At 44.7% G+C, this 122,105-nt stretch overlaps 5 protein-coding genes across 14 annotated transcripts in view; 1 reads left to right on the plus strand and 4 right to left on the minus strand.

Annotated features, from left to right (window-relative positions):
• LOC125745699 (transforming acidic coiled-coil-containing protein 1-like) overlaps positions 1–29,992 on the minus strand; it is a 31,621-nt gene extending 1,629 nt beyond the window's left edge. Inside the window, exons 1-15 of one of the 6 annotated variants that reach the window (XM_049018788.1) lie at positions 29,059–29,395; positions 28,666–28,760; positions 15,683–15,786; positions 9,500–10,532; positions 8,794–8,829; positions 7,123–7,183; positions 6,505–6,652; positions 3,750–3,802; positions 2,624–2,758; positions 2,313–2,389; positions 2,155–2,198; positions 1,708–1,868; positions 901–1,007; positions 657–777; positions 1–563 (exon numbers count right to left, since the gene is read on the minus strand). The exon at positions 1–563 is cut by the window's left edge and continues 1,629 nt beyond it. In XM_049018788.1, coding sequence (XP_048874745.1) covers positions 495–563; positions 657–777; positions 901–1,007; positions 1,708–1,868; positions 2,155–2,198; positions 2,313–2,389; positions 2,624–2,758; positions 3,750–3,802; positions 6,505–6,652; positions 7,123–7,183; positions 8,794–8,829; positions 9,500–10,422 — 1,935 coding nt within the window. In that variant the 5' untranslated portion in view covers positions 10,423–10,532; positions 15,683–15,786; positions 28,666–28,760; positions 29,059–29,395 and the 3' untranslated portion in view covers positions 1–494. Of the gene's footprint in view, positions 564–656; positions 778–900; positions 1,008–1,707; positions 1,869–2,154; positions 2,199–2,312; positions 2,390–2,623; positions 2,759–3,749; positions 3,803–6,504; positions 6,653–7,122; positions 7,184–8,793; positions 8,830–9,499; positions 10,533–15,682; positions 15,787–16,534; positions 17,244–24,273; positions 24,409–28,665; positions 29,396–29,782 lie in introns of those variants that run through there. The other 5 variants (XM_049018786.1, XM_049018787.1, XM_049018785.1 and 2 more) reach the window with 5 other exon arrangements.
• Positions 29,993–31,095: 1,103 nt separating this feature from the next.
• On the minus strand, positions 31,096–44,065 carry LOC125745700 (phospholipase DDHD2-like). Of its 2 annotated transcripts, none has more exons than XM_049018789.1 (18): positions 43,691–44,065; positions 43,117–43,243; positions 41,335–41,524; positions 40,216–40,409; positions 39,971–40,060; positions 39,497–39,623; positions 39,196–39,285; positions 38,826–38,967; positions 38,354–38,562; positions 36,963–37,030; positions 36,338–36,457; positions 36,156–36,251; positions 35,756–35,914; positions 35,452–35,607; positions 33,903–34,008; positions 33,674–33,823; positions 32,588–32,786; positions 31,096–32,023 (listed from the first exon to the last, which is right to left on the minus strand). In XM_049018789.1, the coding sequence occupies exons 2-18, from the start codon at positions 43,171–43,173 to the stop codon at positions 31,948–31,950; spliced, it is 2,229 nt and encodes a 742-aa protein (XP_048874746.1). In that variant the 5' UTR covers positions 43,174–43,243; positions 43,691–44,065; the 3' UTR covers positions 31,096–31,947. The 2 variants fall into 2 exon arrangements, with proteins under 2 accessions (XP_048874746.1, XP_048874747.1); XM_049018790.1 differs by having other exon boundaries at positions 43,607–44,065.
• A 1,461-nt stretch (positions 44,066–45,526) lies between these two features.
• dusp11 (dual specificity phosphatase 11 (RNA/RNP complex 1-interacting)) lies at positions 45,527–52,895 on the minus strand. The gene is made up of 9 exons (XM_049019557.1): positions 51,368–52,895; positions 51,059–51,134; positions 49,485–49,616; positions 49,008–49,131; positions 48,839–48,899; positions 47,293–47,339; positions 47,124–47,199; positions 46,637–46,777; positions 45,527–46,434 (listed from the first exon to the last, which is right to left on the minus strand). Exons 1-9 carry the CDS (start codon positions 51,400–51,402, stop codon positions 46,158–46,160), a joined length of 969 nt encoding a protein of 322 aa, XP_048875514.1. The 5' UTR covers positions 51,403–52,895; the 3' UTR covers positions 45,527–46,157.
• Positions 52,896–53,749: 854 nt separating this feature from the next.
• Positions 53,750–58,244, plus strand: LOC125746024 (caspase-7-like). The gene is made up of 4 exons (XM_049019558.1): positions 53,750–54,066; positions 56,435–56,598; positions 57,179–57,305; positions 57,620–58,244. Exons 1-4 carry the CDS (start codon positions 53,859–53,861, stop codon positions 57,931–57,933), a joined length of 813 nt encoding a protein of 270 aa, XP_048875515.1. The 5' UTR covers positions 53,750–53,858; the 3' UTR covers positions 57,934–58,244.
• Positions 58,245–63,725: 5,481 nt separating this feature from the next.
• On the minus strand, positions 63,726–98,642 carry tcf7l1a (transcription factor 7 like 1a). Of its 4 annotated transcripts, none has more exons than XM_049019554.1 (12): positions 97,689–98,641; positions 97,496–97,565; positions 97,266–97,393; positions 71,523–71,606; positions 68,219–68,354; positions 68,018–68,120; positions 65,962–66,045; positions 65,349–65,492; positions 65,059–65,218; positions 64,859–64,966; positions 64,677–64,731; positions 63,726–64,561 (listed from the first exon to the last, which is right to left on the minus strand). In XM_049019554.1, exons 1-12 carry the CDS (start codon positions 97,872–97,874, stop codon positions 64,074–64,076), a joined length of 1,746 nt encoding a protein of 581 aa, XP_048875511.1. In that variant the 5' UTR covers positions 97,875–98,641; the 3' UTR covers positions 63,726–64,073. The 4 variants fall into 4 exon arrangements, with proteins under 4 accessions (XP_048875511.1, XP_048875510.1, XP_048875512.1 ...); XM_049019553.1 differs by having other exon boundaries at positions 97,496–97,568; XM_049019555.1 differs by lacking the exon at positions 65,962–66,045 and having other exon boundaries at positions 97,496–97,568; positions 97,689–98,642.
• Between the last annotated feature and the right edge of the window lie 23,463 nt (positions 98,643–122,105).

Genomic DNA, 122,105 nt, shown 5'->3' on the forward strand with positions numbered 1-122,105 from the left:
GTGGCAGCCTCTTCCCACCCAGGACCTTGGCTGGCACCGAGGCCTCAGCCTGAGGGCTAAGAGCAGCAGAAGGGTTTATCTCCTCTGTTTCTGGTTTAACTACAATTAAAGATCCAAAACACAACCAAACGACCACAAACACAGAGTGTCCGCACGACCAGCTACACGTCTTAGCATCCCATTTTTTTACATGAAGGTTTTTTTTTCAGTCTTGTGTATTAAATGTTCATAAGATTGTTCAGTCCCAAGCCTTTTGGATTTTGGAAGGGAGACGCGAATCTGCACGGGCCAGCTATCAGTGGCAACGCTGCGTCTGAAGGGCAGAGAAAATGCCGGAACGCGACGCCCATCCCTTGTTGCAAGCCTGGTGAGTGCTGCTAGGTGGCGCTAGCTGTCATGTGCACAGTATTTAGGAGAAAGAGTATGAGTGGGACTGAGGGTCAGGCCTTGACATCGTTTTTTTCAGTTACTGGCTTTGTAGCATTTATGTTTTTTTAGTCTACTTTCCCCAACTTTGCAATCAGTTCGTCGCAGATCTTGGTGAGCTCCTCTATCTCTTGATTCTGTGAAGAGATTCAGGAAGATCATTAAAGCAAAGAGCAGCGATACTGGGGTCCAAAGGCTTTCCTCTGCGCGGGCAGGGAGCTCAGCCTCACCTTTTGGTGCAGGGCTCTTTCCAGAGAGTCTACCTTCATCTGCTCTTTCCTCAGGCTGGCATGGAGAGCCACACTTTCTGAATTGGCTTTGGCGCGAACCTGAGCTATTTCATCATTGGCTCTGACAAAGAGGAGGGCAGGATACTATCATTAGTATCCATGGAAACCACGACGAGGCATTTCCTGTTAAAAGTATGGCTAATCTCGTGTCACTCTTTTGTTGTCCCATTGCCTCAGGACTTACTTCTCCAGTTTCTCCTCAGCATGAATCTTTAGGGTCTGGTATCGCTGCTCCTCCTGCTTCACTCGTGCCAGGTACTCCTGGGCACACTTTTTCAGCACTTCTTCATTCTGGAGTGAAATAAAAAAACAGGTCGGGGAGGATCAGCTAATCTATTCTACAACATTTGCATTTGTGTTGGATCAAGATGGATGTAGATGTTGGCACAATGGTAGTGCTTCAAAGTTCACATGCTCCTGTCATTGTGGGGACTCTCCATTCATTTCTGTGGGCATAACCCTAACCCTAACTAAGATAACCTTAACCCTAACCCAGCCCTGAACATACCCATTAGTAACCAAACAAAATACAAGACTTCTGGCGATTTTAGTTATTTAACTGCAATCGCCGATTTTTATAAAATTGAGGTTTATATTGTGGGGACCTGAAAAATGTCCCCAAAAGTAAGGAAGCTTCAGGTTTTACTGCATTTTGGAGACATTTTGGTCCCCAAATGTAATCTAAGCAACCCCCCCTGCCCACACACACACACACACACACACACACACACACACACACACATGTAATTTAGAGATGCCAGTTCACCTATCTGCACGTCACTGGACTGTGGGAACAAACCTGGAAGGACATGGAAACCACTACAGACAGTGTAGGAGCAAGATTACGGGCAGCTGCTTGTCACTTTTTATATGTGCAAATATTCTTTTACTCAAAATCTGTCATAAGAAAAACTATACACTATACACAAAACTGTCTAATGAATGGTCCTGAGATATGTGGTCATGCTGCCGTCTTACTATCATCACCTACCTTCTTGAATCCTTCAAGCACAGTCTTCATGTTCTCGTACCTCCGGAAGAGATCGGAGAGCGAACGCTCCACCGAGTTTAAGTCGGCCAGGGCCTGGTCTCTCTCCACGGTCACCTGCTGGATGCTCCGTCGGGATCCAGAACTGCAGCGCTGCTCGTCCTCTGGAACCAGTATAACGTGAATTTGGTACACATGGAATCACCTTCAAGCCCCTGGAATCCAGTTAACCCCAGAAGCTCCTGGCAAGATACTGTTTCTTGAATTCAAATTCAGATGTGCAAATGAAATATTCATAGAAATATCAGCACCAGTAAGGAGAACAGTCATCTGTAAACTGCAGTATGTTGACTTATTTTTTTCAACTAGGACCTAGATCAGACTATTTACCGCCCACATCTTAGGCAAGCTTTCAGACCAAGCAATGAAGAGCATGATGCCTCTACTTACCAATCATCTGCGCGATGGTATTCTCATATTCTGCAACAATTTTTCTGTTAAAATCCACACATGCAAATAAATGTGTCAATGACCTCTCCTAACACACGCCTTCCTGAGCATGTAAACGCGTTAAAAAAAACATACAGCCTTAGAGGGAGATAAAGTACCTCATTTCCATGACCTCCTGCCTGCTCTCCTCATATTTTCTCTTCCACTCATTGACTTCTATTTCTTTAGTGATGATCTGAAAGGAAAATTCAGTTAATTGAAAATAACCTTTTGACCATATTATATAGGAGATATATAATATCTAAAGATACATAAAGATTTATAAAATTGTTTTGCTTTAAACTTAAATTACTATGCTTCTTCACATTTAATACAATCCATTAGTGACTGCAGTCAAAAACAATTATAAAAATTCAAAGGGACTAAAGTAAGTGAGAGGGAAGTCTGCTTAGCTGGGGCCTTTACTTACCTCCTCTCTGATCAGCGCCAGAACGGCCGCTTTGTCTGCCTCGCTGATGCAGATGCTGTCTAGGACAGGGCTGCCTTTCCCTGGGTCCTCACTGTCTGTCAGCTTCGGGCTCTGAGTCCTGCACGGGTCCTCATACTGTGGAAAGGAGAAGCGACCGCAAGGCGAATGCTGTTATTTCTCTGACGCCGGCACTGTCATCGTCTGAACATCCACGCTAAGAAAGGAGCACAGCTGCTTTTCCCTGAGAGATGAAGAAGCTCGTGGCTGTGAAGTAACTTTCTAATAGTCCAAAAATCACATACTAGTTCGTTATTGCTATAACAGCATTAAATATGACATGTATAGCTAAAAGGTGATGTGTTTGATCTCGGCATTTACAAGTAAATACGCAGTTATTCACTGGTTTGCATGTTTTCTGGGTGAGAAAAAACAAAACATTTTCATCGAACTTTATTTGCTAGGAGTTCTGCCCAAGCTACAGGTAGAGATAATGTTCATACTTCCATAATTTTGCGAGTGCGTTTTTACGGCTGGGAACATAGAGACAGAACGAAACGAGAAATTTGGCATTAATCTGCATGAAAATAAGTCTGAAGCAAAATGCTGTACGCAGTCAGGTGCTGAAGTCCTGCAACACAACAGAGAAAATCCCCATAACTGCAAAATGCTTACTCTCCAGTATCAGGCATTTAAAGGATTATGACACGTGGATTACAGTAATCTCCTTTAGCAGGGAGATTTAATCCCTTTGTCACCTGCTTTGTCACCTAGCGTGAGCAGAATAATGATAATGATAGAAAATAATGATGATAATGATAATAATAATGATAATAATAATAATCATCATCATAGAGCGGGGGTTAAGGTCCTTGCCGAATGGCCCACAGACGTGTAGTTACTCGGCTGAGGGCAGGCTTCTGATCACAGACCAAGAATCTTAGCTCCAGAGTCACACACTGCCCCCACCTCGATGGCTGCAAGCCTCCAGTGTGAATGTGAGAAAAAGCAAACCAATGTGGTGATGTCATATGATGAATATTGTGATTGGTTAAAGAAGTTAAATGGAAGCCCCCCCCCCCCCCCCCCCTTGTTGGCCCAGGGACGCGTCGAAGTCCACAGCACTCACCGGATGGCAGGAGCCTTTGCTCTCCAGGTCTTCCGGTACTCCCACCTGGGGTGCTGATGGAGAGGAAACACAAGACACTCACTCATTAACTGGCATGAACAGCGGTGGGCAAGATGACCTAGAAACACAGATCCAAGCTGATTGGTCAGATGCAGACTTAATAATAGGAGACCTCAAGTGTGACATGGCTGATCATGAGTCTGGGGGATTCGAGCTTTTCCAGTGAACGCTACAATTAAACATAAGACCATAAGAAAATTCTAGATTACTTAGATAACAAGTATCTATTTTGCTATTTCTTATGTTTTTATAAGATTCTAACAAATGAGAGGAGGCCATTCAGCCCATCAAGCTTGTTTGGGAAGAACTTAACTAATAGCTCAGAGTTGTTAATATTTTATCTAGTCCTGATTTAAAGGAACCCAGGGTTTCAGCTTGTGCTACACTAGCAGGAAGACTAATCCATACTGTAACTACAGGCTGTGTAAAGAAGAGCTTCTTCAAATTACATGCGGGTTCGTAAGTATATCTTTGCGGGGACTCTCCATTAATTTGGGGAAAACGTTAATCCCAACTATGACAACCTTAACCCCTACCCAGTCCTAACCTTAACAATAAGTAACCTGTCTACTTTAAGTTCCTTCATTTTGAAACATTTTCCTCGTGTTTCAAAAATAAAATTATACTAGCGTCATTTCGATGGCGCCCACTAGATGGCACGAGAGACCAACCGCGCGGTCATAACTCGAGTTTAAGGTCAACATTTGGGCGCAGGATCTGTAAAGCAGGAAGCGGAATGACTGTACTGATGCAGACATTTCACGATGGTCCTGCAAATGCCGTACTGGTCAGAATATAAGACGACCCCCTCACTAAAACACGTTTTGCAATAGCAAATCTTATCTTTATAAAGAGAAATATTTTTATTTGACAAGAAGACATAATGTGCCAGTGTGCCATGGAGAGCAAGATGGGGTAGGCAAAAAGAGAATTTTCCCCACGGATATCAATAATAATAATAATAATAATAATAATAATAATAATAATAATAATTATTATTATTATTATTATTAGTAGTAGTAGTAGTAGTAGTACTAGTAGCAGTAGTAGCAATAGTAGTAGTTGTAGTATAATGTGTTAACCAAATCACTGTTAAAAAGTAACCGCTTTACAGTGCAATCGCTTTACAGTGAGTGTATTAAACGGCAGACCTTCCAATAAATAAAGATTACCGCTCTTTTAATGGGGCTCTATTATGCTTTTCTGGTTTGTCTCTTTCCTTAAATAGCTTTATGTCCATGTATATGGTCTGTAAAGTACTAATGTCTGAAGTACACGCCAAAGAAAGTAACTCTCACCGCAGAAAACACTCTTCTTTAATCTGCCTGAAACACCTCGTTGGAATTCCAGCCCTTACTTCCGTGACATGGTGAGGTCACGTTGAAAAATAATCCTTAACGTCTACAGACGGCAAGACAGGGGTGGAGTGTGTAGGGTAAACTGACCAATCAGAGCACACTGGGCTCATCAGGGGTGGGGCTTAAAGCTTTAACAAATCCTGTTCCCACTTTGTACACAGTTACTTGTTCTTGGCTAAAAGAATCAGAGGTTCTGCCAAAAACCTTAAATTTCCCTGGGATCCTGAAATAATTCTGGGATTTGTTTGGGATTGGACATGGAGCAGAGACACACATATGGGCATACTCTCTGCCCCTACAAGGTGGCTGTGTGAATCAGCTGTTTGTTTGTAGTACATGCTAACTGGATATATTAACCGATGGAAACAATGAAACAAATGTTAAAAAAACATTTCTATTCATATATGGTCTAGCAAAACATACTTGCTATCTATGTAATCCAGGTTATGTCTGGACTGAAGTAATAATGTAACCTGCAGATAAATACGCGACTTATAAGCAGCAGTTAATCTCGGTTCTTAGCGCTACTTCAGCTAAATGGTGTTAACCGTCAAAAACAATGATTAACATCATCAAAAACGTTTGAAGCTGAATGAAATAACGCTGCACTGGGGTTTTAAATTAGGTCTATAACCCAGCTCAGCACAATGCACCAGTTCTCTTTGACCCGGCCGTCTGTATTCATAGCATGGGGTTAGGGTCTGCAAAGCTAGAGGAGGGACTGGCCTTGTTACTGTGGTGATCCCTCTAATGCGTAAATGGAATTTGTCTGTGCAGCTAAACTGCATCGAAGTAAAGAGCTTTTTTTTCTGCCTCATTTCTTAAAACCAGGGAAAGCTGATAGGCTGGTCCCAGCGCTGATCTCTCTGGACTGATACTCAGTCAAGGCCTGCTTGTTAACTCTGCCCCAGTTCTGGGACTGACCTGATGAGTCAATACATCCTGTTTATGCTCTCAGAACGCATGTGACTGAAGAGAGGGTGCGAGGGGGATGAAGGATCCGCCAAGTGCTGAATGCCGAATGGCCTTTGAGGAAAAAATCAGGTAACGATAAAAGGTAAGGGGAAATTGTGAGGAAATGAGAAAGTACAGAAAAGTGGAATGGAAATGTGTGGTTTAAGGAGGGGGAATTATGGAAAAACAAGAGAAGTTGGAAAGTAGCAAAGGGTGGGCCTGCTGGTAGGGTGGGAAGGTCTGGGTCTGGCTGATGACTCAGTCCTGCCCTGGAGAAGCTTCCATCAGTGAAAACAAACAAACAGCATCGGGGCGGGTTCTGCCTCAGTGCTGCCAATCGCTCGGATGTCAGCAAAGCCGGGGCGTGCAGTGGCTCCGCTCACCTTCCACTGCCTCTTCAGTTCCATTCTTTTCTTCATTCGCCTTTCCCGGCTTCTGTCCTGTCGTTGTGGAGGCCAGCTTCTCCTCGTCAGTGGCGTGGCCCACGCTGTGCGCAGTGATGGGATTCTGAGAGACCACTGGCTCGTCCTCCTGTGTGGGCAGGAGGCAGTGAGGCTCATAACTCAGTCCAATACCTTCAGCACGCAGTGGAAGTGAGAGATAACAGATTAAAAAAAGAGGACTGTCAGCACAGCCGAGGGCTGAATCTGAGGACGGGCATTCAGGGAGGCATCGATGGTACAATATTTCAAACACCAGCCCCTGTAGATTCGCAAATCTGTTATGAAATGCCCAAGTCCCCACATTCTAATGTGTAGCAGGAGGGAGATGATGAATCATCCCCCACCTGGTAAGAAACAGCAGGGAAATACAGTGACCATGATGAATTTGAAATTTGCAAGGAAGCGGAGTGACACTGGGCGCTAGGCTGCAACGCTACAATTACTGGAATCAGGACACGATGTAACTGCGCTCACCAGTACACCACTGATACCTTTCCTGGTTTTAAGAAGCACACAAACAAGTTCCTAACACACCAGTTCAATTATGTTTCATCTTACCTCACCACAAATGTCCAAAACCAAGGCCTGATTGTCATACTTCTTGACTTTACACGCACCCCTACAATGAAACACAAATTTAACGTTAGGTCTTCGCGTCTGCTGCATTCGGCCTTTGTGCTGTAGAATTGCAGAACACAAATAGGGTCCTGGATGCTCCTGGATAACATGAACATGATGACAGGGTACGTCGTATCTCCGTATCTGGACTGGGCAGGACTAAAGAGGTCTGCTCAGCATGGTCGGCTAAAGGTGACCAGCAGAAGCAAAATGACATACTTTTAAGGAGCAAGTACCATAGTCAGTGCTGTACTTCCAGGGACCCCCCCCCCCCCCCCCCAATATGAATACTTAGCTGTAAATATGTACATTTATAAGCCTTTTTGGATAAAAGAGATAAACATGTAATTGGTTAGATTCTATCCTACTATATATCAATATTTTGTATAATAAATGATGAAATAGATTAACAATAAAGCAACTGATTCTGATTAAAAACAACGGCATTGCACTCAAGGAAATGTAGGTTCTGTCTGTTGGGGGGATGCAGCCTTGGATTTGTATCTAAACTGGGGGGTGATCCTGGGGTCCTATCCCTCAGAACATCTGAGCCCACCTAATGCCCATCTGAGCTGGCCATTGCTTCCGTTAAATGTATGTCTTCTGGGAACTGCTATGGACATCAGCCTGGGTTGACAAACAGAGAGGCCTGCGAGGGAATCTACTGGAATGAGGTTTGCGTTGTCGCTTTTAGGGCATGCTCTTTCTCAGCGCGACGAGTGAGGGTGTTTACCTTATATTATTTTAATACCGGGTCAAATATTTTTGCCCCTCCCATAAATCGTGCTAACATCCAATGACCAATGAACTTTAATCTATGATGTCGATTTAAAAAAATCTAAAAAAATAAATAAAGATTTCCACCTGGATATGTCAGATACCAGTTGGCTCATGATATAAAAAATTATGTGATGGGGACAATTTAAAGCTAAACCTTGCCACAGTATGTGGATTTTGGGGGGGGGTAAGTCCCCCTGTACCCCCCAGTTTTACTTTGGTGGCAACAAACATAGCATAGAGGATCTGCATCATGGATATGAAAGCCAAACTGGGACTGAGCCCATGCTTTTCAGACTTATTTTAAACCTCCATCCGTTTAAAATATCACATGATGGAGCCCCTGGATGTACATAGCAATGCTTCAGTGAGGGAGATGGATGAAGGAATGACCGCAAACAAGACCGAAACGCAGTGTGGTCGCTTTATGAATGGAATCCAGTGAAATCATCGCTATATCTCTCAAAATATCCAGATTTTTTTTAAACGGCACAAAAACACCAACAACAACCAAAATATGGCACAGTGGAGCCACTATGAATGTGAAATCATAGGGAGAGAAGGAATATAAATATTCCGTTTGGATCTGATGCTGAAGATGAAGGATGGCGAGCATGTTGCCAGGCAACTACAGCAGCTTGCGCGCACAAGCAAGGCGTCTCCAGCAGTGGAGGCCACACGACGGCAATGGGATGCGATGGCAGCATGCAAAGAGGACACAACAAGAACGTGCAAAGAGGCAAGCTGAGCGACTCAGTTACAGCCCAGGCAGGCTACAGGCAAGGCATGTTCTTTGTCTCTCTTGTGGAGTGGGGGGGTAGCAGGAGTACTTACAACAGAAAACAGAGAAATCTCACTTGTTCGGTTGTCCTGATGCAAACAAAATGAGGGGAAGGGCATGGAGACAAGGATGATGAGGGTGAGGGGGGAGGTAACGGTTAGGGAGTGGAAGGAGAGATAAAAAGAATTGAGAGAAGCTCGCTAGAGGAAAAAGCAATAAGCAGAGAGACAAGTTAGTTCATTAAGAAGAAGAACGAGATTGGTGGAGAGGATTGGAAGAGGAAATATTCATTGACACGGAAAAAACGTCCACTGTTGAAACAGCCATCAGTATTTTAAAAGGCAAACCCTCTTCATTTATCCAAGAGCTAATTTCATGGCTTAAACACAGTACAGTAAAACATGCGTGCAGTCAGTCCCCCAGTTATGAACGGGATCTGTCCCCTAAGTCTGTCTTTTAGTTAAATTTGTAGGTAAGTTTGAACAGCCACATACGGTTCTTATTTAGTGTCAGTCAGTTAAATGTTTGTATAGAAAATAGTATATATTAACTGTACCTTGAGCAGACAAATCATTGAAGCCACACAATGTTTCATGAACCTTTGTATTTAGCTGATTTTTTTAGTATAATAGGCTTTATGGTAGTCCATTCATAAGTACAAGTTATCCGTAAGTCGGACGGTCTGCTTGTATAACTGATCCACTAGCTGTGATGCACCAGTAAGCCAAAGCTGAATGTTACGTGGGAGTGTGGACTCACGTTATCATTCGCCCCTTGTTCTTCTTTGGCGACTGACTGCCCTTCACTTCCTCCTCTAGGGGGAGCTCCACTTTCCTGCTTTCCAGTTCATTGTCTGGCCTCTTGGTCATACTTGTGGGTGCTACCACAGCCATATTTTTGGAGGGCTTAAAGGGGTCCACAGAGTCATCAAAATTGTTGGGGTCAAAGCTATAAGACCCCTTGGGGAGCACTGGAGAACCGCTCATTCTGGAGTTGCCCCCAAATGGGTTAAAGTTGGGATCATCCCATTGACTGGGGTCAGGGTTGTATGAGGTTTCAGGGATGGGGACTTCATCCAGGCTAGTTGGTGCTGATGGCTCAGGGGCAGATTCTGGGGCAGGTACAACAGGCTTGGGCTTCTGCCTCTTGGGGGTTACTTTGCTGCTTGGTTTCTTGCCCGGCTTCCGCTGTGCTATTGGCTTCTTGGCCACCCCAATTTCCCCATTGTCCTCCACACCAAACTCCATGGCAACAGGCTTGGCGTCCAGAGGAAGGTCTCCCGCAACTTCTGCTTCCCCGGTGTTGACACTGCAAGGAGGTGGGGAATTTCGGACCTTAGAGCTGCCAGTGTTAAAGGGGTTGATGCTGTCATTGTACAGGTCTGGGTCAAAGTTATAGCTGGACTTTGAGATGGGGATCTCATCTTCCACGTCGCCCTGGCTTGGCCCATTTCGCGTACATGGAATCTTCAAGGAGGGGGGCCTGGCCTTTGACACACTATTGCTCTTGACTTCAGTGTGTCCATTGCAAAGCTCCTTGTCGCCGACTTCTACTGGGTTGCTGGGGGGCTTCAGTTGTGATATTGGACTTGAGGGGGTCTCCATACCTGTTGGGGTTTTTTGGTCACCCTCCATGCTACTGAGCACTCCAACGGCCTCCCCCTCTCTCGCGTCGTCGCCCATGAGGCCGGCTGGTGGTACTAAAGACAGCTCATCGTTGGCGCTTTCGTTCACCGATGGGTTTGGAAGCACAACCGAATCAGAGATCAACTGTTGTACATTCTCCCGGATATCTGGAGAAAAGAAAAGAAGGATTCAGTCCCAAGATTGAAGTATGAGCTCATGTGCATATATCCCCTGAAAATAAAACTATTCCTCATAATCTAATATGCATCTGGTTTGATATGCATCGTCAGAGTAGCAAAATTTCATCTTTGGGATTTTTAACAATCCCTGTCATATTGTGTAGAATATTTCTCAAGTTGTAATGGTTTCTTCTATCACACACGAGAGTGACACCACTGCCCCTCAGTGACATCAGTTATTCGAATGTAACCTTAGAGGTCATCGCTGTGGCAGGGGAGCAGTTGGGATTACTGCCTAACAAACAGAACGTGTTCAAGCGGAAAAACACAGAGAACTGATGCTGACGTGTTGGTATCAGCCTGGAGCTGAAGGAGGGGAAGCGAGCGTTTGTGATGTGTGATCGTCGTGGCTGTAAACTGCCGCACTGTAACAATTCCTGATCAGAAGCACAAACATCAGAAGCCAATAAACTGCACAAGCAGATTCCAGAATGTTCACATCTCTAGTATAGATATTTGCTTATAAAACAAAATTGTTGGTTTGGGTAACACCAGATGTACAGAATGGAAATTTCACGGGAGTGTTATGAAACATTTAGAGTGAATTTTAAAAAGTAGATTTTTCTTTATAAAGGTAAATAGGCCACTCCATTATCAAAGATGATAACGGACCGAATCCTATTATAAAAGGAGGCATATTTTCCATGATGATGAGGCAGGCCCAACAGAGATGATTGGCTCCCTGACGATACCCAGATGAGGGCTGTGTTGAATTAAAAAACATTAACTGACAAACAAATTAGCGTTCGATGACAAAAAGCACGGAGACACTGTTATACTTGATGTCTTGGGTGACTTTACTCCTGTCTAGCAAGCAAGATTATCTTTGTTGTGGCTGAATAAGAGGAGGAAAAGCAGAGACTGAAGCTAAGCTGCCTGATGTGTGACACTCAGGTACAACGTTCCCTGATCTGGTCCCCGGGGACTGACAGACAGTCTGTGGAAGGGAGCAAAAATGTGGACTGAGTGGCAGGGAACTCGGAGGGAGCAAAAACATGGACTGACTACAAGTCCCTGAGGACCGGATTAGGAAACACTGCTCGAGTATATCAAAGGCGTCATTATGGAGGCTGCTGTACAGTATCTATACCTGCTATACCTATACACGCCTACCTTTGCCCTCCAGAGACTCTATGCCAGAGTCATACTTCATTATTTTTGTTCTTTTCTGTGATTTTATGCCTCTAATTTGTCGCTTTTTGTCAGGTTCAAGGCTTCCACACACTCAACTCCCCCATTCCCAGGGCAAAGACGGGTACTCAGCCTCTGCACCCCCACCTCCGCAACCTCACAGAGCTTAATACTTTAATGTCCCCCTCCGCGCCCCCAGCGCCCTGGAAAAGTTCCGGAAACCACAGCAGGGGGGGGGGGGGGTGCAGCGAGAGAGGGGGTGGAGGGAGGAATGTGGGAGGGGCTGTCTGACACCCACAGTTAGGGCCCCACGATGGGGCGGCTGACATTTGGTTTGTTTGGCCGTTTGGTTCCAATGCAGGAAAACCTACCGACCGCTTCAGTCAGAGCCAATTGCAAAGATCGCACACATTTGCTAGGTTGCCGGAGTAATTGATGATCGGTTTGTCGTTGGCCTGCAGGCACTTAAAGGTAAGGTTTTGCTGCACAGTTTTACCACAAAAGAGCAAAATTTCACAGGCTAGTATTAAAGTCACCAGCAAAACTGTCCCCAAAACCTCCTTTAACAAAGTATGTCTTAGCATATAGCATTAAGGGGCTGATCCAATCTAACCAGGCTCTGTTGTATTTAAACTTTAAATGCCCCTGAAGTGCAGGAGTCCCTGGAGTCATAGCATTTTGCTCAGTAACAGCTGGTTGCCTGGTGACTAGAAAAATCACGGGACCATGATATTGTAAATCCATCATAGGTCTACATCAGTGTTTCTCAACCTTTCTTTTCTGCCACGACACACGACATTAGGCGGAAGTTGTCAACCGGTGTGGCACATGTGCTGCCGCAATTTGCTCGAAAATGCTGATGTAGATGCAGCCCGGTGCCCCTCTTTGGTGTTGGGGTGAGAAGAGGGTGTGCCGGAGGTTTTGCAGGGAACGTGCATGGACTGCTGTCAGCCATCTGTGTGCGTGGGACTATGACTGTGAGGGGAAAACACAGAGACGACAAAGAATGTGGGAGATGCAGGCTGCTGGGCACGTCGTAGTGGGTCCTCAAAAGGGAACAAGAGAAAAAGACCGAACGTCCTGCTCTACCTGGCTGCTTGACAGGACAGCCATCGACGCCTGGATCCTGGCCGCGGATACGTCAGGCTAGCGGATGGCTGCCAAACCTCCATCTCCCTGCCTTCTGCTCTCTCTCTCTCTCTTGCTCACCTGATTTCTCAGCTGCCAGACAGGAGGAGCAGAGCAGTAGCTGGCCTGCCTCTCCTGTGTCGCAGTGTCCCTGTCATCACTTTGGAGGTGAAAATCCTGGAGCCCCCACCCCCAAAGTCCCACTCCGTGCTTCTGCAGGATTTTGCCCCACTTCTCAGTTTCCGTTCCACTCCTGCTCGTACTTTCCCTTTATTTTTAAATTGTCTCCATCCTTTCCCTCGAACAGCAGCCAGACAAACTCAGAGCATGGTTGCTGTGGTCACAGTTAGGAACATTAAAGCCTGCACAGCTCCTCCAGTTTGCAGAGGGCTTTAAACGTTTACAGGCTCCCTCTCTCTCTGTGGGAGGGTTTGAAACCGGCAGCAAGCACATCACAGTATGCGGCTGCTGTGTTTAAAGCCGGTCGTGCCAGAGCCTGAAAAGGTCATGCTGTCAGAAGCTGCCGCTGCCCCTGGGGAGTCAGTCAGACACTCTTCAAGCTGCATGAATTAAATCGACAATAATTTATGACTCTCCGGTCTCTTCTATTCCAAGCAAACCGGCTAAGATCTGGGGCCTCTTCTGCAGTTTAACTGTTTTGCAGACCCACGGCTGCGTTAGATCGGAAGATGAGAGCAGCATGATGAGTGAAACACATGTGACAAGTATGGAGGAAATAACAAGCCGAGTTGGCTTCCCTAGAAACCGATGGTTCTGTAAATGGCATCCAGGATCATACCCGACTATGACAAAGGACTTATCTCTCAGACTTAGCATGTCTCACTGCACATCTCCATTTACCTCAAAAAACATCAGCTATACAGACATGGCAAAGAGGCAGAGAGTGTAGTTTCCATAGTTTCTAAGCTAAAATATACTTCAGTCCCAATGTGGACATGAGGCATCTTCCATGACGTTTCCACCAGGCCTCCACATCATAGGCTTTGGTGCATTTTAATGATGGAGTGCTGTGCCAGATGGGAGGTTCAGTAACCAACCCCCCCTCCCCCCCCCAAAAAAAAATGCTGCAAAATAGCAGCCCTCACAGTCCAAACACAGTGCTGCAGGAACCAAACCCACCAGACACAGCTATGAAAGCACAACGGGCCAGAAGCTGATGGGGCAGCACTCCAAAGGGTACCATCACAGCGGGGTTCTGGCTTCTGGGGTGACGGTTCTGGGGGACCATTCAAATCGGCTCTGGATGAACTTAGAACGTGCAAACTGTTCCACTCCTGCGTCCAGTGGAGTGCAGATGGAGCCACAGCGATCATGGAGCAGAACAACAAAGTGATGAATCCCCTCAAACCAGAGCGTTTGGGGGGGGGGGGGGGGGGTCCACAGCCTTGTGTTTGGTGTCAGATCTTCCTCTTAACCCTCCTGCAGAGATTATTATGTGCGGCAGGAATCTGAATCTGGAGCCTGGAGAGACAAGCCGATGAAAGGAAAACACTGTCCTGCAGAAGATGGGCAGCAAGCTACTGATGTGAGCCTTTAATGGAGCACATAAGCCACTGTCCCCCCCCCCAATCCCATCCCTCTGCTGGTAATGCTGATGCGCGAAGGACAACCGGAAAAATTGCCAGGCCGACTCTGTGGCTGCCTGTGTCCTGTCCTCCTTCTCAGGACCAAAAATATGCTCATATACAACGAAAGAGCTGAGAAGCAGAAGTGAAACCCAAACTTTTGGGCCAGTGGTGGGTATTGGGACGGGGGGGGAAGAGCTGCATCCCGTATGAAGAACAGCGCATTGTTACACACTGGAAGAACTGGGAACCACAGAAAAAAAAACAAACCAAAGACGAGGGAGGGAAAATGTATGTGTTATTTCTGCAGTGAAAGAATGTTTCCATGTCATATTAATAATATGGGGGGGGGCGTAAAACTTGTCTTTCGGGTTTGTATCTATGCGAATTACACTCTGGAATGTTCCATAGGAGAAGGCGCGAGGAGGACGCCTGCGATGATCCTGAGCTAAAGGGGAGGGGATGCTTTCTGCAGCTCGAGGTCTGGGCAGGGAGCTGAGCTTCCAGTTTGGCTGGAAATCATCGGGCCAGACGTGTACAGCCCGATGCAGGAATTACTGCGCGGAAGCTCACGCCGATGCCATCCACAGCAGCACCGTGCGAAACGCAAACCGGCAGGGTCAGCTCCCTCACAGGAGATGCGGCGTGGGAACCAGTCAGGTTATTGTCTGACCCTCAGTCATCGCTTTAATGCGATTCATCGCAGGTTCAAGCACGTTAATATCTAGTGTCTAATATGCTGACAACCAAACAAAAAAATGAAAAAGAAATAGAATAATCAGGTATGTTTACAAAAGAAATGCAAAAAAACATCTTCAGTCTCCATGTTAAGGGCGACACTAAAGCAGGTGGCCACTGATCATGGCTGAGAGGGACATGCCAGTACATGCCACTTGAATGACAGCAACGCATTAAGTGCTGCAGCGGTGATGTATCCACATGTGTGACATGTGAAAACAGGGCGTTCAGTGGGCAGTTCCCAAGGGAGAGGAACGGCAGGATGAACGTGACATCTGTGGACACAGCATATTGTTAAAATGTCACCGGGCCAGTTCTGGATGGAACGGGGGAGGGATTCGGTTTCTGCATCACATGTGACACGCACTAACGGTACACTCTGTGCCCGCGGCAGATTCTACGTTCCTGTTTTGGTTGCCGTGGCAACATCAGGCTGATGACGGATGAGGTGCGTGACTTCAGGCAGACGGCGATGGGCGCCCTGGGTGCTCTCACCTGGGCTGTCTCTGGCCTGGTCCTCCAGCTCTGCCCTTCCCTTCCCGCCGCTGTGCACTGGACTCTCCGCCTCTGGAGTCTCGAAGTGGCCCTCGGAGTCCGAGCTGCAGACAGAACAAACAGCAGGTGAGCTCCAACCCTCAGATCCTCACGTTCCCCTGACCCCAGGGATCATCTTTGCTGGGGAAAGGCAAAAACATTAGTAGTTCTGGATTATTATTTCACAGATGTTTTTTAGCTTCCGTACAACACAATACGACTCGATTCGAGTTAAAAATCACATTTGCCAATCTAGGACCCTTTGTGAATTGGAAGCCTTCGAGTCTCTTTCCGTTAACCTCCCTGCTCCTGGCTGCCCAATCAAACCACTTCACAGTTTGATTGACAGTGTGGATCCGCCTCCTTGTTGTTCTGCCAGCCAGGCCGCATGGGAGGGTCAGCATTTCTTTGCCTTCGGTGTCTCACAGGAACCTCAGCAGACTGTTATCTGAGGGTAGTAAACAGGCAGAGGGACGGCAGCCCAGGTAGAGCTGATCTCACGTGAGGCCATCGCTCGCATGCAGCCCAGAAAGCATATGGCCCGGGCACGGACCCCAGTCCCCACTGCCACGCCACAATGAGGCAAACAGGGAAGCAGTGGCAAGAAGATGCGTCAGCCACCCCCCCTGAATCGACCAACACACTGACCATGCACAGGCATCTTCTCACACAGGCAGGTGGAGCAGCCCCACCCACAACCCGATGTATGACCCTCTCCCAGCACAGCCTCCTCCGCCCCAGTCCGCACCCTACGCTGTCGCCCTCTCCCAAATCGAAACACCCCCTTCCTAACCAGCACGTAAACAAACTCGCCTGCCGCCCGGAGACTTCTTGTCACGAAAGAACACTTCCTCTTTCGGCTCCCCCTCGGCTCCCTGCCCTCCTTCCTCCTCCTCTTCCTCCGCTTCTTCCCCCTCTTCTCCACCTCGTACTGCTGACCAGGTCCACTTGGCCCACTGCACGGGTGACAACCACGACATCTCCGCGAGGCTTTCCCTCCTGGTATCTTGGGTGTCTGCGATCGCTGAGGCTCCTCTCTCTCTCTCTGTTTTGAGGGGCAGACGTCGTTTCTGTTACTCAGCCAGCCCTGTCACTCTGCTCCCACGGTGCGGTCGCTGTTCCTCTAGCCTGCCTCCGTCAACACCAGCATGTTCTCTTCACCTCTGGGCACCCCTTGCTGTCTCCTGTCTCTCTGCCTCCCCTCTCCCCCGGCGCCGAGAGGAAGTCTGTTCCACAGCGCGCTCAGAATACCACAGCACTGCACATCAGCTGGCTCCGCGCTCCTCTGAAAGCGCCCCTCACCCCACCTCCACCGGCTCTCTCTCTCTCTCGCTCGTACACTCACTCAGGGCCAGCCTATTGTGAAACAGAAGAGGGAGTGGAAGTTTCTGAGTGCTGCTGGGCTTGCTCTTCGAACGTCCTCGTCAACCCTGTTGCCGTGAAATGGTACGGCCCTGCCGTTCTGAATGGGAGGAAGGCATTCATGTGTAGGGGAAGAGCGAGCAGACCAAGGGGCGCGTTCCACAGGAGGGGCGCTGCGGCTCACAGCTCCTTCCTCCTGCTGCTCATGCTAACCGCTGCCCTGCCCATACAGCACATGCCCCCCCAGGTGGCTTAGTGGGTGGCTGACTTCCCCTCCCCATTGTGCTAAAAATATATCAGACTTGCGTGCACGTGTTCTTGTCAGATGTGTGTTTAGTTGTCGGTCCAACGGTGTGGAAAAAGCTTCACAGAATGACTTAGAAAAAAAAAATCATTAAATCACAGTCTCTCACCACATTGTTCCCCTGCCATGCGCCAGAAATGTACCATCAGAAATTCCTTTGTACCATATTTTCGCCTCAGTCGCACACTGTAGTTCCGACAACCTGTGGAGTGATATTTTCCACACACAGCAACCACCAGAGGAGATATTTCAGACCTCTAGGGCTGACGACCCCCCCTCTTAAGGGGCCTGTGTCTGATGAGCCTCAGATTCCATTGCATAACTCGGGAAGACCGAAGCACCAAAGGGTTTTGGGTCTCAAACATGCAGGCAGGCAGAAGACAGAGAACAGATGCAACTGCGGAGGCAGCGGAAGCCGCAACAGGCAGAGACCTGCTCCCTTCACGCTTTCATCTGCGGAGCTTAAACGGCCCTCGGGGGACCTGTTACAGCCTGAGGAAAAACCGACGAGAAAAAAAAAAAAAAACAGGATCTCATCATCCATCCGTCTGGGATTCTCGTGCCGCCGCATTTCAGCTCCTCTGCCCTGGGCCAGGAAGGACGACAGCATCGCGCCACGGTTCAGATCCGGAGGCATCAGCCTCCCAGTCCGTATCTCACAGGGTCTGGCTTCACAGTCACTGCTGACATTCGGGAGTCTTGGGCATGACTGTGTCTGATTGGGCTGCTGTTATAGCACTATAGACCCAACCTATTACCCTCAAACGGATTCTGTTACACGGTTCCTGACCCGCTCTTTGGTGTCATACATCTCCACGTTTCATCTCCGAAGACACACTTTGAGCAGGCCAAGAAAAAGCTAGGTGGAGAAGCTCAGGTGAATCTGAAGAATGTCAGGAATTCCCCGCTCCAGTCTCCCACACCCCCACCCCCAGCAACGCAGCGTGCGGCGCCCGGATCGGTCGTGGTTTTCAGCTTGTAAATCCAATAGGAGAGCCGTGATGTACAGGACCAGCGCGGTGACAGATCTCCTGCTTAAAAACTGCAGAGGCCAAATCCAAAGCTGGATCCTGACACCAACTGTACCACTGAATGGGCCCAAATTCATCTGCCTGTACAACCACAACAGAAGCACAGCAGGTCTATTAGCTTTAGCGTGTTAGCGACAGTTGTCATCTCGACAGATATATTTAGGAGATTTCTACTCAAACAAAAACCACATAACTGAGGACAAACACTCTTTCAGTGTACTATATAATGAAAAACTGCAGGGCGGCCATTTTTGCCGACTTCCTCTGAAGAAGTGATGTTCGTTCCTATTCAGTACTGCAAGTGTGGTCATGAAGTAGGAGATCATGATGGCTGTTAAGGTGAAGATTGCTATAACTGTGCTATTGAGAAGAATACTTCTGGCTTGAAGGACCAGGGGACCTTTGAGCCACTTCCAACCCCTCGGAGTGTCACCCCGTCTCACTGTGTCAGCCCCGGTTCCTCCTGTCCGAGGAGAAAAACCCGCTGCAAGAAACGGAATCCAATCCCGCCCCCCCAAACCCTTCTCACTGCTCTGCCCTTAACGAAGCAGGGGGACACTTCTCTGTTAAACAGCCAACTTCCTTAACCTTCTCCCCACACTGTCTTTCCAGTGGGCAATAGATTGGAAACAAATGAGTAAAGCCTGCTGATCGTGCACACAAATTAATATTGATTAAAGCTCTCAGCCTGCCTCAGAGGTGGAAAAAGAGACATTTTTTCCCCTTGTGTGATCAGTTACTTATCTAGGAGGAGAGTTACTGTTGTCCTCCATATTCTGTGGGAATACCCCTTAACTTTTCCCACAATGCACTTGTCCGCTCCCATTTCAAATGAATCCAAAGCAGGAGTGAACAAGAAAGAGTGCGTCAGGTAGCCAGTAAAGGCAAGAATAGGACTGGGATGGGAAAGTGGGGCTGCAGAAATCTAACAAAAAGGAAACAGCCACAAATGGAAAAATGGGCTTAAGGGTTCTGCTGGAGCAGAGAGGAACAGCAGAGAGGAACAGCAGAGAGGAACAGCCGAGAGGAACAGCCGACGGGAACAGCCGACGGGAACAGCCGACGGGAACAGCCGACGGGAACAGCCGACGGGAACAGCAGAGAGGAACAGCAGACAAGAACAGCAGACAAGAACAGCAGACAGGAACAGCACAACACCTGCTTTGTGTCACACGTCAGAGAGAGTTGAGCAGAGAAAGACTGATGCTCTTCCTCGGGGAAGCAGAGGGAGCGCTGATGTAGTGAGCATCAAGGCAGAAGGCAGCGCTATTTTTAGCCACAATGACACATCCTGGAGAATGCTGGGTATTTCAGGAAATGCCACAGTCGTATCCTGCTCTTTTGGACACAATGTAACAACAAAGGAACAACATTCATAAATTCTGCCAGATGCCACTTATCCAAGCACAGTAAACAAAAGTTTCCTAAAAAAATGACCACTTTGCCCAGATAATTTAGCTGCTGCTATAATCCAACAGAACTTCCATAACAATTAATTTAAATAGTTTTTTTAGGTATTTATTTTTGTACAACAGGTCTGTCACGACTATAAATGCAAATGCAGCTTTAATATCTATGTGACAGAAAACATTTAAAACAACCGCAATAATAATACCAATGGTGTGGATCACATGTGCAATGGTGTGGATCACATGTCCATTCCCTTTCCCACAGTTCCCAGTTATGGCTACGCAAACCAGTTAGGGCCAGACAGGGTGGCCTACAGGCTAGACTCCCCTCATATGGGGTTAAACCCCCTCATGTTCTCCCTGGTGGACGACCTGCCATGATATCGCCACAGGTCAAGATGACCCCCCCCCCCGCCAAAATTGCTGCGATAATTGTCAAACCATCTGGATAATAGATGCTCAGCTCATCATATACAAAATATATCAGTAGAAAAGGCCATCTGCTTCTTGTCATCTTCAAAACCTCAAACCCCAAACATATTCAACCATGTTGGGAACTGAAGGGGAGACAGGCCATCTAGTGGTCATAAAAAAAAGGTTTTTGTTTCGTAAATACACCAATGGTGCTATAATAAAGCATGAATATTATGTAACATAAATATTATGTCATTACATCTGCCAGTCAAAACAGGTCAAACAAACACCTAGAACAATTACGCATTAGTTTACTGAACAGGACACAACCCACTCCAAGTCCCTAATCACCTCAAACATAATGTGAAGATATTCATGGGCCTGCAGCTTCTCTGCTTCTAGAACCTTCTGCTGCTCCATGTCTAAGCACAGCGGCTCAGATCCCAGACTATCCTGGACACCTGATCATTAATATCTGCCATTCTATCTGCAAGCAATGCGATCGGGGCGAGTTTGGGCAGAGCCCTCTGTCCGAATGGGCTGAGACTGTCTGTCTCACTCAAGACGGACTTTGGAACAAACCGGAACTCTTAAAAGCCTACCCTACACCCGATTTATGTCTTAATAGGATTAAGAAATGTCTTAATCATTTCTTTTATCCCAAGAATAAATTACATTTGACACACTGACATACACATTTTCCCCATAATTCAAAGCAGATTTAAAAAATATCAACAGTCCATTTACAACCTGCAGCAAACACTATGCTGCTGAGCCGCTGACATATCATACGTGTAAAATTACGAAGTCATACTACAAAAACAAAAATAAGACATTCGAACACACCAGTAAAATCCTGCTGCTATACACTGAAGCTCATGGAAGTTCTTAATAAACTGAAGCTAATGGATGAGAAAGAGATTAATAAATCACAGATAAAAGCAGAACAGAGACATGCTGTTGCGGGGAACGGCCTTACGGCTCCGAACCAGCTCCAGTTCCCTCTGATAAATAAAAGTGCCAAGCCCATTTTGTTAAAAGCCCAGAATACTTTATATCTGACGACTGAATGAAAAAGTGACATATAGAATTAAACGGCACTAAACTGATCTATTGCAACGTCCTCTCTCCAGATGAGTGGCTCTGAGTGTTATTGTCCACCAGAGGGCGCCAGAAGAAAGCGCAAGAGTCATGTGATAGTCTGGGGCTTTTTCCAGCCTTCAACTTACACGTCACAGCCAAGCATCATAGTTAGGCTGATGGATGCTTTAGGCCCACTGTGTAAAGCAGCAGAAATTAATTATAGGATCCCTTGGGCCATCAGTGGAGGAGCAGCAGGGTTGGGCGGGGGGGCATGTGTGTAGAGGTGTGCTCCAGTTCTGCTCAGAACCCAGAAGGCTGCAGAGACCTGTACTGAGAAGCAGAGAGGGGGTAGCATTCTGGTGGAGAGTCCAAGAGCACAGAGTGCATAAGTCAGGCTCTCTACACCGGTCCGAGTGGAGCCCATCCTGTCTGTGTCTTCTCAAGATCTTTGCAAATCACAGAATGACCTCAGAGCTACAAGGGGAGGCTTAACCGGTTCAATTATCATGCTAGGTGGCTGAAACGCAACATGAAGTGGCCACAGCGAGCCGGAAGGCAGGATGCGGTACAGCCTGACAACTGCTGGGATCATATTAGAGATCACCATCTCCGTTGGGTGCCGAGGCTTCAGCGCTGATCCAAACGAGGCAGGAGACACGGGCCTCATTGCGGCCGCTTCTCAGAAGCAACAGAAGCACATTTAGCATTTCGACATGCAAGTAGTGCACTGCTGCGCGGTGCAGAGAAGAGGATTGTTAGTGCATCAGTCCACTTACTTCAACACTACATCACTGCGTACTACTGCACGACGTCTGACTCTGTTGACAATGGCTTTTTTCAGACCAGAGCTGCTCAGTAGCTGCTAGTGGATGCTATTTAATAGTGATGGGATCCCATGGAAGGTCAGGTTGCAGTATAGTCTTAGTCACAGCCTGATACAACCCAACTGGATCCAGTGATCCCACGAAGAGGACCACAAACGATAATCTGGTTGCTAAAATACTATGCAAACACTGTACACTTTCTTTGGACATTAAGAGGTGCAGTCAATTAACCCAGAAGAGTTTCCGAGAGCTACATCCCAGCACTGAGGCTGCCTCAAGCGTAGACCTTCAGAGGAAGCTCATGGCCCAGGGCTCTGAGCACAAAGTATCCGCCAGTAACATTACTACTCAGTGCTGCTCAGTTTTATACTCCTATATACCTGTACTTAGACTCTAAATTTCTATTTTATGTTTTGTTTTTATCATATTTGTGACTCGTCGCCACGAAATGAGTCTTAAGTCGCATTGGTAGAGCTGCACCCATAAGACTCATTTCGTGGTGATGGGTCACATTTTTGAATGGTTGATGCTATATTTTGTATCATGCAACATCTTAATCTTACACATCTTGGCGACAGAAATAAAATTACTGGAAATTCCAAGGTTGTCGTCTTTTTGCGGAGGAGCAAAACAGGGAGGACTATTCCAATACTGAGGCTTTACTGCCGGAGCGATGCAGTTTTTTCCAGAGTCAGTCAGTGTTACACGCTAAATACTGGGTCAGGATAGGAGACAGGAGAGCAAATTAAACCAGAAGTATCAGTGAAAATTGCCACCGTTTAGCTGAGGAGGAAAAGGAGGGCAAACCATGATTGAATGTCTCCTTCCCCTGGGCCTGCAGGGAGCCGGTTCACCATATAGACTCACTGTCAGCATTCAGGGATTCTTGAGGGACCAATTGGGTTCAAGCACAGTGCTACATAATCATTAGATACATTCAAAATGAAGAACAAACAAACAGTCTTATATAAATGTAAATTCAGTTCATTTTAATAGCTAAATGAAGCACACGGACGAGAAAAATTAGAATATTTGTATTTTCACTACATATAGTACTAAACGCTGGAAAAAATGGCAGTCAATCTTATAAAGCGAGAGATCTTATTAAATGCATTCTGTTTAAAAACTAGATCTTTGTTTTTTTGGTTTTGTGGGGCTAGCTGGGTCTGGATGACCCCCTCCAAGTCCTGGAGGAGTTCTGGAAGTTTGCTCAACGCAACCCCAGATGCACTGATGTCAGATCAGCTGAATGGCACAGAAAGAAATGGATTCAGTGAAAACTGATCCACAATCAGACGTGGTAACAGTCCAGACACTCGACAAGTGGGCAGGTTGGGGGAGATGCAGCTGTTCCACCCACCGAACGGCCCTCCACGGTCACACATCACAGCAAAATCACCATCTGATAATGAGATCTGTAATCGCTCCCTGACTGACACTTTAAGATACAGATCAATATGTGTGTCTGTCTACACCAACAAAAACACACACAGAGCCACTGACGCAGCAGCTTCCGCTGCCAAAACTAACCCGGAACTGCACGTTTGTTTGCTTGTTTTTCTTCTGCTTCAGCAATCGTGCATTTTCAGGGAAAGACCTGCATGTTGAGTGCAGGACAACCTGTTCTACTGCTTCAAAGAGTGGTAGGTTTCCTCTATTGACAGAGAATACATCGATTTAGACACTGACAGGGTTAAAATGGCTGTGATTTATAGAGTGCCGTGGATCGCCGAAACCTGTTCGCACACCTTGGTGCATACAGGCTTCCTTTAAGGGCTGCTTTGAGATAAGGTTGCAAGGCTCTGAGAGGAGCAATAAAGCAAAACATGGGAGTGAACAAAGTCCACTTCCATTATGATCAAATGAGCCCACAATGAAGAGCAAGGCAGCCCAGACAGACCGGCGCAGACACATCACCAATCCTGCTCCCAGGGAAGCTCTCGGCACGGAAACCCGAGTCCCGGTCCACGGTGGCTGGGACAGCTCACCAACGAAGCTTGGCAGAGTTCGGAGAACTTCTTCGTAACTGAGAAATAGTGTGACAGCTGTCACAGCAACTAAGGAGGTCACCTGTGGGTGGAAGGGCATCATGCACCAGGAGAGATTAACAGCTTTGCACACTCACACGCTGCTGCTCTTGCGTCTGGAGGAGCCCGACGCCCTTGGGGTCTTCTTCTGGTGGGTCAGAGATCCTCCCATTGTGACAGTGCGGACCCCCGTCACGGGATAGACGTGCAGGTGAGCGGTGGCGCGTGTGAGTGTGAGTGTTCCCCGGACGCGCTGCAGCCTGCGGCTGACAGTTTGGCTCCTCAGGGTCGGGGGTGGGGGCCCTCAGCCTCCGTCCCCAGGCACTCGGTCCTTTAGGCGGCTGCGTCTGCTGTTACTGCATCAGCGTCGCAGTGTCTGACAGCACTCAAGCTCTGATCCCCTGCCAGCTCCGTCAGTCCCTCCCCCCAACCTCCCAGCCAGGGCTACCCGTGCGTGTAACTGCCTCCTCTGACTCCGCCTCCTTCTCCTCCTCTTTTTTTTTTCCTGCTCCTCCTCCAGCTCCACCACATCACACATTTCTCACATCTACTCGTCTGTGTCTATGGGTCTCGAACTATAGCGTCCAAAGTGATGACGGAGCCGTCAGAGTGAGGTGGGGGGTGGGGCAGGGAGTAGTCATACATGCATGCGAGATCCATCCTGCTCGCTTTTCCTGATGGGTGTGCCCCCCTCCCTCTTTCATAAGTGCCCCAGGGTCACTCTCTAGAGCTCCATCCCACTATTCTGAAAGCAGGTACAGCAAGTGTGCCAAAACTGTGACTTAAACAGCACAGTGGCTGTAAAGCACATTAGACGTGAGCGTGAGTCAGATGGGACGACAAAAACAGAGTAACAAAAAACAATCCGGGGAGATGGTTGAGATGGATTTGAGCACAGTTTAGGATGAAGTCATATAGAACCAGGTTTCTGTCTTGAACATAACCTTTCTACTTACTCTTTCAGACACATTTAGATTCCAGTTAAATTAAGACACACTGCTCATGTTTCTGTTAATAATATGGAATAACAGCCTTGCATAGCTAAGGAAACACACCCGGCTAAAGTTAGTTAATCACTAGTGTAAACACTATCTCTTTCCCACATTGTGTCACTGATACGAAGATATACAATGTTCATAGACTTAAAAAATGACAGAGGATGGATAGGGGCATGAACCAAACTGCCAACCGCAATACAAAGTACAGATTTAAGGTTACTCTAGGACAACTGATAGCACGACGACACTGACATTTAAAGATTGCAGGGATTCGATTCAGTGATAGAGGAAAGGAGCAGGATAAACGGTAGAAATATGATTTGAGGATGGAGTCAACATAGTTAATGATATTTTAAATGCTGAGAAAACGGGTGGCATTCATAAAACTTTATGAAAAACGACAAGGACTGCAACATTCTTTCTGTTGAAAATGCTCAGCCAGCTGGACACGAGGTCTAATTGAACTCTCACGTTCAAACCGGTTCTGTCACTTTGACGTAATGAAAACATATCTGATCCAGCTAGAAAGTATAGTCCCTCCCAAAAAACACATAAAGGAAAACGAAGTAATGAAACTCGCTTCAATGTATTCACCCTATCCTCGGCTAACACTTAAGAGTCACTCAAAAAGCAATACGACAATAACACTGAAACGGCTGAATAATTTCACAATTATCTGTGCCGTTACTCCATTCATATACAGTATATCATCCATTAGCTTGTGTCTTGCCAAGAGTGATTAGTGACCGACTGAACGCTTTTCCGATCTGGGACAGAAGCACAAAGGGAGCCAGGTCAGTGGGGAGGAAGCATATCGCAGCCCCAGCCAGGCCATCTGTGATCATGTTGCCCGGTGTGCGAGTCACTTGCAAGCCCCTATTTACTTATCGCAACCCAAACATCAACAACATTCGCTCGGTGTGCTGCTTTAGAAATCCGGCATGGAATTATAACATGGTGATTGCGCTCCTGCTAAGACAGAGCCCACGTGGTCTCTACAGTAACCCCCCCCCCTGCACCTTAGCGAATGTTTCAGATTTAACCGGAGTTTCAATTTAAACCATGGAACTACTTTAGTCCAAGTTTATTGTCATATGTACTTCTTCCAATGCAACGCTTACTTGTTTATCTCCTGTAGACTGTCAGTGATACATAACAGGACATGTAAAAGTATTTTTATAGTAGCCAGCAAGTGGATTAAGATGCATACTGTGCTATGCTTATCGAAAGTATTTAAGTATCACGACGAAAGCGTAATGTTTATTTCTATCAAAATCCTTTCGCCTGAATCAAAACAAGGGTCAACCATAATTAACCAAAAATGTAAAATTATTTGTTTGCAGCAATATTTGTATCAAAACGCATAAGTCTGTATCTATTGTACACAGTGTATAACAGATACGTGTAAGAGTTCATCGTTTTAAATCCCTCCTACACTGTTCAGGGGATTAGATATGCCACATTGTGCATAAAGTAGTGTGCTGTAGAATAGAGATGAAAGCCAGCAACGGGGAAAGCCTGACCCCTGGTGTTGAGAAATGGAGATACAACACTCAAATTTACCAAATAACAATGACGCTGATAATCTATTTGGGCTACATCAAAATGTCGCTGTGGATCTGCAGTGTCAGTAATAGTGATACTAGTAAGAGGAATTAAGAAACAAACTGTTTCTATCTGTCTTTTGAAATATCATGCAAGAGAGTGATAATGAAAAAAGTCACAGCCCGAGTAGAGGAGAAAGAATTATGACTGCATTGATTAAATGGCGTTTTTTCGCAAAAAATTCCTAGCAATGACGTGTCATTTAGGCCTACTAACCAAATCCTATAAAAACTATTTTGACATTTCGCCCCATCACAAGCAATACCACCCCCAAACCCAGCGCCCAATAACGTCACATGTGACACAGTGGGCAGACTGGCTGACATCCCAGTTAGCAATGAACGTGTGTGTCAGACCCGGCTGTCAACCCGAAGAGCGGCAGCTCCAGCCACTCTATGGTGGGCTCCTGCTAATCTTTGAGAGGCGATTAGCCCAGAGGAATGGAGATGCTGTCGCTATTTACGGTTGAGGCTAATTATCTTCCATGTCTCCTTCACAGTTGAGTGTCAAACTTATATATCATTATATATCATCATCATCAATTTATTAATCCCTATAGGGAAATTGTCTTTACGCCTCCCTCAACTTGCTCTTCGTAGAGTAAGCTGTCCATGAAGGGCAGCCACCCGTAGCAGCGCCCAGGGAGCTGGGGGTTAAGGGCCTCGCTCAAGGACTCACAGATGTGCTCAAGTGTCTATGACAATGTTTGGGATCTGAGCTGAGCCCACACGTTGGCTGGTTAGTATTGGCATGTAAGCCTACCAAATCTATCAAAGACAAATGTAGAGAGCACTGATTTCCATAATCGGTTAAGGGACGTCCCTTAAGCCTCTAAAAGAAGAGTGTCTGGTGTTGTGTGAATGGCAGACATCCAACCTCTCCTTCCAGGAGTCTCCCACAAATTAACAGCAGCTCACTGTCAACCATGCATGATGTGCAATGTCCAGGAAAACTTTCCACCCACAAACCATTAGAAATATGATGTAATACAGGGCCAGGGCTGCGGGTGGGATGTCTGTCCACCCAATGGATTGTCACCCTGACCGCCCCTGGTCAACAGCCGTTATCATGCCCCACCCTGGTCGACAAACTTTAACGTTTCCACATACCAAGGGTGTAACTTTGATTTGAACATTGGGAGGGTTGAAGTCTCCATCCATTTAGGGGAAGAGATGATTATTGCAGTGGTTGTATTTGCCGGTTTTGATTATTGGGGAGGGGGGGGGGGGGGGTCACATCCTCCTACCAACCCTCTCCCCTCACCAGATTGAGTAGACGCTCAGTTTGTTGCTCTATATCAAGGACAGCCGAGTGTCATGCCTCAGCTAACGCATGAAATCGCATGAAGCGCTATGTCGCTAAGAAGAGCTCATTCTCCTAAATCCCAGTTTCATTTCCCGGCTAAAACTCATACATACCGTCACTGGCTCACATTAATAATGTGCTATGAACCGTTGCATTTTCTCTTTTACTATAGGCTACATTTCCAAGTTCTAGGTTACAAATCGCGGAAGCAGTTTCTAAATATCGAGTGTTCCTTAAATTATACTATACATTATCAGATGAGATAATAATTACTTAATTCCATCCTTAAATCACTGTCTGCTGCTTTACCGTTTCAAATTAATCTAATGGGTCCATTTCGACTATCCTAGACGGCGGACACGAGTTAAGAAAATAACATTCAAACTCTCATACAGTTTCACTCACTTCCCATTTTTTTAAGTCCAAATATGGAAAGGCATTTAAAATGACAGGGTTTTATTGCCGGGCTCCACCTAACATATTTTATCAAGCTTTTAAAATGAAACCATTGGGATTGCATGGAAATGAAAAACACTCTTGGAAATCGGACATCAGGGAATTACACAAGTAAGAAGCACTTACCGGGTAAGAAACACGAGGCCACACTAAACTACTTGTTTGCCACAGTAGGACCTTGTAGGGTTTGTAAAACTACTCCACTCTTCTCCACTCGGACCCTGAAAAAAAGTATATTTAAAGAATCTGCATTTACTTAAAGAGATTCTCCTGCCGGGCAAGATCTTGACAGATGTTTTACGTGGAAAATGACGTCAGGGGGGACGGGCGCCGCGTTTATTCACCGCCGCTACAGCAAGAGCCCCAAACCAGCTGTTTAGCGGCTGCCAGCGAGGATGAGTCGCCGTTACACTGCTACCCACATCAGGGAAGTGAGTCACATTATATCCTAGGAGTATCCCTGTTGTGAAAGATTGCTTTGGAGAAAGGGGAAAGAAAAATAACGGAGCTGGAACTGACCTGCTTTAGGAAGATTCAAAGCAATGCCGTTTAACAAAGTGAAATTAAACGTGTTAAACGAATGCGGTACAGTAATTTCGGCAGTTAATCGCGTCGAAGAACGTGACCGATTCGTCCAGGTAAAACAGGAAAAGCGACCATCAGCAGTCTGAAAAGTCTCCCGGAATCGCGCACTGTGAATTTCTCCAGCTTTCTTAACTGCTGTTAGTTATTTACGATGATATTACAAAGTCCCGGATGCAGCGAGTCCGGCCAGATGTGCAGCATTGCTTGGGTCCAGCGACTCCGGCTCGTTTCGCGGCGGCTTCGTTTCCCCACCGACGCTCCTCCACGAGAATGTTGATCGTCTTTCCTAACAACAGCGGTATTATTTCTTCCAAACAATGGAAAACTTCTTAATCCGATTACGCCTTTACGCAATTATTCATACAACTATTTCATTTTACAAATTCATACTTACGATGAACATTACACACTGTTTCATATTTGACGTGTAATATATATATATATATATAAATAAAAATATGTTTATTCAAAGAAGAAATTATAGGAAACCAAGATTTTTCCAATATTCCATTGGTTAACAAAGCCTTGATTTAAAGAGGTAAAAGCGGTTATTTTGTCACCCAACTAAGCTTAAGGTAGTGTCTGGAAAACAAACGTACAAAAAGTCAACAGTTCAGGAGTAGACGAGCGACTCACGTAATCAAGGTAATATACTTACTCGGTCACTTTGATTTCCAAAAACTTAGTGTTTGGCCCATTCCGTCGATATAACACTTGGAACAATACATGCATTGAGTTCGATTAATAAAATGGAAATATTAATCAATATAAAAATATCCAATAAGTCAGTCTTAGATTAGATGTAAAAATGTTACGTCAGACCATTATGGAGGCACGAGGTTACATTCCCCTTCATCCGGCTACCGGCTGCAGGTTTATCAAGGAGGAAGGGAGGGAGCTGAATTCTTCTTTTGAAAGGAAAGTGTTTTGTACTGAGAGGCGTATTCAGTCGGGGAAAAAAGGAAACGAATGAATTGCCCGTCGGTAACACATACCAAGATTTTTTTTGTTTAAAATTTAATAAAAAAAAATAAACACACGTTAATTAGAGCAAAACTGGGGCCAAAATGAAGAGAAAAGTTGGAAAACGGGAAGAAATGAGTCCAAGTTTACTCCGGGCATACATTCAACCAAAAGCAACCTTAGATGATTGAGGCTTACTGCGGAATGTCCTTTAATTATCTACCGTATGTTCTCATAAAGACAGACACGGAAATAGCTTGGTTTAAATATAAACAAGTTGCAGTAGCTCTCAGAATATTCTGTTTTCCTTTGATTGAGAGAATTGTGGTTCATTTAACACATTTTGAAATGGAACGTGACAGGACCCTGATACCCCCTCAGACTATGTAAAGCTGTGACACGTGTAACATCTCGGCGTAGGGTGATCAGATAATCCATGTCAGGAGGGACTCTGAGCTACTCCGGTTTTACAAACCACTTTAAAACTGACAAGCTCCCGCGCTTGGCAAAATAGTTCAGTCCTTCTTGTGCTCTGACAGGTTGGTTTCCTTGATTGAAAGAGACTCAGCCAGCTGTTACACATTAACATTAGTGACACAGGCATGATTTCAGGAGACTGACCAATCAGCACACAGCAAGAACTCAGTGCTGAAGTGAAATCCAGGTGTTTTTAAAAATTGAAACGGTAGTTTACAAATCCTGTCCTAGTTCAAAGTGCCTCCTCTGACATAGATTATCGCTCTACCCTTAGAGAGGGATGGTCTCTCAATCAGCCAATAACAGTAGGTCCCCAGGACTGGAGTATTATTGGCTGATTGAGAGGCCATCCCAAAACCTACACCCACACCATCTCCTTATGGATCAGGTTCCCCACCCTGCTCTACAGTAAGGGCTGGTGCTTGTAGGTGTTGGGCTACACTACCCTCCCTAAGAGAGCAGAGGGATCTGGACAAAATGCAACATGCCATCATAATCCTTTGCTATCCACTCACTAAATGTGATCTCTAGAAAAAAAAAAAAAAAAAAAAAAAAAAAAAAAAAAAAACTTGCCTGGTGTGTACAGACCCGACAGAACCGTAAGCTATTTCAGACGTGTGTAACTTCACTTCTATATGCTTTAACGGAAAAAGCCATGCGCTCAGTTTTTGGGTGTATCTATTACAAACAGTGCCTGGTGCAATTAAACAGTTTGGGAAAGCAAAGAATAACAGTGACTGTGTGGGGAAAACAAAGGGGACAAGCATCAGGCGGGAGAATCCCCGGCCCCCGGGGGCTGAGGTCTGTACAGTACATGGCTGTGGGGGGGGGGGGGGGGCTTGGCCTTTTCTGGCTTCCGGTGCTGCTACTGTAAACATTCCTACTGTTAGGCAAAGGCAGAAGAACGTGGAGGACATGTTCATGCCATTTCATACGTTTAATCACAAAAGTTTAAAATATGATTCTACAAAACGTATGCAAACAAGCAAAAAACGAAAGCCACAGTTGATTTGGAGATCCTAACCCATGTTTGTTCATGTGGAAAAAAAACCCTTTGCAACGTGTGAAGAACTTGAGTTTATGAAAACGCATTTGTGCAATACGCATAAAAATCCCTATGAAAATATCCATTTTGGGCTGAAATGCGCTTAGAAAAGCCAGAAGATAAATCTTTTCCCCGATTCTGAATGTATAACTTGTGCTACTTCATGACAAATTAAGCCAAAACTGAAATTCCTAGAAAATTATCCATGGTGCCATAGGGCTAGTAAAACTGGTGGCATTGTGGAGCATTTTACCCACAATCCTCTGGGGCGAGGGAGTCTGAGATACCATTTGCAGTGCTCCTACTGGACAACCGTTCACCCTCCTGTTTCAGTCGAGTTATGTCTGGCCAAAGTAGACCCCCATCTTTGCGTAAATCTCCTTGAGCACAAGCAGAGTGGTGTCTTCCGATTCCCTGCAACGAAAGAGCGAAGATGCATCTCAGCTGAAAATGCTCCCATCTTCCATCCGTTCACTTTCCTTAACCTCCGATCCAGGACAAGGTCACAGTGAGGCTGCAGCTTATTCCAGAACAGGGAATGTAGCAGAGGACACCCAGTATGGGATGTTTGTCCATCGCAGGAAGCAAAAGCTCATAAAAACAACTTGGAGAAGGAAACTGGAATAACCAGAGGAAGTGTAAAGGCAGGGAGGACGCGCGCACACACACACACACACACACACACACACACACACACACACACACACACGATGGAGAGATTCCAATCCCAATACAAGACATGAGACATTCCAGTGCTGCCCAGTGAGCTACCATGCTACTGTCTGGGCACCTTAATGGTCAAAGAGACAAAATGCTTATGATGGTCTTTAACTATGTCTCGGTTATGATGGATACCAGCTGCATTTCTGCTGAGCAAAAAAGACACACAAAACCGACGTGCTAAAGTTTGGGAAAGGCAGCCTGTGAAAGTCGCGTGTCCAGAGCACTTATGGTCCGGCGAATGGGCCTCACTCTCACCAGTAGCACAGATGGCTCTGAAGGGCGAACAGGTATTCATTGAAGCTCTCGATGGGTTTCTCCTGAAGCACATAGTCAATGCGTCGCCCACCATTCAACATGCCCACGTTGATGTCACAGCCCCTCTCCCAGGAGCCGGCAGACATGGCGGCGCTTGGGCCTGTTCCGGAATGTCCTGCGGCACACGGCAGGCTGGGGGCTTCGGGGAAATGGAAGGAGAGCGTGTGGATTTGAAAACATTTCAGAATGGAAGGAACTAGCATGGATCGGAGAGAGCGAATACCCAAATCGCAATGTTCATCAAGAGAATATACACCAAATACCTACTGAGATCAAAATGGTGACATTTAGGGACAAAAGACAAACACTGTATTACTAACATTATACAAGCTTACTCTCCTACTTAAAATGATTTCCCAGGAAACCATTCTGGCAAATATTTATATTAATTTGTTTAAAAGAATGTACACAGTATATTATCTCTCAGCTTTATCATTTAAAACTCCCGAGTGAACTATTCTGGCCGGATATGGGGGGGCGGCATGTAACTTCACATGGCACCTCCCATGCCAAGCAAAGGCCGTCATCCGCCATATTGGTGCACAGTCTATCATGTGCCGTCAGCTGGCACAGCAGCAGTGTGTTACAAAGGTAAAGGATCCTTTAGGATCCCCCAAAAACTGTAAAAGTAATAAAATGAAATGGAGATGAAATTTGAAGTTTGTGGCGACTGATGTAACAACCTGAATACAAGTAATGTCAAGAATTTTCATGCCACATGATTTATGAGAGATTAGCTGATTGCATAAAATTATTGTTTGCAAAAATACGACGTGGGAACTTATGCTAAACACCACTCTTATCCTTTCACTTCAGGCAAACCAGCCACTATGTAATCAACAGAAGGGTTAACTTCATCAGCCATATCTCCGTAAATGGCTTTAAAGGGAGTGGTTTCAAAGAAACTGGAACCAACCCTCTGACTTATATTTAGCACGGTTATTTTTGTAACACCTAAATATGTTTTTTTGTCGTCAAGGAAGTCCAGTGATGTTTAGAAAATGCTGGAAAGGGCCAAGTTCTCACCATTTGTGTCCTCGATGGTGTGATGCATTGCAGTTCTGATTTCCTCCACTGGGGGCAGAGCAGGGACAGGTCCCCTTGAGAGGACCTGCCAGACGGTGCGCAGAGACCCCAGCAGGTCAGAACTCATCCGCGTCAGGTTCTCCCGCAGCTCTGGTGAAGCAATCCCGGCATGAGGTCATGTTGTGCCGCCCCACCCCCACCCCCGCAACGTCATTCCGAGCATGCTCACCGATATGCATCCTCTTCCTGCCTTTGTGATGTGGAATGAGCATCGGTTCGACCTCGACATCACGACCCAAGATCATGGGTTCAATCCTGTATGCCACGGGGTCAAACTGCACCGGGGAGGGTGGGATAGGGATCACAAATTAATGGATACAAAACTACCCCAGGAGTGCTGACCTCTGCATATAGTTCACAGCCCATCTTTTAAGGAATTACATCATGGATCACCATCCATCCATCCAAACTGCTTATCCAGTACAGGGTCATAGAATGGAGATCACTTTTTCCCTCCAAAATATAGAAAATATAGTATCTTCTCATTATTTATATAGCAGTGGTTTGTTTTAAAACCTTTTTCATAGAAATTGGTTCATTGCTACCTGATGAGGGCCCTGAAACAAACAAAACAAACTTGCAGCACACAGGAGCACAAGAACATTTACAAATGAGAGGAGGCCATTTGGCCACTTAAAATATTAACTCTGAGCTATTAGTTATCTAGCTCTGATTTAAAGGAACCCAGGGTTTTAGCTTGCGCTACACTAGCAGGAAGACTATTCCATACTCTAACTACACGCTGTGTAAAGAAGTGCTTCCTCAATTTTATTTTAAAATGGTCTCCCACTAATTTCCACTTATGGCCACGAGTTCTAGTATTTAAACAATACTGAAATAGCCATTTGGCTGAACAGCATCCAGACCTGTTAGAATCTTATACACCTGGATCATGCCCCCCCCTTAGTCTCGAGGCTAAACACATCCAGTGCAGCCAACTTCTCCTCATAAGTGACATTCCTCTAAGACCAGGAATCATTCTCGTAGCCCGACGTTGCAGCCTTTCCAAGGCAGCAATGTCCTTCTCAAGGTATGGTGACCAAACCTGCGCACAATATTCTAGGTGGGGTCTTACCAAAGAATTATATAATCATAGCATCACCTCCCTTGATTTAAACTCCACACACCTAGGTCTTTCTCATAATCAGCTACCTTTATTTTATGGGTTCCACTGAAATATCTGTATTTTCTACTCCCACTTTCATTTATCTACGTTAAATTTAATCTGTCAGGTATCAGCTCAGTCGCTAATTAAATCCAGATCCTGTTGTAGCCTCTCTGCTGCTAGATCAGCATCTGCTACACCACCTTGACGTCGTCTGCAAATTTAACCAGTTTTCTGTATGTATTGGTGTCAATATCATTAATGTAAATTAGGAACAATAGTGGTCCTAAAATTGAACCCTGCTGTACCCCACTATGAACACAGGCCCACTGTGACATTGTGCCCCTAATAACTACCCGCTGCTTCCTGTCTGTTAACCAGTTTTTGATCCAAGCTGCTACAGTTCCTAAAATCCCTGTAGCTTTGAGCTTAAGCAAGAGCCAACTGGGGGAGAGACATCATCAAAGGCTTTCTGGGAATCTAAGTAGATCACATCATAGGAGAAATCTTATAGCTGGCACACTGCAAATAAACTACACAAGTCTCCTGATGGCCTTAAAGTCATGCGAAGCAAAAGGCCAGCTAAGCAGCCAGCATTTACGAAGAGGCGTACTGGGTGGAAGATGTTGTAGAAGCTTCTACAAGTGGGGAATTTATAGCTGGGGTCGATGTGCTTGAGTCCTCTCACTGTGAGGAACATCCCAATGGGAGAGCCCAATGCAAAGAAGTTCTCTGGTTCAAAGTCCAGCCTGGGGTAGCACACCAGCACCTGTAGGAGGAGTTCTGTTATTCACACCTATAAGCACTGGAAGGGACTCATAACTGGATGGTTATTGGTTCAAGTCCTGATCTTAGCAACTTACAAGGTAAATGAGCACTGACATTAATACACATGCATACACTTCGCAGCTTTTCACCTGCCCGATCCCAACGTTCAGGTACTTGTAGTTCACAGGGTTGGTGGTGGAGAGGACCTGAGGGATGGTTGCGTGCACAGAGGTTCCTGGGGTGCTCTTGCGGGAGGCCGCTGCTTCTGTTACACCGTGAAACTGCAGCTGGGCTCCAGCCCTGAGCATCTGCAGGAGGGTAGGGAACCAGAACGCGAAGGAGCTACAACAGTGGCCCAAAACAATGGGCCTTTCAGAAGACTTCCTATGGCCTCATCTGGGGAGGCAGGACAATGCACAATGAAGCCCCATTTTTCACCCCGGGTGCCAAGACAGTCCCTGCAATCCATCTAGCTCAGCCATGTAATATTTGCAGGAGGCAGCCGTGCGTGGGTGACACATGGGGGAGTGGCAATGCTTTGTGTCTGACCTCTGCTATGGCCTTCTTTTTGATGACGTTCAGGATCTTCTTACATGGTCCGAGGGGGACTCCCAGGGCCTGCAGGTCGCTCTCGGAACACAGGGCCTAGTTCAGCGACAAAAGCGTTTGAACCAATACACAGCGACACATCCTTCGCGAGCGCAGCCACATGACACACACGGCACACCCACCAGCGACTCAAGGTCCATTTGATGCCTCTGAAAGAGGCTGAGATACTCCTCTAATCCAGAATTCTTCAGCAGCTCCTCCAGACTTTTGGTGTCTAGGTCAGAATCACTGTCTCTTTCTGTCTGGAGCAGACAGACGCAGGAAAGCAGGTCCATAAAGAAAAGGTCTAGAACTGACCACTAGGCAGCATAATTCAAGGGCCAAAAATCAAACACTGCCACATTAACATTCTGACTCGTTTACTTCCTATGTAAAGTAAAATTTCCATATACATTCAGTATAACAAAGCTGATACGGTTCTACTTTCCTAACGCTAGAGGGCAGCAAAACACGTAGATTCCGGTTACGTTTCCGTTGCTTTAACAATCATGATCTTATGTTTCCAAATCAGTTCTTACAACTTAAAATTTTATGCGACTAATACTTAATTACCTAAACATTACAATTGTTTTTAACCGATTACGACCAGAAAAAAAAATCTGAGCAATAAAGATAATAAACTTTAAAAAAAATAAATAAAAAATTTCTAGCCTAAAGGCACACACAGTTCAAAACAGTTACTTCTCTGGCAGAGTGGGACCCTGCAGTCAGTTCTAGGCAAATGAAAAAAAGGTAATGAGGACCGACCTGTGAACCAGCAGAGCTCCCAGGATCTGGTTGCTGATTGGTCAGGATATCAAAGAGTATCAGGGAACCTAAAACACATCCAATGCACATTCACATTAAAAGTCCTGCAGCTATTAAAACATACACTATATGGAAAAAGGTACTGGGACACCTGGCCATTATACCCACAGCAACTTTTATGACATCACATTCTAAATCCATAGGCATCAATATGGAGTTGGTCCCCCCCCCCTTCACAGCTATAACAGCTGCCGCTCTTCTGGGGAGGCTTTCCACAAGATTTTGGAGTGTGTCTGTGGGAATTCTTGTCCGTTCATCCAGAAGAGCATTTGTGAGGTCAGGCACTGATGTTGGACGTGAAGGCCTGACTTACGATCTCCGTTATAGTTCATCCCAAAGATGTTCGAGGTCAGGGCTCTGTGTGGGCCAGTTAAGTTCTTCCACAGCAAACACACCCAACCATGTCTTTGTGGACCTTGCTTTGTGCACAGTCATGTTGGAACAGGAAGGGGCCATCCCCAAACTGTTCCCACAAAGTTGAGAAAATGAAATTGTCCAAGATGGCTTTGAATGCTGTAGCATTAAGACTTCCTTTCACTGAAACTAAGGGGCCAAGCCCAAACCCTGCCAAACAACCCCACACCATAATCCCTCCTCCACCAATCTTTATACTTGGTACAATACAGAGAGGAAAGTACCGTTCTCCTGGCAACCGCCAAACCCAGACTCGTCCATCAGGTTGCCAGACAGAGAAGCGTGAGTCGTCACTCCAGAGAACACGTCTCCACTGCTCTACAGTCCAGTGGCGGCGGGCTTTACGCCACTGCATGACACTTGGCATTTTCCTTGGTGATGTGAGGCTTACATGCAGCCTCACAAAATTCCCAAGAAGCTCCCAGCACACAGTGTTTGTGTTGGGGTTTAATGCCAGAGGAATAGTGGAACTCTGCAGTTACAGAGTCAGCGTGTTGGCAGTTTTTAACGCGCTATATGCCTCAGCATTCAGCCACCCTGCTCTGTTACTTCATGCTTGCGCTTTGCAGTAATACCACTTACAGTTGACTGTGGAATATCTAGCAGGGAAGAAATTTCACAAACTGACGCATTGCAAAGGTGGCATCCTATCACGGTACCATACTTGAATTCACTGAGCTCTTCAGAATGACTGATTCCTTAAATGTATGTACACCTGACTGCATGGCTAGATTTTACACACCAGTAGCAATGAGCCTGATTGAAACACCTAAATTCAATGATTAATACTTTTGTCAAAACAGTGTATTTGTCAAAATGGCCACTTTTATTTTGGAAATACGAGTGTGGCATTTTAGGTCTTTATCCACTATTTACACGGCTGTAGTGTCATAGCTTTATAGTAGGGGGGCGCTCACCGAGGCTGTGCCCCAACACCGACACATGGCCAGCAAAGTGTGGGTGCCGCTGCAGGAAGAGGTGGTACAGGCGGTTCAGCTCAGTGGCCACTGTGTCCACGATAGTCTGGCAGTAGGTGGGGCTGTTGTAGAAGAAGATGTCCAGGAGTGTCTCGTTTGTGAAGTTCCTCAGGCGGCTGATGCTTGGCAACGTGATTCGCTGGATGTCCCTGATGGAGGGGGGAGGGGGCATAAAAATCAGACTTTCAGCCCTTTAACCACTGGGCTGCTCTAGGTTAACTTGCAAAGCAGGGATCTCATGGGATAGCTAACATTAACCAATAAACAGCCATGCTGTGTTCAGTTCCTGGTCCAAAGACATTTCCAACACTGAGATCCATAAAATTTCATTCCTGACACATTTCATCTCTGCTTCCGGTACATCATCCTGACACACATTTCCATCCTCCTCCAAACAGAGTGTGGCCCTTACTCATCCACCCCAGTGGCATCTCCATGCAGGGCACCGTGCCAATTAACCGGGAGGAACTCCACACGGCCCACAGTCCCCCTGGACACCGACTGCCTGAAGTGGCTCCCCAGCAGCCGAAGGGAGGTGCCCCGGAAATCATTCACTGCGGGGAGGCAGAGGCTCAGTCATCTAACCCCAAACAAACCTCCAGAAAATTCCAGTTATTATAACATCAAATTCTGCTTCTCCTGCTAAGAGTTGGGCTGAATAGGTCAGACCTACTATCTGCAGAAATTCAAGTTAGGTGCTTTTATACAAAGCCTTACAACAGGGCCCTCACTGCATCCGTAAAGTGTAGTTGAAGGTCAGCAGTGAAAGGTCGGGAACTCACCACACTGCACGAGGCTGCGGAAGCGCAAATCACAGGCCGGCCCGATACCGTGTACCATGAACACCAGGTGGTCCACCATCACGGACTCTCCTGAATCAAATACTAAACATCAGTTGGAGTGGCTGGGGGTTTGAATCCCACCTCTGCGGAGTTTGCACGTTCTAAATATCCTGCACTGGTTTCCACTGGCAAATTTCTAGTTTCCTTCCTCAGTCCAAAGATATACAGGTTAAATGAAAGTAAGATACTGACCTCCAGTGACCCCAACCTGGCACACAACCCACGCAAACTCGGTTTTTACCTTCTGGGATGTCCACTGCAATGCTGTGCACCCCCCTCTTAATGGGGGAGGACTTTGTTGTGTGCTCCGGCAGGGGAGGCGGCCAGTCTCCAGCATGACCGGCCACGGGTCGCTGCTGCGTTATCAGCTGAACGAGAGAGGAAGACACATCAACCAAACGAATACGGTGCCGCTGGACCCAGGCGTGCTGTGGGAAGTTACACTAAAGCCAGACGTTCCCATGAACTTCCGCGAATGACTCACCAACCAAATGTAGAAAATGAGCGAGGAGAGAATGAGGGTTTGAACAAAGAAACGTGCATTTCAAATACTCAATTAAATTAACCTTTGGCAATAGCACTTCCAAACCCTGGCTTTTGAGAAACATCTATCTACCTAAGCATTTTACGCCATAACCTTTTGCCAGGCATAACACAATCCACACTGTTATGGTCAGTTGAAAAGGATGATGGTAGACCATGATCCTGGAGGTACCTGTGGGCTGTGGAAGATGATTACTTCTTCGGTGGGTAACTTCAGCGTTCTCTTCCACTCGCCCAGTGTGTATGCGATCATGTAGGCCTCCTGAGGGGGTAAGCGCCCACTTTGAGCCTCATAATATTTTTTTCCTGAATTCTAAGTCCAATCAGCCTACTTATGGAAAACAGCCTAAATTACAGCATGTAAAAAGGTAAAGAAATGAGAGTCAGCTGAGCGGCTGTAAAGAGGAAAGTTCTTGCCTCCAGGTTCTCGCCGATTTCCTCGGGGTAGGGCAGGTAGCGGCCATCCTTGGCCCCTCGGTAGAACCAGGTACAACGGCGCACTTCAGAGGGCGTCTCCTCCCAGAACACGGTGTGCCGCTTCCTCCCCCCAAGATCCACGTCGCAGCGCCCGCCATCGGTGGCCACCAGCACATCCTCTTCCTGCTTACCACCTGACAAGGGAGGAATCACATTAACTCTGCCTGTATGACAGAACACACACAATGTGTCTATTCAACAAGAGGTGGAAAAACACAGAAAGCAGTGCGTGTACTGAATTTCAATTAAATTCTTTCTCCTGGCCCAGTAGGTCCATTTAACAAATTCATCTGTGGTATTCATACCAATAGCTTTCCCCAAAACACCCATCCATCCATCAACCGCTTATTCAGTATATGACAGTGGCCTCAAACCACTAGTGGTGCATGAGCTCCCTCTAGTGGAACACATGTGTATCTCCTTTTATGACACTGGTCATAATGGTAATACGCGGAGAGCCTAATATTTTCTGAAATAAACTGCATACTAAGGTATAAAATTGTGTGAACCACCGTTATGATGTAATGGTGAGCTTAGGGTATATCCCAGGAAGTACATGGCAGTGGGACACCATGGAAAGGATACCAGTACATCACAGGGAACACACTCACACAAATAAACGTATTTTCAGAAACATTAAACTGACAATTGTCTAACTGACTTATCAATAAGAACAGCAGGAGAGAAACTGTATGCCTGCATGAATCGAACTTAAAAATCCCTGCCCTAACAGCACCTTCTGTTTAGTAGGATCACCTGCGGTTCAGCTAAAGTCAGAAAATAGCAATGGGCAACGTGGGGTATGACCGCACTTAGCGCGGTCAACTTCTCTACCGAAGACGTGAATCCCAAAGTGTCACACAGCTTCTCTCTATCTAGCCTTTTGTTAGTGTAGCGTTTCCATATTTGAGAGAAGCAATGGAAATACTGCAGCAACTGCGAGAGCCGAGCCATACGATTGGTCGACTCGGTCTTGACGATACCAAGGCGCAAGCTTTTTTTTGGTTGACGGAAAAGGCACCCAAACTCAGTGTTTCTATGTTGGCTTAGGCTACATACCACACTTTAAGGCCTGCTCCAGGTTCCGCGAGTCCACCTTGCTGAACGGCAGCCAGATGTCCTTGTCCTCTTCCTGCTGATAGAACCAGTGGGGCTGCACCGGCTCATAGGGAGGCAAGACATCATCCATATCCACCAACTCAAAGGCACCTGACAGTGACCATGCTGCCTCATACACAGCGCCATCTGCCTGCAGTTAGGAGAAACAAGAAGGTAATGCACATACATTATCAGAAGTAAAAAAATATTTTCAAGAAACTATGGTGTTTGCATGTACACCAGAAATATGCACCAATCAGAAGGCATTCACCAGGCCGATAATGATTGGCTGTTCAACTGAATGTTATCCCAGGGTTTCTTGTTTAGGCAGAAGGTGTTCCGTAGACGGGATAATTACAGGGACACACATGACGCAATTAGGAGCCTCACAGAAGTGCTTCTTTGGCAGGGTGAACCCGATCCCGAATCGACCCATCAGAAATGCATGCGACCGAATCCTGAAATATTTACAAGACATTTAACAGAAAAGGACTCGTGTAGGAGTCCTGGCTGATCATGTTCCCACTGCGTGCCTTAAGTTAGAAACACACACGCTCTACTACAAGGAGGAACGGTGAGCCATCGTAGCAGATTAGCGTATTCTGCTGCTGTCCTGCATATATATCTGGATTAACAGAGTTTAACCTGACATCAGGGAGGCATGTTGCTTGAAAAGGCCAGACCGAATCATTTATTCAGCGCTGCAGAACATCTCAGCAAAAGCTGCTTGAAGGTTAGCAAGCTCCACAGCTCTGCAGACCGATGAGAGAGAGAGGGGCGTGATACAAGACGACTCTACTCCGTTATAGAACTACACTCCCATCAGCTGGCAGTGCATAACCAACATTTCAGTGTTGGCGACCCAAGTATTTAAAACAACGCCAGCAACACTTGGTTCTCCGAAGGCAGCAAACATTTGGTTGAGACGCCCCACAAAATAAATCAATGTCCGATTTCATCCACTGCAATCGAACTGTTGCATCAGAGCTATCTGCTGACACATGGTGATGAGGCCAAGAGCTCAAAACACACACACACACACACACACACACACACACACACACCTGTGAAATTTCCAATTGAAGTAAATGTTTGACTGTTGTAACAACCAGTTCAAGCATAACACAATCAAAACATACTGGCACAAAGATACATTTAAAACAAGGTTTACACAGACACCCCACTGTTAAATTCTCTTGAACAAAGGCTTGGGGTGCGAATGCATTATTTTAAGTCACAGATTGGTCAGGGCCAACAGAATACGAGGGGGGGGGGGGGGATTCCACAGGGTGGGGGACATTACCCACCGTTACTTCATGTTAATGTTACTCTTTGGCAGGCAGACGGCACACACACCCATCCAGCACCGCACTTACTCAACAGATACATATCGAAGGCATGACACAACAATGAAAACCAAGGCAAAGGTTAAAGGCACCATGTGTAGTGAACTGACGGTCATACAAGTCACCAAATAATATATGGAAGCACACAATTCTTTTCAAGTACATCAGATTTTAAAAAGTACATAAAATACATGCAATTGTTAGTCATTTAAAAATATACAGCTATTAAGGTTGGAAAAGTGGCATGTTGCTACTACACAACTCATGACTGATTTTAGCGGTGTTTTAATCGACTGATGTGACAGGTGTAAATTTGGACGCGGCTATGCGCCCCCTGAAAGAAGAGACGGGCAGGGAGTGTCAGGTTACCGGCCAAACGAACAGCTTGTACACTCACCTGGGCTGGATCCCGCATGTCCGCTGCATGAAGAGACAGCGGCCGCCCCTGAGACATCAGACGGTCCGAATGAAGAAGAGATCCGCAGAGGCTTGGCGCTTTCCTCACCCCTCAGACCGGGGACACACTAAATACAAGAGAAAACATGAAGGAAAATGTCAATTATAGCTCTGCCTCGAATTACCTTTACACACACCAAGACGTACTTGTTTACAACCTACTACAAATGTGACATCTTCTTAAATGGGGATATTGGTTATAACATAAATGCAGCCATATGCGTGTGTTTAGTTTGTTTTTTTCCCCATTAGAATTAAAATAAATTACAGATGAAATTACGGGAAGCCGGGAATTCATCGCAAACACGGCAACTAAGTAATTCATCGCTTAACTTAGTATCAAGACGCGATGTATATACACACAGAGTGATAAGTCATCTAACATTATAAATTCTGCAACGCAACTGCTCGGACTGCGAAATACGACATACCTATATCACCTCATGTCATTATCTAGCAGCGAACTATTACTACTAAGATCTGTCGATCTCTACCACCGTAATAACATATCAAACCTCCACTCCAATCTTAAGGCTGTATGTCAGCTGCCGTCACAACAGATCCAACCGGCTGGAAAGACGCGAAATGCCGGTACAGCTGAACGGACTCTGCTCCGTCCGGCGTGTCTGAAAACTAAGCCGGAGATGCGTTGTACTGTTCTGCAGTGGCCGCCGATGATGGTCCATCATCATGGGCTTCTGCTCTGTCGAGGCACCATCACGGGTTTTCAGCTGGTCCTCCCGATATGACACGTTTACGTAACCAGCGGGGGTTTAAAGGTCAATGGTCATTGTGAAATAAGAAGCCGCGCAATGTTACTTTTTATATTTTTCTCTTAAGCTCAAGGAAAGTATTAGTCTTCTTATCTGGATATTAGGGTTATTCCTAATAGGAAAATATTCCTTCGCTGCAATTAAGGCACAACCTTTCTTTAGTAGGCTATCCATTGCTTGGGTTCCTGTAATGAATGCCTGCAGTTACTAATTACTAATAAACACTATACGCCAAGGCACCATCAAATTAGACTTGAACTCTGCAGCAACGCATTATAAATTATTTTATAATCATAATATTAGGAACTACGCACAACATGAAATCAACGCGTGATCCGATGTGACTTTATTATATGTGATTATAGTGATACAGATAGTCCCAACAGCAAATGCTTGTTAAATCTTCAGTAAACATTAAATTGGTTTTATTTGGTTAATGGTGACTTCCGTAGCCTTAGAGAATGAAATACCACTAGACCCCTGTTACCTGAAGGTGGTGCGACATCAATCGAATCAAACTGATTCGGTAATTAAAGCGCCCTGGGTCTCGATATTCTATATAAGTGCGGGGATCAGACGTATCTCTCAATAATAAAAGATTAATCAGAATTTTAAGAATGTAAGAATGTGTTAGTAGGTCATTCCAACCTAGGGTTGCTACTTCCATTCTGAAGAAATACTAAACATTCCTCACGATAAAATAAAACTGGAGGGGGGAATCGCATCCCGTATTGGTTCAAAGGAGGACACGGCATTTTATTTTTTAATAGGCCTACTGGACGATCCCGTAAAATACGGAAGGGATCGCCACGCTATTCCAACCTTACAATTAAACAATCTTTCTCTATACCAGCAGATGCAGATTTCATTTGGCGTAAATGAAAGTGACGCATTAGGAAATATGCTATGTAGTAAAACGTCCCACGTTTTAATACAGGAATATTCGAATTAATAAAACGTGACCACGACTTGACTAAAACGTGTGTATATTTATGTCGGGGCTCCTCAGTCCCTCATCTAGAGGTCAGGTGGATTTGTGTGTGATCTCGCGCTCCTCATGTGGTGATCGCAGTAGGTCTCGCTACTCCCGCGCCTCACAGTTCACAAATTCAGCACTCAAAATCTCTGTGATTGTATATTATTCATTTACTTTGGGAAGTGGCAATGACTGGGGGCTGCGAATGCATGTGTAGGAGGAGGTTCTACTGAATAATAGAGCAGAGCAGCTCGTTAAAAAAAAAAAACTGAAAATATTAACAAGATCGTTTCTGGGCCAGTGAACTCTAACTCATTTTAATCTGCGTGAACTGAACTTTGAGTTATAGCTCTTAAGTGTGAACTTAAGGACTGGTTGCAGTGCTGTGAGGTCTGTTTATTTTTACTGTGAGAGTACAGCAGGCTGCTTTTCCAATTCATATAATATAATTATGTGTGAACTCACAGGTATTGCAAGAACAAGCCAGTAAACTACTCCTTTGGATATTGTGTTAGATTGCAGGCCGCTCTCTTTAAACCTGCCTAACCATCCCACACGTTACCCTCTAGGTATGGCATAAAATCAAAGGCAATTCAGATCACTTTACTGAACAGCAGGTTTTATATGTCAGTATCCCATAGTCACAGACTACACTTAACGAAAGAGCAGAAGCCTTACTTCTTCAGAGTAGTTAACCATGTAAAAAGTAAAACCTTAGTTATACCTGCACACACTGGATAACTGGAGATGTGTCCAAAGGCCTGCCCGCCGTTAAACACACATAAGAGGCATTCACATATTACCAGATTAAACCATTTTTTGGATACATTCCAGAGAAACAGCCCAAGTCCATTAAAATAATCGTATATGACCAATTAAAAATTAAGCACTTTGCAAACATTCCTTTAAGACCAAAAATCCAAAACTCCAACATTCATGTAAAAAACAGGTATATAACACTTGGCACTGCAAATAATCCAAATCCATTTGACAACCAGTTTTACATGCGGTAAAGTAAAATATATTAAGCAATTAATGGTCTAAAAAATAAAAATAATAAAAAAAAATTTTAAAAAAAAATCAACCAAAGGAAGTTGGACACCCTTTCAAAGAACCACTCCACTCTGGTCTTCAGGAACAATCCAAAACCTTCAGACCTTTTGAGCGAAGCTCCACAATCAAGCTACTCATTGAGAAGAGGCTCAGCACAGAGATGTCAGTGGTCCCTCCCCATCAATGCCGCTTCCTCTGCCGATGCTTCGTACGGCCAGTTGTATGATGTTTCTGCGGCTCATCCAAAGGAAGAGGTGGAAAAGGTCTGCCAGGTCCCGACCACGAATAGCGGGGCAGCACTGGGTACGGAAATGGGCTGTGCGAGTGGAATGGGAGCCCTCCTCCCCAATGTGGCATGTAGTGGAAGAGTTCTGTAGTTGGCATCGGGAGTAGCGGACCTGGCGGTGGCAGAAGGGGACTGGGGTGGCCCCACAGCCTAGTAGTCTGATGGGGAGGCCTAGTTAGCAAGGAGGAAAAAAGATGATTAAAATAAAATGGAGAGGGACAAGGGGTCTGGTCCCAAAGCAATACTACTGTATATTCGAAACTGTGCACTAAAAGTGCACAGAAAAGTCAAAGGACATTAACCAGGACTACAGCTGAGAAGACATGGAACATCACAGTACAGATTGCGAATTATGGTGGACAACAGGCCATACATGTAGTAGTCATGGTGGGGACCCATGGCAAGTGCTGCTTCCCCGTTGTCCCTTGGGGGGCAGGGTCTGGGTGAATAAGCTCCCCTTGGGTTTGCTTTTCCCTGGACAGGCTCCTGGTCCGGGTCTTCCATACCCTGGTTACTGGAGAAGAGGAAGGAAAGTGGATTCCCACTTAATTCCTCTATGTGAGTATATTGCACTGTGCTCCAAGTTCCTGAACGTAACTGCACCACGGCAAAGGAAGATCCATTCGTTTGACAAAAATGAACAGCACTACGAGGCATAACCAAACGTACCACACCATAACTGCAAGACATGTAATAAATACTTACCTGCAACCTTAAGATCCAGGGCCAAACTTTTAAGCATCACATAGGCTGCCATCCCCAAGACATTTATCCGACAGCAGTTTCATCTCACACAACTGGGTTGCGCCACTCAGCTACTGGACAGGATGATGTAATTCTGCCTGGAAGCCCACACTTACCTTCTTTTTGGCCCACAACACAGATCCTGGAGGTAATTCTCCCTCTCTATAGAGTGGCCCCTGGACCTATTGAACACTGGAGAAAACACAAAACAAGGCGACTCACAGTCAAGAAGCAGAGCGGACTCCAAGAACGCTGTTCTTAATCTTAAAAAGGCTAAACACTTACATTCTATAGCTTTGCCAGGGTCCATCCCATCAACGTCAATGAGGTACCTACAGTATTTTTGATCACAGTCATCAAACAGGGAATGTACTAGACCAAATTTTCAAACTCCTAGAGACCATACAAACCAATGAAAAACCAAAATCACCATTATCCTCTCGAACAAAACATTTAATAAACAAAGCCATATTTGGTAATAGAGAACACAGGATTTAGTTCATTATGATTGTTACGATGCAGTCTTTGGAATTCATTTTACTATGTTAGCCCAAATATTACACAACCCAGATTATAAGGACTGCAAAAATATGTATTGTGGCGAGAGGTCATTTAAATAAAAGATGATGGCTCTCTTAACAGGCAGTGGCACAGACGGGGAGCCAACAATTTACACAACGCTCACGGTTACACGCTGACTAAACCCATTCCATGGTAAACATTAATTTACACAATTCAGAGATATGTGCAGTGTGGTGCAAAGTAAGCTGAATAACACCACAGGGTCAAACTGTCAGCCAATCGTGCACAGTGGATGGGATCAGAACAAATGAAAACGTTTGCCATGGGGAACCAACACAAGCGGTGCGGTATATTGTCATATAAATTCTAGTCCTTGAATATAACAGAAGTCCAGTTTTTAGATGGAATTTAAGAAAAAAATGTAATAGGCCAAAACGGTACTTTTTTTTTTACTGTGCAAACTTAGGTTTATTTAGACGCGTCGACAGTTAGCCTTTGTTTGGTATACGTTCCTAATGGTGTTTGCTGTTTTAATAATAAACAATTTCAAACAAAATTGTTTCGCTGCTGTACTGAATTCGCACTGAACCATGAACCCAAGCAGGCTGTGGTAGTTCTCTCTTGACAATGTTTATTCATTTATTTTAGCTCTATGCATGTCAGTCCCTTAAAATGCGCCAAGTACAACTGGACAAATATCAGAAGTAAGAAATGTGACCAACAATCACAATATTCTGTTTAAACTGATATTTAACGATTGAATTTCAATTCACATGGAGGTATACAACTAACTACCTTGAAGAATCGCGATGTTACAGAACCGATTCCCCCCCATATGTAATGACAGCAGTCATGTATCTCCAAAGGAACGACAGATGAAATGTGTGCCTACTGTTACAGAAGTACTGCTTCACTTAAGGCAACAGGACAAATGCTTCTCTACTCTAACAGCCGTAAAACATACCGTCCGACCATAAACTCACTAAACAGACTCAGGATAGATTATAGGAGGACATTTGGTAACAAGCTTGAAAATCTGATTTTTAGAAACTGCACAAAAACTCCAAAAGTGACCCAACAGGTTCTTTAATAACAAATTTACCTAATCTTGGGTCTTCATTTCAGGATTCAAAAAAAAAAAGATGATAATGTTTGCAAATCAGTATTATGTGAACTTGATTTAACAACAATCCAGGCACTGAAGTGTTATAGAGAGACCTATTAGATACGTCGGCACTTGGTTTTAAGTGGAAATAAATCAGGGTTCAGTTTAGACAGATATAACAGGTGCAGAGAGAAGTAGATGTACCTGCAAACCAGATAACCTGTTCGGTTCAGTCCATGGGTACAGTGAACTCCAATCAACCTGTCTGGAGGACGAGGGGCACAAAAGTTAAAGTTGTTAACATCAAAGCACCGGAATTACCAAAAGCATGCAAGTACCGTGAGAATCACATCTGCTAAAGGTACCTTCATACCATTGCTTTTATTCTCCCGAAGAAAGGCTTGCACTGCTCGTTTGAAGCTTAGGATGACCGAGTCGCTTGGTACCTCATGTCCGGCAGTGTAGATCTTAAGGTAGTGCACACTCGAGGGGAGGTCCTTCATTGTACACAAGACAGGTACCAGGGTTAATGAAAAACTACACGAAAACATTTTCAGAAAGTGAAACAAGAATAAAGAAAATTAAATGAAACCTAGACATACTGCTTCCAAAACAAACAAAATATTTTCCAGTTGTAGTGAGTAGTGATGTTTAACTTTCTTCCTTGATGGAAACCATTTGAGGAAACGTAATCCAGTATATTGCCGATTGATGACCAATAATACATAGGACATGTCCATTTTGAGGACATTAGCAGATAATGAACACTATCAATGTGGCTCACTGCAACCCTAACCAGACTGACACTGCTGTGCAACACGGGATTAATTCTCTAATTCTCTGCCTGTACCTGAGACTTGTAGTATCGCGTGGTGAATGTAAGGTCAATGATGAGGCCCAGTTCCTCTTTGTCTTCTTCCAGCAAACGTAGCAGTTCTAAAGGCCCAAAGGCCTCAGAGGCGGGCAGGAGTCTTATTAGGGACTAGCGGAAAGAATCGACATGATAGATTAATGCAAGAAATTACCCGCACACACAGTGTACACCAGCAGTGAGTAGTTATTAGGGGCTAACTGTCGAAATTGCCATCCATTACTCATATCATCTTTCCAAAGCAAACTATCATCCATCATTATTAACATATCCGTCTCTTTCAGTTTCCTCATTGAATTTCAGGGAAGAATCGAGGCTCACTTGGGCACTACACATACAGCACTTCACTACACCGGGCACTGACATTTCGGCACTTAAAAACTGGGTATGACATGCAAACGTCACATGCATGGAGCCGCAGGGGAGACTGTCACCTAACTGGAATCATACCTGTCATACTGGAGAATCATATGTAAAAAAAGAAAAATCCTCTTCTCCACTAGGCTTGACTGATATATTCCATTACCTTTCCATTACATTAGCACCCAAACCTAATCTGCATCCATACAGAAATACATTATACTACTCAGATGGGCAGTATAATTATGACTCATATTTTACTTGCAATTCATATGTTTATGATATTCAGACTGGTGGTCACATTTATATATGGCTAAATGTAGATTGTCTATATATTATTGGTGTAGCATACTAAACTTACATGGTCAATGCAAAACTAATAAGTACCAATTAAACTTTTGCTGGAGTCGATACTCATACAGCTTGTGCTCTAGTGACTTTTGCGCTCTACCACTAGATGGCGCAAAGGTACATTCCAATGGCATGCATTTTATCGTGTTACTTTCAATCACGTGACTGTAACTTTCTAATAAATAAGGAAGACATTGATAATGCCGAAGGAGAGGTCGAAGTGGACTGAGCTGGTAGAGCGCACGCTAAAGCGGCACCCCCAAGTTGTTTTTTTTCCAAGGTCAAGGTTCATCCCACAAGCTGCACATTTTTACTCATTTTGGTTATTTAAATAAAAGTGTAACCAAGCGATTTTATATATGAAATGCATTCACGTGTAGTGCTTGTACATGGAAAATGTAGAGCTTTAACTCGACCACCTTCATGAGGTAAGCACCCCAAAACTGTACAAGTTTATAAAAAAAATGCTGTTTTTAAGTCTCAAAAATACAATAGATTACTAATTAGAGGACTAATTGCTGAAAAGTTCTCACATCTGGGTTCGAACAGCTGACTTAAGTCTTCCCCAAAACCTGCACACACACAGGCCCCTTGAGGACAATATGCCCAGCTCTGTATTAAGGAGCGGAGTTATGAGGCTCTGAACATAAAACAAAAAAAGTTCACTGAAAATACATGGTAATCTTACTCGTCCGTAAATTATTTCCCCCACAAAAACAGCCCAAAGTACAAACTTAAGCGTTTGGTGGACTTCTCATAAAAGTAAAAGTGAAATCCGAAAGGCATTTGCTTGATTTGCACTTATTTCTCCCAAAAGGGTCAATGCCGTCTTGCCGAATTACCTGCTGCAGGGGAACCTTGAAGGCGATGAATCGTGTCCCAGGGATCCGTTTCCCCAGTGCCTGGTAGTCAGTCCACCTATAATTCAAAACAGACACACACACTCCAGATTCATCCATTTGAAAACCACCGACAGTAAATAAAAAACGCAAACTAAAAGGTGGACTGATGCTCTCATGCCGACTGGACATGCTGTTAATTTTTAGAGCTTGGATAAGGGCTCATAAAACTGATGAGTACAAACGGGTTGCCCTCGAAACGCATTACAAATATGGTTGAATGTGCTTTACTTGCTTGTCTACGGTGCTTACCTGTCCGGAATACCCCTTTTCTTCTTGTAAGCCATTTCTATCCACACTTTTTAAAAATTCCAACCTGGACAGGACGATCTGTTTCCAGAAAAATGACTAAAGCAAAGTCCAAAGTAACCTGGAAGCGGCCTGGTGCTCCGGCCCAGCGAATCGCGCCCCGCTGCGGCTTTCTGACCACCACAGTAACCCCGTACCTGATAAGTCCGGATAGGTTTGGTCGGCCTTCGTCGTGACCCGGTAAACGCGGGGAAGTCGGCAAGACCGAAACGGCACCCTGAGACGAACGCTGACCGGGTGCGTCGCCTCAATAGACGGACTTTCGGTACTTTGGAGACATATCAAAATGCTCCCCGTCTTGCGCCGCTCACATCCATAACTGCACTATCCAGTCACAAACGTGGACCGATAATAACAGGTTATAAACTACAAACTAAACGCTTACGAAGCCGGTAGGGTAGAGGGGGAGAGACCCGGAAGCGGAAGTAGCCATGATGTGGCTGGACTGGGAACCTCGGAAGCCGGAGCCACGGATGACGTCACACCCGAGTTACTCTAGCAGAGCGGAAATGCGTTAAGCTCTACCGGAGACCTGCTTCAAAAAGCAAGGTGTTTTTAGCTTAGCTGGATAAAACTTTTAAGTTTAAAAGTCGGATTTAAGGTACCCCAGTTTAAATGACCTTCATCATTGTTCACTTACATTTAGTCCGGACAACTTTAAATCCGACAAGTTATCCGGCTAAGCAAGAAATTCTGCATTCTGAAACAGTCCAGTAGCCTGTACTACAAAGCGGGGCTACTGGCTTATCGGGGTAACTTGTCGGATTTAAGGTATCACAGTTTAAATGGGCTTTATGTTCGTTCACTTACATTTTACCCAGACTATCTTCAATCCGACAAGTTACTCCGATAAACATAGTAGGTTTTCAAAGTAGACCTAACGAATCTAAATAAATTTTCTAAAGACAGAAAAGCAATTGTAATAATGATATTGTTTCAAAAAGTCCTTTGTGAATATTATCATGTTGTATGAGCTGCTTTATGTGTCGTGTATTATCTCTGGGTGTATATGAATATTGCTTTTATAATTGTTCTGTAAAGTAAAAAAAAAAATCCAATTTCAGGCGGTGTTCCAGTTGAAATTTTAAGTTCAAATGGGACGCAGCATAACTCGGGTGACAGACAGCATCTGATCAGCGAGTCAACCGTGGATGAGAGTTGCGCATGCGCCAGCGTTGAACGTGAACTACATAAGCAACGAAAAATAACTAAGACTGCAAACTAACTAAAACCAAGGCAAATACAAGAAACCATTTATATCCAATACATTTGAAGGGCTTTTCCAGTGCCAATACAGAAAAAGGTAGTTAGCCATTTTATGCAAATTTATGCATGTTTGGCACTATTTCTTGAATGGTTTCATCAGGGCGTGACGCGCACGCACGTAATACTACAGCAAATCTATATAATTCCGCTATAAACCTAAGATTAGATGCATCAAAAATCGATGGGATAGTTCCCAAACCCCACAGTAGGGCTGTCCAGTCCTGCTCCTGAAGAGCTGCCATTTTGCAGAATTTTAAGTGCAGCCCTAATTTAACACACCTGATACAGATAATCAGCCCCCTAAACTCTGCAATATGGTAACTCTCCAGGAGCAGGGACGTACAGCCCTGCCATGCAGACTATTCACACGCTAATAAAACCGTTACATATGTGTACATGCGTGCAGACTTGTATCGTATTGAAAATCTCTCTCCAGCCAGATAAAACGAGCAACCCCGCACGTAACTTCGGTATAACTCGGTTGACTCATATCGGCAAGACATGCACGACTGAAATCGATGGATGACTCAGATCTTGTCATGACGGGTGATGACAAATGATACTACATCGTTGTGGAGAGTAAAGCACGTCCAGTAATTCTTACAGTTAAAGCTGCTTCCTTCAAGCAATTGAGCTGTCAGGCAGTCACGTGATCCAGAAATCCCAAGCAATTATAGGAAATAAAATATAAGGAACACCAAGTCGATTTAACGTAGGGTAGGGTTCAAACGCATTTAAATAAAATAAGTTTGTTCTGTGAAGTTAAGTTTCAAAATAACATTTTATATTTAGATATTTATATTCTCAATTATACACAATTTCTGTGTACTTGCCTCTTAAATCATTGGGTAGAATATCTTTTTATAACACCGCAATACCTCTGGCAGAAAAAAAGAATTTCGTTAAAAAGAAATGTGACGTAAAAAGATCCAGATAAATACATTGTCTTTACTGTATGTACACTAAGGAAAAGAAACCGAGCCCTTGGAAATAACAGGGTGTGTGCAGGTAAATGGTCACGTATTTCGTAATGTTCAAAACACGTGTTCAGATAATTTGATTATATAAATGGCCTCAGAGTAAATCTCGCGCAGTTCCTGAGATTTTTTTTTTGTTCTGGATCCTGACAATTCGCCTCAGCACCTGCAATTTCATTTCTATCTCGACGATGTTTTCTTGTCTTAAACAGACACCGAGAGGAAACCGGGCGATTTTGGTCTCGGTGACGGACTTCTATCCCGGGGTACGACTGGCGAAAAGGCGCGGAGCCAAAAGAGACGCAAAAAGGCTCCACAGAATCTTGTACAAACTGGGCTTCCAAGTGGACGTGTACGAGGACCTCAGCGCGGAGGAAACTTACGAGGTCTTTCAGGCAGGTGTGTGGTCGGATTTCACTTGTGACGCTCAGTCATAACCCTTTTTTAAAGGTCTAACTGCTGTGTCAGTCCTGAAACGTGATATTGTATCTTGTATAATATCCTTCTAGCATGACTTCCATGTAGTATATCGTTTGTGAACTACCAGTCAAGAGTTCTTGCACACCACTGGTTTTTACTGCTTTATAAAATAAATGGAAAACAGTCTATTCAAAAATTTTTAAGCATTGGAAATTGAGTGAACAACAGTAAATGAAAATATGTCAAATAAAACAAGTTTCCTTTATAAGATAAATCTTTATTGTCATCGTCACTTGACAACGAAATTATGCAGTCGACTCAATGCGAGGCATAAGAGTAATAAAAGAATATATTAAAAATATACAAATTGCACTTGTATATAAATTATCGATTCTATTTTCAGTTTAAGGCTGTGATTGCTTTTTTTAGGCAGTTTGTCCTGATTTTCATTGTTCTGTATCCCTTGCCTGATGGCAAAAGCTGAAAGAGATAGTGACCAGGATGTGATGAATCATGTAAAATGTTCATAGCATGGAAAGAGTATGTAACAGTGCATGTCTGACATCCTTTTAAGTGGTTGTGTGGTGATGGCATAGTCAGATTCTAGGATGTCCAAATGCAATAGTTAACTGTTTAATCCCGTAAAACAGAGCAGCATTTAATGTCCCTTGTAGCCTCATTTTCTCTGCTGTTTATAACAGCTAGAGGAGGTTATTTTGATTCAAAAATATGCCATTTTCTTGCTAATAAAGGTACTTAGATGGTGAACATACTGTAAATTTATTTGTTGGCAAAGAATACTGCGTGTATTTTTGGTAAATGTTAAGTGAGTAACATGCAAATGTAGAAAATCTCGGCGTCTGCAAAAACCTTTCAGTAATAGTGTATGTCCAGACGGAGACCTCGGTGAAATACTAAATATTTACTTCATAGGTACCTTTAGAAGACCAAGAGACCCTAAATGATTTTTTTTTACCTGGCATTGTGATATTAAAATCTGCTCCTATCATTCAAGTGGTTCATATACAGGGTTACAAATATTGATTTTTAAATATAACTATTTTAAATAAAAATATTTTCAAAATTTTAGCAACAGCTACTGGTAAGAGTCCTTTCAAACTTGTCACAAAGAATTCGCTTAAGGACTCACTATAGTGTATGATTTCATTTTGTGTTTTAAAACTCAAATTCCCTTGTATTCCACATTTATTATCTCTCCCCCTCTCCCCTTGTATGTAATTTAAATCTCCTGCTGTAAGATCAACCCTATTCCTTAACCCAGGTTTCTTATGCCCATGTAATAAAACAGCTGAATATTCAAATGAACCACAGTAGTCTGGGATGTGACCCTGTCATCATGTGTGGTCACTAACCGTTAACTCAGATTTCGAATTAACTTTCACTTTCAGTTTCAAGTGTGAAATGCAGCTGGGTCATTCCTCACAAACTCACCAAGAGCTTTGCCAGTCATGTCATGCATTTTCATTAAACATATCTATAAAAATTGTCTATTTTAGTAATAAAATTGTGCGAAGTATTAAAACTGTCCACCCAAAAGTTTTTGCGTGAGATATGTTTAAAGTTGGTAACAATAAGTATTTTTTCTTATTTTGAAGTCACAAATGTTTAAGTTCTCTAATGTCTCAAATGCCACATTAGATATACAAAAAAAAAATTGAGGACGTGCTGTTACTCTTTGAAATAATTTAATGAAAATATGCTTTCAGAACTTAGGGGGGGCAGAGTTGAGAATAATGGCTTATCTAAGCAGAGATCTGTCTCCACAATGTAATAATATAATGAGCTGTTTAATCCGTGATATGACTTGCAAGGCTCTAAGGTTAGTTTTGGCAGCAAGTTGGTTTTCGATTCTTGATTTCTGATGCGTAAAGACAGTGAGAGTTTGAAGAAATCACATGACTTCACCTGTGTGAAATGAACCATAAGGAAGTTCAGCTCTGGGGAAAAAGATATTGTTCCTCTGGGAGAAACCAAATCTCCAAATGCTCATATACCTAGTTGAATTGAATTCAGTTTATATAGCACTTTTAACAACAGTCATTGTCACATAGCACTTTATGTTTAACCGGCCAGAACCCCATCAAGCAAGCCTGAGGCGACAGTGGCAAGGAAGTGTTATGGGTGTTAATGTAAGAAGTGGTATTTATATTAAATCTTTATTGTATAGTTCTGTATATTTAAAGACCCGGGTTTTATGGGTATGTTTGCCAGACTCTTGAAGGAAACCCTTTCAGTACTGTAGCATTTAACACCAACACTTTCTAAGGTGCTGAGACACTGAACATTCTTAAAACTGACTCGCCTCCTGTCCAACTTCCTCACTTAGCCAGCAAAGAGTCTGTGGAGGACTGCTTTGTGGGGGTGATCTCCAGCCATGGAGAGGAGGGGCTGGTGTTTGGGGTGGACGGCGAGGCCGTGAAGCTCGCACAGATCTTTAGCTGTTTCAGCAACCCTGCCATGGATGGAAAGACCAAGCTGTTCTTTGTGCAGGTGAGCTCCTCCCCGATACGGAATAAATAATACCAAACACCTCCTGCTCTGCACACAAACGTCATCCTTAGCAATCCATTAGCAAATTTACCCCCAGGGATGCTTTGTTCAGTGACATTCATCATAATGAAAGGGGTCATGATTCTTGAACAGTGGGTTTTTTTTTTTTTTTTTTTTTTTTTCCTTTCTTTTTGGGGCATTTTGTAGACAAGAAGCTTGAGAACCAGTCTCTTGTCTCTTGAGTGATCCATTGTAGTGCACTTAAACACTTGTTTAACATAACAAGAGAGGAAAATGCTTCTTTAAGCACACTTGATCTTTTTGGTGGCTGTGAACACCGAGGAAGCTCCCACATCACTTGCCAGAAGCATAATCTGACGCTTCTCGATTGTATTCCTATAGCACTTCTGCAAAACTTCTCACTGCATTCTCCAACATACAGTTGTTGATGCTGCTGCTGAGACAACTGCTAGTACATTTAGCCAAGATCTCTAGCCGTGGAATTTCTAGTCACTGACTCCTCATTTGGTACAGGATCCTGTATGTTGCATTCCGGTCTCCATTTTTCTCTTGTACTCAGGCTTGCCGTGGGGTTGATTTGGACCCTGGGGTAGAGACAGACTCAGCAGAAGAGGACAAAGAGGACAGTTTTTCACATCTTCTCTCCATCCCTGTGGACTCAGCAGTGGTGTTTGCCACATCCCCAGGTAGGTTTCTCTCCTGCCAAATGCAGTAATCACAAGATAGCTTTATCTTAGTCACATGACTTTATGACTTGTTGTTTTCAAAGGATATAATTATGATGAACATTGACTTGGACTAGAACAGGAGTCAAAGTTCAGTCGTTGGATACAAGTACTACTGGGAGCACATTTTAGTCTGACTGGGACCTGACTGGGACCTGACTGGGTGAAATAAACCTCTTAAATGTTAGAGACCACACATTGTGTGGGTTTGTATCCTTTTGTGAGCTGGCAGCCTTCATCTGTCAGTAACTGTGGGCCTCTCTTCCCCTCTTCAGGTTACTCTGCCTTCATGCACCCACTGGGATCAGTGTTCCTCCAGACCCTCTGTGACCTTCTGGAGATGGAAGGAGGACAGGATCTGGAGGTTACACAGCTGCTGACACGGCTCAACTACCGAGTGGCATATGGGTTCGAGGCCCGGGGGCCTCAGCTGGCTGGGAAGAAGGAGATGCCCTGCTTCGTATCCCGCCTTACCCGCCAAACCTTCCCGTTCTCCCTGAGAGAGACAGGACTATGGGGCATCCATCAGTATTTGCCTGATGAGCCAGTAGATGAGGCCAGGAGGGCCAGTTTACGATATAGCAGTTGAGTGGGACTGCGGACCTAGGTGCAGCTGAAGGAACAAGAACTCTTGGTGCTAACAATCTTGGAACTTTAGAAAATGCATTTTGCATATGCAGTGGAAATCTACCGTTATTTATGTGTTTCATTTGTATATTCTGAAAAGCTTTCAGACTTCATTATATGCATGATTGGACCAATGGACAATATGCAGGCTTGGATGGACCAATAAAGACACAACAGTGGTTCCCTCCCTGCTTATAAATGGACATGATTATAGCTTCACTGTATTCAAAAAGTTTGGAACTAGACTCAATAAACATTTTCTTTCTGTGTGAACCTGCGTCCTGTTTGTAAGTCTGATATGAATTTCCAGTTTTGATCAAGTGGCTGTGGTAGATGTTGCCTTTCGCTTTCCACATCTGACTATTGTTAGTGGGTGGAGTACATTAGGTACCAACTATGGTAGCTGTGGGTAGCTTTTTGATGTAATAATTGGTATCAAATTCGTTGTGTTGATGAGTACATGTAGGGTAGAAATGTGGTGTGGGCCATTTTAATCGCAAGACAGGACAACAGGTGTGGTAAATGTTAATGAAAGGTGACAGAGGGCAAGCAATGTGGTACAGCTGCCCAAGTCTTTGAGTGAGTAAAATGGAAGTGAACCTCTGATCTGGTCTGATCCAAACATGCAGCTTGAGGTTCTTAAAGCAGGCCCCGGGTTTGCAATGGATAAGTGGTTGTGAAAAATAGATGTGAATTCTGTATGCTGGTTCTGACTATGGTTCGCCTCGCATTATCGAGTCTGTGGTTGTTTTCTTTTAAGATATTGTTTCATTGCAGGCTGCTGTTTGATACTTAAGTTCTGTGATGTTCTGTGATGCTCCCTCACAATTCAGACTTTCTCTCTCTTTATTTGGACGCACGTCCGCTGTCTTTCCATCCGTGATATTGCCAAGGAATCAAGACGGCAAATTTTAATATATATTTTTATAATTGAGTAATATAGTTTTATCAAGTAATAGTAACAGCCCTAAAACGTACTATACGTTATTACATTTGTGTTTGAAGAAAAATAATACTATAGGATCAGATGGCTTCTTTTGGTACAATCTGATATTGAGGGTGCTGTTTCGAAATTGCCATCCCTACTATACAGTATATCTTTGTACATCAAATATCTCTGAACCCAACCGTAAAAACACGCAAAAAAACCCCAAAAATGCTGAAAAACTCGGTAACAAACATCCAGAGAAAGTTGGTCTTGTCTATTTTGCCAGCCTAAGAACGAGTCAGGAAGCTGATCACATGGCTTTTCAAAATGGAGCTGCAGACCCGATTTGAAACCAGTGCGGTTTTGAGACGATCGGAAGTGTGAACAGGTTTCAAAACGGTTTGTCCTGAGTGACGAAATAGGCATAACTAGAACAATCAGCTGTGTAATACATAATCGAAAGTAGAGAAGCCTTTCGTTGCGTGACGTTAGCGGCATGCCCTGGTCGCATTGCTCGCTACTGAGGCAGAATGATGTACAGATATAAGCGAATAGCAATGCTTCATAACAACAGCGGAGGCGGAAACGAATCCATGTTTACTACCCTCTAACACTGCATGAAAGATCCTACTGCTTATTTGCATTCTGATGCACACCAGCTGTCTTAATGAATGAGACTAGCAGACAGTCTGTACCCGGATGTGGGCTGTAATTTTAAATGATAAGCACTTCAGCAGAGCAAAGTTGACATAAATGTGACTTACTGATATTGCAGAGCAAGGGCGTAGGTTGTTTCAACATTAGTAGGGACTAAATCAGTCAACACCCCACCTCCCTAAACCCAGGCACACAAAATTAAATTTCCCTTTGTCTGGGGACTGAAAAAATTGCCCCCACAATATCAAAATAACATATTTGACAGGCCCCCACACAGGCTTGTAATCTTATCTTTCTTTGTCCATGGGGAAAATCCCAACATGATGACCTTAACCCCCACCCAGCCCTAACCTTAACCCCCACCCAGTCCTAACCTTAACCCCCACCCAGCCCTAACCTTAACCCCTACCTAACCCTAACCTTAACCCCCACCCAGTCCTAACCTTAACCCCCACCCAGCCCTAACCTTAACCCCAACCTAACCCTAACCTTAACCCCCACCCAGCCCTAACCTTAACCACAAGTATCCAAACAAAATACGAGACTTTTGGTATTTTTAGTTTTTCGATTGGAGTCACAGATCTTTCTGGAGACCTAAGAATGGTCCCCACGATTTAAAAATAACAGGTTTTTATCACATTTTGGGGAACAATTGCTAAGTGAACGTTAAATGTAAACCGAATGTAAGCGTACTTGTCATCGTGGGCATAGTACACGGTGCTGTCTGAAGAAGTTAACCACTAAAACTGTGCCACCGGACAGCCACCTGACATTCACGCGGTGTGCTCTTATAATGAACAAACGACGCTGCCAGTTACTCACTGCACTCTCGTCTCAGCTGGCTGCATGACCCCAGTTATTACTATATCCCTTATCTCCACTGCAGACTTTAAAGAGGGCAATAATGAGCTAATGAGACAGACGAGGAAGGAAAAGAAACGGTACTGGAACACATCCAGCTAAAGGAAGCCATTTGTCTTTAATTCAAGTCTGAGGATTTTATTATGATAAAAGTATGGAAATACAAAAAAATACTGCGTAGGAACGATTTGGCACTGTCACAATATTGCTGGGGACAGATCCCAACTGTCCATACCCAGATCACACTCTCGTGGTAGAGAATGATTTGTATTAGCAGCGATGAAGTGCTTTCCAGCTGCATGATTGCTTGGGCAGTTTGCAGGGGAGGCTCTGTTGGGTAAGGCTGTTGGACCTGCAGCTTTGCCTTCTTCAGAGCTACCTGTGAATTAGTATTTGTATTAGTATTAGTATTAGTAAAAGTATTTACAGCCTAGTGGTGAGATTCAGGCGAGACAACTCTGCTAAAGTAGAGAAGAGAAATTTTAAGAGTTGAGAAATAAAAAAAAAGAGAGAGAGAGGGAATAAAAGAGCATCTTTCTGCAGCCCTTCTGACTGTGTCACCTGCTGAGTCAGATATACTCCACCCATGTCTGGCGGACAGCTGGAGGAACAGGAACGTCTGGAAGCTCACTGGGGAGTGTTCGCGCCTGGAACGGACTGTCCCTCCTGGGTGAGGCTGTCTCCTGGAAACCACAGCCGGTCTGACGTCAAACAAGGAAAATACATTTCTGACTGCGCTAACTGTTATTTCTTTTTTATTTTTTACATTTACGTATTTACCAGATGCTTTTGTCTAGAATAATGTACAAGTGAGGATCAGAGAGCAGCTGGGGCTAAGGGCCTCGCTTAAGGGCCCAGTGTTGATATCGTTCTGCCAGCAATACAATCCGAAGCACTTCCATCCAATCACAGGCATTCCTACCCAATAAAGCCAAACACACGATTTTTGACTAATCTCACTGGATGGTGCTGTAATTCAGAGCACTGCATCCTCCCAGCTCCTGGATTGTGGGTTTGATTCCCACCACTGGGTCCACCCTTTGCATCCCTAGTAGGGTAGGGTGATCCCCAATCATGTAATTCGAAGTTCTTAAAGCAGGGGTTGGACCTTCAATGGATAAGTGGTTGTGAAAAATAGATGTGAATTCTGCATACTGGTTCTGTCTTCTGCTTGATACAAGGTTAAGCAGAGGCACGTGCTTGGGGATGCCTTAGTATTCGTTTGCCTGTAAAATGTGAAGTGCCACTCTTTAAGGGTGCTATTTTGTTTGTTTTGTTTTTTTTAACTTTTGTGCATGGTGATTGTCACTGTTAAGCCCTTCGAACAAGGCCCTTAACCCTCAATTACCCTAAGGCAGGGCCGTTAAACTCTGGTCCTCGATCCTAAATCCAGTCCGTGTTTTCAGTTCTCCCAGGTCGTTTAATAATTACTTATTCTGATTGGCTAACAGAGGCTATCAGAGGCTTCACACCTGGCTCACAGGTGAAGGAAGGCTGGGAAATCAGCAGGGCTCGGGCCTGGAGGACTGTGAGCTGCATAGCCTAGACTAAACTACAGCTGATGGACATGGTGATTCTGAAAGGTGATTAGGAACAAGGACCTTGACTGAACACCCTTTTTATTTGGTGTAATTAACCTCCCTCCTTTGTGTATGAAATAAACACTTTTAAAGCAAAACATTTCATTTGTGTTTTAAAGGGAAGGTTTTCTCAGCAGGGAGTGCTTTGAAGTCGCAAATAGGATTCTCCTGAGAAGTGGGATATAGGGACCGAGTAGGAGAGAGTTCCAGAACAGATGCATCAGTGCTACAAATGTCACAGATCTGAAGTTATTTGCATCAGATGCCTCTTCAAATCTCAGGGTCAGCACAGTGTTTTCACCATTAGGCCCTTGAGCAAAGCCCTTAACCCCAATTACTCCATGAACTGGCTGACGCTGCATCTCAGTTATATGGCAGTTTGGATAAAAGCATCAGATAAATAAATGCAAATATACTGCTGCTTGAAGACTACATCAACCCTGGTGAAACTGGTCATCTTGTAATACCCTCACGTACCCAAGTTCCACAGAGAAAGACTGTTCATACCGTTATAGTTACTGTGGAGGTCAACACCCATCCATCCATCCATCCATCCATCTTCTTTGTGCTATCTAGGTTTTCACCAAACAGCACAGCTGCTGACCAGAGTAAGTTGTGCTGCTTCCATGCGTTTCCCTGTAGATGGTGAGACACTGAAGCGAGTGTTTATCGTGGCTTGAGGTAAATGCTTGCGTGATGTATTAGTGGTTTTGGCAAAAGCAAGATGGAAATATATCACCCATGAGAACATCTGCTTCAATCAAAATACAGTCCATCATCAAGTATTATCAAGACTGTTCGGCAACCTCTCCTCCCAAAATATGCGATTAAGAGTGAGACCATGTACATGTAGCTAAACTCAGACCCATAATTATCTCACCCTGCTGTTTATTTACGGGAACTTAACTCATTATCTCTTTGCTCTAGAATTGAATACACACTCCTGTCCCTAGTGGGGTGATGCTCTTCTTCCGCTGATCAAATCGCCTAATGAGGCCTCTTGAGGCCAACACTTGTTAGTGCCAAATGAATTAATACCATTACTGCATGCCAGGATACATAAAGCAGCCATGAAAGATGGCAAGTTTGGGCATCACTGGATATTTCTGACCTGCTTCTGCGGCCACCCAGGGACTGGACCATCTACGAAGGAGCAAATGTCTGCTTTCTTGTCAGTAGAAAAAAAAAATAAATGCTAACATTTTATTTTCTCATACACAGCCTATAGCTCCATATTAAAATTGAGCTGGTACAAAGCAGGTATAGCTGGTGGCTGGATGGATAGAGAAGCAAATCCTGTTAACGCAGCATAGGTACCATGTCCACTAGCTAAATTATGGACTATGGAGGCCGCGGACAGGAAAATGTGCTATACTATAGCGTGCATTAAACATCCAAAAATCCATCCATGCATCCACCCCAAAGCCACTTACCCAACCTGAAATCCATCCTAGGCGGTACAGGGCATCTTACAGGCCATTTCCATACCCAAAATAAACACACAAACACACTGGGTCATTGCATTAACATGTAAAATTCGGATAAGTAGTATTACACTACATCATTTGCTTTGGGTAAATGGCAACGGGAAATCAATTAACTCATCAGTATTTTGTGTGACAGCCATTATTCTATATTTGTTCAGCTGTTAATATATATATTCAGAAAGGTTCAGTCAGGTCATCCAGCCTCACACAGGCAGTATACTGAATAATTCACAAAAAAAAATTGTAAGAAAGAGTTCCAAAGTTTATTTATCATTTTTAAGAATAACTCATACATATCAAGTGGGAGGAGCAGTTTCCAAGAACAACAACTGTAATGTAATATTAATGACATTTGAACTAAGGGGGAAGGATTCTTGATACATTTTCTTTTATACAAGGAGCACATTGGAGAAACAGTTTAGCAATAAACTTTACAAAAAATACAACAGTATCATAGATATAGTCAAAAAAGGTAGTAGTCAAATATTGACCAAATATTTTCTTCTTTTCAACTTTTTTTTCCTTTATAAAAACTTGGTCTAGTATCTATAAAAGTACAAATCCATTTTCAGCATTAAAAAAATCAGTTTTAGTTAGTTGACTTTGTAACCAAAGACAGGGGTTGAGATTGAAGTAAGGCATGATGGGAATGCAGGGTCAGTTTGTGGATAGGGGCAGGTGGTGACAATATGGAGGGAGACAGAGAGCTGTAGGGGATTGGCCGAGACAAAAGGGGTGTGGCCTGGCTGCCTGCAGAGCTTATATGGGGAGGGATGCTGGACTGGGAAGAGGTGGAGCCTGAAGTTGAGGAAGTAGGGCTTGATTTAATGGTGGGTGCAGAGACTTTGCCTGGTGGGGGAAAGCGGGGTGGTGCCCGACCCTCGGGCTTGGTGGTCAGGGACAGGGGCTGTGCCTGCTCAGAATGGGTGGCAGCCGGAGCGGCGGGCGAGGCCAGGGCAGCTGAAGGTGTGGCAGGAGAGTCCAGCATGCTGCCATGGGATGAGGAAGGACTGTCACACACTTTCTCTGGGGGGCGATATGGAATGCAGGGCTTCTTAGTCTGACACAGGAAACCGTCTGTGGAAACAAGACGACACTCATTTGCATGACCTGCATTGCACAGGGGAAGGAACAGCCCTGCGCCCTCTGATGGGCCCACAGCCAAACCGCGGCGCTTGCAACTTCGACCTACCGCCTGGCGCGCAGTCCCCCTGCTTGCCGTCTCGCTTCCTCTTCTTCCGCTTTCCCTGTGTGTTCAGACAGAGAACACGGGTCATGCTGGATCATCGCCACGACAAAGACCGTCTAAGCCAGTCCCTCGGTCATGGCACCCCCTAGTGGTGGTGGTGAAAATCTCACGCTGGTAATACTCACATAGTTGTCCCGCGCAGACCAGCCTGGGTAAAGCTGCGAGTGCAGCTGCCTCTCCTTCCTAGCCAGCTCGTAGTATTTGGCCTGCTCTTCCCTCGAAAGAGAGTGCCACTGAGGTAAAGCACAGCGGAGCCGTTAGAGGCGGAGTCACAGATGGAGGAGGATGGAGAGAAAGACAATCTGGCAGAGAGGAAGACACCCACCCTCCTGCCGAGGATCTGGTTGATGGCGGCACTCTCCTTCAGCGTGCATTCGGCCACCACCTTGGCCCTCATCTCCTTCATGTAGAGCATGAAGGCATTCAGCGGCTTCTTGATGTGCAGCTTCTTCTCCTCCTCCTTCTTAACTGTCCCCGGCGACTTCCTGCACACATTCAGCATGGGAACTGTCAGTGCGCCACCACAAACATGCCCTTTAGTTCGCATCTAACCCAAGACTCAACTCATAAAAGCGAATTGAGAAGAAATGTGTGAGAAGAGGAGGCAGTGCTTACGAGTGTGCAGTGGGGCTGACTCTGTCCATGCCAGGCTCCTGTTTGATGACCGGCGACACTATGGCAGGGTGAGGAATGCCTGTCTGATGCAGGCCATGTGCTGGGTGGGGCACCACGTGTGCGGGGAAGCGACTGGACACTAGGCTGGGAGAACAGAGACCACCAAGGGTTGGTGACATGGACTCAACACACAAGAGTTACTGGTACAAGTCAAGGGAGGCGCCTGCTTGAAGCATCCATGAAGAGGTACTTTGCTCCAAGGATCTGCTTGTGTCTGGTTGAAAGTTGCAGAAACCACTGGGTTTTCTCAGAAAATTTGCGTACTTTCAAAACAGTTGTATTTAAAATTTCAGATACTTTTTAGAGCCAAATGTCACAGACAAAACTGACGATGGTTCTCATGTGCCAGATCACTACCGGAAAGTCCGATTAGCGGTGTTCTATCAAACCCTTTGTCTCGAATGTTTAGGTGAAGTTTTCTACCCTTTCATACCACCCAAACTGAGAGCTCCTCCTCAGGTCCTCAGTAAGTCCCCAAAAAGAACATCTGGATAACAAAACCAAGCCGCTCTGTCAGGTCCTTGTGTAACGTGGTGCTATTACTCTGGCTCACCTGGAAACGGATGCATTCATGGCCAAGGCGGGGTAGGGGTGACGGAACCCTCCTGGGGGGATGGAGTACATGGGCTGGGCTTGTCTGAGATAACAGGACAGAGAGAAGAGGTGTCATTCTACAGCATAAGACTTCCACACCTGTTGGGTCTGTGACAAACGCCTGTTCATTTGCTTCGGCACCAGCACACCACTGTCGAATGCCAAAGGTTATAGGTTCAAATAGCAGGAGGGCTTCCTGAGGGAATCACTTAACCTCTTTTTGTTTATTAAATGGATAAAACTGCAAGCAGCTCACTTCTTCTAGTGCTTTGACTGCTTTGATTGGATTATCTGGTCATCCTATGTAAGCTTGTCAAGGTCGGGACAGTGGTAGTGCCCTCTCCACACACCGCCACTTTGTGTGCGTGTAGTTTGCATGTTTGCCCTGTGTCCGTGTGGCTTTTCGGTGGATCCTACGGTTTCCTTCTACTGTCCAAAAACATACTGTGTAAGTGAACCGGAGTCCCTAAACTGACTGTATATCTGACTGAGTGTGCAGCCTGCAATGGCTGGTTGGTTCCTGCTTTGCGCCAATTGCAGTGTTTATATTATATACCATACATAAATGATTACTTGATGAATTGTCAGATTCATTGGTAAATTACTCAATAATATAAAAAAATCGATAGTGATAACCCTAGAGAATTCTCATGAACACATGCCCCACCTATCCTGTAGGGGGTGCTGCATTAAGAAGGGTTGCCAGAGTACCCAATGTTTGCTGTCTGGTCCCCGTATGCATGCAGTAAGACTTGTGTTCATATCCTTGGCACAAAATGAAACAGTTTAGAGTGGGTATTGACTTCTGGGAAAGTTGCATCTTCTCTTAACGTAGCCAATGCTTGGAAATGCATCTAGTATGAGGGGCTACAAATAGGGTCCTGCCTGCTATAGCCTCATCCAACCAAGACCTCCAGCAGGCACTTCCCACAGGCACCTCAAAGGCTATGGTACACTTTGTCTGTGACATTTGGCTCTAAAAAGTGGATTCCTCCTTTCAGGAGAGGGGGGAAGAGTTTGCCCTTAGTGAAAGGCTTTAAGGAACTCATTATGCTAAGAGGAAACGTGAAATAAAAATCACTTCGACGACTACAGTTTCGCACGCAAAGAAAAAGGTCCGTTGTGGTGAAAGCAGGAGTTGAATCGTGAAATGAAGCTTGAGGTTTAGTGGTCGATCTACTTCCCAATTCTCATCTATGGCCCGGAACTGCAGCTAATGATTCAAAGAACAAGGTCACCAGTTCAAGTATATGAAATGAGGCTCCTGCACAGGGTATCGGGACTCAGAGGGACCTGGAACTCTCAAAATAGAGCCGCTGCTCCGTTGGACAGATGGGAGCCGGCTGGGGTTGGTTCTAAGGAGGCCACCTAAATGGCTCCGCAGGGCACTGTTCCAGGTGCATCTCAAAGGGCAGAGGCCCTGGGGAGAACTGAGGGCAAACAGGAAGGAACAAACACTACCAGTCAGACGTTCAAGCACGCCGCAGGTTTTTACCACTTTTCCATTTATTTCATAAACTGCAGTTTTTTTTTTAATTCCTCTTAAGTACCGGAAATTTGAATGAACAACTATAAATGAAAATATAAGTCGAATTAAACACGTTTCCTTTATAGCATGGAAAGAGTAAGTAAGAGTGCGGCTCTGACATCCTATTAACTGGTTGTGTGGTGATGGCAGTCAGATTCCAGGATCTCCTTTATCTTTAAATGCACTAGTCCACTGTTTCACCCCATGAAAATCAGCAGTATTTAATGTCAGACAACAGCTACACAGCCAAGCTCCGGGTGTCAGCCAGCTCTGTCACTTATTTACTAACACGCACGATGCTGGAGGTTTGAGCATCATGCCGATTCCCACAGAGACAGGAGGTGCGTGTGGACAGCGACTCCCCCCATGCAGAAAGCCAGAGGAAAAAGCAGAATCACAGACGGCACGGAGACTTAATTATCGGTTCAGCCAGGATCCTACCACTAGCAAGGTAACTGGCCACGGATGGCCAGCAGAGGGTACTTACTGTGGCACCAGCCAGCCAAGGGGGTGGTGAATCTGTCCGACATGCCCAGGTGAGAGCGGGTAATACGGTGAAAGCTCAGAGGGGTGTGGAGTCCGTGGGATGCCTGTAGGAGATGAGGAGGCTCCCTGGTAAGTCTCTTTCAAAGTCCAGAAAGAGGAAGGGCCTAGAGGGTTGTCGGAGAACAGTGTGCATGCGACTAACCTGTCTTTGGGTCGAGAATCTCCGGAGACAGATGTGCAGGGGGAGTCCCGGGGGAGAAGTGCTCGTTACCATAGGTGACAAGCGGGGTCAGTGGGTGCATGTGGTGAGGGTGCTGGACTACAGGTACCTTGTTCGACTGTGGGGTTAAGAAATTAGAGTTAAGAAGTTAGGGGTTAAACCCACACTCAAGCAGCACACCTAGACCTTAGCAGAGCAGCAAAGTCTGAAGTCACATCACCATCCTATACCGTCCAGGACAACATGGCCCAAGCTTGCCCTAGATGCTGAAAGGGGGGCGGTTACACGTGCACACACAGGCAGCAGGGAGACTGCAGAGAACTAAGCCTGTCTATCTCCTAGTTTCTCAATGTGTATGTGAGAGTCCTCTGCTGTGACCCAGAACCACGCCGGACGCCGGTCATTCCAGTTCCATTCAGGGCTTCTTGCCCTCTCACCCGGCGGGGGGGGGGGGGGGGGGTCCAATGGCTGCATCACCTCGCAACACAACCATTCAAAGGTCACTTACTGTTTGCACACACAGCTGTAATAATGTGCAAAGACTAACAGACAGGCAGGTATAGGTAAACAGGTACAGGTAAGGAATGCAAAAACTTTTATACTGGGGTTATGCTGAAACAGAACTTTTCTTACATGTGAGTCCGACTCTACAGGTCAGGTACATGTCAAAGAAAGAAAGATCGTTATAAGATCGTGGGTAGTGATCCTACATGAAAAAAACCATATGATATTTTTTACATATTGTACACCCTAACCCACCACCTCAGTATCTAGCTTGTATTCTCCCTAATACTGGAGTTACTCAAGCCACATCAATGTGCAGAACCATAAACTGACATACTTTGGTCAGATTAAAGTTTCATCTCAGAAATAAAACGGAAGTTAGAAAACAAAAGTGTCTTAAAGACAATATGAACGGCTTTGGCCGTGGGGGGGGGGGGGGGGGGGAGTCTGGCATGTGATGACCGTGACCCACCATCAGGTGGCAGCACTGGGCTTTACCAACCAGAGAGAGATGGAAGAGGGACAGCCTGTACGGTCCCTGCGGGGAGGAGAGTTCATAAGACTTTATATTAGCAAAGCAGATCCTTGGATCCAGAGCGACATTTTCTCACATAGCTGTGTGGCAATATGGCGTCGTGTGCCAGAGGACACAAAGTGATCCGACACTCAGACTTGTGCTAATGACACACTTATTGTGCAATGATGGGTCAAGACAGTGTTTGTACTAGAGGGAAAGCCAGGAGTGTGTAGGTACTTTGCTGTGTTTGTCAGTGTGGCTGCCAAAAATTGAAGGGGGGGGCGCAAGCATATCTGCCAAGAAAGTGTGTGAGTCTGTATTCAGTTTTCAGAGGGGTGTGAAAGTTGCAGGGGGGAACTGGACATCAGCTACCCTGCATGGTAATGTGAAAGGATGAGTGGGCACATTAAAGTGAAGAGCACCCCCAAGCCCTCCCCGGACAGGCACTCATTGTCACCCACTTCCTCATCAGCTCCATCAGGAAGCAGCGCACTCTGTGTTCCACAGAAACTCAGCTGGTATCAGTTCACCGGTTCCCAGAATGCTTCTGATAAGACTCCTCATTTGCATAACGCTGGTCCACAGAGATGCAAGTGTCAGGTGTTCGCTGGGATGCGCGTTCACACACACACACACACACACACACACACACACACACACACACACACACACACACACACACACACAATTGCTACACTCTCACCCAATATGTCTGTTACAAAACATGTTTTCCACATCAGAGTCCACCTGAAGATCAATCGACTTCTACCAATTCCAGTGGGTTTGTAAACCGGGTGTGTTTAAGAGCTCAGTACTCCAGGAAACGAGTCATGTCTGCAAGAAATGCAACAGAAAGGTACCCAGCGACAGACTAGTCAGTGTCTATTTTCACTGTGTTAATACAGGTCTGATTTAGATGTGAACTAAACCTGTGAGCTAAACTGGCTTAATCGAGTTCCTGACAGGCTAAGACATCCTCACCGTCACCAAATGTTAGGAATGCACCTCTGACTGACCCCGCAAAGGACGCCGGTCTCAAGGCACAGGATCTGCCAGGAGTCTCCTTGTTCATTCTCAAAAATGTTTTCATGTACCAAGGTTTTCAGGTCTCGCATTTAACTGTCCACCTAAACAACTGCAGATAGGAAAATCCAGAACAAACGAGCCTCCGAAACTGCACTTCAGTCTGGTAGATCCACAGATCTCTGGAATGGCTGAGGGGTTCAGGCTGCACGACCTACCCAGGCATCAGCCAACTCCTCCACCTCTGACCCACAATATTGCCTTGGGCCGAAGGCGGGGGTCACCCCTTGTGAACATTCAGTCTTAAGTACACCACTCATTCTCCTGTAATCCAACACCAATTACCTTCCATATTCCACCGACCTTGATTTCCCACCTTCTCTCATTGACTCCCATTGGGAATGAGCTTCCTTATGCACTTATGACACTATGGGGAGGAATAATGCATAGCGCTTTGACACAATGTAGCGAACATATGCTACATAATTAAAATTGAACTGAACTAAGCTGATAACGCAACAGACAGAGAGCGAGTTGTGAAATACAGTTTGAATTCAAGAAACCACATTTCCATTATGACAAATATTTTATAATGACGACTGACTAATGAAAACCACAACATTATCACAAAATAGAACTTATAAATTATACGTAGAAGACAAACATTAAATATAAGACCTTTTATGGAATTATTTAAAAATAAAAGGACATTATTTATTGGAATATTTAATTTATTTATCTATAGCTTTTTTTTTATTAATTTTTTTTTTTATTTCATAGGTGAAGAAGTGGTTAAAAGCGTAGTCGCTTTCACAGGAGCCACAGATAGTCAAGTACAGGGTGGAGTGACGTAAATCATCATCATCAGGTGTCTGCACCAGACAACATCTTTCTTGTCCAGCGGAAATCATGTGTCCGAGCGTATTGACTGCGCATGTGCAAGATAACCGACCGAGTATTTCCAGTAGGTGGCAGCAGTGATTTTCGTAGAACAGAGGTCAACCAAGAAAGACTAGAAGAAGGTGAGGAGGTATCTGCGTATCTAATTCTTAATGTCCAGAGAATTTATCATCCTGCAGTTAGGTGGCACTTTCAAAAGTAACACTATTCCTAGATTCTGAAATCTTGCTTCTGGGGTTTACTGTGCTGCCGCTCTGCTTTCCCAAAGGTCGGGCACCACTGCGTGACCACAGGAATCCCCTAACCCACCGTAACCAGAGAGAGAGAGCAGCTGACACTCACCAGGGGTCCCAGCGAGGATGATCCGGGGTCTTTGAGGGTTGCCGTGCTGGGAACGTCTAGAAGCGGCCATTTCATCTGCAGGTACTGCGAGAAGACAAAGCACAGTCTGTAAACCAGGAAAGGTGTATGAAGAAAACTGCTGTTGTGCACCGGATCCCAGCTGATATGAAGCAAACCCAGTGATCAGTACTTTCAGGTATGGCTGCTGCTACATCTGGCAGAGGTACTGCTTACTGGCAACAATGTAAAGCGGTAGAACGTGGCCATGGTGAAAATAACTGGCAGCTTTGTGATGTGGGGGAGGTGGCGAGGTCCCGGTGTGCGGGGGGGGGGGAGAGCATGGACTCGGCCTGCAGGAGCCAGCACAGCACAGACAGCCTGGCGTGACCAGCAGCACTCTGGTGAAGTGCATTAACCTTCTGACCCAAACCATATAAACAGCCTGCACCCCCCCGCCCACACAATAGATGGTATGAGCCGCAATTACTAGGATGTGTGTGTAGACGCTCCGGAGAATAACTGAGGTTATTATTCTCAATCCGGACAGCCCACTGAGGCACTGCTGAGGCACTGCATTTTTCACCAGCTAAATGCAACAATTTCTGAAAATGTGCCCCCCGTTTGCCGTCGCTCCCATGATTACTGATCCTCAGAAACACTGAATCATCTGGTACATGGATCATTTCAAACATTTCCAGTCATATAAAGTCACATCTCATCCTCACGTAAAGAGCCACATTTTCATGCAGGCACCCAAACTTATCACTCTTGCTCGTAACCTGCACACATACACACACACACACACACACACACACACACACACACTCCTCATCCCACTGGTGTGTCAGAAGCACACATCTTTTCAGCATCTTTCAAAACTTTCAGACCCAAAAGGAACTTTCATATCCTATGGCCATCCTCTCCGGCTCCCCATGACAGAGCTGAAACCCAACACCCCCCCCCCCCCGCCCCCCCCTGACCCAGCCAGAGCCCCCACTTAAACGCTAAACCAGAAGTGCTTCCGCCTGTTCATAAAGAACATTGCCATGGCTGTCAGGCTGGTTATGAGTTTGCCATTTGCCCTGATGTCAGTTCCAAGGAGCAAATGCAGGCTGGATGAGTGTTTGACAGACAGGCACAAAGGACGGCGTCTCATCCTAGCTTTCCTGGACACTCAACAGGCCACACAGTATAGCCTGCAACTTCTTATATATGATGCTATAGACAGTTAACAGTGTCTTTTTTATCAATTCATTAGATTTTTCAGATGGCACACAGAGTGCTGCAAAGCCAGGAAATGCTTTTCCTGAAATTTCCTGAAAAGGCATTTCAGAAATATTCAGAGGAATCCTGATGGCTCAAACGGTGGAGTTCAAGGAATTTCAGAATAAAGTTCAAGGAATTTAATGTTTCTTTTTGTGAATTTTAGTTGGAGGAAAAAAAAAAAAAAAAAAAAACTCAAGACCCAACTGTGACGTTTAAGCCACAACCACACTTTCCAATCGTCCCAAAGCCTGACACCCTCAGCTCCATTATATTTAAGTGATACTGTGTGCCCCTCCCACCCTGAGTCACAGAGCATGCTCAGTCGGTCCCCCTGCACCCCAAGCAAAAGAACACACAGCATAAGGATGCTGTTTGCAAACGAGGTCATTTTTGTTTGCCCCTGCTAACCAAACCATGACCATGTGCACTAGAAGTACAATCTAATCAGGAGGGGCGAAGGGTCAGTAGTGATAGAGGAGACTTTTAGTGACAGCTGAGCGAGAGCCGATTCTAACAAATGCCACAGCACAAGATAAACAACAGAACGACTAATGGAAATGTTTTCTGGGTTGCAATCCGGTCCATTTCTGTTTCCTGCTCTACACAAAAGTTTCCTCTCCCTGGTCGCCATGTCTCCAGGCAGAGATGTTTGGATGGGACTGGGCCACACACCAAACAAAAACCCTTTTCCTCCACCCTCTGCTAATGACTAGTCTGCACCGTCCTGGCTATTGAGACCCCAATTCTCTCCCTGCAAACAAACAAACAAACAAAAACAAACACACAAACCCACTGTCAACAGGGAATCTGAAACTCAGGGAAACTGTACAGAGCAACCAAAGTTTAATGAATCATCTAGTTATATAAAATGGGTATATAAAAGGTGACTTAGGATTTAAAAAAAACAGCCAGGTACACAATACTAGTAAATAACGCCTTAAAATAAAACACCCTCTTACAAAAAAAATTACAAATCCATTTCCTTAAACTCTGCTCCCCCTGCTGGACCAAAACACAGCCTCTTAGAACCTATGAGCTTTCCGCTACTAGTGCAATACTAATCTTCTGAGAGGCAGGAGCTCTGTTGACACCATACTAAAGTGTTTAACGTGCCCATGAAACACTAAATGCAAAGCAGTAAAACATGGCCGTGGTGAACGGTGGGAAAAAACTGGCAGCTTTGTTATGTGGGGGGAGGTGGCGAGGTCCCAAGCTCACGATCACACGGTCAAAAAATAGGAGATAAAATTCTGTGTTCTGTTTTGAATCTGTCACACGACATTTTTCAATATGGGGTGATCACGCAACATACCAGCCAAAAGTTTAGACACACTTACCCAGAGAAAGGTTTATTTGTGCTTTTAGAGTTATCATAAACCACACCACAACTATGAAATAACATATATGGAGTTATGTATACACTGTTCAAAAGGATTTTAAACAAAAAAAATTGTTTGGGGGGGCAGCTCTGTGGGTTAGGATTCAGAAAGTTGCCGGTTCAAATCCTGAGGTCGGCAAAGTGATCCCACCATTGGGTCCTTAAGCAAGACCCTTAATCCCGATTTGTTGCATGGCTAGATGACTCCTCTACGCCAGTTTCATGAGGTGGCCTCCTGGGAGGCTTTCCCATTTGTCCCCGAAGGAGGTCCCACATATGCTGAGCTCTCATTGGCCACTTTTCCTTCACTCTTTGGTCACACTCCTTTAAAAAAAAAAAAAAATTCCTACTGTTTTTAAGATTGGTGTCCAGGTCATGTGATACTATACTATCTCCTGTAGGCAGCTTGGCGTGTCCACATTCCTGACTGACACTCTATGTGATGGGTGCAAACTCTCATCCTCACGTTACCAGAAAGAATCAATTACATGACTGCAGACATGATCCTTTTGCACAATAAAAAAAATTGGGGGAAAAAAAAAACAAAGACCAATTCCATGCCCACAAACCAACAAGCAATATTGCTGGTGACTTTATCTGCAGTATGAGTTCATGATAAAGCTACATATCTGGCAACCCTTTGTGCAACTCGCGTTAATGTAATCAGGCCCACCGGATCTGTGCCTGATGTGCCACCACGGACTAGCCTGGACTCGGATAAGTGACACGATTAAATTCCCTCATAAATAAATTTAGCTGAGCCCGGGGGGAGGGGTTGCAGGGGGCAAATTTTGGCACAGTCAAAAGAAAATATTTTTATAAGCCTACTTTACACACTCCCCCCACCTCTCCAAAAAAAAATGAAACAATTTCTCCTACAATAAATTTCTCTGAGTTCCCCGTGGCGCATTTCGCTGACTGGCTACCAGTCCGCCGCAGATCCTCGGTTCAGAATCACTGACGTTCTTCGGAGGTCAGACAATAAGTTTAGATTGCAGATGACTGCGTTTTCGCTCTTGGCTGCCCTCTGTCAATGTAATTCCAATTTGCAGTTTGAGGTGATTTTGCGTCTGGGTCAAGTGAAAATAGATTTGTGTAGTAGTGGTGTAGATTTTTCCGGCCGTTTTTGTGAAGTGGTAGTAAGAACGATCAAAGACAATAAATACTGTACTAATAGAGTAATCTTGTTCACAATGATAACCTTCTAATCACCTCACCCTTCTCTTTGCCATCGCTAAGTGCTGTTGCTGTATTTTGGTGCAATACCTTTGAAAATTTGAACAAGTCTAGATTTTCACCTAAACAATGTCCAAAGTTTGGAAAGGACTGGGCAAATCATCATGCTGAGAAGAACAAGTGTCTGATTTAGCCTTCTCCTTGCTTTCACTATGCTTCAACATTATTCAGTAATGTCAGTGTGCCCAGGGGGGTTGGGCAGTCAGTTGACCTTGGACCCCACCCCAGAGGATTTTTTTCCTCCTTACTCTGGAGTTTTTGGTTCCTCTCCTCTGTTGTCATCTGGTTTTCTTTATTTAATTTCTTTCTTCCTTTTTCCTGTTCTGTATTACTCACTCTAATGATGATTAACGTATCACAACACATCCATGTAAAGCGAATGTGAATTGAATTGACCAAATTTTGGTGCAATTTATCGCAATTTGATCAGGTCTAGATCCCCAACCTCACAACATGTGTCCACAAGGGTTGAAAAAGATCCGTCACTTGCAGTTTGTCAACCCTACATTGTACCTGTAATGTTTGAAAAAGATCCATAAAATATTTTTAGAGTTACTGTCTTCACAAGACCAAGAGTCTTCTACAGCTGCGGTTTCCTTCTTCTGCTGCCACATTGCACTACTGCTTCATTTTTGGGGGAATTGATCTGTACATGAAACCATTTGTAGATCTTTATCCATATAATGTTTTTGTGAAGCAGTAGTATGATCCATCAAATACGTTTTATCACATTCACAAGGTCAAATCTTGCCTACTTTCATTTTCGGGGTGATCCGTCCCAATATGTAATCCGTTCCCATGAAACCTTTTGGCACAATCAAGTATTTCTCCACTTCTGACCCATTCAATGCCCGTGCGAAGTTTGAAAAAGCTCAGTCAAATGGTTTCGAGATAACATCTTTACAAGCAAGGCATCTGTGGTGGTGGTGAAGTGGTGCTAAACCACATGTATTCCCTGAAGTCTAGGAAATACAATGATAAAGACAAAGCTGGAAAAGCGTGTTGAATGGTAACATGCCGCCAGTTCACTGAATTATGTCAGATCTACAAAACACTGGAACCGAAACACGGTCGGATCTGGAAAAAGATGGAAAGAAATAAGTTGCAGTGAACAGGGCCAGTGGGACTAACACAAATCTTCGCCCCCAAACTTCGACATGCGTACAGTGTCTATAATAGGGGATACACCATTATGCAGTGATGTGCCGGAACAGTTGGAAGATACTGATGCGGTACGCGAATTTCAAAATGAACGAACCATAAAGCGACCAGACCGCTTGTCGATGTCACGTCACATCACACATTACATGTACATTAAATGAAATGACTTTAGACAGACAAAAGTGGCTTAATTGGCCCTCATTTCCCTGTCTGCATCTACTAGTGTATACTGTATTGTGGCATTTCATGAATAAATTTCAATTTGATTTGATCTCAAGACCAGCCCTGTAATAACTGTATAGTCAGAAATAGAGTGCTTTTTGCAGAAAACTGATCTTTTCAGGAAATGATCATGGAAACAAGCTGCCCCTCATTTTTCTGGAGTGCTCATGGGCAGGCCTATTCCAGGGAAGACTGCTTCCGGATAAAGGATTCCCTTTTCCAGTGACAGCTGGAATGCCGGGGCAGGCACTTGGGAACCTTTTTAACAGGTTGCTCAGTCAATCACAGTGAACAATAAATACTGCCAGTTAGCTGAGTGCCGTTGTCCTCTGTCCCTCCAGCCAGAAGAAACAGTCTCACGGATGAACATTCATACCCCCCCCCCCAATTATAAAAGGACTGTAAGAGCTCCTTAATCACAAGTATTTATCTTGCACATTCAGTACATGCAGTTGACCCCGAGTTCTGGTCTTGCACGCAGTACCCAGCCTGCGCAGGAATGGCGAATGAGATTTAAGCTCTCCTGGCGTCCACTGAGATAAGGATCCTCCCCCAAAATGCCCTTCAACATGCGACCCTGAGGTCACGGGACATATAACAAGTTTTAAGAGAAAGAAGACAAATCTATTCAAGTGGGGGGGGTGGGGGGGGGCTTGCAGGCGGTCAGGAAGTCCTATAAGCCCAACGGCATCCCGTTTCAATGCCCCTGATCAGAATGTGCACTCCCCCCCCCAACATACTGAGTTCCCACTGTGACCCCCCAGTCAGTCTGGTCAGGTTAAAGGTCACTAGGGTTTCCACGGTGACATGGGGGCCGCTTGGGCATGGGGGGGGGGGGGGTTGTTTCTACTCAGGCACTCAAGCACAAAAGGACCATTAGTGGGAAAGAGTGGGACCACAGCGTCTGAGACACACCCCCCCCCAATCACAACACCCACCCCCAGAAGGAGGGAAACATGCTGCCTATCTGGGCTCATTCCAGGACGTCAGTCTGAGCCCCTGGGTTCGCTGCTGCTGTGATGTCATCTGCCTGTATCGCCAGCCCGGCTATTCCCACAGGTCCGCTACATCCTAGGGACTACCAGCGAACATCAAACTGATATCACTATATTTCAAAAAAACCTTCTCGTCGCATTGTCAAAGCATATTAAGTATAGTAGCAGCTATTGTAATCACACTATAATCGCAATCAGAAATACTCACAAGTCGTAAACAAACACTTAAAAATTATGTGTCATTTTATAATTATAGTGATTAACCCTATAGGAACCTTTTTGTCCGGTAGGAAAAATGCACGTCACATATCTACTTTAACCGGAACAGGTAGAATTATTTTTCATTAACTGAGAAATAAGATGGCCATCTTTTGAAAGTTTGTACTATGTCTTGTGTCGATCATTTAAATGTTAAGATCATCTGTGATGTTTGGCGCCTTTGTCAGTATTACGCAGTATTGATGCCTCTGAGCTAGACATCTTAGCAACACCCTGTGTGCGAGGTTGCACTCCAGTCTAGGCATGTGCACTAGGCTATAGAATCGATACCATGAAAACCGAGTACTGAAATATACATGACAGATTCCATACTTACTGATGACACTGCAACCCTAAAAGGCATTTAATCTAAACATGGGGCACAGCGGTGTGAAGACCGTCAGCATTTCAGCCACCAAGTACTTATTAGTTTTAGGCTGTGCACAAGTAAGCAACCAGATTATTGTACATTAATATATTTAATATCTCCCCCCCCCCCCCAAAAAAAAAGATTTGTGCGTTTTTCAATTGAATTGTACAGGTAATGGGTCAAGAAAAGTTGTGAAATGATTTATCAGGATCTCGTTTTTTTTACATCACAAAAACCTGGCCTTTTAACAGAAGTTCCCACTTTTCATATCCGCTGTAAATGACCTGGCCGTACATGATGATGTACAAGAGAGCGTGACTCCGCAGACCAGGCTACCTGCTTACATCCTACGTCACTCACGTGCCCATAGTGACACTTTTGCCGGTGCACAGCGGTCAGCATGGGTATGCAGTCCCATACACAGCGGGGGGGGGGGGGGGGTGGGCTCCGGCACCTTCCTATCAAAGCCAGCATTAACTTTTTCAGCAATTTGCGCTACGTTAGTTCCCCCGTGGGATCGAAACAGGTGGGCTAGCCTTTGTTCCCCATGCACATCGGTGAGCCTTGGGCACCCATGACCTCATCACTGGTTGGCCTTCCTTGGACCACTTTTGGTACCGGTAACAACCCACAAGACTGGCCGCTTTGGGGATGCGCTAACCCAGTCGCCTCGCCAGTACCATTTGGCTCGTCAAAATCGCTCAGATCCTTATGCTTCCACATTTTACTGCATCTGTCACAGATCCAGAATTGACTCTTCACTTCTCTACAAAATGCTTGGTTTTGACCAGTTATATCATGAGTTTTGGAGGTGGGGGGGGGGGGGATTCCAGGTGATAAGAACAGCTGGCTTCAGGAAATATCCCATGAAAGCTACTTCCCCCATCAACTAATACACCCCTTAATTCCAAAGCCACCCCTGGACAGCAAACAACCAGAAGGGGGCTGTGGCGAGTGTGTGTGTGTGTGTCTGTGTGTGTGTGTGTGTGTGTGTGTGTGTGTGTGTGTGTGTGTGCGTCTCAATGTCCATTTGTAGTTAGAAAGGGAGGGCGTTGCAATTACAGCAGGAATTTATAGCCTGAGAAGCAATTTATAAATCATTGCACTTGAGTTAATGTGATCCAGACTGAGCCTCATGCAGCTGCAGGCTGGACTCCATAAACTGCCATTAAAATGCAAAAAAACCACCTTTAAATTCCAGCTGTAGACAGCAGTGTGTGTGGGGGGGGTGGTGGTTATGGGAAGGTGCAGAAAAGAAGCAGACCACAACAGCCTGAAACAAAAATTGATTGCTACCCTGGGTCTCAGTCTGCCACTAACTTCTCAGCCTCTGCTGGGTCTGAATGGGGACCCACAGAGCAGCCCCACAGCTTCAGCGCCTCATGGGCGAAACCAACTTCACCCTGTGGAATCAGGTGGTCAGACAGAGATACAGGACTGAAGCCCCGTGTGATGAGATGGAGAGCCAGCAGCCCGCGGCATGGAGTCCTAAACCATCTCCCTCTTTAGTGAAGAGCAGAACAGTGAGATCCAAAACCTCGAATGTTGACGATCTCATATCGTGGTCCTGTCTAGCGGAACACCCCCCCCCCCCCTCCCCCCAATCCCAATGATCACGCCAGCAGTAAAAGCTAGGCTAGTTCCATTAGCTCAAGATGAATACCTCTAGATCCCCTGGCACATTCAAGTCAGCGGTGGGTACATTTTTGTTATCCGGTAGAGCATAAGGACGGCAATAGCGTCGTAGACAATTTGTCATCAGTGTTTAACTCTTCCTCATTTTACGTGAAGTAACCAATGTGCTTAGTGTTCTTCCCGTCAGTGTTCCAAATTGTTTGTTGGTGACTAATACGCGGCTGTGTGCATGTTTACAGGTTTAAGCTGTTTTTGTGGGTATAGATTCCAAGAAACCACCAGCAAAGACAAGAGGCACGGCTCCTGAAGGTCGTTCCCTGGAGATGCAACGCAATTCAGGAGGAGGAAACAAATCCCCTGAGATGTAGCACATCCTAGGCCATAGGTTCCCAAACACCCACACCCACGACCCCAGATTCAGTGCCAGACATGCGGCCCTCATTTTGCCAATGAGGGGATGGGGCACATATTCCAGAAATCTAGTGTGCGGATCTTAACAAATATGGTGGTCATCACCGATAAAGCAGTGATTGATGGTGATTTTAATATTCACATGGGAAACGAGTCGTCCTTTAACCACAGCTTTTGCTTCTATTCTTGACACTCTTGTTGTGTATCAGAAGGTAGTTGGGCCTACTCATGCCTGTAACCATACCCTGGATTTGATACCTAGCCATGGTGTACTGGTGAAACACACATCTATTATTCCAGAATGTTCTAATTTCTGATCATTACCTGTCGACATCTGAAATACCAGTCACTCCATAGCCTCATTAACCACGGCAGCATTTCTCGACAAACTTCCACAGTCCTTCAACCACACGTCTGAAGCCTCTAGGGAAAATGAATTTGATCAGATAGCTGCGAATATGGAGCAATCGTCTTGCAACATACTAGATCTTGTAGCTCCACTTAAGAAAAAAAAAAACACAGCGATAAGAGAACCTGACCCCAATACACCAATCACACACGTGACCTTAAACAGGCTTCACGCAAGCTAGAGTGCAAATGGCGCTCAACGAAACTAGATGTCACCTGGACACAGTCTAACGGCAGACTTGTACTAGTGACTCCTAGGTCTGCGTCTTTCCGGGATGACAGAAGAGAATAAAAACAATTCTAAATTGCGTTTCGAATTGGTGTCTAGGCTAACTTTGAATTTAACATTGGAGGATGCTAAGTCCCAGAAGCTCTTAGGAATGATGACTATTACATCTCTCAAAAGTAAAATAGCCAAGATGAGACAGACCAGCCTAAGAACATCTGTAACTACATACAGCTACCAGTCTTCTAGTCTTACTGGCACTAATAATAAAACATTTGAATCTCTTTCCCGTAGCACAATTAGAACTTTTCAACTTAATGTCCTGCTGCAAATGTACTAACCTTTGCTGACCCAACTCCTACTAAACTTAAGGAGATTTCACCGCTGATTAGCGCTACCCGGTTAAACCTGTCTCTTAGGCTTGGATAAGTCCCAAAACCTTTTAAAATTGCTGATACTGGGCTTGTTCTCAAGAAACCAAATTTTGAATCTAGCGACCTAAGGAATTATAAACCTGTCTGAAATCTTTCTTTTATTTCAAAGATTGGAAAAAGTTGTCATTACTCGGCTATCTTCCTTTCTATAGCAATATTTGTTCGTGTGTGTATTTTATATATATATATATATATTTTGCTTATCAGTTCCGATCATGGCTACATAGCATTGTTGACGTTATTAGATCTAACTGCAGCATTCCACACTGTGGACCATATTCTATTGTGCCAACAGATTCTGTAGTTAGTATCACAGGGACAGCATTCCCTCGATTTAACTTATTTAACAGATCATTATCAGTTTGTTTGTATGCATAAAGAATCCTCTGAGCCCACTACAGTTAAATATGGTGTCCCACAGGGATGAGTGCTTGGCCTGTTACTGTTTATTTTATACATGCTACGGCTTGGTAACGTTACAAGCAATCATGGTGTTAGTTTCCATTGTTATGCTGTTGATACACAGTTATATACATCTGTCAAACCAAATGATGTATCCCAGCTCTCAGGCTTGGAAGACTGTCTACTAGACATCCGGTGTTCAATGGCTAAAAGTTTCCTTATGTTAAACACAGAGAAACCTGAAGTACTGCTAGTTGACCGTAAGGCTGCTCCCAAGTAAGTTTGGCAACCTAAAACTCAACTTCCTAATGCAGTGGTCGGAGATCTTGATGCTCATAAGAAATATTACTAGATCGGCATTCTACCATCTACGGAACATAGCCAAGCTTTGGAAGATGCTCTTCTCTTCCATGATGCAGAAAACTAATCCAAGCCTTTATAACTTCCAGGCTGGACTGTTGTAATGACCTCCTATCTGGATGTCAACCAGGGTCTTTAAATCGATTTCAGGTGGTACAAAAAGAAAACAGCCAGGGTACTTACAAAAATTAGAAGATATGATCATATTAGCCCTGTTCTATGCTCCTTTCACTGGCTTCCAGTTAAGTCTCATATTGATTACAAGATAGTGCTATTAACCTATCGAGCACTGGAAGGCCTTGCAGCAGAATATCTCAGAAGTCTCATACAAGCCACCTTGCCCGTTTCGATCTTACGGAGCAGGATATCGATCGGTACCTGGAGTAGAAAGAGCTATGGCAGGCTGCTGAACATTGCCCTACAGAGCTCCACAGCTGTGGAATAGTCTTCCCCAGCGTATGTGTGAGATTCAGACTCACTCTCAATATTTAAGTCTAGAGTAAAAACACACTTCTTTAGTCTATCTTATAGGGGTCCTAGTTCTTGCTCTAGCTAACTGCTTACCCCCAGTTAGGCCTACAGTGTGAGATGCAGAGCTGGCGCCATTGGATTTGGATGAACTGAACTGTCAGTCTGTCACTCTAGCTTCACACCCCCTTGTGGAATCGGAGTGCTGACGTTCAGGGACTCCCCATGCCTGCATTCCCACTTACCTCTCCCTCCTACTTACGCTGCCATAGCCTTATCTGCCGGAGCTTACATACTGCACTCTCCCAACTGCACGGATTCTAACCTTCTCTACTTTGGCTAATGCACTTTTTATCCCCCCCCCCCACCCCTCCTGGGGTGTGCTGCCTGGAGACCCAAGAAATTGTGCCTGCCCTACTTCCAGTTAGGTCCTTCCTGGCCCCATCCTCCTGCTTGCGACGTCTCTCTAAACTAGAAGTTTACAACAGTAAACAGTGATAGCACACCATGAATTTTACATGTTGCCTCTCTTTGCGAGATTCACTTCGAAATAGTGCCTGGACAACGGTGCTGCTGTGGATGGGGGGGGGGCTTTTTGGTGACTTTATACCTGAAACATCTCCATATTTCATTTCATGCCTCCTCTTTGTCAAACAGTTCAGGTGTTTCTGAGGCGACTGCCACGTCTTCTTTGATCTGACCGAAAAAGGGCGGTGCTCTCTTCTGTCGCTATTGGTTGTTTCAAGTAACGTCACACGCACCACTAGTGCAACGTTACCACCGTCAGCGTAGAGCTTAAAGAGACGGATTCCAGACCAAATAACCATTTATCAAATAACCATTGATCGCATCACAATAACCGCAATAGTCTGCTGGGTTATAACCATCAATATGTCGCGGTAAAACATTCACAGGCATAGTAAGCAAAACTTAGCAGGCTTTACAATCTTAATGGTTCCTTCTCAACAGTGATGCAGCTGTTGCCACAGTTCTCTTTGCATTTAAGTATGTACAATACAGCGTGAATAAGAAAATCTCATTCCAGTAACATCTGAAACTCATTTACAGTAAACTGTTAGTGATGGAGGTTGTGCAAACAACGACATTTTATTAACAAATGAAATGACGTGAACACCAAGAATATTTATAATTTATCCATTAACACCAACTCTGCACTCTTGTACACATCTACTTTTAATAACTAATCACAAATATTAATGATAAAACTTTCAACAGTAAAACCTGCAATAACTCATGAAACCGCATCTAAATGAGCAATGAGATTATGCATGGATGTTAAGTAATACATGTCAAAACGGTATCCGTAAATTGAATTTAAACAGAACTCTTTTAAAATATGTTTCACACGTCGTGATAATTTAAATCTGGATTATCTAACAACTTCATTATTAAAAAGCCCTTGACTGGCAATTTTTTTTTAACATACATAGTGATTATTTTAAAACAATGTGCATTGGTGAAACCGTTTTACAACTTAGTGGGCACTGAGTAGTAAAATATTTCATTTTCCCTGGGAGAAAATACTACTAAAATGACATTTTGACATGATCCATCTAATAATTTTTGAGTTATGGTCTTAGCAAGCAAAATGTCAATGGTAGCAGAAGACCAGCCCCAAAAACACATGTATTCCCTGGCTAGAGAATACAAAGAATGAGGAGGAGAAAACCGAAGAACTGGTGACTAAAAAGCAAGTGCCTTACGCTGTATGGAAATATTTTGGATTTCATGCAGAGAATACCAAGAAAAAGCAAGTCATTTGTCAACACTGCTGACACAACTTGCGGCAATAAAACCAAATTATATGACAGACTCCAGTGGTAGATAAGTTCTATTTGGCTTTAATTTACTTTGGGTAAAAGCTTATTTTACAAATATCACAAGATTTATCACAACAAAAAAAAACAAGGTTTTTCTAAAACGATGCAGTCGAAATACAGTCTGAAAAGGTTAGGTTTGTCCCACCTTTTCGTCAAACAAAGCTAAAGACTGATAAGGTTCACAGCAACGAGCTCCACTTCCATAAACCAGGTAGATCTCGCTTTACAGCAATGTCCTGATTGCAGTTATTTGATAGCGACCTGCTCAAAATGCAAAAAAAAAAAAATAATCAACCTGGTAAAGACATCATCTCTGTCAAGCAGCTCTGCTAAGCTGAACCGACAGTGAATGGTAAGTGAAGAGGCAATAAGGGTACAACACCAGGAAAAAGGTATAAATATGGTACAGGAATCAGGATGCGGATGCAAACCACCTGTGCTCGAACAAATCTGAGTCATTAACTAACCACACCCCCAGCCCCTTGCCACTCTTACCCACTCACCCACTCTCTCCCACGGCCACAGGAAATGTACCCCTGAACCCATAACTGGAAACAGCTGCTGCTATGAATACCAGACCGATGAAAACCCAACTTTGGCAACGATTAAGTTTTATTAGTGCAGAACGAGGCACAACCTAAATAGGTGCTGGGGTGCCCTTCAAGCCGAAGGAGAGGAAGCTCAGATTGGGAGCTGCATGTGGGAAGGGGGACTAGACCGAACCAGGGACACAAGAATGGGTCTCAATAGTGCCCGTAAAAACCCACCACGTTGTTTTATCAATCGGAAAAGGGGGTAAGGCAGCAGGGCTTTGGAGAACCAACTCTGAAGCCAAAATAAAGAATCAATGACCATGAGTCCTTTAACAAATTAAGAGACGGGGAGACATCTACAGGCAGCCCCCGGATTAACATCATCCGACAAACTCGTACTTACAAGCGGATCGCCATAAAGCCGATTATAAATTTGAGTTAAATAATAACATAATAACAATGCACATTTTGTGACATTCATGAAAACACTGCGCGACTTCAGCAGTTCACTGGCTCGATGTACAGTACAAATACCAAATGTAGTTACTTTTAATACTGTATATTATTATTACGTACTGAATTATTTTTCCGACTTGCCTACAAAGTCAACCTAGACAAAACTCAGGGAATGGATCTTGTTCATAACCTGGGTACTGCCTGTACGTCTGTAAACTTGAGTCTTTGTTTTAACAGATTATTTTGACATGCAGTAATCGTAGAAAGTAAATCATTCAAAAGAATTTAAGCCATGATGACAAAGTCATGCTAAGCTACTCCTATAGGCTACATGGTACACATCCACGGTTAACCCTGCATTATTACGCGAGTCCGTCAAACTGAATGTCTTCTTCTAAGATGCAGTTCTGCGGCTGTGATATTTAGGTCCTGCTTTGCCATACTGACAGACAAGTGCATTTTTATTCACTTTTAATCCAAAGTGCGTCCAAACAATTCATGCTTTGACTTTGCATCTGGGTCCTCATCCATCCTGCTCTGTCTTCTTTCCACCTTATATTCTAATGCTTTTTAATAATTGAGTAATTGAGTTCAATCAAGCAATCATAACAGCTTTAAATATGACTCTGGAGTTTACCGTTCATCGTAGCCCCCTCCCCACACACCAAAGGCAGGCAATTCTGTGGTCTCTCGCCAGAGATAAACAGCAGAGGAAAAGCGTGGAACTAGTTTTAAATTAAACACTGACTTTTCATCGGCATCAGCATTGCATTGGTGGAAAAGAGGCTAATTAAATTACACTAAAACATTTTACTTTCACTGCAAACAAAACTGGAAGCTCTACAAATTATTTGTTCCTTTTCAAGAGTAAAAAAAAAAAGAAAAAGAAACGTTAGATAAAGTCTAAAGTTTGCTGCTACTGTCTTTGTATGAGCTCTGCGTGTGCTCTTCACGCCAATCATGATCACAAACTCACACTCAGAGACACGTAACAAAATGAATGAGGAGAAAGGCCAACATGAACTACTGACCGAAATATCTTTGTCTTGTGCTTTATGGAAATATTTTGGATTCCACAGAGACTATATTAAGCCAAATAATTATTTGTTGCCACTATTTTGTGTTTCCTGGTGTCAGAGCATTTCACAGATTATTGGTATACACTTCTATTGGGATAGTTTTTTCGGGTAAATTTTCAGCTACTTTCTGTTTTGTAAATACTGCAATACTTAGCGCAAAAAGAACAAAATCTCACCATAGATGGCACCTTGTTTTGAATCCTGTCAAGTCCTCAGACCTAAAATACTGGCAGATTAGACTGTCAGCCCAGATCACATTAAGGGGACACCGTGCTCCAAAACCCCCCACCCTGCATCCCATCAGATGAACAGGAAAGAGGGCTGAGTATAGATCTCGCATCCACATCCTCAATTCTATTTCCTGTGGCACTCTTAAAACCCGCCTTTGACGGGCCTCCAGCCAGATAACACAAAACCCAGGGGCTTTGGGCTCGTGCAGATGGATCTATTTGTTTGCTTAAATGCTTTGAGGATGAATTGGCCACCTTGAGAGCCTTCAAGAGTAACTAGGAGGTAAATGCTAATTTAATTTGGACATTTATCACCCAAGACCGTTCAATAACCCAGCATGCCCTGATGGAGAGTGCACAGCTACCTTCCTTGATTAACAACAGAATAATTTCACGGCCCTAATCTAACACCCGAGACAAGCAGCAAAGGGTCTGTCCAGGACACTCTGCCAGCCAGGCAGCGTGACATTAATACCATCACCCTCACCCATGACAGCACTGCTACACTGAGAATTACCAGTGTGAGCTTATCAGTGTCACAGTGACGTTTTACAGCGAAGAAAAACCACTCATTTTGTGTTATGCTTAAAAACAACATCGGGGGGCTTCCTAGCAAATCTATCCATACCTCCCCCAGAGTCCAAGCAGTTCGCTGCAGTCACTTTTGTCCATTTCTTAACATCACATTACAAAATGTGTAAGAAGTGTATTACAGGGATTAGGTTTCCATGTAAGTAGCCAACCTTTAGCATACATACAATAGGAAAGAAGGTCAACAGACGAAGCTAAATTAATTCTAAGTTTGAAGATTTCTGGATGCAACCCGCAAAGCCCATTTGGATGTGGCCATTTTGGGAAAACATTCGTCCAGAGCCCTGCAGCTTTCTTAAGGAATGTTGCTCAAACCAAAACCTGGACAATGTCCCTTCTGTGGCGCTCGCCCCAAGTTCCCCCCCCCCCCCACCCCCCACCCAGTGGCTGACAGAGTGGAAAAGGCTTTGGCTGTTGACAGACCCGTCCGCTACTCAGAGAGATGCAATCTCCCTCATGCCCTATAACACTTAACATTGCTTTCAAAGTCCTTTATACCCAAAGCAGAGACAAGAGAACGGAAAAAAAAAATCAAAAATTCTGTTTAACAGGGGAAAATGCTGTGGGGTAATTAACACACCTTTGAGGCAAACACACCAGCGAAGAATTTGACACGGGTACGTGAATGGAGATCCCACACAAAAATGCTGGTAAACATCAGCCTGGCGATTTGTTTTTAAACATGACTGTACACGCTGCCAGCATCTGGTTAGCTCTGCCAGCCCCTGCCCTCCCCCCTCCGCCCCCGTCCACCACGAGCTCACGGTCTTAAAGAGACAGTCCCAGCCTACGGGGCTTGACAAATTCTTGGGAAAATAACGGCTGTGTTCAATTTAAATTCAAATGCACTTCTGCTCAAACTTTGGGCAACCGGTGCATGAGCTGTGTATGAGAAACTATTCAATGACAGCATAAGAGTCACTTTCTGCATCATCCCCAATCCCTAGATTCTGCTCTGGATAACGACAATGCTGTCTGGTGCTAGAAAGACTTACGACGTCAGACAGGAAACATGAGAAAACAACATAAACCCCTAAGCTGGTGATGAATTTGCCAGGAATGCATGTCAAGAATTTTTCTTAAACTACTCCTGGTCTTCCAAGACCTCCCAACTGCTTCTTCTTCCCGCAGATCCTCAAGTTACGAAGTACAAATTACTAACATTCTACCATACTACATTTCGTAATACTGGCAATGGACAATTACATGTAGGGCTGTCTCTAAAGATTATATTAAAAATCAAGTACTCTACAGATCAATGCAACAATTCATTGAAGAATCATTTATATGTAATATACTCTTATAAAAATATATATGTTTGTACATTTTATATTGCAAATAACAAAAGGCATGAACCAATCCTGCGTGGTGCAGCAGCCCATTGCAGGGAACACACACACACACACACACACACACACACACAACAGTCATCGGATTGAGACCATCAATAAGTTTTTAACTCAGTCATAGGAAACAAAACTTGCAAGCTTTGCAATTTTACTGATGATTCTATTTCAACATTATCAAGTATGGTTTTTGCTGTTTGATTCAGTCATAAGCAGTGTGGCACATTTGTGAGAAATTATCACAAAAATGAGTGAGGAGAAGATAAGCAAATAACTGCTCACCATTAGTCTTCCACTGTATGGAAATATTCTGGATTCCAGAAAGATAAAATGGAGTTAAAGCAAGTGATTTGACAGCACTGCTTTGCGTCCGTTGGTACAAATTGTGGAAACACCACCAACTTATCGGACAGATAGAATTTCTATTTGGCTACAGTTAATTGTAGGCAAAATTTTCAAACCTACATGTTTGTAAAAAAACTAAGATTTGAGAGGTATAAATAAATTTAGGGGGCAGTACACTGGTGCAGTGGTTAACACCAGCACCTTACACCTCTGGAAGCTGGGTTCGAGTCTCCACCAGGATTTCATGTGTGTGGAGTTTGGGGTTTCTGCAAGTATTCCCATTTCCCCCCACAGTCCAAAAACATGCTCAAACTAACTGGGGTTGCCAAATTGCCCATAGGTGTGTGTGGTTGAGTGAAAGGTGTGTGACTGTGCCCTGTGATGGGTTGGTGCCCCATCCTGGGTTATTCCCTGCCTTGCACCTGTAGCCTCTGGCATAGGCTCCAGACCCCCCGCAACACTGGACAGGATAAGAGGTTTAAAAAAAAAAATTTGATGGATGGAAGTGTCATTTAGTGGAATAGAGCACGCAATTGTGCAATGAGCAATACAAAAAAGCAATGTATGGTTTGCGAGTCACTGACTTGGGCTGTTCTGCACACTCGCTACAACTTGCGATACACGTGGGGCTGCTATTGCAACAAAGTGTAAGTGACGCTGTTGCCAGTGGGAGAAAAATCGTGGGATATTTAAAGCATTCGGCACTTGCATAAACTCTTTAAAGACATGTGCTGTGTTTTTTTGAAGAATGCATTTCTTCCACACAAATTCAACACTGGTGTGGTGTTTTTTTTTGAGAGAGAAACAATTTGTTATAACTGCCCTTGCCTGCAGCTTAGGGTGTGGATAGGGACAACCCACACTGCTCCACTGGACTCAAATCTGAGGGTTCTTTTAAAATAATTGGCAACTAGCAACTGCGGAGCCAGAGACATTTTAATAGGAAGGATTCTGCCAAATGCGATCAAATGAACGCAAGGCGGCTCAAAGGTTCACAGGAATGCCCTTTACGTCTTTTGCGTCTCCATTGCGGTGTAGCAGCTTCTGATGTGCCAGTCCATCCACAACCAACCGGAACTTGCCCAATACTTTTATTCAACCCTACCGCGACTGAAAATGATCATTTTAACTAAGACAAAATGATTCCAAACCGGCTACCCAACCCATGCACGCTTAAATTGTATATGCTTTAATTTATTTGCTTAAATTTCAACTGACCCATCGGCAAATTACCCAAATATCGTTAAAATCAATTCTGCTTGACTCACAACTGTGGCTGACCGCCGGCACCTACTTATTGTGGGTCGGCTCACGCATCACTGGTAGGAACCACCAGACTTACAGGTTCACGACATGTTGCGACAGCTTAGAGCGCAATGTTTACACTTTTGACAAAGTGTCAGCAGTTTAAATAAAAAAACATTAAGTGACATTTTGCAATTGTTTATCTATAGTTGTCTTTAAGGTAACAGTAAAAATAAAAAGAGATTAAAATAAATCTGAAAATTGGGGGGAAAAAAATGGAATTTGAGGGGGAAAAAAAATGCTTTTAGAGGGCTGCACCCACTTTGACCGTCTTAACATTCCGGCCTGAAACCAGCCATTTGCCAGTCTTCTGCAGTTAATGGTGGATTTAGGGGCCCACATCCAGCAAATCAGCTAAGCAAGCAGACTTGGCCCCAGGGTGGAACGTGTTTTGTAATGCTTCAGAGCTGCTTCAGAAAACCACCACGCTGGGCAAATATGAACTTAAACACGCAGAAGCAGTGTGGCTCTGTGGGTCAGCAGTTCATGTGTGTGTCTAGTAGGGCCTGGGATCTGATCTGCTCTCTCTTCACAAGTGGCCGATTCAATTCAGTTTTGATTTGCTTCAATTTTGTGGGGCAAAGATAGTGCGGAATTACATAAATGCCATAACCTTTCTCCAAGTTGGCTAACCATTTGTCATTTGTATTATGTGCCATCGAGGCTGTAACCCCCCCCCCCCCCCCCCCCCCAATGTGGTTGGCGTGCTTGATATCAGTGATGAAAATGACATCACCATTGACGTACATGTGGTCGTATGTCCACAGTGTGAACCAGCCTGAGATTTGTTATATTACAGCGATACGTAATGCTTGCATTGCAAGTTTTAAAATTCAAATATCTGCTTTCAGGCCCAAACGTGTTGCTTACGTGCCACTTTCTGCCACTGCTGTCAAGCATCAGCAGCTAACTCTGAAACGATCTTTTATTTGCTATTTACACAGTTTTAAGACATTACTCATTGCCGCTTCCTCCCTCCCAATAAAAAAAAAAAAACAACCACGAGAAAGCCCATAATGCCATTCAGGATGATAAGAGTTTCCTTGTGCATGTCCAATATAAGCTACGACCAGGGTCGGCCAAGCGCAGAGAGTGTGGCCTTGCCTTCTGCAAATGGGCTGCTCGTAGAGCAGAACATCAGGGAGTAAGGATTCTTCAAGCAAGCACCCGGCAAATTCCCAGCAGTCAAAGCAGACATAAAGACTATCAAACTCATCATCAAAAGCATCAAAACATTCATTTCCCAAAACAAGTCCTGCAACCAAGAAATATCCCTCACAGCTTCATATTTGCTGGGAATTACCTCTAGTCTGAATAACCACACCTATGGCCTCTGTAATCCTATAGCGAGGAATCATCTAAAAACACTGGTATTTCTGAACTTCCTCAGCCAGCCATATTTGTTTTCATCTGACTAGAGAGGGTAGAAAACGTGTTTGTATGTAATATCTGGTCCGATTTTCTTTACAGTTGTGGCATGTTTGCATCACTGGATGAACCATTTGCATCGTTTCCACTGTGTTTGCATCACATTTGCATCATTTCCATTTTCAAGTGGTACACGGTTACCCGCATCTGAATATTACATCACCGTAGCCGAACGAGCTGTCGCGAGGCCACAGTAAGTGTGAACCTTTGAAGCTTCCATCCCACAGTAGTTGCACGTCCATTAATAGCACCTCTACAACCACAGACCGACTTAACTGGGAACTAAGCATTTCCAGTATTACAGATGTTACATTTACACTCACAATGGCAAAGAAAATGCCTCAGTATATGGACACGTGTAGCATAAAAGAGTCAGTTCACATGTATTTTTGGGGTGAATGCAGACAAATCTTAAAAAAATCATAATAATCTACATATTAGAAATGCACATAACCTTCAGTGTTACGGACGTCACATTTGATGTGACAGACTTTTACTGGAGACTATAGGTTTGCTACAAAATAAATGTGAAGGACAATTGTAAAAAAAAAAAAAAAAACATTGCATGTGTTAAAAATGGCAGGAAAGGTTTACAAGTAACACGGAAAAGAAAAATCCAGTCATGACACATAGCATAAATAAATGAAAAGTTGGGGGGGGGGGGGGGGTATTCACCAGAAAGACCTGCAATCTCTTCCCCTAAAAAATAAACTGTGTTTCAGCTCGCATTTCCCCCCCCCCCCCCCGCCCCCATTGTTCAGCGCATTCAGAACGGGGAGCCCAGGGAAATGCGGAAGACTCGGAGCCGCCGCCGGGCCGTGAAACGCAAAACGGGGCCACTGCCATGCGCTTAATGCGACCTAAGTGGCTGCAGTTTACAGAACAAAAGAGGCACAGAGAGCAGGCATCAGCCCTGCGCCTGGAGTGCCCATTAACGTTAATGAGATGCCAACAGAGGGGTCACACCAGGCCATCAACGGCCGGCGTGCAGCAACAATGGCTGCCCAACACCTCACTAATCCAAGTAAAGGGGGCAGTTTTTTGGGAAAAGCTTAGACAGGCGGGGAGTGGGCAAGAGAGTTTGCAGTCTAACTTTTTTTTAGTAGACAAAAGATTAGAAACTGATGTTGAACTGAACAACTATCCAATCCTTACTCTTCCCACACCCACCCCAACTTCTACAATTTCTAGAGTTACTGGATGGATCAACTGGAAAAGTAAAAAAATGGATGCGTTTTTATCTGACTGAGTCCTATTCATGACATAACTCTGAAAGCAAACATATTCATTTAACGCACAGCTATACTTGCATGCCAAATTGTAAATAAATTGTTAATTAAAATAAAGGCAAATTCCTAAAAAAAAAACAACACCTGATACGCAAATGTCAAAATTGTAACTAAATTACCACAAAGTGTAGTTTTTCCTCCATTAAAAAAGTAGAGGAGAATAAACTCGGAAACATTCATTGTCATAAAAATAAGAGCACAGAGATGTGTACAAATATTGGTCATTACTACGTACAGCATTAAGAATTAAGGTCCATAACCCCTAAGAGCAGGTCTATCCGAACACCAAGTTGGAATGGGAGATGCATTAAGAATACCATAAAACATGTAGTATTTGTGCACTTCAAACCGGCTTCCGGCTTTGCCAGCATTTTTTCTGGATGACTCTGGCAAGAACTCAAATAGCTTGAGCACAACTTAATTTGAGACGTCGAAATAGCAAATAGAAAGCAGAAAAAAAAGATCCTGCTCACATGATTTAACGAGCTCGATTTAATATTAAGTGGGCACGTTAAGCAATTGTGCTCACGCTTTAGTATATCGTGAGGATAGAATTGAAAAAAACCCTGTTTGGAGCCTCCAGGGCTCCCTTAGTGTAACTAACCACATAGTGTCATACATACAAATACAGACCCCATTGTGATTTTCTGTTACTGTCATTAAGTGTTACTGTTACCTAGATTGTTACCTAGACTTACACACAAGCCTCACGTAGCTGGCAAAAAACCGCTTCACAGGCACAGTGTAGCCATATTTGTAAAATCTGCATTAATGTACCAGACCCCAGACCTGCGAAAACCAAAAACTAGCCATTAAAGAAAAAGTTGTTGTCACGGTGTTTTAATTTGAGTTATATATTCATTTATTATATTGCATACAATTTGTATTTATACGGTCCACACAGGGGGATAAGGTCCACCCACGATAAAGTTTCATTTTTACAGCAGAACTTATTTTAGAGTATTCAAAAAAAATAAAAATCATATTGAGCCACACAGTTGGATAATCACTGTATAATGTTCCTGGGAAGTTTTAAAAAAAAAATGTTTGTTTTTTTTTTCCCCCCCAGATGGTGCCGGCCTCTCTCTGCGCCCTCTGCTGCCACCTATTGCTGGTGTTTCAATTTTACGGTGATTCGTCTCAGGTCCACCAGGCATAGATTTTCAGCCATTTGATGACTTTAGCAAGTGGTAATCAATCAGAATTATCTAGTTCACCAGGTACAGCATCTTATGCAAGGGTGCACTCACACTTGGCCTGGCTGCATTGTACCGTGCCTAGGCAGGAATGCCCCCACTTCCCCACTGCGCTCGCACTGCGCTTAATGTTACGGGCCCAAGCACACTTTCGTCATTGCCGCATGACTTATGTTGACAAAAACAGAGGAAGAAGAGAACTACTGCACAGCACAATGGAGAGGATAATTAATGTCCTTATTCTGTGTTTTTTTTTGGAGTCCTTCTGGGCGTGATGGCACACGGCCCTCATAGATTCATCGCGTATACAGTGCAGGGATTTTCATTTAATCGTGCTGCATGTATAAGAAGCTAATCCTGTATTTTACCAAGTCTCTCCGAGTTGTGTGTGTTGCATCCCATTGTTTCTGGATATCCTCATCAGTCCAAAAATCCAGCAAATACTCCACCTCTGCAAGTAGACCAAAGTGATCCCTTTGCCGCAATGTTGGTTAAATATTTGTCGCTACCTAATCTGTACAGCCTGCCCAATCTGTTCCTTCTGGGTCCAGTTCGTGTACATGTGTGTGCCAGTCGCATCGTTGACATCATGTCTGTGTTCCATACTCAGGCACAGATAGCGATCACACTATCCATACTGAGCCCGAGTCCAAATGATGCAATGCCCTGGCATAGTACGGAGCAATCACACTAGTCAAACAAACTGGACTTTGGGGGTCAAATGTGCTTGGGCACGGTACGGATCGCCTAGTGTGAGTGCAGCCTAAGTCACCCTTTTCTTTGCTGTCACTAAGTGCCATTGCTTCCATTTCGATGGGATGTCAGACAGATTTCCCAGATCTTCACCCGCACGACATGTCTGCAAAGTTCGGAAAAGACCAAACGATCTTTGATTTATCATGCTGACCAGAGAAAGTTTCAAAGGTGCTCAGGCAATGCAACAATCCAGCTACTTTGCATATGTGCTATTTAAACTCCACCCATATCGCTATTCTCACGAGTAATTGTTCTTAATATGCTCTCCACTGGCCCAGCCATTAATTCCATCTGAAGAGTTTGCAGGCTTTTCTAAAGAGTTGATGGCTTCTTGCAGGTAGACGTACAGCCTCCATCCTTCTGCCCCATAGTCTCCTCCATACTCTCGGTTTCCTTAGAGATGTCTCGACCCCACTGGGTGCAAAACCAGTAAATCAAACCTCTCTCATCTGCAACGAGTGTTGCGGACAGGGCTTGCGTGTAAAACAAGAGGCACCTGGAGAACACAACTTCCAAACACCCACACCCTCAGCTCTAACGCCATCTCAATGTTTTGATATGTGATCTTCGAACATGTGCAGAAGAGATAAAACATAATCTACGAATAGAAGTCACAAACTTATATTAAGAAATCCTCTTCTGTGGGAATCAAGCACTGTGCACTCCAGGTAAAGCACTGAAGCTCCAACAATATTTCCCATAATTCACTCCACCAGCGACAGAACATACGCAGTAAAATTCACCTATTAGGATGGGGGCAGCTGGAAAAATTCACTGATCAGGAGGAAGGTGGTATTGCTCCAGTGGATTGATTGGTTAAATTTATGAAGTGTAACCCCTGGCTCTTTTGCCACCTACCTAGGCTGCACCCAAGGACAGACTAACCCTAACTCCCTAACTCTGCCCCTGAGGTTATGGTCAATCTTGAATTCCTGCATACGTTCATTTAATTCTATTCTCTCTACATCTGTTTACAATCTCTCAATCCACTCTAGTGGGACAGTATCAAAGACACAGGAGGGGTAATGTTACTCTTGTATCCTTCTGCTATTTTCTTTTTCTGTAAGACTAACTTTGTGCCATTATGTATGGCAGAGAAACAAGCAGTAGCCTACCACCAGAATCCAGCGTGAGAAGAAAGCTAGGTACCACGTAGCCATTACAGTCGGGACAGAGGGTAGCTTTGCCTATTCCGAGAACAGTATATAAAAATGCAAATAATGACTATTATCTTATATTCATAAATATTTTGCCTTATGGTAAATCTGCACCTGGATGAAAATGTCTGGATTGGTTGATATTCAAAGATTAGCGAGCGGTCACACAAGGCCAGCACTTCACTCTACAGTTGGACCTCCAAACGAATACTGATTTAATATCCCTAATGATCTGATTGACTCAAACATGGAGATCGATCTCTGACAAGCCTCCAGCTGGCCAATCCATGACCGCGGTTGAACCATTGGGTGTCTTCACAATCCAGGCACTTTATTACTGAGGCAGTTTATCGTGGTTTCAGGCGACCCGCACTATGGATATAAAGTATGTTTAACGTCGTTACCAGTGGATCTCTTTTTTTTTGAATGTAGAAAAGAATCTATTCACACTGATCAGCCATTAATATATTTAATACCCTCCCCACTGCATTTAATTATTTCACATAATGTGCGCCAGTTTGCACCCAAAATATGCACACTTTTAAACAACTTCCATAATTTCACCAGGCCAATAACAAAAGCGATTCTGATGCAAAGCTCATTCCACGTCCATCTTTGTTTCGTCGCCGCTGAACAACTTCAGCACGCGCTTTCCAACCCTTCCAAAAAAGATGCATCCCCCGGGACACAAAAAGAAAGCACCCATACTATTATTCCGCTACCTCGTGGCCAACTATAACGAAATAATGCAAATCTGGTCATCCCTTAGCTGAACAAAGGACTGACTGCGCATACAGACGTTACTTAAAGGGAAACATGGCGCTCCGATCAGGGCTCTGCTGCCAATTTTTTTTAACCAGTGCACGAAGAGTGTTTGACAGCGGGGGCAAGGAGCCCAATCCGTGCATAAAGGTGCGGTACTGAAATAAAAGAAGCATGCATTCATGCAAATGCCACTCACCGTTCGGGCTCCGGGGGACAGCGACCCGTTGGATAAATAGGAGCCACCGAGATCCGGAATCATTAGAAACGGATAGCCTGGATAAGGGGGCGTCTTAAAAAGACCTCCATCTTGCTGTCTTCTTAGCACTTAAGAAGGGCAGAGGAAACACTAGGTGGATTTTTTTGTTTGAAAAAATGCTGGAAGACAGTCATAAAGCAGACAATCTGAGCAACAGAGGTTGCACCTACCTTCAGCAAAATACTCTCTCTGTCTCTCGTAACTTTGCGAGTCCGGTCTGGAACGGGGCCCCCGCTCCGCCTGCTGACACAAGCAAGGAGCAGGACGAGGAAAAAACACGCAAAGTGAAACTTCGCTGCTCTGTTTTTGGAAGGGAAATGTGGTGCAAAGTGCTTCTATGGGGCAGTCTAGCGGCAGACTTACCTCGGAGTCGGACGAACTGCTGTTGTTTTCCGACTCGTTGACCAGGGACGACTTGACGTCGTCCAGGTCCCTCTCGGCGGACACATGCTCGGATGTTTTCTCCTCCTGCTCCCCTTCGTCTTTGAAGGAGATGAGCTCATCGTTAGCCCCCAAGTCATCACCGCCGCCTCCGTTAAGTTGTGGCATTTCGCGAGTGAAAACTTATCAATAATTCGATCCCTTATCCAAAATACAGTTTCTGAATACTGGTCATGCAATATCCACAGTGTTTCTCCAGATTCAGACAGTTCCTTGTCCGCCGTGTCTAAACTACCCCCACCCCCGACTTGGGAAAAAAAATCACTTTAAAATAAATAAAGCATCATTTCCTCCATAGCTGGAAGCTGAGCACACTTGCGAACCGCAATGAAAGTATAGAAAAAGAGAAACAGGAGCGTTAAGTTGCGCACAACTTGATCAGTCCGCCGCAACTTTTGCGCGGCGAGCGGAGGGTCTGGGAGTACAACTTAGCGGAGGAAGATGTAAAACAAACCAAAGCGATATTATCCGGATTAAAACCGGGTGGGGGAGAACTGCCGACGCCAGAGTCATCCAGAAAAATCCACACATGCGCATAAATCTCGATCCCGATGAGTGAAAAGTTTAAATCAACCAACCAAAAGACAAAAACAACTTTTCGACTTAAAATTCATAAAGAGAAAAATATAGTCAAATATTACTGATTCAGTTTCTTCTAGCTTTTTTTGTCCGACGGAGTGAGGAAACCACTAAATTCTGCTATATTGGAGTCCCAAACCTTCTTTCTGTGTAATTAACAAAGATTCCCAACGGCATATTTCTAATGGATGTTGTCGAACGAAAAAAAAATGCACGGCGGGTTAAGGGGAAAAGTAGGTCGCAGTGAGCTGAGAGATGAGTGTGGAGATGGGGCGGCTTGGGAGCTGAAGTGAAGCTCGATTAGAATATAGAGGAGGAGTTTGGAGTGAAAGCCGACACTTCATTCAGTCCAGTAGCTTCGCCCTCCTTAAAGGAGCAGTCTGGATATTATCCTACCTTCTCTTGCTGCGCTACATGCACTTTTCTGCTTTTGTTAGTTCTCTTGTCAGCGTAATAAACATTGAATCTTAATTTCACATTGCAGTGCTGGAAGATGGATGGATTGATGTGTCTAGAGAGAGAGACAATACAACCTGAAGTCATTCCTCTCTCACTGCAGTGTTGCCCTTCCTCGGTCTTTTGAAAGCACTTATAAAATAAGGTTGGCAGGCGTCTTGAACCAAGGCTGTCGTCCACCATGGTCTGGAGGCTGGTCCACCACAGTGCTCTCACAGTCACTCCCATACACCTGCCAACCTTGAATGTAGAAAGTGTGAGGAATTCTCCATGGATGCACTGGGGACACACAATTTCTGCCACGTTGAGGGCAGGAGGTGACAGCGATACCCGCCGAGTTGCCATACGGACCTTTTTCCTCCTCTTCAAGCAAGCGACTGGCTTGAGAATTGGGCACCTGGCCCTTGTGTTGTGGCCTCGTTTTTGTTTGCGGGTCTGAACCCCCCCTTCCAGAACACGTAGGTCTACCGGTGGCAGCGGTGGCCGCCCCAGGATGATCCAAACCCATTGCCTGTTCACAACGGTGAACGAGCATATGGCGATGGCAGAATTTGACGGGTAGCAGTATTATTACAGTATTGTGCTGGTTGAGCACAGAACCATGATGACCCCCCCACCCCCCTCCCCCCCCCGTGCGACCAGCTGGCTGTGTGTTGCCTTTTTGTGGTTTAAAGCAGCAAACTCTCTTCTCTTTAGAAGGCCTGTTGTTCTCTTTCTAATCAGACAACTTCACAGTTATGTTGTTTCATTCTTTGTTGTCGGTGCTCTCTGTTACTTCTGACAGGAAGTCAGTGCTCAGTGTTTCACAAGCTGAGCTTGGCCTTTTCGGGGTTTTACTTCTGCGTTTCTGACAACTGATTATTATTTTTTTTGCCCCTGCCAATCCCTGCCGAACGGTGTGCTTCGCACGGCTTGGGAATCGGCGACTTTCTGAAGATGTGTGAAGTGACATGCGACCCACAGCTGCTCTGCCAGCTGTGGCAGTAAATCGGACAAGACTCTTCGAATAATTTCCCAATGCTTGGCTTGTCTGACTTTTGTCATGCAGCTCAGTATGCCCTTATTATAAATGGTTCCCTTCTTCCTGTGGTTAGCCTGATTTGCCCCATTGTATTGCATCTGCTAGACACCAGTGTTTGAAACAATACACCCAGACTGGACTGTTTACCCAGCCTTCACCTCACAGGAGGGAATCCCCATTCTTGGCCTTTGTTAACATTGGATCGTGCCACTATGGATACCCTACAGGAGGCGCTTAATCACACATGGCTGAAGGGCCATTCCATTTCTGTGTGTGGGCTCCTGGTGTGTAGTGTAAGCAAAATGATGTTTTCTATGATTTACTCGCTTTCCTCCACAATTGAAACAAACATCAATATATAAACAGACCCCCAGGGGCAAGATGTGTGCTGTGCCAAGACACCCCAATTACCCAGTCTGTCATATCGAAGATCGTGAAACATGAGCTATCGCCATGTCGACTCCATGGTCAGTCACGTGGATAGGATAGTCTTACTCAGTCAGTATTGCCCAGTCTAGTCTAAATTTCACAAACTGACCGAACGGTTGAGAAGTAAACCTGAAAGAGGTTAGGGAAAGGAGGGAAAACAGACAGGAAAAGTGGGGGGAGGTTTCCACGGCCGATATCTGGAACCCACTCATGGAGGAGCAGATGACGGAAGAGAGGAAAGCAGATGATGATGTATGGCACTTAGACTTGCCTCCGGATGTGCAAGTGTTATCCAGAGAAGGTGGGGAAAAACAAGCGCAACGTATTTTACAGACTCGAATACTTCCCTTTTCCCATTTGAGGCAATCAGTGTTATTAAAAACATATTTAAATGGAGTGAACTGGGTAGAGGTGGTGGGGAGGGGAGGGCGATAGGTCATCGGCGGTGATTTAAACTGATTTGCACCTGAAGTCAAACAGTTTGGAAGCATGTACTTTGTAACATGTCAGCTGTTATTTATGATTTGCCTCCAGGATGAATGGGAACACGGTTAATTAGAATCAGGGTCTTTTCAGAAGGAAAACAAGCACACACACAGATTTGCACGTCTACCTCCAAACACAGCAGAACCAACCAGCCTGTCAGGTCATTATGGGTAACACGGAGTCAGATAAAACCCTAACCCTAGAGCACGGATGTCCGTGAGCCGCACTGTAAATCACCGCTATCCAGACCCTGCGGCACTGCCAGTCCAACCCTGTATTGCTTCGTGCCAAGAAAAGAAAAAAAAACAAAAATGCTGAGATGGTCAGTTTTAACGAAATTCTCATTAACACCAGGAGCAAGGGACAGTGGGGCCAGCTGAGATTTTTTTATTGGGGTGGCTAGCGGGTGCCAGTTATATTTATTGGGGAGTACACATCCTTTAATAGTATTGTAGCTCAGACTGCTCTGATCAGGGGCAGGCAGCCTTGATCCGGAAGTGTCACTATCCAGCAAGCGTCCCATCCTACCTGCTCTCAGATGAACCACAGCTGGTCAGGTATGATCGAAAACTGCTGCTGTACACTGGCACTCCAGGCTCAGGGTTGACTGCCCCTGGTTCTGATCAGACTCGCCAAACTTGGTCATTGGTTTCTGCATTGACTGCTGCCATTGGACCACTGAGTGAGAGTGGGAGTCGGATGCTTTAGAAGTGCTTTAGAAACAGCTAATAAGGTGGCTAAGGACAGTGACTAACCCGAAAGTTTCCAGTTCATGTATTAAAAACCAGTTGTACTTCTGAGTCATTATTTAAGGGCTCTGGAAAACGATATCAGCAAAACACTGTCAATGGCTTTGGCCACAAGCGGGAACCACATGCAGCTTGAGGGGAAAGTCAGCGTGTCCAAACGGCAGCTTTCAAAATCCAGCCAAATGCGAGTAATCTGGGGACATGCTGTGAGTGAGTTGAAAGAAAGAGGAAGCAATATGGGCAAGTGAGTCAGTCCGAAAGGAGGTATGCTGAGTGTCAAAGGTTAACTCGCTGCAAGCCAGGGGCCGCCCTACTGCCAAGCCGTCTTCTGGCTCTTTTTCTCTGGCCCTTGACTACAGGACGGCGCTGCCTGTGGGCTTTGCTACTGCCAAAAGACAACAACATTCTTGACCTTTTAAGATCCTCCAAGTGTAGGTCTTTAATGTCTGCTGCCCCCCCCCTCCAACCCCTGTTTGTAAACTGAGTGTGGGCATAGGTGGAACATGCATTTCATTGTGTTAGTGATCACTTGTACTGAGATCTGCAGCAAACAGCAGTAAATAACTGAAATTTGATACAGCTTCGATTCACTTTTTAAAATAGTACATTATGCTGGGTATGCAGGGCAAGAATATCAAAGGCTGCTGATGGAAAATATAAAATCGTTTTTTTATAAATTCTGGACTGATGACTCTAGGATCACCAGGACAAGTCTCAGATAAAAAAAGAAGACTAACTGAGCTGTCATTCTTGAAACTATTGTTTCCTCTACTCTTACTAGGAAAAGTTATAAATAGTTTTGCATGAAACTTTCTTCTGCAAGGCAGAGCAGCATCATAACGGGCAGGGCCTAGGCCATGGTGGGTTATGGTATGTCAGCACCAAATGTCTTGCTTCACCACACATCACTATAACTGACATTCAGGAACTCCACGGAACCACTGTTCTAAACATAAGTTGAAAAGTCTATGGATAAATGGAATAATGGGGTGTTCAGTGGTCTAGTGTCGGGCCCAGTGAATTCCTTACACGAGTACAGTTCCCAGCATTCAAAGATTCAATCTCTTTGTCATTGTACTAGTACAAGGGGATACCAACTTCGAGTGATGTAATAAATATGTAACAAAAGATTACTTCGATGTACACTGATTAGCCATAACGTTAAATCCACCTGCCTAATATGGTGAACAGCCGCAGAACAGCTCTGATCCATTGAGGCATGGACTCCACTAGACCTCTGAAAGTATCCCATGGTATTTGGCACCAAGATAGCAGCAGATCCTCTAGGTCCTTTAAGTTGTAAGGTGGGACTTCAATAGGGTTGCAAAATTCTGGAAATTTTCCGTTAATTCTTTGTAATTCCTATGGAAAGTTTCCAAACTTGAATATGTACAAAATTCTCCAACTTAGGTCCCATGGAATGGAAAGTTTCTGGAAATTTACCGCCCCTTTGTAACCCATGGATCCGACTTGTTTGTTCAGCACATCCCACAGATGCTTGATGGGATTGAGATCTGGTGAATCTGGAGCAGTTCTACTGTTTGAACTCTTTTTCATGCTCCTCAAACCATTCATAAACAATTTTTGCAGTGTGGCAGGATGCATCATGCTAATGGAAGAGGCCACTGCCATTGTGGAGATTCTCCCCACTTACACACATTCAAACAGCTTTATTGACTAAATGTGACCATACAAACATAACCCGTTATTTCAGCTCCATGTCTGTGAAGCTGGATGTATTCTTGGCTCGATCCTGTTCCACTGTCTGCATCGCAGGCACACCCTAGTTACTAGTTGCCTTCTTGAGAGTACTGGCAGCTGTATTTGATTCTGCTAATTGATTAGGCTACTTAACTGATCTAGCAGATTTCCCCAGTCCAAAGTACTGTTGGTACCAGAATACAACACAGTCGTTAAAACTCTGTTGAGGGAGACTGATTAAAGAGTTTTGACTGCCATGTTGAAGCAGAATCCATTCTCACAGTACTGGCCCCCCCATGGGTGGCTTCCGGAACCTGAGACTGCTGTTTGGGGGGACATCCATGAGTTAAGGATCCTGGAGAATCTGGATGCAACCAGTGGAAATTGTTGGTCAAGGTCAGCTCCAATATGTCTGTGCCAGGAACCGAACACTGCTCTTCTGGGCTGTATCCCTCCCAGTCCACCAAGTTTGGGAGCCGCCATCCCACTGTATTAAGTCTAAAAGGGCATGAGCAGTGTAAACTGGAGAACCATCGATGTCCAACAGGGACAGCAAAGTCAGTTAAGTGGTGGGAGGCCGCAGAGGACTGTAACAAACAGGTTTCCGGAGAGACACATTAAAGACCAAGGACATTCATTATGGATCAGGCAACTGGAGCTGATACGTGACCACGTTTATTCACTTTTGGATTCTAAAGGGACTGTACTCCAGAATCTCGAAGTGAACTGTGGTCCCTAGTCACTGACAATGTCCTCCGGCATGCCACACACTCAGAAAACATTTTGGAACATAACCTCGGCTAACTCTGGAGCAGATGGCAATTTGAGCAGAGGGAGGAGTTGACACATCTTCCAAAATCGGTCAATGACCACCAGGATCATGGTATACCCTTGAGACTTGGGTAGGTCTGTAATTAAATCCAGGGCGACATGAAACCTGGGATGTAGAGGCCCAGAAGGGGCTGAAGTTGACCTGTGGGAAGAGCTCAAGAGGCCTTTGACTGGAGACACACTGGGCATGACAACATATAACCCTCAATGGTGTTCACCCAGGATTCCCATTTGAAGTGACAACTCAACAATTCTGTAGCGTGTCGGATCCCTCGATGTCCAGTGTTCAGGGAGGAGTGTGCTCACTGGATGAGTTGCTGGTGTACAATCGCTGGCACATACTGCTGTTTTGTGAATGTGGTGGGCGGAGTGCTGTTACGCTGAGATAGCATGGCCCTGACACTGATATCGGATGCATCAAGTTTGACAACAAAAGGCAGTTTGGGGTCTGGCTGGGGAAGAATGGACACATGAGTGAATGCCTGCTTGAGGTTACAGAAGGCCGCTGGTGCTTCCTCATTCCACAAGATCACCCGATTATGCATGTGGGTTATGCCAGTAGGGGGTGTGGCAACGGTGCTGAATACTCTGATAAATTACTGGTAAAAACTGGCCAACCCAAGGAATCGCTGTAGCTCCTTCTTTGTTTGTGGTTCCGGCCAGTCGGATACTGCTATATTAGCCAGATCCATTTGTACTGCCCCAGGGATAACAATGATTTTCGGCTTTTAGATGCTGAATTACCTGGCGTGCATGGTTGACATGTTCAGCTAAGGACAGGGATTAATAAATCATCGATTTGTTAATATCAAACACCAGTCTATGAAATCCTAGAAAATGGTGTTCATGTAGTATTAGAAGAGGGAGGGTGCGTTAGTAAGCCCAAAAAGCCATTACTTGATATTTGTAGTGACCATGGGTGGTGACAAACAGTGTTTTCCATTCGTCCCCCTCTACAAGCCATCTCAGTCTGGAGATCCACATTTAGCCCTCCCTGGTATGCCATGAGGAGTATTGGTGGCAGTGAGCATCTGGAATTCGAAGGCAAACTAAGCTGTGGAATGTGATCGTTGATGAAGCTCAAGCAGCTGATTCCCAGCGTCTCTGCCATGGGAGGGATGATTGAAGACCTCCTTCAGGTAGTTGATAAAGGCGGAGAAGTAGTGAAGTGCTAGGCTTGATAATATAATGCTGTGGTCCATTCTCAGGTTCTTCTGGGTTAGAGTGAGATCTCGCAGTGGCACCGGCCAGCAGGGTGGTGTTGTGCCACATGTACAGCTTGCACTACATGAAGAAACCTTGTCAGTATTCAGGCAACCCATCACAGCACTCCATTGTCAAGGTCTGCAGCTGCTGCAGTGGACAGTGGTGAAGGTGATGCCAGGCATACAGTTTGTGCTGCAAACTTTTCTCCCAGATATTGTTTCAAGTAAACAGAGCCCCATTGGATCCATGATACAGTGAGGAATTCTGTGACTAATTGAATGAATGGATTTCCTCAAGGACAGTGGATCCAAGTGCAGAGTTGATGGAGAACCAAAATGAGAAGGCCATAGTGTGGAAAACAAGCAAGGGTCAGAAATCCAGAAGGTCAGTGGTGAAACAACTGTACACTGGGCCCTTGGGTAAAAATGGATGCCGCCACCCCCCCTTCCTAATTCACGCCTAGGGCCTGCCTACGCCAGTGATGAAATCTATGTAGCCTCCAAATATCATACCCATCATGCACAGCAGTAGTTAGCAAATTACACAAGCCTGCTTTTTTTGTTACATACCTCGACAACATAGTTTGACTACAAAACATTAGCTATTACATTTCAAACTTGTGTTAAGTATTGTGTAAAAATTGTGTAAAACAATTTGTTTGCTCCCACTTTAATGAGACAGCATGCATAAAATGAGAGGTATAAAAGTAACAATTCACAAGCCTATATAATATGCATGATGTCAGCACCTTAATTATCAGAAATATTTCACATATATGTGAGATTTACAGTAGGAGGGAGGCCCTCGACGTTGCTGGTGGGGGGTAAGACATGCACACCTGCAGGTTTGGAAGAATGAAGACACACACTCGCACTGAGAAACGTGTGGCAGGGAACCAGCAATATCACACACGAAAAGCCACACAAGAGTAGACTCAGTCACTGAGGGAAAGGCAAGGGTGAATGATGCATGGTAGTTGGACATGAGACTGCATTTTCTCGCACCAGGGGAACCAGCTACACCGGTTAAATAGACAGAGCAATTAAGCAGAATGAGAGCAGAATACAGGACAGCTGTCAAAACTCTCGTGAGGGAGACTGACTGAGTGGGCGTGGCTGCAGTGTGGGATCCATCCTCAGAACTGTTAAGGGAAAAAAATAGTCTGGGTACAATATCAGATGCCTTCTTGGGAATGCCACCATCACAAGTCCAAAACCATAACAGCCTGCCTACTTGCTTGGTGTTTCAGTTGCAGGAAGTGCTGAGCTATGCACAACCCATGAGTTTGCTTATATGATCACCAAAAATGTGATGAGGACCTTTCTATGGAACCGATAGTATGTTTGCCATGGTTATGCAAATGTAAAACACAAAAAACAAAACCCACAGAAGGTCCAAGTAGTGGTACAAGAGGGTCTTCCAGACTGATTGTCTACGGTTCTCAGAGTCACAAGGAAAGAAGTAAAAATGATCAACAGGGAAACCCGGAGTTTCTCCATTGCAACTGAGGCAATGTGCAGTCATAGGCAGGTGTGTGCAGCAGGGTAACTGTGTTGGGGTCCCGCTGATCCATCTCCCACACGCCTCTTGGCTTGGCCATAATGTGGCCATGATTCCATCTCTACTCGCCCTGTTTCTGTACTATGCAGAAGCACCACCACCATCATGAAATGCCAATCTTATTGGTTTGGCTGCAAACATAGTATATTAGCCCATAAATCGGCATTGCTGAACAAGCCCTGACACTAAACATGTTTTCTGGTAACAGACCCGGGTTTAAGGGTACATAGTATTTTCAAATTAATAATGTGCACCCTCAGGTGCAAGTCAATCAGTCTACGACATGGTTGTGGGGATCGTGCCCCCTCGGTAATTTCAGATGCACTCTTAGTGATTTAGATCTGGAGCCGGCACTGTCTGGTAAGGATAGTAAAATCTTTTGTGCGCAGATTTGACCCCCTTTGTAACCAGGTTTAACCGCTGGCTGATGGATCACATGGTAATGGCTAAACTCGTGTCAAGACATTGCTTGTTTCAAAACTCAGAAATCTTTGGGTCCATTGATGATGGTAATAAACCTCATCAGTGTCAGTCCAAAAATGAGTCAGTAGCAGTTTACGATACATGTTTTAATAAAGTCAAAAGACAGCCTGCATTTGTCCAGAGAAGCAGATGTTCGAATGAGCAGAGGATGGTCTTCCCTTCCTGTACAAAACCCACCCAACTGCATCATCTAGCAGATGGGTGCATGGATAGATGGGAATTTAACTCAGAACAGATTTTGTAGGGATCTGTCCTACATATATGGAGGACGTTCACTGGAGGTCGCATTTACGGGCTGTGATTTGGGTGGTGCAAACAGAGGGTAGGGCCAGATGAAGTGGGTGATAGCCTGCTCTCCCAGGAGCCTGAATCCTTAGAGAACAAGCGTCTCCCAGTACTGGGAGAAATATCACCCTTAGGGATCACATGCCCTCATGCACCTTTCATGTGCGAATGTTGTATCTAGAAGCCATCATTTTAACACTTGCTTGTGTAAAACTCTCAACTGTAAAATTTTGGTTATAAAGCAAACATTTTAAACCAAAACATCTAATGAGTCCTGCAAACTGCTCATGTATTATTTGGGCTCATTGCTCATGGGTACAGCACTGAGGCTATTCAAGGAACCCAAACCATCCCTGGTCATTTGGCTGCCGTACTCCCTGCAGTTCTGCTTATAGTTATAATACCATAACTGAGCAAGAATCATAATTACCCATAGTGCACCCTATCAGTGCTGTGAGTAAAAACACTGACACAACCAGGAAAAAACATTCTTATTCAGGCTGACTCAAGATGATATCATTCCTGCTATTTTTAGTGCGACCAATGGAAGCTTTTGTGTGCAAAACCACGGAGCCACCTCAACGCAGGAAGTCGTGTGCCTATAAAAGCGGGATTGGAGAAGTTTTAAGTGCCCTCTCGATTTTAACAACTGACGTAGAGCGGCAGTGGAATTGTACCGGCCCTTCTTAAAAATTTCCATGCGGCTGGAATGGCCAGAACTGGCTTTGGACATGGGCTGATGCTATCAGCCTTGGTGGCAACACAAGTCAGGTTTAAACTGGGCTTGTTTGCTCAAGTATTTCCAGAGTGAGCGCTGAAGAGAAAGTCTGTGTGTATGTGTGTGTGTCTGTGTGGATGGCATGTATCTACCTTAACCTGTCTTATCTGGCTGGTCCAGTTTTCTCCACTCCTAGGCAAAAAGTACATACAAGCAAGGAAATGGGACATTTCTGGCGACATTTGCATGCCCGTGTAGCCACCATGAAAGATCAGGATGTGCCCAGAAGCTAAAGTGTAGGTGGTTTGCTTTCACCCCCACCCACCCATCACTTTCCATTGTCCTCTGTAGCTGTGTTTTGACAGACCCCTGCATTTCTCATTACCACGCGTAAGATGCTACTTTACTGCAATGTTGTTGCACACATAGTGAGCAAATGTGAAGACCTGCTACTCAGGATTCATTTCTGCTATCAGTAATACTTCTGATGAGAGTGCTGGGTTTTTGTGTCAGAGATCAAAGAGTGTGGAGTTGGAGGTTGCGGGATTAGGGATCAGGACATTCTCTTACAGCAAACCCCTTTACTGAGGTCTAGCCTGAACTGATACATTCACTGTTACCATGGGGTAAAATGGCTCTCTATAAACGCATTGGCTAAATAACAAATTATGGTAACACTTAAGGCCATGTTTTAGTGTTTTAATTCATTAAAACGGTCAGTATAAGCATTAAAGATGTGTTGTATTGCATTATGAATGTATCTATGGTGTATTATACATGAGAGCTTCATAAGGCAGTCATAACGCATTATAAACATGGCTATGATGTGTTATGCCTTTTTTGTAAATATTTATAGCCATGTTTATAATGCTTTATGAATGCATTATAATGCATTTTGAACGTGTATTAAAATTACTACAAACATGGCCTTTAGTGTTACCAAAATTTTTATTATGCTGTGAAATGTTGCGAGGTCACTACCTGGAATGGCGGGTGAGACCTTGACCTTGACTGAATGCCAACATTAAATCTCTTATCGTCTGTACACAGTTTTAGTTGCCATGGCTATATACTGCAGTCTTCACTAAACAAAATCCTTGCTTTATATCAGACTTTTGTCTGACATTGTCTGCCTTTGCCAAGAGCACACCAGAAAGTGCATCATGAATGTGTGTCCACACAAAAAGGCGTCTCTATACTGGGTCAAACACATAGGACCTGTGAGCACCAGGGATGGATCAGGTGTGGGAATGCAGAAAGCAAGCACTGGATTGACAGCAATGCGTGTGGAATACAGCACTGAGTTGTGACTGGCATCATAAAGCAGATTTACGAGCTTGTGCACAAGCCCAGAGTGCAGTGTGTCAAGGTCTGGCCCATGCATCTAGAAATGAGTTATAGCAGTAAACACTTTCTTTGAGTAGATGAGGGACCAAGAGTTACGGATAGAGTTACAGCTACATGAATTCCGCAGAAGGGACAATTACGCTGTCTGTTTCTTTAAAAATAAAAAGGAATCTTTGATATGGTAGTTGGGTATGGAGTAGAACATGACTGCTAAAACCCCCATGGCTTGGGTTAGGGTGTGATCTGGCCAAGAAGGTGGGGAACGCAAGCAAAATGTTTTGTGGAAACCTTCATCAGCTCACTCACTGCAAAGTTTGCGTTTCTCCTGGGAGTGGACTTGCAATGTTTGTACTCTAATCTAGATGACTGCGATGTCTACAACTTTATCGGCAGACTGCAGACAGAAAGGAGAACAGGAATGAACTCTTCATTGCCCACTAGCTTTCTCTGGCTGTGGGTCCACAGCTGCAGGGAATAAGATTACTCTCAAACACAGAGCTCTGTACTCTCTAACTTCATGCATATACATCACATTTACATCAAGGATACCCTTGGGGAATCAATGTAACGTAGGACTTGAAAATGGTTGACGTTCCCTTAACAGAAGACGATGGCGTTCCTTCTTTCTTTGCTTCAGGTGTTGAGTTTCATCTCCCTGACATGGATACTTTTTGAGAAGGGGAAGGAGAGCTGAGTATGAATGGGGTGTGTGCGTGTGTGTGTGTGTGTGTGTGTGCGTGTGTGTGTGTGTGGGGGGGCTTCTGAAGTGGGATCCTGATGCTTGTATGACCAAGTGTTGTAACATCTCCCTACTTTCACTGTTCTTTGGTTTTTCACCCTGAATAGAGGATCTGCCATTTTCAACATAGCACAAATGATGATTATGGGGGAAAATGCTTTGAAACAAAAATATTGCATGCTGTGTAACCCTCTTCCCCTGGCCCCTCGGTGTTTTCTGTTGGGTTAAACCGGGCAGTGGCTGAGAGCTCAATGCTTTGAAGCCTACGTGTCAGTGAGCTTTATTTTACTTTCATTCATCTGAGAGGCCTCTCATAAAAATTTGAGAGTTGTCCTTTAGCTGCCTGCTTGCTTTGGAACCACCAACCCTTGACAGTGAGAATTCATAGTACCATGTTTTGAAATCCCAATCCACACCTGGAAGTTTCCATTATTCAATTCAATTCAATTCAATTCAATTTTATATAGTGTCTTTTACAACAGTGGCACCAAGGCGCTTTATATAGGAGTGTTGTGATACATTCCTGTACCATTTATACATTATCTGGCGATGTGAGAATAATAAAGGTGCCTGGATGAACTGGAAAAACATGAGAACATCTGCACTTTGGAACACTTGTTTGCCCATCTCAATGTACTCTTGAAAATGTCACTCGACAGCACTGGAGCTAAGGGACTACAATGTTGTGCAGGACGACATCTCAGGTATTACAACCTCACCACAGAACCTAATTTTCTGCGGCGAATAAAAATTTGTGTGCATTACTGTTCATTTATAACACATAAAGAGAGTGGGCAGGCCATACAAATGACCAACCTTCGTGACCCTGGCAACGTCTCTGCCCACGTAACCAGGCTCAAAGGCAGCATGGAAATGCGTCTCCTTCAACCCTCCCCACCGCCTAGCAGCACAACCAAAAACGAAACAGGAAAAGTGGCTCAGTACAAACATAGTCATCTACACACGATCAGGAGGTTTTTAAGCACCAGTCAGCTGTTCCTTTGAGGCTGCAGAAGCCTTTCTGTGCCTCTGTGGTGGAGAAAACCAACGAACAAGAAAAGCTCGTCAGGTCTATTTAAAAAATCGAGTCCATGAGGTACATCCTGTGACCTTTGCCCCGGCTTGATCCAGATAGTCCAACTATTCATCGGGCATAAAGGAACGTATTGGGAGAACAAACTGTTTATTGTTAGGCAAGGTGAATGCTGCCCCCCCCATTCCCCTTCCCCCATCTTCTTTCCTACTTCACCACTTCTCACATTTGTTGGTTGCCGTTTTGTTGTCCGTTAATATGAACTGCATTGAGACTGCATATATTTTACCGTGTTTTACTTCTGCGTGGACATAGCGAGAATGTTCCCTTCAAAAGAACAAGAAGATGCATCCTCCCCCCCAAAATTCCCCCCCGTCCAGTGCTCATCCTACTGCATTCTGGGAAACATGGGGGTTTTGCAATGAATGTATTAAAAAAGCCCTCATCTTTGATTTCTTTAAAATCCATTTCTACCTTTTCCTGGTGTCTTTAACATGTACTCCATGTATCATGGCTATGATGGCTGAACTGAAGTAAGTCTTTTTTGGTTTCAGTCTCCTGATGATGTAAATCGTTAGCAATCCTAAGTAATATGCTATACTAGATGGGTCAGCAGCGGTCTGCTCAAGGCTGAAACCTCTACAGCAATGATTTGATGTCATCTGCGCTAATAATCATACATGATTTACAGATATAGTTAGAACATGCTGTGGATGCAAGCTAACGTGCCAAAGTGCATAATGGATGCTTTAATTGTGGATGAAGTTTGTTTTTTGGTGAAAAATCTGTGTGCTGGGCTGGTAGAGCCTGTAGCTGTAAGCATGGTAAGCTGATTAATAAGGTATACTTGTCATGAAATTGTCACATGGTCAAGCAGTCATAACAGCATTGCCCCCCCTGGCAAATATCCAGCTTCGAAGCATTTGTGCAATTCCTGATGGATCCTTTAGTGGGAAAAAAAACTATGTCTTTTTGTCTCTTACACTCCAGACTGATTCCCTGCATCCTTCTATGTATTGTCCACAAATGTTCTTGTTTGCTTAGTCTAATCTTAATTTAGTCGCATTCCGAGAGTGCTGTCTGCTCAGCACTGCAGGCCTGTATCTGTTTAAGAGGAAATCCCTCTTTTGTTTCCCAAGGAAACGCCAGGGAAAGGGGGAGAGAGACGGAAGGATGTGTCATTGTGATTCAGGCGGCCGAGGTGGGGGATGCGGGGGGGGGGGGGGGGGGGTGCTGTTTGGCCAGACCCACGTGGTGGCAGAGCTGTTGGTATTGTCAGGGTCTGTAATGTCCGACCCTGCCCTTCATGTACCCTCCCCATTTGGCCGGCAGGTGTTGCTGGTCATCCTGTCCTCCTTCCTGCCACTTGCCCCTTGAGCCCTGAGTGTGTGGCTCAGAGACTGAGTACCTGCTGGTTACGTGTTTGAGGCTGGCCTCTAACTAGCCTCATTTGTTTATTAGTATTTACTTGGAGTTCTGTTTCCCCCATGTTCCTTATGCTTTATTTTGGTTTCTTTCATCTTAGGTTTTTCCTGTGTGTATTTTTGTTCCCAGTTAAGTTTCCTAGTGTAGTAATTACTAGTATATGATTAGTGTTCCTAGTTTCAGAGTTTTCTATGCCTCTTAGTTCGGTGTTTGTTTAGTGTTGCTGCTCCCACCTGTCTCTCATTGTTCTTGTGCCTCAGTTGATTGGTTAAATGATTATGTCTTACACCTTTTTTCTTGTTTGCCTCAGTTTCCTATGTATATTTAACTGCCTGCCTTGCTCTGTTCTCCAGTTATGTTTGTGTTACTGTGTGTTGTCCCTTACTCTGTACCCTTACTCTGTACCCTTACTCTGTACCCTTACTCTGTACTCTTACTCTGTACCCTTACTCTGTACCCTTACAGGAGCCGGCGCCTTTCCCGAGAGCTTTCCCAAGGAGCCGGCGCCTTTCCACGTTCCTGCAGCTGCTCTTATGTGTTGGATTCAGTGTCAGGCTGAAGCCTGTATCGGCACAATCGATCTCGGCAATCTCTAGTGACAATTTCAGGTCTTTAGAGCTATTTGCTGCCCTTAATCTGGAAAAAGAAATTAGGAAAATATTTTCTTTCGTCGACTTAGAATCCCTGCCCAGGGAAAGATTCATCTCCCTATCCAATTCTCACTCTGCCTTTGCAAGGAGCATGAGACTGAGCTTGTATGGTTTCTGAAATCAACATGATACTACAACATGCATGGAACAGGCTGAGATAAAGGCTAAAGTAATCAATCCTAGAAAAGGACACAAGCGTGTTACTATGCTCTACCTGGGGAATTGGGGTCTGTACATCTCATACTCCTCACCATGTTATTGGTAACTCTGTTTTACTCAGAGTAATTAATCTGTTACCATGGCTGCAGTGTCAAGGCAAGCAACAAATGCTGTTAAGTCATTAGTATCAATTTTGTACAAATGCAGTTCTTTGAACTACCTAACTACAGTTCCTAACTCTACCTGACAACAATTTTTTCCCCAATCCTTAATCGATATCCATAAAAATATCACTTGATTCTTGTTGAATGAAAATTACATTTATATCATTTTTCAAACACTCAAAGCACTTTACAGATCCAACTGGGAGCCACTTCAACCACCACCCCTGTGTAGCCCCCACATGGATGATGCAGCATTGAACAGCAGCCATTCTGCACCAGTACACTCACCACACAGCAGCTAAGCTGGTAAAGGGACAGGAGAGGATTCACCGCTTACATACAGGGGATGATTGGGAGGCCTGATCTGACTGGGCCCCAGTGGGCTGTTTAGCCAGGACATTGGGGTTACGTCTCATCCGAAGGACGGCACCATTTTTACGGCATGGTGTCCCCATCACTTAACTGGGATCCAGATAGACCACAGGATGGACTAAACCCTTAACCACACCAACAGCTCTTCCAGTAGCAACCCAACTTCCCTGACCAGGCCCAAACCTGCTTAGCTTCAGATGGGCTACCTAGTCTGAACTGCAGGTGATATGATTGCTGTTTGTTAAGAAAGTACTTCTTACCAAAAAGTGAAGGACAGGTGGTAAAATTGCAGGGCTTAAAATTAAGAGCATTCATTCAACGAACTATTTAGTATTTCACCTCAGGGCTAATTGGCACGTTTCGTTCTCTATCCAGGGGATAAATGTCATTTACATACAATTAATTGTGGCTGTACATTCTCAATCTGTCTTTAAACAAGACGTCCAATTTTGAAAGTAAATGACTCTTAAATGAATTATTCTAGAGCAACATTCATGTTCCTGGCAAACTGAAGCGAGGAAAACTAGCTGGTGTTCTAGAGTATGTGATTCTTCCCAGCAGAGATCAAAATTCCTCTGAATTATAAAGGATTCCCCATAGCAGATAAAGGGCTCTGTGTTGGAAAACAACAAGCAATCTCTCGCACTGATGGTCGCGAAGTGTTTCAAGAAACTGCTTCCGACACACGTAAAGGCTTGTGTGCCCCCTGCAGTTGACTTCCATGCTAACAGATTTATGGAAGACGCCACAGACCACAGCTCTTCACCAAGCCCTGTCACAGCTGCAGCAGAAAATCATGCATATCCAAATGCTGTAGGTGAACTACAGCTACACTTTAAATGTCATTGTTACTTCCTGTCTGACCACCACTTGGACTCAACACCAGTCTTTGCAGCTGGATATTACATTTCTTAAAGGGACAGTTCACCCCAAAACTGCAAAAAAATGTTTTTGAGAGGCTTTGGTGCTCTCTATCCATCTAGGTTCTTCTGCTGGGAGTCACCTAGTTTTGGAGATATCGGCTATAAAAATGTTAGGCTTCTCTCAAATATAATAATACTAAATTGCATTCTTTCTGTGGTAAATAAAGTAAATGGACTGCATTTATATAGCGCCTTTCTACTCCTACGAGTACTCAAAGCGCTTTACATTTCATGCCTAACGTTCACCCAATCATACACACATTCATACTCCGGTGGTGGAAGCTGCCATGCAAGGTGCCAACCTGCTCACCGGGAGCAATTTGGGATTCAGTGTCTTGCTCAAGGACACTTTGATGGGGTCAGGAGGAACCTGGGCTCGAACCTGCAACCCTCCAGTTGCCGAACGAGAGCACTACCTCCTGCACCACCATCTTAAAATACATTTTACCAGAAACCATGATCCGCTTAGATAGATAATCCACAGACTTTACTGTGAGCAGTTTAACGAAGGAACTATTTTCTTCTACCAAACTCCACACATCAATCGTATCGCCGCGGAGAAGAAATGAGGATGAACACCCCGGCGATATCTTCTGTGCAGTGATATGATTGATGTGTGGAGTTACAGTCTCTAGTGTCTGAGTCCCTCAGTCTTCTCCTTCCTCCCTTGTAACTTTCATTGGTGCCCTAACCCTAACCCGAACCCTAACCCTTTCCCTGCCATGGATCAGTATGCAGCCAAACAGCATGTCACACAGTGTGACTGCTGCATATTTGCAAAAAAAAAAAAAAAAAAACAAATTTACCAGTCAGTAAATGTAGGCTAATAATTATATAAATATGTTTTTGCTCAGGGGTGGCATGGTGGTGCAGTGGTTAGCACTGTTGCCTCACACCTCTGGGACCCGGGTTCGAGTCTCCGCCTGGGTCACATGTGTGCGGAGTTTGCATGTTCTCCCCATGTCGTCGTGGGGTTTCCTCCGGGTACTCCGGTTTCCCCCCACTGTCCAAAAACATGCTGAGGCTAATTGGAGTTGCTAAATTGCCCATAGGTGTGCATGTGTGAGTGACTGGTGTGTGAGTGTGCCCTGCGATGGGCTGGCCCCCCATCCTGGGTTGTTCCCTGCCTCATGCCCATTGCTTCCGGGTTAGGCTCCAGACCCCCCCATGACCTAGTAGGATAAGTGGTTTGAAAAATGGATGGATGGATGTTTTTGCTCATTTCAGTATGAGTGGAAATACTTTGTAAATGGAGTGAAAGCGTCTGGGTGGATGGAGATCATTTTAATTTGAAAAGTCCTTTTTTAAAGTATAGAAACACAACACTGCACTGCAGATGTGACCTCAGAGCCCGATCTGCATATCTACTGATATATTACCCATTACAATTATTTACAGAACTCAGTGTTTATACCTTACCATATCTACATATCTGTAATACTGTTAAGATATTGTACACTTGCACACTTGCTGTTTTATATACAAAGAGCTATAGCTTAAGGCGCTGAGTTGGGTGGGGATCGGTGCCATTGGCTTTGTATTAACTGAACTGTCAGTCTGTCACTCTAGCCTCACGCCCCTTGTGGAATCGGAGTGCTGACATTCAGGGACTCCCCATGCCTGCATTCCCACCTGCCTCTCCCTCCTACTTATGCTGCCATAGCCTTATCTGACGGAGTTTATACATTGCATTTACATATTGCACTCACCTAAGTGTTTGCACTGATTCTAGACTGATTCTGCACTTTTCATCCACCCCCCACTGCTCCTGGGCTGTGCTGTCTGGAGACCCAAAAAAATCATGATATCCTGCCTACTCTGCTGCCCGTGATGTCTCTCTTGTTTGAGAGAATGCAAAGCACTCTGAGACAATGTAATGTTGTCAAAATGCGCTATACAAATAAAACTGAACTAAACTGAATGGAACTTCTTACATATACTGTTGTATGCTGTTGATTATTGTATTAATCTTTTATTTGTTATTCTATCATTGTACTGTTCTATGTTATTGTTTTATTAAAAAATTGTTGCACCAGTTCTGTTCAATAAAGTTGAACTAAACTGACTTGATTTCGTTAGTCAAATGACATGTCACCCCCCAACCGTGTGCTCCAGTGCTGAGGGCTTCCAGTTTCAGTCTCATTACTTCTCCTAGTACACAATGTTATGCCAATCAACCTTCAACATCCCCCCAGGGAGGAGCTTACATATAAAACCAGATGCTTCAGCTGGACTGAGCCTGTAGTCCTACACTTTCATTCCCAAAGCCAGTTCCTCCACTAACAGGCCACTGGTTGTTCTCTGTCCCCAGGATTTAAGGTGTAGAAGAAGCTACTACTTTGCCCTTTACTCACATTTTTACATTACTACAGCAGTTACATAACTTAGGAGCATTTATTCACTACTGGATCTTTTGCTCTAAGAAAGACATGTGGGAACATCGTGGGAAGGGGCTGGCTCACTTGGTCGACAAACTAAATAAGTACTGAGCTAGCCCCGGGGGGAATGGTGGCCCCTCCCAGCATGTACAGAGCAAGACGGCAGGCTCTGCATGGCTGATGGTGGACAGATTACACTCTCCCCTTAAAAAGGGGGTGGGGGGCTGGTTGAATAGATCCAGTTTGGAGGAATGCTAATGGAGAGTGATAATGGATGGTGCTGATAAGGACTGAGGTGCCCTGGGTGGCCAAGCTGGGGGGGGGGGGCAACAAGTGGGAGGGGAATAAGCTGTCTAGCCCCGGGGAGGCACTTGGGGTTGAAAAGCAATTAATTGATGCTCTCAGCTGGAGTGTGGAGGATAGGGGTTCATCGGCTATTACTCACAAATAAGGCGCCCCCGTATGGCTGAATGAGCCCCCCCCGCTCATTAGCATGGCAATGTATTTGCTGTTCAGTGACAGGGGGTGGCGTCCCACTACTTTAAATAAATGTCCAATGCTTTCACAACCTTCAGCTTATACAAGTTAGTAATACTAGTTAAGAAACAAACCTAATTATGCCAAACCATATTTAAACACGAGTAACACAGAACTTGCAGGAGGCATAGCAACTGGTCAGAGTTAATTTTACTAAATTTTCAACCTCCATAACATACAAAATAGTATAAAACCAAAGTACATTTTTATTTAAAATACTCATTAAATGGGTCTAAAGCGTGCGGGCGTTTTGCAGACTGAGTGCATGGTCAGAGGACATTAAGTAAATCTTGAGGAAATGTGTCACAACCCAATAGATTGCTAGTGATATACGGAGTCCCTTTCATTTGCTAGTTTAAGGAGTGCTTCACTTCCAGCCGATAAGGATTGACATAGGAAATTGGTATTTATATAATCATGTATACAATCAAATCAAGCACAGCAGGTTTACAAAGATAAACAGCATCCCAGTACACGGGGGGTGGAGGAATTGTTGTGAAGAGGTGTGTGAACAGCTGATGGAGAAGGCGTAAAAAGGTCTGCAGAGCCAGATATAATTTAAGTGATGTTGAGAGTAACACGCCCCTTTTGTCTGGCGGGGATTTAACATACCGTACATGTCTGTACTAGGTCTAACCACGGGTCCTTTTCTCAGCGACTGGTGACCGACCTACTGGGAAGCGAAAGTTCTTCCTTGTATGCGTTGTGATCCTTTAATGGGGTTTGGGAAGCCAAGGCAGGCGGGGGTATGTGATTTTTAGGCTCAGCACTGATAGAGAGGAGACGCAGGAGCAGAGCCATGGCTGGCCACGCCCACAGCACATTGGGACCGCCCCCCACCCAGGAGATCAGATTACAGCTAAACCATCTTCTCAGTGTGGTTTCGAAAAGGAATCGCTCCTCTTCCCCGCTCTCTAGTGTCGTATCTGTCTACTGGCACGGAAAAGTAATCAGAATGACAGGGCTTAAGGTTACCTGGCACCACACTTACCTGGGATGCGAGACAGCAGATACAGAGAATACAGAGAAAAATAACCGCGGGACTGGGTCTGCGGTCGGCGTTGACCGTGCTGTAGCCGCTGATTATTACTCAAAGTGAAACTTAGCAAAAATCTGACCTTTGGAAACTGGGCATAATTTCTTCTTTTGTCCAGTTTCTAATCATTTGTACTTAGTTTCTAAATTGTTTTCAACAGAACGGCCAAATATATGTCGGCTAATGTTTTCAGTCTAGCCAGTATCGTATTTTAACACATCACTATCAAAATAAATATATATCGATCGCAGAGAGTTAATACTGTTTCCTTTCCGGTGAATTATACATTATGCGTTGTCATATCGCTGGTTTGCTTAATTACATTTATTATGAAAATCCAATGTAATGGGTTAAAAATTGGTAATTTGCTTTTACCCGAAGACTTTAAGTTTTTTGTCTCAAACCTGTGAGAAGACAGTAACTGACAACCAATGGTGGGTGGCGGTGAAAACTGCCCACCGGATTAATTAACCATTCTGCAGCACTTCGTCATTTCGTGGTTTGGGCAGTTGATCGATTCACTAAAAGGTTAATTACTGTAAGTCTCATTTAATACAATGTACGCTGGTGACACCTACTGGTGAATATACTGATGGCTTTAGAGAGACAGATAATTGAAACGATTCGGATCTTTCAGAGCCAAACAGAAGCATTCAGTTTAAGTGATTTGTAGTGCTTATGCGCTAAGTTTCTGTATTGATGATGTGTCAGTTTGGACTTAAGTGTCCCGCTTTCACCTGTTACCCGGACGGAGGCAATGCCACAGGAAGAGAGGGAAACGTGAAGGCGCCATAGTTAAATTGAGGAAACAGACTCATCGACCTCCACTTCCAAGCATTCTCCTGGCTAATGTTTAATCCTTTAGCACAAGCTGGACAAACTGATCGCCAGACTGACTTTTCACCGTGATATTAAAAACTACAAGGAGGGATCATTCACGGAAACCTGGCTGCACCCATCTGTTCTGGATGCAGGCGTCTATCTGCAGGGCTTTTCCCTCCACCGCCATGACAGAACAAAAGACTCCGGTAAAAGTCAAGGTGGAGTGTGTGCTGACGACACCACCTGCAATTCACAGTACATGATCTATCTAAGCAGGTTTTGGCCTGGCCAGTAGTTTGTAGCTCAGTGGGCTAAGCCTTTGTGCCTGTCATCAGAAGGTGACCTGGTTTGAGCCTAACCTTGCCACTTTTGTGGATCCTTGAGCAAGACCCTGTGTGCCCTTTTAAGCGAATTTCCCCATGGGGATCAATAGTATCTGTTTTTGTTATCATTATTGTTGTTATTATTTTTATTTTTACTTGGATGGGAGACCAATAGGGAAGAGGTGTGGGTGTGGCTTAGCCCATCGTGTGGTTTGTGTGGATCCCAGGGCAGTGATGGGGACACCGTGCTGTAAAAATGGTGCCGTCCTTCGGATGAGATGTAAACCTGAGGTTCTGACTCTCTGAGGTCATAAAAGATCCCTGGGCATCCTTCGAAAAAGTAGTGGTGGTAGCCCGATGTCCTGATAAATTGCCCTCTGTGGCACTTTCAAATCTGGTCTCTTGCTGCCGACACAGTGGTGCTGGTTGAAGTGGCTCCCCTTTGGTTTTGTAAAGCGCTTTGGGGGTCTTGAAAAGCGCTTTATAACAATAATATTCATTCAATAACTTTTGTTGCACTCAAATTATATTGACATCATGCTTTTTAGAGTCAACACTGGATAATGCTTACACATTCTTTCGGGACAGTCACAAAGCCCTCCCCTGTCCTCCCTTATGCAAATCAGATCCCACCCCCATAAGATCCCACAAGAGGGAGCTTTAGCAGGAGAAACTCACTTTGTAGAGCTGGGCAAGAGAATCGTCATTGTCACGCCATTGTCACGCCATTGTCACGTCATTGTCACGCCATTGTCACGTCATTGTCACGTCATTGTCACGCCATTGTCACGCCATTGTCACGTCATTGTCACGTCATTGTCACGTCATTGTCACGCCATTGTCACGCCATTGTCACGTCGTTGTCACGTCGTTGTCACGTCATTGTCACGTCATTGTCACGCCATTGTCACGCCATTGTCACGTCGTTGTCACGTCATTGCTACGTCATTGTTACGTTATTGTTATTCCATCACGGACTAGCAGGTTTTTCTTGATGCACGCACAAAAATTACACATACATTTACTCCTGCATATAAGTAAGAACAGAACTTAAAGTTGGCCTGTTAATTATGTTAAATAATATTTGGTTAGAGCTGCTGCCTCACAGCAAGAAGGTCCTGGGTTCGGTCCCGGGTCCTTTCTGTGTGGAGTTTGTACGCTCTCCCAAAGTTCATGTGGGTTTCCACCAGGGGCTCCGGTGTCCTCCCACTGTCCAAACACATGTGGGATAGCTTGATTAGTGAGTGTAAATTGTGTGTGTGTGCTGGTGACTGCTCACGGTTGGTTCCTGCCTGTGCCCACTGTTCCCAGGGTAGGCTCCGCCCCCCCCCATGACCCCAGTTGGGATTGAGCGGTTGCAATTACGGTGATGGATGGATGGATGTTATTGCCATGTTCATATAAAATGTTTCAATATTGAATTATTTATTCAGAACACAGAAATTTTTAGCAATACAGTAGAATGCTTTTGATTTTTTTGAGTTTACTGTGTTTTATTTGGTTTGGATTTAGGATGTTGTGATGTTTTGTTATGTTCGCTGATCGCGGGTAAGGCGCACGGACAGGCAGGCTGGCAAGGATCAGGCAGGCAGGCAGAACACGGGGTAACTAGGGGTTTATTAAAAGGACTCGGGGCAGGAAACATCAGACGCTGACTAACATCAATGACAGACCGGGAGCCAGGGCAAGACGTGGACTGAAATACACCAGACAACAAGGTACAGCTGGGTACAATCAGGGAAGCACACGTGGATAATCAGGGGGCGTGGCACACACGAGGATAATCAGGGGGCGTGGCACACACGAGGATAATCAGGGGGCGTGGCACACACGAGGATAATCAGGGGGCGTGGCACACACGAGGAGCGTACGAGCCAGGCGTGACATGTTTAATGCTGGATTTTTACCGAAACATACTGGTAGTATT

The sequence above is a fragment of the Brienomyrus brachyistius genome, chromosome 7 (genome assembly GCF_023856365.1).
Source record: "Brienomyrus brachyistius isolate T26 chromosome 7, BBRACH_0.4, whole genome shotgun sequence".
Taxonomy (NCBI): Eukaryota; Metazoa; Chordata; class Actinopteri; order Osteoglossiformes; family Mormyridae; genus Brienomyrus; species Brienomyrus brachyistius.

Bases quoted from the DNA above. Each gene is read 5' to 3' on its own strand.
- LOC125746024 (XM_049019558.1), top strand. From the start codon at position 53,859: ATGTTTTCTTGTCTTAAACAGACACCGAGAGGAAACCGGGCGATTTTG. The intron at 56,599-57,178 runs GTGAGCTCCTCC...TCTTGTACTCAG, and splicing joins CCAAGCTGTTCTTTGTGCAG to GCTTGCCGTGGGGTTGATTT. The intron at 57,306-57,619 runs GTAGGTTTCTCT...TCCCCTCTTCAG, and splicing joins GGTGTTTGCCACATCCCCAG to GTTACTCTGCCTTCATGCAC.
- dusp11 (XM_049019557.1), bottom strand. From the start codon at position 51,402: ATGGCTTACAAGAAGAAAAGGGGTATTCCGGACAG. The intron at 47,340-48,838 runs GTACATCTACTT...AAAATACTGTAG, and splicing joins ACAGGTTATCTGGTTTGCAG to GTACCTCATTGACGTTGATG. The intron at 47,200-47,292 runs GTAAGTGTTTAG...TGTTTTCTCCAG, and splicing joins CCCTGGCAAAGCTATAGAAT to TGTTCAATAGGTCCAGGGGC.
- LOC125745700 (XM_049018789.1), bottom strand. From the start codon at position 43,173: ATGTCTCAGGGGCGGCCGCTGTCTCTTCATGCAGCGGACATGCGGGAT. The intron at 41,525-43,116 runs GTGAGTGTACAA...TCCTAACTGCAG, and splicing joins ACATGCGGGATCCAGCCCAG to GCAGATGGCGCTGTGTATGA. The intron at 36,458-36,962 runs GTCGGTCCTCAT...TGTCTGCTCCAG, and splicing joins GGAGCTCTGCTGGTTCACAG to ACAGAAAGAGACAGTGATTC.
- tcf7l1a (XM_049019553.1), bottom strand. From the start codon at position 97,874: ATGCCACAACTTAACGGAGGCGGCGGTGATGACTTGGGGGCTAACGAT. The intron at 68,355-71,522 runs GTGAGTGTCAGC...TTAACCCCACAG, and splicing joins CATCCTCGCTGGGACCCCTG to TCGAACAAGGTACCTGTAGT. The intron at 65,493-65,961 runs GTGAGCCAGAGT...CTGTTCTCCCAG, and splicing joins ATGAATGCATCCGTTTCCAG to CCTAGTGTCCAGTCGCTTCC.